This window comes from Gorilla gorilla, chromosome 5, assembly GCF_029281585.2.
Source record: "Gorilla gorilla gorilla isolate KB3781 chromosome 5, NHGRI_mGorGor1-v2.1_pri, whole genome shotgun sequence".
Lineage (NCBI taxonomy): Eukaryota > Metazoa > Chordata > Mammalia > Primates > Hominidae > Gorilla > Gorilla gorilla.
This window is the reverse complement of record NC_073229.2, coordinates 161,014,794-161,158,972: the sequence shown is the minus strand read 5'-3', so window position 1 is coordinate 161,158,972 and position 144,179 is coordinate 161,014,794. Positions and strand designations below refer to the sequence as shown.

Below are 144,179 nucleotides of genomic sequence, written 5' to 3'. Positions count from 1 at the left end.
GGTTTCTACCTTGTTACCTCCATATTTTATTAGCTTTTGACAGAGCAAACAATTTTTAAAGTTGTGATTTTGGTCACATTTATTTTGGCTAGCTATTAATTTAGACACTCGAACCATAGTTGTATCTTTTCACGTCATATGCATTTCACAGTATGTTGTGGTCTCTTATTTAAGCAATGTGAGAGGTGAGAGAGAGAGCGCGCGTGTATGTGTCTTAGGATTTTTCTGGGGACAGGAATAGCATGTTAAATAGGGAACATGGATCTGAGAACCTGGGGACCAAGGCCTTCGCTTTACTGAGTTAAGTGGGTGACACCAGGCAAGTTAAGTGGGTGGCACCCAGTCCTCTGAGCTTTGATTTTCTCACTTCTTACGAAATAAAGAAAAGATTATCAAAGTCTCTGCCATCTCCCAGACTCCATGTCTTGGAATTTGCTTTTTTTTTTAAGCTATATTATAGATTATAGAGGTTTGTAGGGTTTTACTTATATTGTTGCTTTGGCTAACTATTTGGAAGCTTATTAGTAATTATTTCTGATATTTTGAACAGAAGCAAGCTCTCAATTATAATATTGTTTTGATGGAAAAATATAATCTATTTAACTATAAAACCTTGCCACATCACAGTATCCAAGAAGAAATATTTGCACCATCAGATGAAGCCTGCTATATTCAGTTTTAAATGAACACATTCAATCTTTTGGCAGGATGGATGGATGGATGGATGGATGGATGGATGGATGGATGGATGGACACACAGATATCTGAATGAATACATGTTCTTGCTGTTTGATCTTAGGTATAATTCACAGGTGACACTGAGGAAATTAAGTGGCAGGTGTATGTCATTCAGCAATTAGGAACGGTTGGACATTGTCCCTATTCTAATAATAGGCCTATGGATGGTCTGCAGCTTGAGTCCACATCAGCAGCACACTCTATTTGTCAGCTTCCCAAAGGACATTCTGGCATTTTCATTAGACTCTGCTTTCTTTCTATTAACACATCTGAACAGAATGTGCCCTTGCAAAGGGAGGCCAGTGACAGCATTTAAGTCTGTAATGTCAAAGAAAATCTCCAGTGGTAGATACACTTCCCTGGTCTCTTTTACCTTAAGGATTATGAGATTTATATACCTAACGAGTCAGAGTGTGTTTTCTTTCTATGCAGTATCCCATATCCAAATAAATAATGAAATAAATACATAAGCACGAACACCACATGCGCCTTTTGCCATTTACTGAGTCAGTAAGATTTTGACATTAGTAAGAGCAGCAATGAATTATGAATGTTTCTAAGAGAAATTTTTAATCCAGGAGGACTTTTTAAAAGGCACTTTTCGATTCTGGCCTAATAGATTAGTATAATCAAATAGCTGTTGTTTAAATTATTTAGTTATTCCCAACTAATATATAAAGCCCAACTGACAAAAACCAATTCTAAAATCCAGGCCGAGAAACTCCACTGTCTACGCTTCCTCATACTCCCCATTCAGTGGAAGATCTACACTGTCAACACCACATTGTGATTGTTGCTTTAGCTGCCACTTCCTGCAGCTGCCATCTGGCTGATTAGAAGTGGGGAAGGCCTATGGTGACAAGCCCTCGGGGCATTTTTCCAACCCTTTAGGAAACAGAAGGAAACGCTTGGGACTCTAATTACAGACTAATAAATAGTTCAAGCAGCCTTAAAAAGAAGAGGTTGTGGGTCTGAAAGGAGTTGATCCCTTCATCTACCATATTCCACACTCTCTCTTAGTGCCCCTTTTTCATTTTAGAAGATTCCCTATGCTTTTCTTTTTTGTCTTTCCTTTCTTTGTTTTTTTAAGATGGAGTCTCACTCTGTCCCCCAGGCTGGAGTACAGTGGCACAATTTCAGCTCACTGCAACCTCCACCTCCCAGGTTCAAGCAATTCTCTTGCCTCAGCCTCCTGAGAAGCTGGGATTACAGGCGTGTGCTACCATGCCCGGGTAATTTTTGTATTTTTAGTAGAGATGGGGTTTCACCATGTTGGCCAGGAGGGTCTCAAACCCCTGACCTCAGGTGATCTGCCTGCCTCAGCCTCCCAAAGTGCTGGGGTTATAGGCGTGAGCCACTGCACCCGGCCCTTTCTTTCTTTCTTTCTTTTAATTACAAATCTGAATGGCCAACCCATGGCCCCACTGTTGGAACCTAAGAATTTCTGCTCCGCATCACGCCTATGACCCTATCCAATGATTCATTTATGAGTGTCTATTATGCACCAGGTGTGGAACTAAATGATGGGAATTCAAAGACAAAGTAAAATCTTGCCTTGAAAGTACTTAAAACATAATCGATCCAATACCCTTCACTATCTTTATTTATCTGCATCTCTCTCTCTCTCTCTCTCTCTCTCTCTCTCTTTCTCTCTCTGCCACTGTTTATTTTGGCTCCATGTAGCCCAGAAGTTAAGAATACAGGCTCTGCTCTCAAATGGGACTTGAATCTCAGTTCCACCTTCCATCCCCACACGTCCAGAGTTCTTGTCCTGTTCATATGGTCAGTAACTTACTCACGGTCACACAGCTTTTAAGAGGTGGAACCAGAAAGGGACAGAGCCATGATCCAAAGCCAAGCAGTCTCACTTCTGAGTCCATGCACCAAACCGCAGTGCTTGTTAAAAATTGGGGAAAATATTTCAATATCTGTATCAGACGAACGGTTAATATTAAAACCTTTTCTGCTTTTCCAAAATACACACATGCTATTTTTCACTCAAAAATATATAATGTAAAGTTCCTTCCGGGTTCTTACTATACTTTTTTTTTTTTTTTAAGATAGTCCCACCCAGGCTGCAGTGCAGCAGCTCAATCTTGGCTCACTGCCACCTTCACCTCCCAGATTCAAGCAATTCTCATGCCTCAGCCTCCCAAGTAGCTGGGATTACAGACATGTACCACCACACCTGGCTAATTTTTGTATTTTTAGTAGAGACAGTGTTTTGCCATGTTGGCCAGGCTGGTCTCGAACTCCTGGCCCCAAGTGATCCTCCTGCCTCGACCTCCCAAAGTGCTGGGATTACAGGTGTGAGCCACTGCACCCAGCCTTAATGTACATTTATATAATTATTTTAATAATTTAAAAATCCTATATACATGTAATCCATATAGTCCAGGTATACATATTGTATAGCATCTACAAATACATATGTATTATATCATAGTATTTATTATTTATATGTTTATAAATATATATTTATATATTTAACCAATCTCCATTGTTGAGCATTTAGGCTGTTAACAATTTTCACTAGTATAAATCACAGTGGCCATACTCCTGATAAACACAGGTATATCTATGTCTATTTATTTCTTCAGGATAAATACCTACAAGTAAAATGCCAGATCAAAGAATATTCACTTTCTAATACTTTTAAGAGCTGAAGCCCAAGCGCCCTTCGGGAAGCCTCAAGCCAACAGGATGTGAGAGCATCTCTTTCCACCACACCCTTGCCAATGCTGATAAAATTTTGTCAGACTTAGAAGTAGAAGCTTTTCAAATATCTGTTTCTATTGATAAATAGTTGAACATTTCTTTGTTAGACAATAATCATTTGTAATTCTTTTGCAAATTGCCTTTCCTGTTTTTTTCTAATAGAGTTTTGAAATTTTTCTTATCGATTATAATTTTTTCCTTATGTATTTATATTAACCTTTTGTCTGATACAGATGTTGAAATATTTTCCCCCAATTTTTAATAAGCTTGGTAATGGAGAATTTTTTTGCCCTATAAAAGTTATATGTGGCTGGGCACAGTGGCTCACACTTGTAATCCCAGCACTTTGGGAGGCTGGGGTGGGCAGATCGCTTGAGCCCAGGAGTTCGAGACCAGCCTCAGCAACATGGTGAAAACCAGTCTACAAAAATTACAAAAATCAGCTGGGCGTGGTGGCATGCGCCTGTGGTCCCAGCTACTCCTTCTAGGGAGGCTGAGGTGGGAGTATCACTTAAGCCTGGGAGATGGAGGTTGCAGTGAATCGTGATCCCGCCACTGCACTCCTGCCTGGGTGACAGAGTGAGACCCTGTGTAGCAGGACGAGCCGCAGACAAAACTCCTCAGACACTGGGTTAAAGAAGGAAGGAGCTTTATTTGGCTGGGAACTTCAGCAGACTTGCATCTCAAAAGCCAAGCTCTCCTCACTAAGCAATTCCTGTCCATTTTAAGGGCTTACAACTCAAGGGGGTCCGTGTGAGAGTGTCCTGATGGATTGAGCAAGCAGGGGGTACTGCATGCACCAGTAATCCGAACAGAACAGAACAGGACAGGGATTTTCACAGTGCTTTTCCATACAATGTCTGGAATCTATAGATAACATAACCGGTTAGGTCAGGGGTCGATCTTTAACTACCAGGCCCAGGGCGGGCATGGCACCGGGCTGTCTGCCTGTGGATTTCATTTCTGCCTTTTAGTTTTTACTTCTTTCTTTGGAGGCAGAAATTGGGCATAAGACAATATGAGGAGTGGTCTCCTCCCTTACCTGTACCCGCCCCCAAAAAAGAAAAAAATGATATGTGTGTGTACACGAGGCAGGATATTTGCCTGACCCCTTCGTGGGACTCGAGACAGGGGTGCATCGTTTACTCAGCCCACAACTCTCCACTCCTCACGGGAGGGAGTGCACGAGCAAACGAGGCGGGGACTGGAGTGCACGAGGCCTGGAACTGGCCAGCCGCTTTGGCACCAGCAAGAGCAAGCTCTGTGCGGGCCCCATGGCAACAGCCAGGTGGGGGTGCCTGTGACACCTGGAGCCCCAGAGGGCGTGTTACAGTGCTCTTTTAGCTCTGCTGTCCTCTGATGGCTTAAGTGTTAACAGCTCAGTGAGCCCTTTGCCTCGTCGTGTGAGACGACTGCCCTCCACCAGCGAGGGCAAAGGGCCAGTGTGACAGCCTTTTATGTCCACACATGTGGCTCCAAGCTCTTGTCTGGCATCCAGGAAAAATGAGGTCGCATGAACGAATTGAAGGATGGTAAATGCAGGGGATTTTATTGCCAAGGAAAGTGGCTCTCAGAGGAAATGGGAGCTGAAAAGGGGATGGGGGGTAGGTAATCTTCCCCTGAAGTCCAGCCATCTCCTCTCAGTGGAAAGGGGAGCTGAAAAGGGGATGGGGGGTAGGTAATCTTCCCCTGAAGTCCAGCCATCTTTGGCCAGATTCTTCTCCAAATTCTTCTCTGAAGCTCAATTGTCCCTCTGAAGTCAAGCTGCTTCTCTCCAACTGCCAGCCCTAGACCCCAACGCCCAGCTGTCTCCTCTCTGTTGGCTGAGTCTGGAGTCTTCTATGCACAGGATAGGGGCAGGGTGGGCCATAGGTAGTTTAGGGAAAGGCAGCATTCACATGGGAAAACAAGGATAGAAGTTCTCACTTTGGACCACGGGTTTCAGGCTTTTTGGCTTGAGGGTGAGATTTCATCAGGGACCACACTTTTCTGCCTAGAATTTCTCTGCCCCTGTCCCTATCATGCATATAAATGGCATTCTCAATGCCAAGATTATACCTATGTTCACTTATATGAGGATTGTCGTGCAACCACCAGAAGCATGACTGACATCAATAGAGGGAAATAAGGCATTGTAACCTAACCAGATAGAAATATGACTAAATTGAAGTATTTCCACTTTTTAAATAATAACTTTATTTAATTTTTAATAACTGAAAAGATGGGAAAGAAGCAAAATATCAGACTCATCAAGAAATGATTCCACAGATCCTTATCTGGCAGCTCAGAATAATTGAGTGACTTGGCCAAGGTCATGGTATTAATGGATGAAATGGATTTGAACCATGATCACCTGGCATCAGAGTCTAAACTCTACATCATTTAACTTCTCTGAAAAACTAAGTCCCTTATTCTATCCCCACACCCCGTAGTTCATCCTTACTCTATTCACAGTTTTTAAGAGCTGAAGCCCAAGCGCTAGAGCCCAGAGCTAAAAGAGCACTGTAACAAGCCCTCTGGGGCTCCAGGTGTCACAGGCACCCCCACCTGGATGCTGCTTAATCGCCTAGATGCTTACTCTGGCCGGAGAAACTTTGACTTCACCTGTGGATGTCAAGCTCCTGCAGGTCCTTAGGAGCGTTCTGGCTGTTGGCAAGATTGCCTTCCTTTGGGCTTTTTGAGTTGCCGGCTTTGGTGGTGAACCAGTGCATTGGCTCCTGACTGCTACTTACTTTTCAGGGCTTAGTGAAAAATGACAATGTGGGGTCCCTTTTTCAAAAACCAAGAGAAAGGATTTTTCTTTCTCCCCCTCACGGTTTCTCTCTTGCCCCTTCCTGGTGGTTGTAATTTGCTATGTAATGCCACACGGCCACGGGCACAAGAATACTGCAAGGTGAGTGCAGATCCTCAGAAGCAAGGGGTTGGCATGGGGGGCAGGGGGTGAGCATGCGCATGAGACCACCAGGGCCTGCACTGGGGCAGGGGGTGGTTGCAGTGGGGGAACCTGGAACTGGGTGGGTGGATGGTGGGGGAACCTGGGACTGGGTGGTCGGGGGGAACCTGGGACTGGGTGGGGGGTGGGAGGGGAGCCTGGGGCTGCATGGGTAGGTGGTAGGGGAGTCTGAGAGTGGGTGGGTAGGTGGTGGGGGAGTCTGGGACTGGGTGGGTGGGTGGGAAGGGAGCCTGGGGCTGGGTGGGCGGTGGTGGAGGAGCCTGGGACTGGGTGGGTGGATGGTGGGGGAGAGCCTGGGACTGGGTGCGTGGGTGGGGGGGTGGAAGGGGAGCCTGCAGCCAGGGCCAGGAAAGGCAGGGAGGTGGCGGGAGGCTCCAAGGTCCCAGCTTCTGCTCCATCATCCCATTAGGACTTCACTTAAAAGACACCATGTATTCAAAGATAAATCAGAATTCCAAGACGGTGACTGGAGACATTGGGAGTGCGGGGCCCCCTTCTGGGCTCAGAGGCTGTGTGCCAGCACTAGTCGCAAGCCTATGCAGCCGGCCCTGCCCCAGCTCCTCCTTCTCCATTGCAGTGCCTCCTCCTTGAGCTCCAGTCTGCCTGCATTGGGCCATAATTAACTTTTTTCTTCCTCCCTTCCTAACCATCCCAGCCCACAGCCCACAGCCCACTACCCACAACCACTGAGCTGGCTGAGATAAGCACAAACAGCCACAAGGAAAGCCAAGAGGCCCTTCTGTGTGAGGCCGACTAGAGTCCCAGAGTGCATTCCACTTAATTACCGGGAGAAATTCTCTAGAACTGCTTTGGATACTATTCCTAGAACCAATTAGCCCGAACCTTTCATTTACATGCAACTCGAAGATGCAAAAACAAATAACTATGGTACTGTATTTTAACAGCTTAAACAGCTCTGTTTGTTTAGCTAAAACAGATGAATAGCTTTCCAAAAATACACAGAAGAGCACTTCCGGCCTGATGAATGCATAACAATGACAGCTGCGAAGTCACAAAGGAAGTACCATTTAGGTGGCGTTTGCTAACAAGTTGTATTTTAGGAGAAAGGAAAAAGTTAACATAATTAAAGTCAAAGCCAAAATAGAAACCTTTTCCCATCTACTAGATTTTATAAATTAACAACTTGATTATCAGTTTGAAATATGATCTGGTTGCCATCAGCCAGGAGCAGGGTAGAGCATTTCATAAGGGAAGGCTCCGTCTCAGAGGACTTTTTTGACTTTACATTTAAATAGAAATTATATACATGACATTATTCTATAATTGTGTGACTATAACATTTGCTTTTGCTTTCATAAAGATATATGTTAACAATGGGATACAGGCCGGGCATAGTGGCTCACACTTGTAATCCCAGCACTTTGGGAGGCCAAGGCGGGTGGATCACATAAGGCCAGGAGTTCGAGACCAGCCTGGACAACATGGCAAAACCCCGTCTCTACTAAAAATACAAAAAAAAAAAAAAATTAGTCGGGCATGGTGGCGCGTGCCTGTAGTCCCAGCTACTAGAGAGGCTGAGGTGGAGGTTGCAGTGAGCTGAAATTACATCACTGCACTCCTGAGATCACGTCACTGTTTTTTGAAGCAGAGTGAGAGTCTGTTTAAAAAAACAAAGAAACAAAAAAAAAACCTATCAGTTACATATATATGCTTAGGAGCCATATTTAGAAAGCAGAATTTCTACAAATAGGCAGGTGAGTTTCTCAATTCCAGTGACCAGTTAAAAGCTACGCTACAAAACATAAAACCAATTTTCAAATATTTTTATTTTAAAATTATGTGCTCAAAATAAGTTGAGTTTCATGAACTTTGAATTCATGCAAAGATTTTAAATTTTTATTTTGTTGTTTTACTTCTCATGTCTCATTCAAAGATGGCTTTTAAATTTTAACTTAATTAATTTTCCACGCAAAAAGCCTAATCTTACCAAGGATGATTTTGAATTACATTGGTAACAATGTAAACCTGATAGAAAACATTTCTTGCTATTAATAGAGATCTGTCAATTTGCAAATGAATAGACTTATCCGAGAAATGGCCTGTTTCTGAATGACACTCGAGATGTTCATGTGTATTACACACAAAATAAGGTAACACGGCCGGGCGCGGTGGCTCACGCCTGTAATCCCAGCACTTTGGGAGGCCGAGGCGGGCGGATCACGAGGTCAGGAGAGTGAGACCATCCTGGCTAACACGGTGAAACCCCATCTCTACTAAAAATACAAAAATCAGCTGGGCATGGTTGTGGGTGCCTTAGTCCCAGCTACTGAAGAGGTTAAGGCAGGAGAATTGCTTGAACCCGGGAGGTGAAGGTTGCAGTGAGCCGAGAGCACAACACTGCACTCCAGCCTGGGCAACAAGAGTGAGACTCCATCTCAAACAAACAAACAAAATAATTCACAATATATCACCATATGATTTTGTTAGGACATAACTTGGAGAAGTGAATGGCTTTCCTACAACAAAACAATTCTCATTTCCAACTACTTATTTTAGTGAACAAAGTTTCTCAACACTTACATATGTAAAAATGACAAATATGATGAGAATTGGAATGTAACCCTATTCCTTTCTGATTTTACTATCATTTGGTCTACTAATGCACTAGCAATATACCAGTGGTGATGAGATGTTGTCTGAGAAAGCACATTTCAAGGCCACTGCACACTAATTGTTCAAAAAGACCCATGACACAGAATACTTATCTTTATTGTGTCAGAAATGTTATGAGAATTGGAGCTGAACCCTATCTTTTTCTAAGTAATATTCATCCATGAATAGATAAAAGAACTTTGTTTTTTGCTTTTTTAATCCTGCTCCTCCTGCAATGAAATAACTTTTTAAATGCCCTATCTTGTTAAGAGATGTGGTTCTAATGGAATTGTATCTTTATATTTAGTAACTACTAATACCTGTAATATAATGATGTTGAGGACCTATGAGTACTAATAACAATTGGAATGATAGCTAAATCCGAAAGAAAACCTTTAAACACTCGGAGTCCTATGATCAAAGAAAATAGAACATCTATTTCAATTCATATACATATTTTTGTTTCAGAAATATATTTAACATTTTTAAGCATAGAAAACACTAGGATAAAATTCTATTGGAGAATGAAATTGAAATATGATTTCAAAGAGTTTAAGGAAAAAGGATAGGATATAAAATTTCTCTCTCGTGTCTACCTGTGCCTTTCTTATCATTATGCTACCTAGCCTCCATTGAATACATTAAAAATAATTTAACAATGTTATTTTAAAGCAAAAGTGGAAATTACCATCCTTTGCAATTGTGTAGATTTAAGTTGAATTTTTTTAATATCAATTTTTAAATGTTCAAAGAATACATAGCATTTAAAAATCCTCTTTGGGGACACACAAGCAAAAAATTTTAAGCCCACTGCTCCACCTCATTCCAGTGCACACCTCTTCCCTCCCCAGCATTGCCATCCATAAGGTTCTGCTTTCAGCTATGGTGCAGTAGTTAGGAGCACAGGCTTTTGAGTCAGAAGGACGTAGGACCAGGACCAGGTGAGGCAAGCGAGGACCAAGGGTGCAAATCTTGAGACACTCATCTCTGGTTCAGGCTCACATCAACCCTGCACACACATGCACAGATCAGAGTTTGCCTCCCTAAGTGTTGCACTCTAGGTGCCCCTCTTGCCTCACCCCAGTCTCTTCCACTTATCACTGAGTGATCTCAGTAGATTATTTAGCTCCCGTGAACCTCAGTGATCCCCTTAATAAAATGGGGGAAATAATGCTATTGTCCAGAGTTGCAAGAGAGGATTAAATTAGAGAGCATGCAGCGAACTTGGCAAAGTGCCCATCTGTGGTCGCCAGTCAATAAGTGGTTGCTCTTTATTCTGACACCAAGGAAGTGTCTCATAAACAGTTCATAATGAGACAATGATCACTGGATGACTTAATGGATTATCATTCCCAAAAAGGTTGACTTTAGGAGGCCTTTGGAGAGGCAATATTTCTCTCTCTCTCTCTCTCTCTCACACACACACACACACACACACATACACAGAGCCAGAGTGGCCGACTGGTCAAGTCTGTAGGGGATAAAAGGTAATACATCTTTTCTTCACCACCGTGAAGTTTTCGACTGACACCCCCATAACGAAGGACAGATTAACAAGATAAAAGCATAACCAATTGCATTTAACCTAAGTTTTATGTGACACAGGAGCCTTCAGAAGTAAAGACCCCATGACCTAGGAGACACTGTGTGTTTTATGCTTAGGTTTGATGAGGAGTTGACAGCATGTAGAAATGTGATTGGACAAAAGGGTGTGATCTCATGGTAATAGACTGAAGGAGGGATCCCAGGAAGGCCTGTTTGTTTAGATTTTTCTTGGTCCGGTTGTAGGGCAGGACCCTTCTGGAATGAGGGTTTTGTGGCCCAGTGTCAGGCGAGGTAGGTCAGAGAATCCCCTATGACCAATGATTCCGGGGAGAAGGTGGGAGAAGCCAGAGTGACCTTGCTTCAGTCATTTTCTCCATCGCCAAGGTGCCGTATTTTGGGATGCGTTCTGAGCCTTAACAGGGCTCTCCTCCTTTCCTCCTGTCTGTCTTCTGCTTACACTCCTATGTGCCCTCTCTGTGCTTGGGAAAATCCCTTTTTTTTTTTTTTTTTTAAATCCCTGTCTTTCAAAGCAAACTCGAAAAGGGCAGGAACCTTGCCTTTCCTTTGCAATTAGCGTAGACATAGGTTATAAGCACTCAGTCTGCATAATACTTTAGCATAATTATATTATAGTACAATATAACCTAACAGCATGGTCTCCAAAAAGGCACTATTATGGAAATAACTAACATGTACAGACAGGGTTAGCCTCCACGTGGGTTCAGTGAATAATTCTGTGAAAAGCCTAGTGAAGATTTAATAATCTCCTTTCCTGCCCAACTATTAGCATCTGCCTATAGAGTCTGTACCCACCCTCAAGCTTCCAGTTACCAAACACTGAGTGTGGATCAGGCAGGGCAACCTACAGGATGCAGAGCTGAGGAAACCCAATGCTTGCCTGCAATTACCTTAAAATTGAGAGGATATATTTAATTTCTTCTCTTGGCTCTTTATTTTCTCTTTTCTAGCTTCACAACATCAAAACTGGTATTCTCATTTGTTTGTTGTTGTTTGGTTTTATATGTCCAGAGTCACAGAGATACCAACGGTTCACTCAACCCTGCTGTGTAAGGGCATTTTACTCATTCAAATATCCATGCAAATATCCATTAGCAAATATTTTTGAGTGCCTAGTCTATGTCAAGCAACTGTTTTAGGTGCTAAGGATGTAGCGGAAACAACAACAGAAAAAAAAAAAACCTGCTGTTAAGATGGAGTGAAGGAGGTGTCCTTTTTAATAAATTAAAACTGCAGCTGGATGTGGTGGCTCATGCCAGCACTTTGGGAGGCCAAGGAAAATGGATTGCTCAAGTCCAGGAGTTCCAGACAAGTCAAGGCAACATGGTGAAACCCCATCTCCACAGAAAATACAAAAAATTAGCCAAGCGTGGTAGAGCACACCTATAGTCCTGGCTACTCGGGAGTCTGAGATGGGAGGATGGCCTGAGTCTGGGAGGCCGAGGCTGTAGTGAGCCATGATCATGCCACTGCACTCCAGCCTGAGTGACAGAGTGAGACTCTGTCTCAAAAAAAAAAAAAATTAATTAATTAATTAATATCTAAATCCTCAAGGCTTAAGCAGACAGTGAGGGCCCGGTCTCTCTCCTGAGCCACCTGCTCCTTAGGCTTCTCTCACTTCAATTACTTCTGCCATCATTTACCTTGGGCCCCAGGGATGGGCCAGACCCCCTTTAACTGTCTACTGTACACTGAGGCCAGGAGGCCAAAGCTGCTAGCTCTGTGATTTTGTAAATAAAGTTTGACTGGAACCCAGCCACAGTCATTCATTTATGTGTCATTTGTGGCTGCTTTCCCACTGCAACAGCAGAGTTGAATAGTGGCTACAGAGACCATGTGGCCTGCAAAACCTAAAACACTGAAAATATTTACTATCTGATCCTTTAAGGAAAAATAACAAAAGGCTCCTGGTCTAGAGGCCTAACCCAAGCCTGTGCCTGCCCTGAGCTCCTCAGTGTATCTGAAAAAGGCTTAAACTTTCAAAAAGACCTTAGTAAATATATACAGAAAACAAAAATGGAAATGAATGCAGAGAAGAAAATAAGCATGCAAACATTCTGAGCCTGGGCTTTGGTCTCTGACCCTGTCATGGCTGACTCAACATGGTTCACTGCTTGTGTCTTCAGTTCCTATCTTCTAATCCAGCCCCAACGGCAAACCCAGAACTGCAGATTCCTTCTCCTGCTCCCAGCCTGTTCTGTGTGGAGATCATCATCTCATGGTCCAACATTTGGGAACTACCTCCGGGACATCTTGATACCCTCAGGTCAGAACCCCGGCACACTTCCATTCCACAGTCCTCCTGGGACTCTTTTTTTTTTTAAGAGCAGTTTTAAATTCACAGCAAAATTGAGAGAAATGTACAGAGATTTCCATTTATCCACTACTCCCACACATGCGTAACCTCCCCAGTATCAACCAGAGTGGTACATTTGTTACAACTGATGAGCTTACATTGACACGTCATTATCCAAAATCCATAGTTTACATTAGGGTTCACTCTTGGTGCTGTACATTCTATGGGTTTGGACAAATGTAAAATGACATATATCCACCATTTGTTGTCTGTTGTTGTTGTTGTTGTTGTTGTTTTGAGTTGGGGTCTTGGTCTGTTGCCCAAGCTGGAGTGCAGTGGTGCCATCATGGCTCTCTGCAGCCTCTAACTCATGGGCTCAAGCAATCCTCCCACCTCAGCCTCCTGAGTGGCTGGGACTACAGCCATGCAACACTGGGCCCACTTAAGTTTCTTGTTGTTTGTGTTTTGTTTTGTACAGACAGGATCTGACTATGTTTCCCAGGCTAGTCTCTAACTACTGGCTCCAAGCAATCCTCCTGACTCAGCTTCCTAAAGTGCTGGGATTATAGGCATGAAACTGTGCCCAGCCTATAGCCACCATGATAGTATAATACAGAATCGTTTCACTGCCCTTAAAATCTGTGCTGCACCCATTCATCCCTCTCACCACCCAGTCCCTGGTAACCACTGATCTTTTTAGTGTCTCCATAGTTTTGCTTTTTCCAGAATGTCATGTAGTTGGAATCACACAATATGTAGCCTTTTCAGATTGGCTTCTTTCCCTCAATAATATGTTAAGTTTTCTCCACGTCTTTTCATGGCTTGAGTAAAATTTTAGGCCTGAGTAAAATTCCATTGTCTGGATGAACCACGATTTGTTTATCCATTTACCTACTGATGAACACCTTGATTGTTTCCAAATTTTGGCAATTATAAGTAAAGCTGCCATACATATCTGTGCGTATGTTTCTGCATGGACATAAGAGTTCAATTCATTTGGGTAAATACCAAAGAGTACAATTTTTGGATCATATAGTAAGAGTATGTTTAGTTTTGTAAGAAACTGCCAAACTGTCTTCCAAATGGCTGTATCATTTTGCATTTTCACCAGCAATGAGTGAGAGTTCCTGTTGTTCCACATCTTCATCAGCACTTGGTGTTGTCAGCGTTCTAGATTTTGGCCATTTTCATAGGTGTATAGTGGTATCTCATTGTTGTTTTAATTTGCATTTCCAGAGTGACATATGACGTAGAGCATCTTTTCATATGCTTATTTGCCATCTTTATATCTTCTTTGATGAGGTGCCTGTTAAAGTCTTTGATTTCATTTTTTTAATCAAGTTGTTTCTTTTATTGTTGAGGTTTAAGAGTTCTTTGTATATTTGGGGCAACAGTCCTTTTTTAGATACTTTTTCACAAATATTTTCACCTAGTCGCTGGCTTTTTTTTTTTTTTTTTGAAATGAAGTTTCACTCTTCGCTGAGCCTGGAGTGCAGTGGCACAATCTCAATTTACTGCAATCTCTGCCTCCCAGATTCAAGCAATTCTCAGCCCGACGAGTAGCTGGGATTACAGGCCTGTGTCACCACACCTGGTTGATTTTTGTATTTTTAGTAGAGATGGGGTTTCACCATGTTGGCCAGGCTGGTCTCGAACTCCTGACCTCAAGTGATCTGCCTACCTCCTCCTCCCAAAATGCTGGGATTACAGGCATGAGCCACAGCGCCCAGCTCAGCTTTTCTTCTTATTCTCTTGACGTTGTCTTTTGCAGAGCAGAAATTTTTAATTTTAATAAAATCCAACATATCAGATTTTTTTTTTCATGGCTCATGGCTTTGGTGTTGCATTTAAAAAGTCATCCCCAAGATGGGCATGGCGGCTCACACCTGTAATCTCACACTTTGGGAGGATCACTTTGGCCCAAGGGCTTAAGCGAGACCAGCCTAGGCAACATGGTGAAACCCCATCTCTACCCAAAAAAAAGCTAGCCAGGCACGGTGGTGCGTGCCTGTAGTTTCAGCTACTTGGGAGGCTGAGGTGGGAGGATCACTTGAGCCCAGGAAGTTGAGGCTGCAGTGAACTGTGATCTCTCCACTGCACTCTAGCCTGGGTGACAAAGCAAGACCCTGTCTCAAAAATGAAAACAAAAATAGCAAGTCATTGGCAAACCCAAGGTCAGCTAGATTTTCTTCTGTTATCTTCTAGGAGTTTTCTAGTTTTGCATTTTATATGTAGGTCTGTGACTCATTTTGGGTTAATTTTTGTGAGGAGTATAACGTTTGTGTATAAGGTTTGTGTTTAGATTCATTTTTTTACATGAAGACGTCCAGTGTTTCAGCATCATTGCTGAAAAGACGATCTTTGTTCCATTATTTTGCCTCTGCTCTTTTGTCAAAGATCGGTTAACTATATTTATGAGGGTCTATTTCTGGACTCTATTCTGTCCCATTGACATATTTGTTTATTCTTCTACCAATACCACATTGTCTCTATTACTGTAGCTTTACAGTAAGTTTTGAAGTCGGCTAGTGTCAGTCCTCCAACTTTGTTCTTCTCCTTCAATATTGTGTTGGCTTTTCTGGGTCTTTTGCATCTCCAAATAAACTTTACAGTCAATCTGTTGACATTCACAAGATAACTTGCTGAGCCTCCCGGAACTCTTTCTCTCTGACATTTTCTATAAATATCAAGTGCTGCAGTTTTTTCTCCAATGACTGACCCAATCAATGACCTCACCCTTCATAAAAGGGCCATGTCCAGGCTACAAAATCAATAATATTAAAATTTCTGATAAAGATAATATCCCAGTGAAAAAGTAACCTTCATGTAGTAGCAGTTGGTTCTGTCACCTCCCAATTTCAGAATCCCCATCTCTTACAGAGGCTAGAAATTACCTGAGGAAATCAAACCTATTGATGGACAATAACCTGAGAACAACATGAAAAACGTCCAAACATAAGTGTAGGTATAAATGCAGTCGCTGAGGGCTCTGAAATGAAAGAATTATCAGAGGAGTGGAAAGAAGAGGCAGGGAAGGCTTCTTTGAAGGGGTGGAACTTGAACAAATGTGGGATAGGAACGGACGAGGAACATCTGTATCACTGAGAAACTCTGCTATGACTGTGCCGCTCTCCATTTCCCCCTCTACATGATTTCTTCCCTTTTCAATTGTCTCAATAGCGACGGCCACAGCAGCGGGTGGCTAGAGGCCTGGTCACAGCAGCAGAAGTATTAATGGCTGTGTTTACTGAAAACAAAACAACGGAGGGGGGGCGTGGAGGGGGTGCGGAGAGCATCAGGAGCTAATGGATGCTGGGCTGAATACCTGGGGGATGGGTTGATCTGTGCAGCAAACAACCATGGCACTTGCTTACTTACATAGCAAACCTCCATATCCTGTACCTGTACCCCAGAACTTAAAATAAAAGTTGAAGAAAACAACAACAAAAGAAGATTTGAAGAGATCGTAATGCTATGGAGATAATTAGGCCTTTGGTAATCAAGAGTAAAATGGAGTTTCCTCGAAAAAAATCACCCTTTCATTCCCATTTTATTAGTAAAACACCCACTAAAAATAGAGGAAGTAACTATAAGAGGTTTTCTCTCATCTAGGCAAGATGAATTTTTATAATTGTAAGGTAGCTGCTTACAGAAACTGATTTCCACAAAAAGTACAAAATTTCCCCAGTATTGCACACTTCCCCCCACCCAATAACTGGTTTTTAATTCAATGATTTTCCTTCATCACACAGTCATGGAATAAATATTCTTTTCCTTATAAATTAAGTGGATGTAGACTTTGATGTAAGATAACAATGAGGAGAATTATTAATAAAGACAAGATTAAGCTTAATCATTTGCCTTTGGATTTTTATCTTCCACTCTATATTAGTATTTCTAAGAAGAAGCAGATGAGGTCAAAAATATATTATGACTAACATTTACTTTACTTCAAAGGAAAAAGAATTCTTTGTTTCTGTGGAATTGTTGGGCCCCTGTTCAGCATCAATTTCATTCTAATAGGCACTCTTTTCCATCTTGCAAATTACATTTGAATTCCATATATTTTACTTTGATGCATTTCCAAAGGAAGATTCAAATTGTGTTTTTTCTTTTAAGTGTAATATTAAAATCCCATCCTATGCCACTCCTCTAGATGCCTTGTTAAAATTTTTTAAAAATCATCAACTTTCTTCTATCTGTGGAGGTTTATTGGGGTAGGGGAGTTGGAACAAGATGAAGGGGCTGCGTTCATTAGAGAATTGTTCCAGGATGAAAAAGCTCCCAGGAATATATAATGTGCTTCAGAAGAATTAAGGAGGAAAAAGCAACGGTTGGAAGGAATCTGATCTTGTGGGTGGCAGACGCACAGGAGAGACTGCTCATGCATGACATGTTTCAGATCTTTTGACACAGTCATGCAAGCAACAGAAAGTTATATGGTTTTTAGTCTTCTAGATAGCAGTGAAATGAGAACGTGGGTGGATCCGGAAAAAAATGAACTTCTCCTTATTTTTTATTTAAATGACTTTTGAGCTAGTTCTAGACTGTGGAAGAGTTGATAAACCACCCAGTTCATACACACTCATACCACCCTACTCCTCCACACTCACATCAAAGTTGTCCACAAACCTTCCCTAGCCAAATCATCATTCACTCAAATTGCATTGATGCAATTTGACTGATACATGTGGTCATCGTGTTTATGCCCAGGGAAGATAGATGAAAGGACCCACTATTTGCCTCTAATGAGAAAGTCAGACGAGTAGATTTAAAATGACACACAGAGCCAGAAGTCCACTGACAGGTGCAGGAAGTTAGGAACCAGGAACCTAACCCAGCTGGGGATGAGTGTGCGGGGGCTAAGGAAACCTTCCTAGGAGAGGTAACAGCTGACTGGATTTTGAAGATGGACAGGAGTTGTTCAGGAAAAGGAAGGACATTTCTGGCATTCTCAGCTATGCAATTCCCAGATGTAAGACATGGCGTGGGAAAATTGTGTTTTGAAAAGAAAGTAGAGACAAACACAAAGAGTCTTGGAGGCCACAGTAATTTTGGACATCATTCTGAGGTTGATGGGAAGCAATGACTAGGATATTTAAGAAGGGAGTCATCTGATTTGCATTAACAGCATTAGTATAGTCTGTCGTCTCCTCCCCAAATGACTCGAATCAGGGAAACCAACTAAAGCAATGACAGGGCTGGAGAAGTGAGTGTGAGGACAAAGAAACACATATGATTCAAGAGATATTTATAAGAAAGGGGTGTACCAAATGGGTTGGATGTGGGTAGTGAGACAGCTAAGGCAACCACATAGATGGTTGCACAATTCAGGGGTCAGGAATATGGGGCTTCATAGAGGAGGAAGTAGGGTGGGGGACAATGGTGGGCACAGTTTAGATGAGATGAGTTCAATCAATGTAACTATCCCATGGGCAATTGGATCTGAAGCTCAGAAGACAAGAAGGGTAGAAAGAAATATTTGGGTGCCATCCAGGGGATAGGAGCAGTCACTGTTGGGGATGAGATGGTCAAGGAGAGATATGGAGCCCACAACATTTACAAGGGACCCCGAGAGAGAGAGAGACTGAGAAGGGCAGATGGGCAGAAATAAACCATGAAAGCTATGTAAAAGCCAAGGCGAGAAATGTGCTTTAGAAATAGAGTGATCTACCATAGAAAAGTAATGAGATCAATCTGAAGAAAGGACTTGGCTTTTGTAAGCATGACATCCTTGCGGATCTTGGCAGAGCAGTTGTAGTGGAGTGGTCAGGGTAGAACCCAGACCTCAAAGACTGAAGACCAAATGGAGATGGGAAAGCAGAGAAAGGAACAGCAACTGGAATCTCAAGAGGCAAAAAGGCAAGTAGGAAGAAGGGACAGAAAAAAGGAGGAGATCCAGGCCAAGGCGGGGATGGAGTGAGGTAGAGAGAGAAATTTGAGGTTTTCTTTAAGAAGATACCATCTCCTTCTCTTTCCTGCCCACTGAGAACTCCAGCACTAATCTAATCCAATTCTCAGGTAAAAATAAATAAATAAATAAATAAGCAAATAAATAAATAACAGTGTGCATTGTCCAGGAATCAATACACATGGAATGCTTACCGCATGTCAGAAGCTTTATGTATTTTTTTCCCTTTTGTCATCCCAGCAGCTCTACCCCATGGACATTTTTATATTGTCTCACTTTGAACTTCTGAGGATACTAAATCAGGAAGGTTCACTGATTTGCCCAAAGGCCCACTGTAGGTAACGGTGGAGTGGGAATTTGGTTCCAGGTCTTCCTGAATCTAAGGCACTGATGGTAGTGAGAGAGAAGGCCAGCCACTCTACAGCAATTTCACCCCCTAGGATCTGTTTCCTTACATGTGAAATGAAAGCACTGGGCTGGGAGGTCACAATGAGGTACTTGCTTACTCTCTTTGGTGCACCTTGCAGTCAAGACTCAAGAGTTCTACTGAAGAAGCAAACCATTTGGCAAACAAACCATGTGAAAATCCATCTATTTTATTTTGCCACTCTGGCTTCCATCTACATACCTGAGCACACAACTCTATTATTTTCAAACTCTAATTTACGTGTAGGAGGAATTGAGGTGGTTTTAGTACCGTAAGTGGCTAGCTCAGCATGCCGAAGGCCCATTACACTAAACACAAATGCCTTTGTTAGGCAGTTTCAGAAGAGTTTTTCTGGGAAGGGTTTTGTTGTGTTTTGTTTTGCTTTTTGAAACAGGGTGGCACTCTGTCACCCAGGCTGGGGTGCAATACTGCAGCCTTGACCTCCTGGGCTCAAGTGATCCTCCCACCTAAGCCTCCAGTGTAGCTGGAACCACAGGTGTGCACCATGACACCTGTGGCTAACTTTTTTATTTTTTTGTAAAGATAGAGGGTGCGTGTGGGGGGATCTAACCATGTTGCCCAGGCTAGTCTCGAACTCCTGGGTTCAAGCAGTCCTCCCACCTCAGCCTCTCAAAGTGCTGCGATTATAGGCATGAGCCACCATGCCTGTCTGGGAATCTTTTTTTCTTCACTTTATATCAGGTTTCTTAATATATATATTTAGATTTTAACTTTTCATGGATACGTGATATACATTTGCAATAGTGAACACATCCTAAGCATTCAGCTTGAAAGATTTTCACAAGATGAACACGCTGTTGTAACCAGCACTCAAATGGTTGACTCTTTTTGAAAATTATTTGTTCTTTGTTCCCACAGTTATAAAGCTTGCTTGGTAATTCAACTCTCTACCTCACAGTGAATTTAGAAGGGCTAGCTAATTATAGCTTTAAATGTAAAACACTTTGACAAACTTGAAGTAGGTAGAGAGCTGCTTAAATTGATTATAATGTCACATGGTTTCTACTTAAATTATTTCACCTGGGAGAATGTCAAACTGTCCTCATTAGCAGATCATGAAAGAAATGTGTTGGAAATTCACTTTAATGGAGACTTGCGAATTGGCGGCTCATTACCTGAAATATTCCTGTTTAAGTTCTCTGAGTCAGCCTCCTTCTCTTCCCATGCCTTTCTCTGTGTTCCCTTTTCTATAGCAATGGGAAACTTTGCATTTGAAAATAATAGTGGTCCCTAAAACCTCCATGTATTATGAGTTGGTCATATATTGGCTGCCACTGATCTCCAGCCACAAGTCTTAGATTTCAGGTGTTAATGATGTTTTATGCAAAGTCACATTCAGATTCTAACCATCTCCAAGCATGGACAACCTTTCAGAGTCCGATCTTCTTGTAGGTCATTTCTAGTCTGGAGGAGCATGGTTTGAAACAGCTAAAGTATCCTCTTCTCAGTGTAGAGGGAAGGAAACAGGAAAGCAACTGACGTGTTTTGAGGACTCTATTTCCACTACCTTAATGGGCAATGGTGGGGACAGTGAAAGAGCCCTCTGTGACAATGATTTTGATGGTGAAATCTAGAGTCTCAGAGCGAACATCAAGAAGAAAAGTTCATTAAACTGTGCAATATTTTCATCCAAAAAAGTCAACAGCAAATCAGCCATTGTGGGAGAAAGATGTGAAGTGCTGGAGTTCAGAAAAATGATACCTGAGAACATTGCGCTTTGACATGCTGAGCTAAACAAGCAGCGCTAGCATCTCTCTGATTTTCCCACACCTCCTTGTTTATCTGATCCTCTTTCCAGAAGCACCAAGAGGCACTCTTTCTGGACATTTTCTTGTCTGACTAGGAAAACTTCTTTCCAAAACAAATGTATTGTCTTAAGACCTTCTGTGTAGAAATCTCATCAAATAACCAGGAAATATTAACCACTTGAGAAGAGAAGACTCTGGGAGTCATCACCATGCTCAGACAGACTTTTCTTCTAGTTTCCTGAGGGCAGCTCCCAGAGATTACCTAGGAGACTTTATGTTATAAGACAGCCTTTGTTCCTATGCATTCAGTCCCTCACCTTCCTATAACTTGTTCATCCCATCCAGCTTCCAAAGAGAAACATTTACAAAATAATGTCTGCCTCACATGTCCGTATGACTCTGGCATGAAGAGAGTATTCGGGCATCAACCATCTGCCCCTCTTTGAGTCTAATGCTTTGTGTATGGCTCTTATGTTCATATGCACTTTTGTAAATTTTGTGTATCTTTTCCTTCTATGAATCTGCCTATTGTAACTTCATTTTCAGTGAACCTTCGGAGTGAGGAAGGGAAGCTTTTCCTTGGTCCCTACGGATTTGAAGAAAAATAATGTTTCTTGTGGCACATAAAAAGGAGTCTCCTTAATATTATTTACTTACGCTGTTTGTGTCCAATAATTCCAACATGACTGGGAACTGCTGGAATGATTGGTTCCTGTATTAGTCCATTTTCATACTGCTATAAAGAACTACCTGAAACTGGGTAATTTATAAAGAAAAGAGGTTTAATTGACTGACAGTTTCACGGACTGAACAGGAAGCATGGCTGGGAGGCCTCAGGAAACTTACAACCATGGCAGAGGGCCTAGAGGAAGTGAGCACCTTCTTCACATAGCGGCAGGAGAGAGAGAAAGAGAGAGAGAAGGGGAAGGTGCTACACACTTTTAAACAACCAGATCTCAGGATAACTCACTCACTATCATGAAAACAGCAAGGGGGAAGTCAGGCCCCATGATTCAATCACCTCCCACCAGCCCACACATAGGGATTATAATTCAACATGAGATTTCAGTGGGGACACAGAGCCAAACCATATCAGTTCCCTTTCTGATAGTTATTTTGATAAATCTTTTTACATAATCTCTAGGAAATAAATTTTTCTTTTTTTTTTTTCTTTTTTTTTTGAGATGGAGTCTCCTCTGTCCCCCAGGCTGGAGTGCAGTGGGACAATCTCGGCTCACTGCCAGCTCTGCCTCCCAGGTTCACGCCATTCTCCTGCCTCAACCTTCTGAGTAGCTGGGACTACAGGCGCCCACCACCACGCCCGGCTAATTTTTTTGTATTTTTAGTTGAGATGGGGTTTCATCGTGTTAGCCAGGCTGGTCTCGATCTCCTGACCTCATGATCTGCCCGCCTTGGCCTCCCAAAGTGCTGGGATTACAGTTGTGAGCCACCGAGCCTGGCAAGGATATTAATTTTTCTTTACTTGCTACCTGCCTGGAAGATCTAGCACACAATCTAGATTTGTCTTCACTGTAGATAGATAGTTCCCATTCCCAAATTATGTGCCTCCAATCTTTCAAGCTTAGAGATTTACCAGGGGAGTGAAATTTAGCCCAGCTTTGGAAGTTACTAACTTTATTCTCTGTTTTGGAACAAGCATCTATAGTTAGCAAATTCAGGGTCTATTGTTATTTTTGTTTTGCTTTGCTTTGCCTTTGGAACTGGCTTATGTACTATCTTGGATTCTTACATCACTTGTTATGAATATGTCTTATCTTCTCAAAGAGAATGATAGTTCCTCGAATGTAGAAAGTCTTATAATTCTTTCTATGCCCAAAGGGCCTTACGCAACATAGTGCTAAAAACTGTTTGTTAATTGGATGGTTGGTAAAGGGAGTAAAAAGCCTAATAGACCATATTAATATTTTTTACATTTAGGAATATGCTACCTGATTTTGAGGTTTTTCAAGCTGAAATTATTGTTGCAGACAATCAATGAATCAACATCCAATAGAGTATCAGAGGCAACAGCACCTTTCCTCTTACAATTCTAATGATAGCTTCAGATGAGGACCATAACCAATTCTGACCCACCCTGGAAGAGCTGAGGCTTTTTGCCCACAAGCAGCTAACAAAGACATCACAAATAAGCTGAATGCCTCCCTACAAAAACATTTTAGATTATATTTTCTCTCATTCACCTCGATCAATTTGTACAATCTCAAGAAAACATCATTTTACATATCTGACAATGAAAATTTTTCTCTCAGCAAGTGTAACACCCCTCTTAAGCAATCCACGCAAGTGACATGAATAGAAGGAAATAAAAAAGGTACTTCTGAATGCATGTAAATGAGCAATGTAGGGGCTTCCTTGACCTTCTCAGAGAAGACAGTCTTTATAAATCCTGAAGAGTGGTATTATTAAGTATTTCAAATGCAAAATATGAATATATCTGTTTTGCTAATTAAGATGTCTGTTCAACCAACTACTTGGCATCTCATTTAAATAATTATCTAGTAGAGTATATTGCACTTCCATTTGGTATATTAAGAGTGTTCAATCAGGAGAAACCCTAGCCTGCTTAGGAAAGTTTGTTAATTAAAAGATTTGAAGATTTAAATAGAGTACCTCCAGCTTTGGGAGAATCCTCAAAGTTAAGTCAGTAGAAGTTATAGCTCTTATTGTTCATCTGGAACTAACAGCAAGCTCTGGCAGGCATTTGAACACATCCTCAGACAAATAGAAGTGGCTCCATTGAATAGGCCACTTTAGAATGCCACATTTGCTATCCTCCCAGAGGTGGACTCTTCCTGCTTCTCCAGGTTTGCTCGTCTCCCCAAGATCTTTTTCCATTACTGAATCTGACAACAAAATCAAAAAAACGTTTTTGGCCCCAGCTGTTCAGCTTATATAATAATGTCTTGCCCAGGTTTGAGGACAGCCTAATTTTCCAGTAAGAGATTAAGAGCCAACTTAATAAAAAGAAAAGAAGAAACTGGATGTCTGTGCTATAATTTGGTTTTAATATTTTGACAACAATCCAATAGCAGGAAATTCCTGAAGGATTTTCAAAGAGTTACCTGTTTTCAAGGTCTGCCATTGAAGGGTCTATGAATCCCCTTTAGCAAGTCTTTCATTCATTTTTATGATGAATGTTTTTTGGAAACTAAATTTAGTTTGGGGAAATAGTTTCAGGCTGGGCACAGTGGCTCATGCCTGTAATCCCAGCACTTTGGGAGGATGAGGCAGGAGGATCACTTGAAGCCAGGAGCTTGAGACCATCCTGGGCAAGATAGCATGACCTTATCTCTACAGAATTTTAAAAAATAGGTGGGCATAGTGGCACACACCTGTAGTCTCAGCTACTGAAGAGGCTGAGGCAGAAGGATTGCTTAAGCCCAGGAAATGGAGGCTACAGTGAGCTATGATGGTGCCTCTACACTCTAGACTGGATGACAGAGCAAGACACTGTCTCTTAAAAAAAAAAAAAGAAGAAGAAAGAAAGAAAGAAAGAAAAATTATTTCAAGAAATCAAAACATGTTTTCAGTGCACCAGAAGGAATTCATGCATTGAGTAAGGACTCACCAAATGCCTACTCACAAGGAATGCAGAGTTGAACAAACCCAAGCCCTGCTCCTTGGCAGCTCAGTCTAATGGGACCACAAGCACGGAAACATAAATAAAAATACAACACAGGATGCAAGTACTATGCCACGTGTTGAATAGACCCTTCTAGATAAGCTAGAGGAAATTGACTAGGCTCTTCAGAAAAACTGTTTAGAATACTTCTGTAAAACAGGCTGGGTGTGGTGGCTTATGCCTGTAATCCCAGCAGTTTGGGAGGCTGAGGCGGGAGGATCACTTGAGGTCAGGAGTTCAAGACCAGCCTGGCCAACATGGTGAAACCTCATCTCTACTAAAAATACAAAAATTAGCTGAGTGTGGTGGTGTACGTCTGTAATCCCAGCTACTTGGGAGGCTGAGGCAGGAGAGTCGCTTGAACCTGGAAGGCAGAGGTTGCAGTGAGATGACACCACTGCACTGCAGCCTGGGCAACAGAGCGACACTCTGTCTATTAAAAAAAAAAAAAAAGTTCTGTAATACGAACTATCTCTTTTATTAGAAGTTCACATTTTAAGCTTTAAAAAAAAACAACTGAGATGTACACATCATTCTAAAAAAGCAAAGCATGTGCTCCTGGCTTCCAGTCTTCATACAACTTCCTGCTGATATGACTGAGAACTTAGTAATTAGATTTGCTTCCTATACCAGCAATTAGGCAGTTGTCTTCTAAAGAAGACTTCTTTAACTTTTCTTATGGAACCATTAAACTTAAAAATCCTTCTGGACTGGGCGCTGTGGCTCATGCCCGTAATCCCAGCACTTTTAGAGGCTGAGGCAGGTGGATCACTTGAAGTCAGGAGTTCGAGACCAGTCTCGCCAACATGGTGAAACCTCATCTCTACTAAAAATACAACAATTAATTGGATGTGGTGGCACACACCTGTGATCCCAGCTACTCAGGAGGCTGAGGCAGGAGAATTGCTTGAACCTGGGAGGTGGAGGTTGCAGTGAGCCGAGATCACACCATTGCCCTCCAGCCTGGGCAACAGAGCAAACTGGCAACAGAGCAGCCTGGGCTCCTTTACATTTGAGTCAGCAACCACATACTTTTTTCTCATTGTTTTATAATCCGAGGTTCTCTTGGGCATGACTTAGATTGTGTTGGCGCTGGGATGCACACTTTATAACACTGGTGCCCCTGAAAGCATCTTAGACATCATCGGAGTTACTGACTCCCAGCAAACTCTTATGCTATCCTTCATAAGACCCCCTTGCTTTCTCCTCATTCACCCTCTTCTAGGACTTCTTCCCACACTCATTTGATTCACTTTCTTGCCATCTCTTTTTTCTTATCTTTTTTTTTTTCTCTTTAGGTATTGCCTAACTCTGTTAAGATAGCGCAGCACTAACTTAGTACCCTCTAACAGCTCTGTTAAGACCCACATTCCTCCAAACTCGGATGAGGTTGACGAGTTTCCCAGGATGTCTTCTGCTGCGGGGCCCTGTTAGGGAGACTGCTGGCCTCCAGTGGGTTCAATCTAATCATTTCCTATTTATTAGTTATATTGATTACCACCCCCAGAGGAGTGACAGAAATCCTGGCACAGATATTAACTCCAAAATACAGAACAAATTTCATCTGCCAAAAGCTATTTCAAACACTGTTCAAAAGATTAAAGAAAGGCCAGGACAGCTTCACCCTTCATTTTTTGTCTGACCTATTTCTACCTTCCCTGTCTGAATTGTTAACAATGTTCTGTATTATTTTTCAAGACAGGCATCCTAGCCAAAAAAAAAAAAAAAAAAGTTTCTTTATGAACATTTTTATTGGATTGAGCCAGGGCAAGCCTCTTAAAACTTGCCTGTAGGGAGCTCCTGGGTGTCAGGGGTGCTGGTGAGAGCACTTCTGACTGAGTGAATGTCCAAACACATGCACCAAGCCTTCCTGTTCCTCTGCATTTGTTTGTTTGTTTGTTTTGAGACAGAGTTTCGCTCTTGTAGCCCAGGCTGGAGTGCAATGGTGCTATCTTGTCTCACTGCAACCTCCGCCTCCTGAGTTCAAGCAATTCTCCTTCCTGAGCCTCCCAAGTAGCTGGGATTACAGGCACCCACCACACGCCCAGCTAGTTTTTTGTATTTTTAGTAGAGACGAGGGTTCACCATGTTGGCCAGGCTGGTCTTGAACTCCTGATCTCAGGTGATCCACCTGCCTCAGCCTCCCAAAGTGCTGGGATTACAGACATGAGCCACTGCACCCGGCCCTCCTCCACCTTTTATGCAGACTCTACCCAGCCCATTTCTTACCCAGTAGATCTAATTTATAGCATTTGATTTTCTAAGAATGGCACTATAGGCAATTCAGACTTTTATCTATCAAGCCATCTTCAAGGGAGCTGTAGTTGCCAATTGAAAGAGAAAACTATAGTTAGTCTGATTTCATGACTTTGATTTCTTTTGTCAAGCAGTCAACCAATATTTATTGAGCGCTGGACCAAATTCCAGGCGCAGTGTTGGGCACCAGGGAGTACTGGAGCAGATAAGATAGCAGGAATGCCTGCCTTTGTGAGGTGTACTGTCAGGCCTCTGCCTCCCTTTCTACAATCATCTCTCCATATGGGTGTGGAATTAAAGAGGACAGTATTTGCTCAAAGTCATTCATCAAATGAAAAAGGCAGTGCTATCCTATGATTACAGCAGTGCTCTGGAGGGCTTAGGTAATATTAAGCAAAGTGAATTTCCCTTTATACCACTGCAATGACAGTAAGTGCCTACAGAAATGGCCGCTTACCAAGTCAGTAATAACGTTTATAAAATATATTGCAGATTTTGGAAGACAGCCACTAGGTGAATTGCAAAATGTAAAACTTTTCTCTATTTGCCTACCCAATTCATCTGAAAATTGAATGCTACTCCTTAAGGAAAAACAGAAACTAGCCATTTGAACTGGGTTGCTTATTATGGACTGCTTTACGAGTGTAGCAGTTATTGACAAAAAAGCATAGACACCCTCCAGAGAGCCAGCAATCAGCATGGATGCACTCTACATACAGGCAGGGCTTTTGAATTCCAGTTATGACCTGTGTTAACTCTCACTAATCCAAGGCAGGGATGCTATACAGCAGAGATTCACAACTGGTCATGTTCTATTAAATTATACAATAGATTAGCATTCTAGTCACACCATAATTGTATGAAAAGCCAGCCCCAAGACCAACAGCACCCCACATTCATTAAGAGGTCTTTGATACAAGGAAACACACACACAGAGAGAGAGAGAGAGAGAGAGAGAGAGAGAGAGAGAGACAGACAGACAGACAGACAGACAGACAGACAGACAGACACAGTCTACATGAAGCTGAGTAGCCAAACAAAAATCAACAAATTTGGTCTACTGCCCAGATATCTTGAAATTTGATGCTCTGCATCAAGTCCCCAAAACATCAAGTTGAATGGGGTTTTACATTTTTTCCAACTAGGCTTTTTGGCATCAAATGATTGAAATTAAACTTTCTTCCATCACACCAAAAGAGAGGGTTGATTCAGAGGCAGGAATGGATCCAACATATTTGGAATAATATCACATGGAGGGAAAAAAACCAATGGCATGCTTTTTTCTAATAAGTAATTGTTCTTTCTGTGGCAACAAGTTTATTTTATGGATTTTTTCAGAACGTATCACAGAGGTTAATCCATTGTCACACTCTTGGAAGCTTTGAAAGTTTACCAAAGCTTACATTTAGTTTACATTTAGTTTACATTAAAGGAGGGGTTTGAAAAAATGATGGTTTCTCTCCTTTAGCTTTCATGGTCTCAAATCTTTTCTATGACGAGATAAAAGGAATAGATGACAAATACACATGCCTTCGATGCCTTTTTTGAACATATCTATTATATTCAATTGACTCTCTGTTGGCATAAACCATGAACTCATCCTTTTTTTTTTCTTTTTTAAGGCTAGTCAAGTGAAGTAGTGGGAATGGAGAAGGAGCAAAGAAATCTGTAACTGGTTATGATTAATTAGTTGTAAACACCACTGCATTCAGACCACCCCATGAACTATTTCTTATTTGAGTTATAATGTAAGATATTGTACTCATCAAAACTATCAACTATTAATAAAATCAATGAAAACATTAAATGAGCAGCTTACCCTCATATACAGTACTGTGCCTTCCACAGTTCAGTAAATTAAAAGCAAACTAACGTGGAGGGTACTGGGAGTGTGGAATCTGGGACATGACTGGTTACAAGCTGAGGGCTGGTCAGGATGAGGGAGGAAGAAGAAGAAATAGGGCAGGTAGAAGCCGTCAATTACTGTCTGTTTGTCTTTCTCATGAGAGGTGAGGTGACAGTGGATTAGTTAGAATACGGGCCACACAGTTGAACTAAAAAGAACCCTACATATAAAAGCTCAACAGAAAAAAGTGTATTTTCTCTCCTAATAGTCTGAAAGCAGGGATGGGGGTAGAATGGTAGAAAGCCTTGCTCAAAGGATGATTAGGGCCCCAGTTTCTTTCTGTCTAAGCTCTGATGTCCGCTGGAGCATTGTCATGGCTGGGCCATTGCCACAGCCACCGTTGGGCTGTGGGACTGGAAAGAAAGGAAGGAAAAGACAAGCAGGTATCTTTTTTTTTTAAAGTGGCTTTATTAAGATATAATTCCCATACCATACAATTCAGCCATTTAAAGTGTACAAGTCAACAGATTTTAGTATTACATTATTAATATTTTTAACTGTGGTAAAATATATGTAACACAAACTTTGTCATTTTAACCATTTTTAAGTGTACAATTCAGTGGCAGTAATTACATCTACAATGCTGTACAACCATCACTACTATCTATTTCCAAAACTTTTCATCAACGAGCAGTTTTAAACAAGTGATACGGATGTTGTCCATGTTCCTTCCCTTCCACTTCCCATTGCTGCTTGTACCTGAATAAATCTGGAGTTCTGAGTGCAAGGAAGACTTGGTAGGTGGAGGGTGGGGGGGGGGGGGGTGACAAATGGGCAGACAACCAACTTTGCATTGGTTGTAACATTTTCCAGGGTAAGTCTCCACTCAGCATATGAGTTTTGCATAGTGGGACGGAAAAGGGGTGATGTTTTAATAACAATGACTTTTCCACATTCTGGGAAGTGACGAAGAATTATGTTGGAGAGTGTCTGTTCTTTAGTTTTAGAGAACACTGTTTAGCCTTTCTGGTTTCTTCTTGAGAAAATGAAGAACTGGGTCCTTGAGTCTAGAGTAAGAGTAATTATGAAAAAAGAATCTGTTCTGATTTACAGAGGGCCCAGTCACACAGCAGCAGGAAGGGCCCAAGGAGGGAGGACCGAGAAACTCCAAGCAGGGACTTCTGACATTAGCTTTCATGTTTTCCTTTTCTACATTGAGATGCCCTTATAGTAGGTGGCATCAAGCGTTCAGTAAATCTTGTCAACTGCATCCCAATGCCAGCTTTGTTCTGCAATACTTTGGGTAAAAACAGGAGTGCAGGAGTAGGTTAAGAAAAACAGGCTGAAAAAACAATTTAGGATACCAAAAAATGGTCAGTCCATGTAGGCAGATCCATGGAGACAGAAAGTAAATAGTAATTGCTGGGGGCTGGAGGATTGGGAAGAAATGGGTAGTGACTTCCAATGAGTATAGGGTTTTTTATTTTTTGAGGTGAAGGAAATGTTCTAAAATTAGACAGTAATGATGATTGCACAACTCTGTAAATATACTAAAGATCACTATTTGTACACTTAAATCAGGCAAATTTTATGGTATCTAAATTATATTTCAATGAGTTGTTTTTTTTTTAATTTTTAAAAATAGAGACAAGGTATCATTATGTTTCCCAGGCTGGTCTCAAACTCCTGGGCGCAAGTGATCCTCCCACCTCAGCCTCCCAAAATGCTGGGATTACAGGTGTAGCCACCATGCCCAGCCTCAATGAAGCTGTTTTTTTAACAAAGTGATCATTAGCACAACAGCCTGGAGCAGGAAGTAACCAACAGCACTGAGCTAGGCTGCTAAGATAGGGCAGCGGTGCTCAAGGACGCCTTTGAAATGCTAGTGCAGGTCTGTGCTTTCCAAGGTTATATAAGGTGAAGGAATAGGTTATATTATTTGAATATTAAAGGAGATAATGACCCCAAAGTTTGGATAGCTTGGGGCTATTGGTTATAATAACAATTGAGACCTTTCCCTACTCTGCTGTTTATGGTCCCTAAACTGCTTTCTTGGTTCCTAAGCTCTCACAAACAGAAAACTACACACACACACACACACACACACACACACACACCACACGTTGCTTCTAATAGCGTTGTATCCTCTTCCCTTCTGAGGACAGCAGAAAGGAGTGAATGCTAGAGCCAGGGTCCTCATGGAGCTGCACAACTAACAAGCCCTGGAACTCCCTACTGCCACTTCCACCTCCAGCTTTACGATATCAGACTGAATGCTTCTCACTGAGAGGCAGAATGGTACGTGGGGAAACATGGGCCCTGAAGCCAGACTACCAGGGTTCACGTCAAATCCCAGACCTCCAAGTTACTAGCTATAACACCTAGGGCAAGTTATGTAGCCCTTCCATACTTCAGTTTACCCCTTGAATGATTGGGCTAATATTCATACCAACATATAGCAGTGTTGTGAGAATAAAATGAATTTGTAAATATAAAACATTTAGAACTGAACCTAGCAAATAGCAGGCATACTAATAATAAGCACTGGGTATTACTGGTATTACTATTGTATTATTTATAGTAGTATGCAATTTATAATATTCTGCAACCTCCAGTGAATTTGTGAAGCATAAACGTAGGAATCAGTTGACTTGCAAATTGAAGAGGAAGAGAGTAGGGAAACTCATGGGTTATTTAGGACTATGGGCGGTACATGCTAGACAGTGATTTGCAAGAGACCAAAGAGGCCTATCTAGTCCCTAGTTGGGTGCAAGGGACAACAGGGAGCCAGCTTGTGCTTCTTCACTCACATCCCTGGAGAAAATCAGAACCAAAAACAAACAAACAATAACTCTCTTTTGGTCCTCTACCCAACCCTGCTTGATAAGAGCCATTAATTTATGTTTGTGTCACTTGGGACTCTTTGGGTTGCAAGTATCAGGAGTCCCAAATCAAAATGGCTTAAGCAATTAACAACAACAACAACATAGACTTTGTTTTATGTAACTGACAATCTGAGGAAAAGTGCAAACTCAGGGTGAAAGTCAGCTTAATACCAGGGCCAATTAAGATCACTAAGACTCAGTCTCCTCAGAAACCCACACTCCATCCACCCTGTTCACCTTTCTGTGTTGTTTCCTTCCTATTACATCTTTTCCTTGTGGCAAGATGGCAACAGCACCTCTGCTTCACCCTACTCCATTCTCCTATGTACAAATCCAGTGAGAAAAAAAATGCAACCTAATTAAGTCTTGCTGAAAGCATCCTTGCACCTCACTGGCTCTGACCAGGTCCCATGACTGTCACTGAACTAACCTTGATAGCCAAGTGGAGGACATACTTTGGATTGGCTGGAATCTCATTCTGAGGGTGCAGGGATGGAGTCAACACCATATGAACCACCTGAGCTCAGAGTGGGAAGGGGATGGTTTCCCAGGAGGGATTTGGGATTCTATTTTACGGGTCGTGTGTCCTGGTATTCTGTTATACTCTGCTCTGCTCACAGGCTCTCTTCCAAACCCTACTGTTTTATCTTAGAAGCAGGACAAAGCTGACAGGGAGAGAAATATTTCAGAATTAGAAGTACCTGTGTTGTATGTAAGGAGGAGGGGACATAGCCAGGGAGAGGGTACCGTTTCAGTAGATGCTGTGATGAAGTCCATCCTGGCAGATCTAACATGGTTTCTAGAGACTAAGGCAACAGATGAGTCAGGCTAGCAGTCATCACTGGGAAATTAACATGAAAAGTACAAGAGTCAGAGAAGGTGGTTGAAACATGGTAAAAGAAAATCCAGAAGTGGAAGAGACTTGTGTTATGCAGAAGTGAAGCACTCCAAGAAGGAGAAGGGGTAATTGATACTAATTACAGCTGTCGTGGCATGCCAATCTTAATATGCATGGACTCTTGCTCACAATGCACTTGGATTTGAATGTTACCCACATGCATATGTCACCATGGCTGAATGCAGAAGTGGCCAACACTCAACATGCGGTATGGGAAGGCGGGAGTTACAAGAACGGCCAGTAGCTTTGGGCACTTTTGTTTTCTCTTGGGAGCTTCCTTAGGAATGTCTAGGTTCCCTTCACAACTTCTGTTTTTAGAGAAATTGAGCAGACTTTTCAAAAGTCTTCACTCAGGACTTCTGGTTACAGCTCCAATATACGAAGAACTTAGAAGTGGTTACTTCCATCCTTACAATAAGAAAAAAGATGAACAAAAACTGAAAATCAATGACATTTCTTGGACCAATCAGAGAACTGAGGTCATGGGGCAAATTGCCACCCCTAAACCTGGAGAGAGGTAAATCCAGAAAGTTTATAGCTGAGATCTCCTTACCTGGAGCAGAGGCTACTGGGGCCCTTGGTCAAAACACTTAAATGGTAATTTTGATAAATTTCTGGAGGCTGAATATGGACTATCAAGAGAAGGAAAAATTCCTGGGGACCACGTTTTCATGGGCCTGACCTCCAGGAGCCCCACAGGTGGTGGAGAGCTGAGAAGGCACCCCTTACCCTTTTGATGGGGGAGGGGAGAGTAATCACTGTGATTACCAGGGCACTCGCCATGACAATACCGGGGCCAATTTTACTAAGACTCGGCTGGGCGCGGTGGCTGATGCCTGATGCCTGTAATCCCAGCACTTAGGGAGGCTGAAGCAGGTGGATCACCTGAGGTCAGGAGTTCAAGACCAGCCTGGCCAACATGGTGAAACCTCGTCTCTACTAAAAATACAAAAATCAGCTAGGCGTGGTGGTGGGTGGCTGTAATCCCAGCTACTCGGGAGCCTGTGGCAGGAGAATGGCTTGAACCCGGGAGGCGGAGGTTGCAGTGAGCTGAGATCACGCCACTGCACTCCAGCCCGGGTGACAGAGTGAGATTCCATCTCAAAAAAAAAAAAAAAGAAAGATTACTAAGACTCACGCTAGTGACTACCAGGGTCAAAGGCTCACCAGAGCCTTATCCCACCTGGGGAAAGGGCATCTCTCCCATTCTAGGCTCTTCTAGCCTTCGAGTCTCATGTAAGGAGAGGGGGAAACAAGCCAGCAAACACTTGTGAAGGTCAGAGACTAGGGACACAGGCCCACTGAAAGGCTGAAGTTTAATAAGATTGCAGACCACTTCCCCTCCCCCAAACCTTACCACCACACCCGCAGTGGATTCCAGCTGAAAGAGTGGCAATGTGCCTAGCTCTAAGGAAGGAGGACTTCTCAGGGAAGCTCAAAGACAACAGGGAGACAAAAACAAGGACACTAGAGGAAGTTAGCAGCCTCTGGCACCTACAGTCACAGCAAACATTCAACAGAACCTGACTTCTAGCCAGATTAGCATGAAAATTCACACTAGAGGCCTGTTTGCCTCAGTTTATATTTTCTAATACAGCATGTAACTGCCAATAAAAAAACCTATAAGGCATGCTAAATAGGCGAGGAAAAAACACATCTGAAGAGACAAAGCAAGTGTCAGAACTAGATTCAGATATAACACAGTTCTGGAATTATCAGACGGGGAATTTAAAATAACTGTGATTAATATGGTCAGAGCTCTAATGGAAAAAGCAGACACATCCAAGAGCAGATGGATGATCTAAACAGAGAGAAGAAAAACTAAGAATCAAAAGGAAATGTTAGAAGTTAACAAAGACACTGTGACAGAAATGAAGAATGCCTCTGATGGGCTCATCCAAAGACTGAACACAGCCAAAGAGAGAATCAGTGAGCTTGAACATCGGTCAATAGAAAGTTCCCCAACTGAAATGCAAAAACGTTTTCAGTCAGTTAAGGACTTAAGAGTTTCACCCACTTTTGTCTTCATGAAGTATTGCTATTAGGTGCTTAGACCACTGTGTCCTCTGACAATGAGTGATTGCTTTTGTAGGACTGCTGGTCTTACAAGAGTTCAGGTCAGTGCTCAGCTCTGCTCAGCAACCCCGGTAACATGCATGCATCCTCTCACCTACACAGTTCTGGCAGTCATTGCCTCACTGTTTCTTTATTATTTATTTATCTATTTATTTATTGAGACAGAGTCTCGCTCTGTCGCCCAGGCTGGAGTGCAGTGGCGCGATCTCGGCTCACTGCAAGCTCGACCTCCCAGGTTCACGCCATTCTCTTGCCTCAGCCTCTCGAGTAGCTGGGACTACAGGCGCCCGCCAACACGCCTGGCTAATTTTTTGTATTTTTAGTACAGACAGGGTTTCACCGTGTTAGCCAGGATGGTCTCGATCTCCTGACCTCATGATCCGCCCGTCTCGGCCTCCCAAAGTGCTGGGATTACAGGCGTGAGCCACCGCTCCTGGCCTATTTATTTATTTTTGAGATAAGGTCTTACTCTTGTCACCCAGTCTGGAGTGCAGTGGCATGATCACGGCTCACTGCAGCCTCAACTTTCCTGGGCTCAGGTGATCCCCCCACCTCAGCCTCCCAGGTAGATGGGATGATAAGCACACACCACTACACCTGGCTAATTTTTTTTGTATTTTTTGTAGAGGCAGGGTTTCACCATATTGCTCAGGCTGGTCCTGAACTCCTGGGCTCAAGTGATCTGCCCGCCTCAGCCTCCCAAAGTGCTGGGATTACAAGTGTCAGCCACTGTGCCCGGCCTTTCCCCAGTGTTTCTGATTGATCTATTCCTCAATAATCGAAAGCTAGGCCCAGGCACAGTGGTTCATGCCTGTAATTCTAATGCTTTAGGAGGCTGAGGTGAGAGGATTGCTTGAGACCAGGAGTTCGAGATCAGCCTGCGTAACATAGTGAGACCTTCACCTCTATAAAAAAAAATGTTTTTAATTGCCCAGGCATGATGGCATGCAGCTATAGTCCCAGCTACTCGGGAGGCTGAGGTGGGAGGATCATTTGAGCCCAGGAGTTTGAGGCTGCAGTGAACTATGATTGCACCACTGCACTCCAGCCTGGGTGACAGAGCAAGACCTTGTCTCAGTAAAATAAAATAAGGCTAGACAGCATTTAGTGGGAGGGGGCCAGCAATAGGCCCAGCGTTGAGAATGTCTGTCTGACATCATGCTGTGTTTTAGAGACAGATTCTAGTTGGGAAGTGACAGGTGAACATGAGGCTGGGCCTCAACCATGAAGAATTGATATAGGAACAGGCTGTCGAAGCGGGGGCCCAGTTGGGCACTAGGTGTGGGTGTAATCTCAGAAACAAGGGAGAATCCAAGTTGTCAGAATGGGGTAGACCGACAAAGACTGGATCAGTCTAGCAACAATGGTGAGTGACTTCCAGTGGAGTCCCACCCATGCGGATATCCTGGAGCTCCTCAGAAGCCCCCTGCCTGCTTGATGCAAGGCCCTACCAGAGCCCTGACTCTGGTCAGGGTGGACCAGAGTCTTGGATTGCCTCCAGTACTACTGACAGTGGAGGAAGGATTACTTTTATGTGTCAACTTGGCTAGGCTGTGGTACCCAGCTGTTTGGTCAAATAGCAGTCTAGATGTTGCTGCAAAGACATTTGTAAGATGCGTCATCCAATTAGTTGAAGGCCTACAGACCAAAGAGCAAAGTTTCCAGAAGTAGCAACATCAATTCTGCCTCAAGACTGCAACATGGAAACCCTGCCTGAGTCTCCCACCTGCCAGCATGGCCTACAGACTTCAGACTGCCCCATCATTACCACTTACTTAAAATCTCACTCTCTTATGGGTTCTGTTTCTCTAGAGAAGTCAAATACAGTGTCTCTACAAGTTCATTGACAGGAAAGAGTTAATCCTTTTGCTATAAAGGTAAACTCACATTTTTAACCAAAGGACATTTTTTTTTTTTCAGTAAAAAACAATCATTCCACTTATCTGGCAGTGATAGCCACAAGAAATATATACTTCATCCAACTTTGCTGCTTTTCATTAATTCTCAGCTTTATATAGTTGCAACGCGATGTTGCCCTTTGGCATGTTAGCATTAAAATTAACACTTATTTTTGAAGAAGTCATCATAACCCTGGCAAACCATTTCTAACTGCAGTATGTGAGGTCTCCTGCATATTAAATGGCTTGTGGAGGCACCTCTGGAAATAGTCAATTGCCTGTGGAAACCAGCAAACCAGGGCCAATCACAAACCACAATTACACTTGCTCAGCCGCTTGTGGAGCCAAACTGATGGAGCTGAAACTTCATTTTTGCTTCTGCTTTTTGCTTTGATTTGATTTTTAGAAAAGAAAGAAAAATATAAGATGCTACTATCTGAGAATCTCAGCAACATGCTGGCAGATCTCAGTGCCCCCTCACTCTCAAAGTATCTCTCCTGCCTAGAGCTCACAGAAGGCTTCCTCCTTGGTGGACATGACCATTTATTACTTCTCAGACTCCATGTTAACTGAAGTCTGGTGTGGATGGCTTTCGTACCTCAGTGCAATGGAGTGTTTTATCATTTTCTGTTTGTTTGTCCTGTTACCAGGCTGTAGAGCAATGGCGTGATCTCGGCTCACTGCAACCTCCACCTCCCAGGTTCAAGTGATTCTCCTGCCTCAGCCTCCCAAGTAGCTGAGACTACAGGCGCGTGCCACCATGCCCTGTTTGTTTGTTTTTGAGACGGGGTCTCGCTCTGTTGCCCAGGCTGTAGTGTAGTGACACAATCAGAACTCACTGCAGCCTTGACTTCCCCGGCTCAGGTGATCATCCTACCACAGCCTCCTGAGTAGCTGGGACTACAGGTGCACACCAAAATTCTTGGCTAATTTTTGGTATTTTTTGCAGAGATGGGGTTTTGCTACGTTGCTCAGGCTTGCTTGAACTCCTGAGCTCAAGTCATTTGCTTGCCTTGGCCTCCCAAAGTGCTGGGTTGCAGGCATGAGCCATTGCACCACACCATTAACAGCTTCCTTCACTGGAAGATGCATTTCTGTTTTTGTTGTTATTTCAAACCAAACAGCTTTGTTAATTTAGGAAGTTTCCAATGGTGCGGCCCCTACACTCGGATACTATGACCACACATTGGAGGCAAACACAACTATACAGCAACAATAGAACATGTGTCTAAAATAAATTTCTAACAATGTATCCTTTAATAGTTAGACTCATACTTTATTTTGACAAATTTAAGATAGAAAAATATCATAATGTGAATATAGCAGTTGCTCTTTTTGTAACATGGTTTGGGATGTGCAGTGAAACTTGAAAGGACTTGCTTTACAGGTGGTCCCTCTTCTGGCTGGGTTTCAGTTAATTCTGAATTATATTCCAGCCATTGCATTTGCTTTAAAGAATATTGGACACAGTAAAAAAAAGAACAGGTTTGGCATTCAATAATAAATATTATAAAGCAATGAACCAAAACAACTTTTAAAATAATTACTGAAAGCAAACTTCAGACTTCATGATTAAAGCTAAGAACTCATATTTTCAAAATAGCTTTAACAGTTTCTATCAATGTATAATACAATAATAGGACACTTATTTTTAAAAAACAAGTGAGTAGAATCAGAGTAAATATGATATTTCAGATGACTATAAACAGTAAACATCAATTCAATATATTTATATATCATTTCAGCAATATACTCTTTGCCCAGCTGGCGATAAAAACTGTAGTTCTATCATCAAAAAATGCATCCCTGAATGTCATCTTTGAACTTACTAAGTGCTGTCATCATTTCTACACTCCATCTTTGGAGGGGGTGGCTTAGGGACTCTTGGTACATGCAGATATTTAGTTATCGTTATAATGACAAAAAGTAAATGTGCCAGGAGTCTGAAGCAGAAACGTTGCCTTACTTTGTTAAGTAGCTTCACATTCTTTTGTCTCTGTGATGCCTCAGGTGAAGTCACACTAAATAATTCACACAGGTGCTAATTTTGTTGCTCTGTGTCAGTACCTTTCAGCTTCTTTCTTTTCTTCCCTTTCCCACTCCTCAAAGAATAAAACGGGGAGGCCTCTCATTAAAACATGTCATTTCTAACATATAAAATAAGTGTATGCACATAGGTACGTACATGCACCTCCTTCTCAAGGACTGGGTAACTCCTCGTTTTCTATTAAATAATCCTTCTTCATATACCTGGTTCCCCTAACCAACCTCCATACCTCGAGGTAAGCATCTTTTAACGACCTCCTGCTCCCTTCTTCAGAGCTCCCAGCCACCAGCGGGACTCCTCGGGGGCTGCCCCTGACCTCTTGCCTGCTCTGCTGAGCGGGGCCACCTGCTGCCTCCCCACCTTCTGACCGGCCATTTCCTCCCTCCCCGGGCAGCTCCTCCATCACGAACGGCAGCTGGTCTCCACTTAGCTGCGCCTCCTCTCCCCGAGGCTGGGCCTCCAGGTCCTCGTAGTTGCTTTGCTTTCTGGTCTCCATGAACTTGGCCACACAGTAAATGATAGAGCCCAGGGTGTTCACCACCACGCCGGCAATGAACAGAGAGGTGGGCTCCACGTCGCTGAAGGCCACCATGCCCACCGTGATGGTGGCGATGCTCTTCACCACACCCACGAAGCTGGTGGTCACGGCCGAATTGATGTAGGTGCAGTGCAGCGTGGTGAAGTTCATGGCGCAGCCGATCAGGATGCAGGCCACGAAGATGCAGACCATGGCCGGGTCCTTCCAGCCCGGGAAGGTCCAGGCGTGGATGGAGTCGGTGCTGGCGAAGGAGCAGATGACCAGCAGCGGGGTGGCAGAGACGGCGATGACGTACTGCGCGGTGAGCGGCCCGTGCTCGGTGTCTGCGCTGGCCTTCTGGATGAGCACCAGGTAGGCAGCGTGCACCAGCACCGCCAGCACTCCCGTGACGTACCCGATGGGGTCGCCCGTCAGGTCGCCGGCTCCTGCGGCGCACGAGGAGGACGGCCGAGCCCGGGCGGGAAGGAAAAAGAGAGAAGACAGCAGGTTGGCGTGGGCGGGGACCCACGGGGAAAACGCGTCTGGTAGGAAAGGAGACTGGGTTCGCGCCCCAGCTCTGCCCACCGGATTCCTGAGTGACAGACGCCCGCCGTCCCTCGGCCACCCGTGTCAAATGCGACAGCCAAACTCAGTGCTCAGAGCGCCTTCCCGCCATATCCCCGGGTCACTCCATCTTCCCCTGTCCAAGACAAAGGCCCCGGAGAGCGCAGATGCCCCCGGGGCAGGTGCTGTGGCTTCCCCAAGCCGGCACCGAGGTCACTTGGGCGCGTGGTACCTGCACCCCGGAGCCCCTGCCCCGTGGGGCACCAAAGGGAGAGGGAGCCCCAGCCAGTGGCCTGTAACCCGGAGCGGGCCAGGCGCGGGGGAGAACGCCTGTTCTGGCCCCCAGTGAAGCTTCCCCCGCCCAGGCTCTCGTCTCGCTCAGCACCTGGGTCGTCTGCCTCAGGGCCGCAGCCCCCTGCGCAGCACGAAACACCCCGCAGTAGCCCCAGGAACCTAAGCTTCGCCCCCATCCCCCACCTCCATTCCAGCCCCTCGTGACCCAAGGAAGTTCACGGCCCCCTCCTTCCGGCTTGGTCCAGGCTTGGAGGACTCCAGCTCCCAGGCTCAGGCGGCCCTCCCACCTCTCCCGGAGAATGGGGTGACAGGGGAAGACCAGGAGAGGGGGCGACAGGAAGGGCGATGCCGGGTGAAGCATGGGCGAGGGTCGGAAGCCAGGACATTAGGGGGCAGGGGGACTTGGTGGGGCGCTGGGGAGCTCTCTGGGTCTCCGAAGTCCCTTTTGCGAGCTGAGCGACCACTCTCAAAGCTCTCCGGCTCTCTCTGCCTCAGTCTCCCCATCTGGAAGTGAGGTCGTTGAACTCAGTGATCCCCGCGGTCTCTGCCCGACGGAGCGGGGTGGGTGGGGTCGGCTGGGGGTCGGCGCGGGGGCCCGCTCACCTGCCAGGGCGGCGCCGCAGGTGGTGATGAGCACCGCCGCCAGCACCCCTGGCGAGGGCGCGCCGTTCTTGAGCACCAGGACGCCGATGAGCATGGTGACCAGGGGCAGGCAGCGCTTGAAGACCACGTACATGGGCAGGCTGAGGCCGCGCAGGGACCAGAGCGTGAGGCTGGACTGCAGCGTGGAGAGCACCGCGACCCCCGCGAAGGAGCGCGCCAGGCTCAGACCGAAGGGGGGCACGGCGATGAGCCCGAGGCGCCGCAGCAGCTCCAGGCTCAGCGCCGCGGTGGAGCTGGTCAGGCACTGCACCAGGGTCAGGAAGGAGAACTGGTAGCGGCTGATGAGGAACTTGAGCAAGATGTTGAGGGAGCCCGAGAAGACCCCGTGCGCGATGGCCACCGAGATGCCCAGCACGCGGCCCCGGCACAGCTGCCGCATCGCGCCGGCCTCGCCGCACCCAGCGGTGGCGGAGCTCCGCGACCTGCGCGCGAGGAGCCGGGAGCAGAGGAGTGAGGGCGGCGGGGGCGCCCGCCCAGCGCGGCGGCGAAGGGCAGGGGGCGCCGGCTCGGCTGCAGAGGGCAGCTCCGGCCAGGCGTTCTTGCGGTTAGGCAGCTCTGCGTCCGACTGCCCCGCAGCTCCGGGGAGGCAGTGACGAGGGCGGGGGACTCCGAAAAGTGGCAGAGGTGGCGGGGGGGCCGGTCTGAGAGGAGTGGCGGGAATCCTAGCGACAGCTATTTGTAAGTGGGTGATGAGCCGCGGTGGGTTGTGTCCCGCGCGGTTTCACCGTCAGGGAAGACGCTCTGCGGAGGGAAGCGGGCGGCTGGGCGCCCCGGGGCGGCTGCCGCAGGGCGGGACGGGGTCTCTTGGGGCGCGGCGCCCCTCTCCCCCCACAGAGCCAGCGGCTCTCGCTTGCCCCTTCCTCCTGGCCGAGGGGCTTGGGTTGGAGGGATCGGGACACAGCTAAAGATTTTAGAAACAGCGCATCAGGATCGAGCGCCGTTTATTGGTCGCAACAAGTGACGGCGCCCCCAGCCCCCTCGCCCCGGCGCTGCAGCGGCTTTTTCCACCCACTGTCCCTCCCGGTGCAGCGGCGGGACCTCGTCCAGCTTCCCGCCAGGGAAGCGAAAACCGTCGGTGCCTGCGGGCCCCCGAAGCTCCCGATCCCGGCGACGACGCCCGGGCATCGGAGGAGGAACCCGCGGCCCGGGGCGCTGTCCAGGGGGTGCCTCGGAGCCCGGAAGGGGGCTCCTTCCGGTGCCAGGCCACGCGCACCGCTCTCCGCACGCCTTCCAGGGTCCCGGGATTATGCGCGCGGCTCCGGGGAAGCTTTCAGGGGGTTCAGTGGTCTCGCCCAGCAGCGGGGCCTGGTGGCGGGGACACATTAAAATTGAGGCAAAGATGAAAATAAGCAAACGCGTAGAAACGAAGTCACTAACACGAGTAGCCACCACCAGGAACCGAGGAGCTCGGGGGCGACGCTACCCGAAGCGTGGGAGGGGAGGCTGGCTGCGCTCGCAGAATGGGAGAGTAGAGGGGGAGGGGGCGGGAACCCAGGGCCCCTCACCCTGCAGGGAGACTCCGCGTGGCGTTCTCCGGATCCCAGGGAACTGATCCCAGGGAACCCTCACCCTGCGGGACCGTCGTGGGTTGCTTTCGGAAGCAGGACAACCGGGAGGCGGAGGGCGGGGAGAGTCACCACCTCCCTGGGCCAGGGTTCACACCTTTGCACCGCAGGACTTGTGAACTGTGTGTTTCCTATATGACTAAGAGAAAAAGGGAATTCTAATTTTGGAGAGGGAGTAAGGCTTCGGTAACTCTTTGTTCTGAATTCAGTTCCCTGGAAAGTAACTCGCGCGGACCTGTAGTCACATCAGCAGCAGCCAAGGGTTTCGCTCAGCCGAGGTAACCGTTAAGCGCCAGACAGTTTGGTTTTCAGGCGATTTGAAATTTGTGGCCTTGGCCAGGGTTTGGCTATAAGGGAAAGGTTCGAGATCGCTGCGCTCCAGCACCCCTTTCGTTCACCACCAGCAGTTTATTTCTCTTAGCCCCGGGAATCGTAACCTCCTAACCTTTTAACGCTGCATCACGTTGCCTTAATAGACAGGATCCATTTCTCTCGCGGTTCTTCTGTTTTCTGCCTCTTACTTCCACCTCTGTGCTGAACGCGACACTTCAGCCAAAGTGCTGAAGTCGTGATTTACCGCAACAGGGGAAGAAAAAAAAATTACAGCAGGGATCAGCAGCATCACAGCAGCCCTTCATTTGGGCCAGCATTTGGGGCTCTGGATGCTCACTTTGGTGAGCTCTAGAGAGCTCGGTGTCAACCAGTCCACCAGCTCATGTGCCCGGTGCCTAGGAGGGCCACCTCCCTGCTCCTGACAGGTGGGCACTCAAAAAAAGTTTGTGAATGGCCCAGGGTGCCAACTTTCCAGGAATAGCTGGAAAGCATTATACTGAAACACGTGCTTCCGGTTCTCTGAGGAGCCCTTGGCTTCTGTTGCTAAAACTTGTGGTTACACACTATTGGCTGTTTAAGTGACTTTGTTTTTGTAGAGTTAATGTTATTTAGGAAATAAGTCTGAAGCACCAGTTCAAATTATGTGTATGTGTGTGGTATATTCAAAATATATTGATTAAAAATTCTGAAAATTAACTTTTTACAGACATCAGCAAATAACAGATTTCTGCTTCTAGAGACTATTCCAATGAAAGTATAGCTGCTTTAAGCCATCCTAAGTGCATATTATTAATATAAAGAAGTGGCTGCACAAACCTACTTTTGGAATGATTCATTTCTGCCCGCAATTATAATTGCATCCATTTGTGATACTAACATTAGGTAAAAGATTTGGGGCTGATTCAGCTATCTTAATCTTCTCATTTATGCAAGACAATTTAGCTTAATATTTGAAACCTACAGAGGCATAAAACCGCACATTTTCTCCACTTTGTTGCATGTAATTCTTTTGGAAAGAAAAAAACCTTAACCCCCATCTCCCACAAAACCAGATACTAGATGAGCTCCTTTTAAAAATTGTGAAAAATTAAGAATACCATGTTTAGCGAGGTTAAATGATCTAGATGAACAAAAATGTAGATCTAAAGGTTAAATAGCTATTTGACCTATTGGTATCAGGGTACCAAGGGTCTAGACTCAAGCACATCACCTTTGGAGCTACTTAATAAATATTAATGACATTAAATAAATCCTTTAGTTTATCCATTCATTCAACAAACATATAGTACAAGTATTTTGTGCTAAGTATTCTATTAGCCACAGAGGACTCAAAGATGAACACAGCGCCTTCATCCTTAGCAACAGTGGGATTGTGTGGCAGAAAAGGGGGGAGCGCCAGGAGGGCAAGTACATCAGCTTGACAGCAGTAGCAGACAAGGCTTCCTGGAGAAGGAATTACAGTCTCTTTGAAAACTTACTTCATTATTTCTAATTATAAAAGTAACACAGGTTCACTGTGGTACATAAAAGAAAAACAAATTTATAATTAAGTAAACGTGCTCTCTTCAGTGTTCACCATCCCCAACCCTACTACACAGAGCTTGCTGTGTTCAGTGTGGAAACTTTCAGTCTTTTTTGTATGTATGTTTATACACACACAAACTCCCCCTTTAAAAAAATAACAAAACTAGGATATCATATATATTTGTCTATAATTTCCTACTTTAAAAAGCGTATTATGGTAATTAGCCTTCTAGATCATCTCCAGCGATACCCGCTTCCTGGTATTCACACCCTTATGTTAACTCCTCCCACACTGTACCAGGGTTGGTCTGTGTAGCTAACAGAACCTGGCAGAAGTGATGACGGTCACTCCTGACTTTAGGTTATACTGAGACTTCCATCTTGTATGTCCTTTTTTCTCTTGTATCATTGAGTCTGGGGAAGCCGAATGCCACATTGTAGGGACATTCTGCCTATGGAGAGTCCCATGTGGTTGAGTAATTGAGGCCTGATAACCATGTGAATAGCTGTGATGTCATGAGAAAACCTGAGCTCAAACAACTCAGTTGTTTCTGGATTCCTGACCATAGAAACTGTGAGATGATAAATGTGTGTTGTTTTAAACTACTAAGTTTTGGAGTGATTTTTTACATAGAAATAGCATATTTTTTCAAATGACTTATCCTTTTCAATAACTGTTCTACAGTATTTCTGTAGACAGGCATTTGGGTTTTAGCAAACGATGTAATGAATACCCTTGGACATAGCCATACTTCTACAGGTATTTTGGGAAAGGGGGAGAGAGGGAATCCTGGAAGTGGAATTGCTGGGTCAAAGGGTAATTTAAAATTTTGGCCGGGTACGGTGGCTCATGCCTGTAATCCCAGCACTTTAGGAGGCCAAGCCAGGCAGATCACTTGAGGTCAGGAGTTCAAGACCAGCCTGGTCAACATGGTGAAACCCTGTCTCTACTAAAAATAAAAAAATTAGCCAGGTATGGTGGCACGTGCCTGTAATCTCAACTGCTCTGGAGGCTGAGGCAGCAGAATCACTGAAACCGGGAGGTGGAGGTTGCTGTGAGCCGAGATCATGCCGCTGCACTCCAGCCTGGGTAAAAGAGTGAGACTCCATCTCAAAAATAATAACATAAAATAAAATAAAATCTTGATTTGTTACCAAATTGCCTTCTAACAAAGCATATAACAGTATTCTCACTTTAACCAATACTAGATATTATCAATATTTTTAATGTTTGCCTAACTGACAAGCAAAAATAAAAAGGGATCTCATTTTTAATTTGCATTTATCATTGAGACAGTCTGACTGAAACTTTTTGAAATGTAGTAAACATTTGTCTCTCCACTTCTGTGAATTATTTATTGATATCCTTGTCCAATTTTTGTTTGGTTGTCTTCTTAGTGATTTTTTTTTTTTTTTTTGAGACGGAATTTCGCTCTTGTTGCCCAGGCTGGAGTGCAATGTCTCGATCTCAGCTCACTGCAACCTCTGCCTCCAGGGTTCAAGCGATTCTCCTGTCTAGGCCTCCTGAGTAGCTGGGACTACAGGCGTGCACCACCACATTCAGCTAATTTTTTATATTTTTAGTAGAGACGGGGTTTCACCATGTTGGCCAGGCTGGTCTCGGAGTCCTAAATTCAGGTGATCCACCTGCCTCGGCCTCCCAAAGTGCTGGGATCACAGGCGTGAGCCACCATGCCCAGCCTTCTTAGTGAGTTTTAAGAGCTCTTTGTAAAGTTTGGCTATTAACCATCCATTCTATATATGTTGCCAGTATATCCTTTTGTTATGTCCTCTTTTAGCTTTGCTAGTGATGTTTTGCAATTTTAATTTTTGTATGTTGTCAATCTTATTCTTTAGTTATTTAATGGGACTTTTATTTATTTTTATTTATTATTATTATTTCTTGAGATGGAGTTTCGCTCTTGTTACCCAGGATGGAGTGCAATGGTGCAATCTCGGCTCACTGCAGCCTCCGCCTCCTGGGTTAAAGCAATTCTCCTGCCTCAGCCTCCCAAGTAGCTGGGATTACAAGCACTCGCCACCATGCCTGGCTAATATTTTGTAGTTTTAGTAGTGACTAGGTTTCACCATGTTGGCCAGGCTGGCCTCAGGTGATCCGCCCACCTTGGCCTCCCAAAGTGCTGGGATTATAGGCTTGAGCCACCACGCCCAGCCTAACGTGACTTTTAAATTATGGGTAAGAACTTACCAAGCCAAGAGCAGGGCAGTCCAGGCACATGGACCAGCTGAAAACCTGCATCACTTACATGAGGAATTTGTGAGCACACTGGTTTTGTGTGAAGAGAAGCGGTGCTGCAGACAGAGGCAAGGGCTATCCCCAGAGGACCCTGGCTGCTTGGTTAGTAAGCTTGAATTTTTCCCCATAGGTAATCCTATAAGCAGAGAAAGGTTTTATACTGAAATTGATGTAATCAGATTGCATTTGAGATCCATCTCCGGCAGCTGTGTTGAGGAGGATGGCTCTGAGGACACAGAACTGGAAACAGACACACCATTTAGGAAGCTGCTGCAATTGTCCAGAGAAAAGCTAATGATGGCTTGAACTGGGGCAATGGTGGTTGGATTGAGGGGAAGAGATATAAGGGAGCAGTGATTAGGGGGTAAAAAGGATCTCATTCGATGTGTGTGGAGAAGTGGGAATAAGGGAAGGACCAAGGATGGTGTTTAGGTCTTCAGCTTGACCCAAATGGATCTTTTGTAACAGCTTGACTTTTGACAACAAATGAAAAGGCATGTGTAGGAGTAAAAGCTGGGTTAGTAGGCAAGTGAGTTTGGTTGGAACAAAATGAATGCAAAGGCTTGTGGGAAACCCAGGTGGGGAAGGTAGGTGTACAGATTTGAGAATATTCAGTATTAACATGAAAGTAAAAAACAATTAAGTGGATCAGCATATACAAGGAAAAGCCTGTTAAGTAAGAAATTCGAGTTCATTTTTGGAAGAGCCAAATTATTGCTAAGATACACAGTTAAGAAGTGCCAAAGGCAGAAAGGATAGCTGACTCTCAGCCTGGATCTCCCTGGGTGTGATGGACCTTGGTAGGGTCACTCCAGACTAAGGTTCAGCTTAGCTCTTGAGACTTGGAAACTCAATTCTGTCAATTCTCTCAGGAATAATCAGGTAGAACCAGAGAGTTCTACATCTTAACTGTTTCTCAGTGTGCTAATTTCTGTTATTCCTAAGAAAAGGAGGCTATGTGGCAGGACCATGGGTTTGGATTCAATCATTCCAGATTTCAAATTCGTTTCATTATTTTTTCGCTATTATGACTCCTGAGAAGGTTGGCTTCCTTGTCCTGAAAACAAGGAGGGCTACCTTGCAGGGATGTTATAGAGATTAAAAGTGATAACATATATAAAGCATCTTACACGGTGCCCTGACCACAAATCAGTAACTGAGTTCCCTGCAGGTGTAGGAGGAGCTTGTGGGGAGGCAGACAAGATGAAAGCTAAGAGCTCAGCAGCCAGGAGACAAATGCTGATTTCCCAACCCGGAAAGAATGACTGGTCATCCTCTGAAGTCCAAAAGCTGCTTAGCTTGTGAGCTACCAAGGATTCAAAAATCTTGCACATTGTCTTTCAGGAGAGAATCCAGGTCTGCTCCTCAGAGTTTTCCAATTCTAGTTCCAGGGAACCAACTGGATAAGCATTCACCCACTCTCATATTGATAGACTCCAAGAACCTGAGTTATATATTATGAAGCCAATGATCTAAATATCTCTAACATCCCTGGAATAGAGGGAAAAGAATAAATCAAGGGAGAGCTTAGTTTTTAAATTACAAGTCTTTGTTTCGAAAGATATGTGATAGAACATTTTGTTAATAAAATCTCTTGCATTCTAGAAGGAAAGGAAATCATTTCATTTCATTGTAAATATTATCTGGGTTAGATATTTTCTGAGACAAGGTCTGTCACCTAGGCTGGAATGCCTTAGTCTGGGTCACTGCAGCCTCAACTTCCCAGGATCAAGCAATCCTCCTGCCTTAGCCTCCCGAGTATCTGGGACTACAGGCACACGTCACCATGCCTGACTACTTTGGGTTGGATACTTTTAGGGTCTATCACAAATTCTGCTGATACAGAGAACACCCATTGTAGACCCACTTTTACTGACCACACCTTGGTGTAATGCCATTAGTTCATATAGAGGCAAGCAGCAAGAAAAAAGGCTGTCAAACTCATCAGTGTGACAACTCTAAGGATGTGGTTAAGCACCATGTTCCTGCAGTATACTTAGGTTAAGCAGTGTCCTCTTTACGGGTCCTCTCAAAAGCAATCTGTATTGCTGATGTAAGAACCAAAAAAAAGCTGGGCACTGTGGCATGTACCCATAGTCCCAGGTAATTGGGAGCCTGAGGTGGAAGGAGGGCTTCAGCCTAGGAGTTCAAGACCAGTTTTGGGCAACATAGTGAGGCCCCATGCTGAGCCCCTTCTGTTGCCTGTGCCAGGCAGGGTGGTAGGGCCAAGCCTGGCACAAGGACAGAGTCTGCCCTCTAGGCTATAGGCACTGAACTGTGTAACTGATCAGATTTCCTATTTATGAAGCTAGAAACCTTAGCGGCAAATCTTTGGCCCAGTCAGTAGTAACTTTACAGGACTTTGAGGTATGTATACTCAAGCCCCACTCTTGGCTCCACTTTCTGTCTTTGGTTCCACTTCTTAATTTATGCTGTTTTGTTTTTATATCTTAAGCTGTCTTAAATTTTTTCTGCAACAAGTAAACAAGGAAAGCTATAAAGAAGACAATATACATATATTTTAGTTTATTTTTGCTCTATTATGAGCATATTTTGTTCTTTAAAAAGAACTTAAGAATTAAAATCTTTGCTATTTATAGCATATCTTAATATTATGTAGAAAATATAAGTGTTATGCAAAGTAGTTTGTTTTGCTGATTTTTCCTCTTTAACCGACTTTTTTTGTTTTTTTCAGTTCATCTGCACCTAGAGCTTTTTCAAGAAAACTTAGGGAGGTGGCAAGGAGCATGTATAGCTGTACTTAGGCCTGGTTTCAAGGGCAATAGCTAGAAGCCTTAGTAGAACCTAAAACTTTTTGTTTAATTGACAGTTTAAAAAAATTTTGATATTAGAGAAGTGGGAAGACAAAATTATAGAGTCATGGGTACAATATCTAAAAATGTGTGAATAAATTCTAAAAAAAAAAAAAAACAGTAAGCTCTTAGCTCACAGCATTCCATGTTCTTAAAAACATGGCACCAGTCCTTGACAGAATCTCATTTAGTCTATGTGTCAAGCACTGAGTAGATGCTCAATAAACAGCTACTAAATAAAAGAATAAATTAAATATATTCTAGTGTCCTGTTACTGAACCACAGATATATCTATATTATATATAGTACTATATTCAGATATACAATGTATTAGAAAGAGCAGTCTTTTTGGGGAAGTTATAAAATGATAAATGATCAATAGATACAGTTTATTTATCACAGCAGTGATTACATTTTACATCAAAAATGACAAATTAAAAATGAAATATATCACTATCTATATAAGTATAACCTACTGATCTCCCATATTTTAATCCATTTTATGACCCAGAGACTACATTTTAATAGATATTACAAGATATATCATAACGTTAATTATTTCTTAGAATTTTAAATATGGCTTATGTATCAGGCTTAAAGAGTCAGCTAAAGTCTTTATCAGCTCCCTCAAAACTGATTCCAGGGTAAATTGGAAAGATTTGAAATCTGAATAGCATATAAAAGCATAATGTCTATGTTTTCCATAGTTAATTTATTTGCTGTTAGGCAGTTCTTCAGCTAACATCCTCTGTTTCTGACCAAAGTAGTGTATCTCAAGCAGGAATAGTAAGACAAGCAGGGTCATAGATCTTTATTGTTTCATCCCAAGAACAGTCAGCCACCTAGAAAACAAAAATGAAGTAAGAAGAAACGTATTTAGACATACAAAAATTCAAAATTGACAGCAAAAACCCATCATTTAGAGTGTCGTAAATCATCCACTAGTAAACATATTTTTGAATAGGGAAAACATAGGGCTAAGTTTTTGATAAAAGGTCCATATTCCCTTTTTAGGATATACCTCAGGGTATTCCAACTGATTCCCATTGATTGAGTATATTCCAATTGGTATATTTCAATTGATTGAGGTTTCCTATAAGAATGTCCCCCACCTTCACTTCACCCAACAGCTACATAATTCCCTACTATCTGAGATAAATGTCGAAAAGATACGTTCCAGACTGTGAACAAGATGCTGTGCTCAATACTGTGGGACTGGAGAGGAAGATAAAGTAAAGCTCTTGCCTTCAAAAAATGGCTCATTCAAGACTGAGTGTGGAAGGTGCACTAACAGAGACTCTTAGGGGGACTATATGATTCCAGCTGGGATAGTGTCAGACAACTTCACAATGCCATGGCATTCCCACTGGACCTCTGTAGGAGGCAGACATAAAAGACAAGGACATTCACATCTACAGAGCCATAGGAAAACATGAAGAGAAGAAAGTCCAGGGTGTTCAGGAACTATGCATTAAAAACTTAGTGAATATAGCAATGTCTCCGGGTATAAAATTAATATATGAAAACCACTGTGTTTCTATATACTCGTTTTTTAATAGAAATGGATGAGGCAATTTTTAAAATTTATGTGGAAATGCCAGGACTTAGCCAAAAGAATCTTGAAATGAAACAAAGCTGCACTACTTAACACTAGCTGACTTCCAGACTCAGCACGAAACTACTGTAATCAAGACCGTGCAGGATTAGGATAAAGACAAGTAGATCAAAGGAAGAGAACAGAGTTCAGAAATAGGCCCCACACTTGGACAAATGGCTTTCAACAAAGGTACCAAAACAATTAAAGAGCAAAAGGAAAAAATAGTCTTTTCAATAAATGGTGGCAGAACAACTGAATATCCATAGGGAAAAAAGTGAATCCTGACCCCAACTTTGCACATAAAAATGAATTTGAGATGGACCACAGACCTAAATATAAAAGCAAACTGTATAACACTTTTAGAAAAAAAAAAGGAAAATATATTCTCAATACAGAGATAAGTAAAGATTTCTTAGGGATACAAAAAGTAATAATCAAAAATCTGGTAAGTTACACTCAATCAAAAATAAAACTTTTGCTCATCAAAAGACACTGTTAAGAAAATGAACAGGCAAGACACAGTTATATAAAATATTCATAAAATATACACCTGACAACTTGTGTCAAGAATACATAAAGAACCAATACAACTCAATAATAAAACGCAATCTAATGAAAAATGATGGGCAAAAGTAAGCACATAAAAAAGTGCTCAACATCATTAGGGATTAGGGAAATGCAAATAAAAATGACAATGAGATACCACCATATACTCACATTATGGCTAAAATTAAAGATTGACAACACCAAATGTCAGCAGGGATGTGGAACAGCTGTGATCACATACATTGCTGGTAGGGAAGGTATATGGTACCACCATTTTGGAAAACAATTTGGCCGTTTCTTACCAAGTTAAACACATACCTATCTTTTGACCCAGTAATTCCACTCCCAGATATTTGTCCAAGAAAAATGAAAACATATGTTTGCAAAACAATGTAGACACAAATGTTCATAGCAAGTTCATTCACGATAGCAAAAAATCGAAAACAAGGCTGGGCAAAGTGGTTCATACCTGTAATCCCAGCATTTTGGGAGGCTGAGGCAGATGGATCACCTCAGGTCAGGAGTTCGAGAACAGCCTGGGCAGCATGGTGAAACCCCACCTCTATCTAAAATACATAAAATGAGCCAGGTGTGGTGGTGTGCACCTGTAATCCCAGCTACTAGGGAGGCTGAGGTGAGAGAATCACTTCAACCTGGGAGGCAGAGGTTGCAGTGAGCCGAGATCATGCCACTGCACTCCAGCCTAGGCAACAGAGTGAGACTCTGTCTAAAAAAAAAAGGAAAACAACCAAAATACCCACTAACAAAAGAATCGATAACAAATTGTAGTAAATTCATACAACAGCATGTGCTCAGCAAAACAAAGGGAGGAATTGCTAACAGGCTCAGTACCACGGGTGAAGCTCACAGGTAAGAGGCCAGAAACAAGTGAGGACATACAGAAGAGTTCCTTATAGAATTCTAAGACAGGCAAAACTCATCTAAGGTAAACAAACAAACAAAAAGTCAGAACAGTGTTACTCTTCTCACCTGGAGGGAAGGGTGGGGATAGGGGAGACTGGAAAGGGGTAAAAAGGAAACTGGAGGCTTTCCCAGTTTCCAATAACTGGGATGATGTGAATTTCACAGACGTATCTATTTGTCAAAAATGTATATCTAAGATTTGTAAATTTCAATATATGTTAATTATACCTAAAAATAGTAAAAATAATGTTAGCGATAACTAAACAATGTGTGAGAGTACAGGAATAAATAAAATAAGAATGTTGATAGTTGTTCAAGCTAAGTAATGAAGTTCATTATCTGATTCTGTTACTTTGTATGTTTTCAAAATTTTCCACAATTTAAAAAAAAGAAGAAAAGAAACAAGGTAGGCAGTAAAATGAAAGATGAAGTAGCAAGAGAGTGCTTTTGACCAAAAGTATTTGCACTCCATTTCCCAGCCTTTCATGGTTATTACAAAGGCTGAAAATTACACAACAGAACCCTCGTTTTGACTAATGTAATTTCTTGGCTATCACTAATTTTGAATACAAGAACCATTCAAATTGGAGTAATATTAGCTCCTTATCATTCACTACCAATATTCTGTGATCAGAATCCAAGCTACAGAAAGCATTATAGACTTTTTAGTCAAACTTTTAAATTTAAAAACCACACTCTTCAAGATCTGGTTGTTCCCACTTCATTTCTCATTGCACCGGGCTCACACCTCAAATCCAAGCATGCTGCTTATGCCTCTTCGCTCTTGTTCCTTTACTGATCGCTTCCCTTTAATAACTCCTCTTCTCCCTCCCTTTCTGTCTGCTCCTCTGTCCCCTTTGCTTTGCTCTGCCAGAGATGTCTCTTTTTTAAAAAATCAGTTTAGGTATCATCTCCTCTATGAAGTCATTCATTGTACCCATAATACTTGATTGTACTTATTTTCCCAACTGAAGACAAAGAGTTGTCTTCAGCTCTTTGAGGGCATGGACCATGTCTTATTAGAACATAACTCAATGAATACTGGCTCAACAAATTAATTTTATAGATTACAATTTCAGAGGTTAACTCTGTCCTCATGTTCACACTAGAGTAGCAGAGCTACAGCCAGAACCTAAACCTGTTGAATGTATCCACTAAAACAGTGCCTCATAGAAAAGGCAAACTGAAAACCATTATTTGCCTAATCTTGCAGTTTTCAGTTTTTATACCATAGGACACAAAGATCATTATGTTAAATTACCCCTGTCTCATCTATGCCTATTTTTTTCAAGTGCTGGGCCTTCCCACATGTTAAGCATTCGCTACTGGAGAGAAGAGAATCAGAGAAATAAGACTTAGGTTTCTAGTGCAAGGTATCTATAAATTATGTTTCTGAAACCTTATTCAGCACTTTTCAATCCAGCTTCTTATCTATTCAGGACTTATAATAACTACCAAATGTCAAGGCCACTGATTCAGCAAATGTTCACAAATCTATACTTAATTGGATTAAGATAGATCTAAAACTGCAATGATATAGAATTATGAATAGATTAATTCAAATTGATGAAAATAGTATTCCTCTATTTGTTAATTAAACCCTATCTGGTTCTACAAATTTAAGCAAGCTAACAATAAAGAAAATAATAATAAGGTAAGAAAAAAGCACTTTACTAACTAACAAAGAGGCTCTAGATTCTCCAAGGTTGCTATGTAGGAACTTCCTGGTAAGGAAAAACTATTGTGCCATGTGGTCCCCAGGGGACCTCTTATTAATTATCACCGCCACTGCAATGGCTTCTGGTAGCACTGCTTCCCCTCTAATTCTAGAACTGAAAGTAAACATGGGGTTCTTTCTTGATGCCCCATGGTACCTATCTGTGGTCAGCCTAAGAGACATTTAAAAAAGACTATACTAAAAATAAGGGCTAACAAAAAGACACATATTAAAAAAAGACTCTGCTAAAAAAAAAAAAGTGTTAACAAACAGAAAAAATAAGTAAAGAAAATGGCATGAAAATAAATCATCTGCTTTATAGGATGAGATACACTTGTTCTTTAGCTTGTCAAACAAAGACGCATCTTTCCTGGCTCCCAGCCTGCTTCCTCATGACAAAAGCTTCCCCTCCCATCCCCAGGAATGCACACCTGGCCATGAAGACTCCTTCAAGGCCAGACTCAGGATAGAGAATGAGAAAGATGATGATAGGAATCTCCTTTTCCACCTACCCAAGATTCTCTTTCTCAGTTTCAGTCCCTTATATGAGAACCCCACTTATTTGCCCATTATCTTGCTATCAGAAAAGTTGTGAACGACTGAAACCAGAAACAAAGATGACTAAGTGTTCTTTCAGTGGAAAGCTGGCATTGTCTTAGGGACCATATGGGTTACCTGTTTCTCCAGAGCTCTATGTGTTTCACTTTCTGACTAGATTACTTTACAACTCTGTAAATTATAGAAAATCAATAGCAAGGCAAATGATTCCCATTCATGAAAGTTGCGAGGGAATTCTGTCCTGTAGAGATGCAACTGATGTCCCCCCTTACCCCCCGCAAGAGATGACTCCAAACCTTAAGTCTTATTGCCCTGTGGACAGTGTCCAGTTTTACACCTATTAGTAAATTCATTTAAGCACTCAATGATTGCCTGTGTCTGCTCTTTAAGCTAGCTGTCAAATCTTACATGAGTTACATAAATTAGTTAAATAAAATCTTTGACACATGTTCATACTATGACAGTCATGTCACCATTTTGAAAATTATCCTTTAACATGGCCACACACAGGGATTTAGTTTACTGTCTCAAGGCGGTAACCATTATTTCAATGAAACATAACTCTTGCTTTCTTATAGGACATACATAGTGAGTAACAGAAAAACCACTTCATTAACAGAACAAACATTATGAAATGGGGAAAAAGGGTAGACAACTATATTTAAAAAAGAGGCTGAGAATAGTTGCTAAAATTGGGCATGAAATTAAAGGCAAACAATAATATCAGATATACAGATATGATCAATTTACCAGCTCATCAGAGGATATAAAAGTTTTTCCTAGTACTTGACTATAAAAGAAATATATAATATGCCATTACAAAAATTATTCAGTGCCAAAAGAGTGGCTTTATAAAAAATACATCTTTCTTCACATGGCTGTAAAAAACCCAACATCTCAACCCTCCAGTAGGCCAAAGGCATACATTAAACTATAGTTTACTGGAGGCACTTCTAGAAGATGGTGGTTCTCAAGCTTTAGTGTCCATGAGAATCACCTGGAGGTCACACAGACTGGTCCCCATCTCCCTAGCCTGAGGCTTCAAAGTGGGGTCCTGGGATCAGTATCACTGGCTCCACTTTGGGCTGACACAGGCTGGGGTCTTGAAGCCAAGGTCCACAGATAGGTTTCAGAAAGTCCATACATACAACATTTTGTGTATATTTACATTCTGGTGGGAAGGGAGAGAGAATCCATAATTTTTTTCAGAGTCTCAACCCCTGAACCCACACATGAATCCAGAGTATTCTTCAGCTGGGCATTGTAATCGTCTGCCACCCTTTCCAACACTCAGCTAGGACTGAGGACCTCTGAGAAACAGTATAACATGCATCATTTTTTTAACTGGGTTTCTGTCATGTGAACTAAGATGGGGTACTTGTGCAGGAATTTTTTGTTGCTGATTAAAAGAAATTCAAAACTTGGCAGGATTGAAATATTCTTAAGGAAGAATTCTCTTCCTTTCCAGAGGAGAAAGAATAAGAATATGCCACTAATACAACGGAAAACACCTTGTGCCATATTTTTACATTTTTATTTAAAATTTAAGTTTCAAATCTGATAGGTTAATATGAGATAGGAGGAGACAGAATTAGTAGGAGGACTAAGAGGAAACATGATTGAACTATCTTTAAACAAAAACCCAAGTCCTCCCTGAAGCATTCCTAAATCAAAAGTTTATGTAGCTTTTCTACATACATAAGCCAGTATCCAGAATTTCTACTGAAAGGCATGAGAAAATTTTATTAATCATTTAAGCTATGGTTAATAACAATATTTTTATTTACTTTCCTTGAGATTTGTATCCTGCTGAGTTCTAAATGGGCTGATGTGGTTTACAGATTAAACCACAAAGCCAAATAAAGATTAATAAAAAAAAAAAGAAAAGCCAACTCCAAATAACAAAATCTGTTTTAAAGGGAATAAATGGAGCAAAAGATTTCAGGCATCAGAGCTGAGCACATCGTAATACTGGCAAAATAACTTAGGCTCTATGCTTTATAACAATGAACGAGGAAGCGAAAGCATGCTGGGTAATATAGTATCTGTTTTCTAGTAACATTCATGCATGTTTATAAAAACTAAACCTCAAGATAATTTTTTTTTTAGAGTCAGGGATTGTATCTTGATTAAATCTGTAAATCTATATTCCTTGTGTTCTACATACAGTAAATCTTTGATAGATGCTTGTTGACTAAATGAATCCATGTATGAGCCATAGTTTTCTGCAAGATTTTGTTGAGTAGACAGAGCCCCTCACATAATAAAAAGCATCCAATTAGGTGTGAGGTCAGAGATGTGGGTAAAAGCAACAAGTTTTATGGGATTTGAAGGATATATATTTTGTTTGTTTGTTTTTAATTTCAGGAATATTTAGAGAAGTTTCACAGGGAGCTTGCCTTTGTGTCCTAAGAACTGTTTGTCAAATATTCCTCAGCATTACAAAGCTATCTAAAAGATAATTTATGTATACACCTATTCATCCATTTATTCAGCAAAGACTTATTAAGACCCTCCTCTGTGTCAGAAGTATGTACAGGTTACGACAATAAACACAAGGGTCCTGGTCTCTGGCTCCACAGATCTTGATTGTAATGGAGAGACAGGTAAGCAAAGAGACACCTATACTGTAGAGTAATATGTAAAATGATAGAGGAATTATGGGGTCCCATAAAAGTAGGCAAGGGGCCATTATAATCGAACGTGAGGGAAGTGCCTGCTTTCAGGTGGAAGTAGTATCTAAGCTGAGGCTTAAAGGAGGAACCCGCTAGACAGCATTTGTTGCTGTTTTTCAGTCAGGGGCACAATGGAAAAAAGGAAAATGTTCTAGGCAGTGGGATACATCAGAGTAAGTGAAGAACTGAAAGTTTTAGTTTTAAGGCAATTTAAAAGTTATAATTGCATTATAACTCCTCTGACAAAACTCAATCTTTCGAGAGGCAGTTTTTTTCTGAATCCCAACTAGGGTTTTTTGAAGGCTGGGGCATCTCTTGTTTGACTCTCTTCCCTTACAGTATGAGTGTGCATGTGGACACTCAAGGGCAGGGGCCTCCAGGCTCTACTGCTTCCGCCCAAGGATATACAAGTGGAAAATGTATTCCTTTACTCACAAGCCCCTGCTGTGGTACATTTCATCCCTACGCCCTTCTGAATTTCCTTTAAGCTAAGACCAACATGCTAATCTTTTCATCAAAGTCAGAATTAAAATTACTGACATTACAGAAAAAAAAATGGTTTGTCAAAATGTTATATTTCTTAATGTAAAATTTGAAGAGAGAATCAATCTTATTATTTTAAAAGATGCCATCTACTAGGGTAGTAAAAAAAACTAAACTAATAGGGTAAGATGCTATATAAGTTCTATTTTTAATTATTTCATTTTCACTTTAATACAGCAAAATAGGTATTTCTGTTATAAGAATAAGCACACTAATCAGAAATACAAATTACTTGCTTTGAACTAATGTGTCAGTTTCTTCAAAACATATAATAAAGCTTGAAAAACTGAACAGAAATTTATGTCAATAAAGCCTATTAATTTCTAAACAGAGGTATGTATGGCATATACATTAAGACATCTTCATACATGTAATGCCAGAGAGCAATTCTATTAAACCAGTATTTCAGCATTTCCTATATGCAAAATACTGGACTAAATGCTACATAAATCCAAAGATAGTAGAGAAACATGCATTCACTAAGGAGACTATAATAAAAATTTACCAATAGTGGATCAAATCATATGTATTATAGAACATCTTCAATAATAATGGTCCCATAAATGTGGATTTTAGAGAAGGAAACATTAAAATGGAAATACAACACTTTAAATACGTGTAAAATTTAGAAAGTGAATTTATATCCCTTAATTGCATCAATTCCCTCCACTTTATTAAAATATTTACACATGCAACTGATAAGGTAACTTATCTCAAATGATTTAATGTGATTGTTAATAATCAGGAATTCCAACTGACTCATTAGGAGCTTTACTTTATTAAGAAGTTTTCCATTTACTATTTATCATTATACCCTTTTTTTCTCTATTTCATGGACAATTGCTTTTGCCCTTGGGAAACTTGTTCAATCTACTGTAATTATCTTTATGACACATGGCCTCTTTAGCAAAAATGAATAATAGAAACAGGCAGAAAGATACAGACAGAATGAAAAAAAAAATCACAGTTAACTCTACATTTTGAAAAAGCAGCCAAGACATTATACTGCAGTATATTAAATTTGGGACTCAAGGAAGAAACATGCTTTACTTACTCAGCCAGCTTACAATAGAAAGTGACTACAGGAGAGAATATGGTTTATTATGATAATCATTATGGAATTTATGCAAAAGCAAGGAAAGAGCTGACCAATAAACTAAAAAAATCCTTTTCATTAATTCATTGAATAGCTATTTAGCACATATGTATCAGGTGGTTGACATTAATCCACTGTGTATTTCCAGGCACTCAAGATATTTAGTTGACACAAAATATTTACTGAAGCAGAGAAGGAAAGAAGAGGAGGAGAGAAGGAAGAGAAGAACTTAATTCTGGAGTCAAAAAGGCAGAAATAATTTCCATAGGCAGAGGCGGAGGAGAGCAAGAGAAACAGGTAAAAACATGGATATGACAAATAACAAAATGTAATTGTTCTGCAATAGAGGATTACATAGGATGGTGAGAACTAAAATTAAAAAGGAAAACGGATTATATTGAATCCTGAAAGCAAGATTAAAAGTTCAGACTCTACACTGAAGGGAATGAATGGGCTTCCTCTTGAAGGTTTCTGAGCAAAGATGACAATGATAAAAACGACAATTTAACTGGATTGATTTGCAAATTAAAACTAGTATTTAATAGTATAGCAAGAGGTTAATGGTCAGAGTGGTTTAAAAGCATCACAGGAGTGATTGTCCAGGAATTCCAAAAAGAGAAAGATAGGTTAGGAGGCAAATATAGTAGCATCTGCATTGGATGACAAATGCCTTAAAAAAGGGACAGCAATAGGAAAAATGTATTCTGTTGCAGGCACATGATATGTCTGTCCATTTATTCCAGTCTTTTTTCAAAGGTCTCTTAGCAAAGTAACATAATCTTCTTAATCTAGAGTCCTGTATATTTTTAATTTTTTTCTTTGGGAATACTACACCCATACACACACACACACATGCACACACACACATACACAGTTGTTGCCTTGTAAAAGTAATTTTTCCCATTTTATTTTCTAACTGATAATTGTTATATCTATAGGTTATTCAATGTTATACATTTATTTTAACTGACTTTCTCATTGGACTCTTATTATTTTTAATAGGTTTAAAGTTGATATATTTTATACTTATTCAATTTGACAATCATATGAATTACAAATGACAATAAAATGTTCTACCTTTAAAATTTTATATTCTATTTTGTTTTCTCCTATTTCTAACTGGCCACACAATTTTTAGAACCATGTTCATTTACAGTGGTGATGGTGGCAGTTCTCACCTTGCTCCTACCTTTAACGTATTTCAGGTCAAGCACTAACAAAACCAGATTTGCATTATGGAAATCTCTCCCTGGAGGCAACATGGAGAATCAATGGGATGATGGAAAGAGCTTAGAGACCAGGTTTGAGATTGTTGCAGTAATCCACGGTAAAGGTATAAATAAGTGCTTATCTAAGGCAGTGGAGGTAGAAAGGCATTGTCTGGATTTCAGAGATATTGGTGAGAAATAACTCATAAACTCAATACCAAGTTGAATTTAGGAAGTGCGAAGAGACAGGAAAACTAGGATTACTTCCCAGATCTCTAGTATGGCCCCGAAATGCAATCAACTGACCAGGTTAGGAAGGAAAAGCATGACATCTACTCAGATCTCACAGTAAAGTCTGCTGGATACATAGGGCAAGTATCACTAGCATAGAATTATACAACAGCTTTAAGGGGAAGTTGCACCAAAGTAAGAGGGCTAAGATTGAACATTGGAGAACATCTGCTTTTGGGGGGATGGTGATGAAGATATTTAGCAAAGAGGTAAGGAAGAAGAAGTCAGCATGGTAGCATTGAAAAAATAGGACAGGAAGATTTTTTTCAAATATCAAAATTATATGGCTAAATAAAAAAGTCTGAAAAAAGGCTAATTCGGGTTTCAGGAGTTTACTGGTGATCTTTTTGGGCTTAACTTCAATTGAATGATGAAAGGAAGACAAGTTTAAAAGAGAGTGTAGATTCTGAGAAACTAAAAGCAAGAGGTCAATTTACTAATTCTAGATATTTAATAATAGAAGAGAAATAGAACTTACTGATAGTGTGACAGGACAGTGGGGTAAGCCCCATAGAGCTTTGAAAACAGAAGAACCGATTGAAGATCTAAAAACAGTGGATAAGTGAAGAAGCAAAGATGTGGATGAGGAAACCAGCAAGAAAATCAGAAACCCACTGGAAGAATGGGAAAAAAATAGAGATAAAATGCAAACATTTTGGGGTGACAGAGATGGAAAAAGATGCTCATTCCTGGGAACTCTCTTTTAACAGTAAGTAGAACATAAGGTCAAACATCCAGATACTGACACTGAAAAAGGTTGAGGAAAGATACAGTGGAGAATGGGCTAAAAAAATAAAAAAGACTTCAAAGGTAAAATCAGAAAGACTTCAAAGGTAAGTTGAGTAGGACCAAGAGCCCAAATGAAGTTTTTTAAAAACTAATCTGAAGTGTGCCTAGTCAGTATGTTTGGTGGGTTTTCAGAAGCAATGCTTCATAGTCAAGAGAAAGGAAATTGAATAGGAAAGTGAGTGATTCAGGAATGAAAGATCAGAGGCAGATGTCAACAGTGAAGGGATGCTATAATTGCAAGGGGTATGTATTAGTCCATTTTCACGCTGCTGATAAAGACATATCTGAGAATGGGAAGAAAAAGAGGTTTAATGGACTTACAGTTCCACATGGCTGGGGAGGCCTCACAATCATGGCAGAAGACAAGGAGGAGCATGTCACATCTTACATGGATGGCAGCAGTAAAAAAAAAAAAAGAGCTTGTGCAGGGAAACTCCCCCTTATAGAACCATCAGATCTCATGAGACTCATTCACTATCATGAGAACAGTGCAGGAAAGACCTGCCCCCATAATTCAATCACCTCCCACCGGGTTCCTCCCATGACACATGGGAATTGTGGGAGTTACAATTCAAGGTGAGATTTGGGTGGGGACACAGCCAAACTATATCAGGGTGTCTATGTAGTGCAGAGGGCAGCAGACACAGCCTAATACCATCCATCTAAGGAGCACACTGATATCCTACAGAGCTGGAACTGGGAAATGTTTTATGGCTTGGCGAAAACAACAAGGACTTGTTATATCATTGTAAGCTAAAAAATTACACAATTATGAAAGCATCAATGAGGAAACAGCAGAGACTAATGCCTGAGGACACCAACTGCTTCTGGCACTTGTTCTTTTTAACTCTAAAGCTAGTCTGTGACAGATGCAGAAAATATCACCTGACATAAAAGGTGAACAGGACACAAATATCCTAACTACCAATAATTGCCATCTTCTAAAATCCAATTTTCTAAACTCATTAAAGAATTCTTAAATACTTTTATCTACTGTCAACCATTAAACCTGGTATCAAAGATTATGGGAATAGAGGTTTGAACCAAAACAAGAGCTGAATTTTTAAATGATATCTAACCAGGCACAGTGGCTCACACCTGTAATCCCGGTACTTTGGGAGGCTGAGGTGGGAGGATCACTTGAGCCCAGGAGATCTAGACCCGCCTGGGCAACACAGTGAAACCGCATCTCTACAAAAAATTTAAAAAAAAAAAAAAGTGCACACCTGTAGTCCCAGCTACTCAGTAGGGTAGGGTGGGGGTGGAGGCTTGAGATGGGAGGATCGTTTGCACCCAGGAAGTTGAAGCTACAATGAGCCATGACGTACCACTGCATTCCAGCCTGTGTGACACAGTGACCCTGTCTCAAATAATAATAATTAAAAATAAAAATACATCTAAAGAACTAGTTTAAATCAGAACCAAATCTAATCATCTTTTACTGAAACAAAACAAAAATATACAAAACTACTTCTACTCTATTAATATTTTAAAGAAAACTCATTATATAGGAGCTACATGTTCCTAGCATGGACAGATTCAGATATTCATTCACTAAAGATTATCTTAGGTGGGGCATGGTAGCTCATGCCTATAATGCCAGCACTTTGGGAGGCCGAGGCAGGAGGACTGCTTGAGTTCAGGAGTTCTAGACCAACCTGGGCAACATAGCAAGATCCTGTCTCTATGAAAAAAAAAAAAAGAGAAAGAAAAGATTGTTTACCCAAACTTTGAAAAATACACACACAGACAGAGACGGGAAGGGTAGCTACCATTGGGAAGGAGGGGTTCAGATTTGGGAAGAGGCTTCTGGAATGCAAGCGATGTTCTGTATCTCAACGTGGATAGTGGTTATACAGGGGTAGTCACTTCTGGATAACTAATTGAGCTGTACACTTAAAAATATGTGCATTTTAAAATATAAATTTACATTTCAATTAAATGTAAGAAACATAATAATATGGTAAAACAGAGATTTTTAAAAGAAACATAATAATATGGTATAAGAGATTCTTTCTCAAGTGGGGAAACTATAGGTAATCTTTTTTCTTTCTTCTAAATGTAATCTCCAAAATTTTGTCATGAGGAAAACATTAAAGCTTATTAAACATACAGCGGTGACATCTGAAAGTGGTAGCGTTTACTTTAAAAGAGATTAAAATAATAAATAACTATGCCCCCAAAAGAATGTATAAAGATATGTAAACTTGTATCCAGCTTATAAATACTAAACTAAACATCACTGAGCATTTGGAAGAGCAGAATTGATACTGCAGAACACAAAGTCAGGAATTCTAAAGATAAACTAATATAGAAATTCCAGTTATATAAATAGGTGTATTATAGGTCTAGAATCACAAATCTACAAAAAGAAACAGAGTATCTAATTTAGAAATAATAAGGATAAGAAAGAAAAGATAAAATGTCAGAACTGTACAAATCATGATCAGAAAAAAAAAATTTTCAAAGAAAACGATGCCTTCAGCCTGGTTAACAAGAGAGGGCATAGAGCATTTCTCAGCAATTATCCTTAAAGAATGACCCCAGACATTTATTTGTCAAGTTTTAAACTTTTAAAGACAAGATCTTACATTCTCTTAAGAAGAAAGGTGGTGTAATATATGAATGCCCTTGACCTCATTTCTCAGATCTCTAAGAAAGGAGAAGCTAAAAAGAAAAAGAATTATACACAGAAGAACTCAGATAAATCTCTTTTAAGACTGAGAATATATAAAAACACAGAGCCTTAAAGTAACATCAGCAAGGTCCTACAGCTGCTAAGATCACAAAAGACAATAGGTATATGAAAGCAGATGGAAAGACACTAAGAGGTGAGAGAAAGATACTTTCTAAGGGAATAAAAAATGATCAAAGAGTAAAATTAAATTAATTTACAATCTGTAAATCTGACACATTATGAGACTAAAGGATAAATATAGTATGTTACAAATAACTTGGCTGGGCACAGTGGCTCACACCTGTAATCTCAGCACTTTGGGAGGCTGAGGTGGGCGGATCACCTGAGGTCGGGAGTTTGCGACCAGCCTGGCCAACATAGAGAAACCCCATCTCTACTAAAAATACAAAATTAGCTGGGCGTGGTGGCACATGCCTGTAATCCCAGCTACTCAGGAGGCTGAGGCAGGAGAATTGCTTGAACCCAGAAGACGGAGGCTGCAGTGAGCCGAGATCACGCCATTGCACTCCAGCCTGGGCAACAAGAGCAACATTCCGTCTCAAAACAAACAAACAAAAATAAAACTTAAACCTCCTACTATACCAACACAGGTTAGTGTGGCAGATTTTAAGTGACTATGAATTCTTCACAGGTCCTCCCATCAAACGGTAGAGTCTATTTCCCACTCTTTGAATCTGGGCTGGCCTTGCAACTTGCTTTGCAACAGAAGGAATGCTGTGTGGCTTCCAAGTCCAGTTCTCAAGATGACTTGCAGCTTTTGCTCTTGCCCTCTTGGAAACACACAACTGTTAAGTGCAGAGACCTGGACACACCTAGAGACAAACGGCCTGGAAGACAACCAGCACTACCCACCAGACACATTGAACGAGGCCTAATAGGACCACCCAGCCCTAGTTAAGCCACCAGATGGCTGGAACCACATGGGTGGCCACAGGAAAGACCAAAAGAAGAACTGCTAGGGTGAGTCTGGTCCAAATTGCTGACTCACAGAATTGTGGGCAAATAAAATTGTTGTTTTAGGCCACTAAGTCCTGGGAGTTGTTCGTTACACAGTAATAGATAACTGACAAAAGTGAGAGGAAAAATATGGAGATACATGTAGAACTTGATTCATATCTCCCCTAGAAAAGAGTTTGATGTGACTTGTAAAAATACAAATTATCTCTCTCCTATAGCCGCCCAAGATGCCGAAAGAAGACCAAGGGCAAGACGGTGGCCCCAGCCCCTGCTGTCTTGAAGCAACAGGCCAAGAAAGTGGTGAATCCCCTGTTGAGTAAAGGCCTAAGAATTCTGGCACTGGACAGGACATCCAGCCCAAAAGGGACCTCACCCACTTTGTGAAATGGCCCCGCTATGTCAGGCTGCAGCAGCAAAGAGTTACCCTCTACAAGAGCCTAAAAGTGCCTCCTGTGATGAACCAGTTCACCCAGGCCCTGGGACCACCAAACAGCTACTCAACTACATAAGCTGGCCCATAATACAGACCAGAGACAAAGAAAGAGAAGAGGCAGAGACTTGACCCAGGCTGAGAAGAAAGCTGTTAGCAAAGGGGATGTCCCCACTAAGAGACCACCTGTCCTTCAAGCTGGGGTTAACACCGTCACCACCTTGGTGGAGAAGAAGAAGGCTCAGCTGGCGGTGACTGCACATGACGTGGATCCCATCAAGCTGGTTGTCTTCCTGCCTGCCCTGTCTCATGAAATGGGGGTCCCTGACTGCGCTGTCAAGGGAAAGGCAAGACTGGTTCACAGGATGACCCACACCACCATCACCTTCACACAGATTAACTCGGAAGACAAAAGGGCTTTGGCTAAGATGGTGGAAGCTATCAGGACCAATTATAATGACAGACATGATGAGATCTGCTGTCACTGGGGGGGCAATGTCCTTGGTCCCAAGTCTGTGGCTCACACTGCCAAGCTGGAAAAGGCAAAGGCTAAAGAACCTGCCACTAAACTGGATTAAATGTACACGGTTGAGTTTTCTGTACATAAAAATAATTAAAATAATACAAATTATCCTTTGAAAAATATATAAATTAATAATATACACAACTCAAATGTTTGTGTTTAAAATACTGGTTGAGATCACCATCTTAATTTGAATAAAATCTACTACTTAGGGATGTATGTCCTCTGATTAAGTCCTCTCATCACAAAGTTGCTTTTAATAAGGTAGGCCTACTATGTATGGAGGATTTAGAAAACATCTGGTATTCTTCAGACCTGGGCGAGGAAGCGCCACAGCTGAGGAAATGGAGGCGCTGCAGCTGCTGCCACAGGTTCTAGTCTGGGCTCACAGAGGACAGGTAATAGAAATACATAAGGATGAGGATTTAATGAATATTTACTTAGGATCCTTTGTTTGGGGTGCCATGTTTCAGTATGTACATTGCAACTTTCTAAGACTAAAACAGAAAACAGGTACAATTATTTTATTAAAATCCATCTATAGTAAATGTATCAGAAAAGGAACTAGTTCATTTGAAACACATTATATTTATGCTGAAAAAATGCCATTTCACTCATCACTATTTCAGTTTTTTCTCTTCTTATATCCTATTAAGTCATTTTAAATGATTATTTCTAATGTTAATGGGAACATTCTAATACCAAATGAGAATCGTTTAAACTCAGAATCTTTAATTCCTAAAATGAAAAACTCATAGGCTGAGAGCTCATGCCTGTAATCCCAGCACTTTGGGAGGCCGAGGAGGGTGGATCACTTGAGGTCAGGAGTTCGAGACCAGCCTGGCTAACATGGTGAAACCCCATCTCTACTAAAAATATAAAGATTAGGCCAGGCACGGTGGTTCATGTCTGTAATCCCAGCACTTTGGGAGGCCAAAGCAGGTGGATCACTTGAGGTTAGCAGTTTGAGACCAGCCTAGTCAACATGGTGAAACCCCATCTCTACTAAAAATACAAAAAGTAAGCCAGGCATGGTGGCATGTGCCTGTAATCCCAGCTACTCAGGAGGCTGAGGCAGGAGAATCACTTGAATCCGGGTGGCGAAGGTTGCAGTGAGCCGAGATTGCGCCACTGCACTCCAGCCTGGGCAACAGAGCAAAAACTCTGTCAAAAAAAAAAAAAAAAAAATTAATTGGGTGTGGTGTTGCATGCCTGTAATCCCGGATACTTGGGAGGCTGAGGTGGGAGAATTGTGTGAACCTGGGAGGTGGAGGTTGCAGTGAGCCAAGATTGCACCACTGCACTCCAGCCTGGGTGACAGTGTGAAACTCTGTCTCAAAAAAAAAAAAAAGAAAAGAAAAAAAAAACACTTACATATTTATTTAAATTTCAGAACACATTAATGTGAAGTGGGATTTTCTTTTTGCTTAACTTATGAGAGTTATCATAAAAGCACAATTTCACAGTCATGCCCTACAATTTCCACATATTATTTTGTGTTTCATTGATATGCTGGTTCTTTCACACACTCTGTATTTAAAGGGCCTTATCACTCAACATATTGTAGTGTTTCTGATTGACTTTACAATTTCTAAAATGAAAACGCTTTTTTTAAAAAAAAACCTGAGGGATATTTAAAGTCCAAAGTGTCTACTCTCAAGTCCTCAAGAGAACAAAAAGGGAGACATATATTGTTTATTAACTTAAATAGCAGACATTCTCCTTTACTTGTTCTCCATTAGAAGCCTCCCATTCGACACGTGGTGTGAAGACAAGGGCGACAGTCCTGAAAGGGTAGTGACCTGCCTGCCCATGGTCTTAACTGCCTAATGGGACAGCTGAGTCAGGACCACATGCTCCTGACTCCTGCCAACCCGTGGCAACAATCCTGCCGTATTCCATCTTTCTCTTGTCACTTTCCTGTTGGGAGAGGCCTAGAGAAAGCCTTTAAAATGTTAGGATAATACCTCCTAGGAAGGTTCCTTTTTCTCTCAGGGAAATCAGTCTTTCAAGAGGAGAAAGGTATGTCAACTTTCTTGATACCTCTTATTCTCTAGTAGTTTAATGCTCAAACGCTCCAGCTTATATAGCTAAAATGGCAACAATTTTATTCATAAAAGCAATGCATGCCACACAGAGTTGGCTGTGAACTTGGGCAGAAGAGAATATCATGAGATTGTATCCGTTACCTGAGTGGGGCTCTGAAGACTGAAGTCTAAACCACAAGTAAACTCTGTATGATGCTCCACTGTTTCAAGAAGAGAGTCAGGCTTTGAAAAGTTCCAGAATCTGTGAAGATAAATAAAAGGGAATAATTTAAATGCTAAAACTACCAAAAAACTTATATTAAGAAAAAATAGATATTTGACATAGCAAAGATTTTATCCAAACAGGCTCAACCAATTCATAAATACAGAACCCCACTATTAAGCCCTACATAAAAAATCCAATAAGAAAAAAAAGTACTCCATCCTATTATATATAAAAAAAAAACCCTACATCAATCTATCCTATAAAAGATTATTCTACTCCCATTAGTATACCTTTTAGGACAGAAGCTTAACAAGCTTTAATTTAAAAAATGTTTTTATATTGCACAAGGACATTGAGATGATAGTCAGTATGCTTTTGTAGCAATTTCTAAAAGCATTCACGGCTATAAAATAAGGATATTGAATTAAATGAACTCTAACATTTTGTGATTTTAAATATGACTTCATTTCTCAACAACTGACATGAAAGATCTTAGGCTTAATTTAAATTTCAACAGCAATTAGAATTCTTTGAAAAAAATCTGTTCTCTTATGAAAATCTCTGTAATTCTGAAACTATCTTTTTTCTTTTTTGAGGCACAGCCTTTCTTACAGATTCCACATCAATATAATTCCTAGAATCAAGAAAAACAGAAATGTATTTTCCTTAGCCAATATTATGTATTCTACTTAACCTCCATAGACTGAAAGTGGTAATATTTACCATAATCAAGCTCTCATTTGTACTGTGCAGACAAGAATTTGGCCCTGTTTTCAATACATAACATGGTACTTTATTTCTAATGCTTTATTTGCTCATCATCTTTTTTGATTCTAAACATACTATAAAAATGGCACATTCAGGATCACAGAGTCATATCCTAATTCAGCTTCTCTAATCATCTACAACATGGCACACTGAAGGTTTAACAGATCCCTTTGAAAGAGAGTAAATACACAGAACCAAGAGCCACAGTTTGTTTAACCTGGTGGTATTATTTCCCTAATAAATACAGAGTTGGCCCTATTAAGTTTTGAAAAGGGTTGTCGCTATGGATAATCCACTGTGTGGGTAGCAAAGAAACAATGAGTAAATAGCTCATTTATCAGATTACCAAAATCTACAAAATATTTGGGAAGAGTGATTTTATTTTTGAAAATTTGCCTGTTCAACCAAATGAGGGAACAAGCTGTATGCATTCTCAGAAATCCTAACAGTGGTCTCCACTGTCTTTGCATATTTGTTTCTTTGAATTCTAGAGACAGTGAATTATATCAAAATCTAATTTTCTGGGTCCCGATAATGTTGAGAGAAGCAAAAGTAAACATATAATTTTGTAATTTCATTTCTAAAACATTGTTATTCACTGATTTGCATTATCTGAAATAATAATCAAATGATTCTGCATGTGGCTACTATGTTCCAAAAAATACTCAAAATGATTTTAAAATAAGCATTTAATATGGCAAAAAATGAGTTAAAGGAAAATTAAGGGTAGGAAAGTAAGATGGCATCTGCAATGAGACTGGTACATTCCATGAAGTTCTATGTCCTTGACAGGGAAGGACCTCAAGATGCTAAGCTTTCTAGCAGCCAAAGGAAAAAAGGAGACAATCAAGACCCAAATGCATGGTGTCTACAACCAAACTGCTCCTGGAAAGCTCAGAAGGAAATTCTCCCTTGGGAGTTCAGTGACAAGAAACCCAATGTTTATGTAATAAGAACATCCTCAACATCTGTGAGGAAACATACAGATGCTTTGCCAGCTGCTGCTTATAAGTGAATGGCATCACCCTAAAGGGCAGTTTAAAAGAATGGGTCTAAGGGAAAGTCAATTTGATGTAAGCCGGGTATTTAGCTCTCTGACTTCATTTGAAATTTAGATTTTATTTCAGCAGAATGGATAGGCTAAATATTCTTTATGTAAACCATAAAAATTGGTTTCTTTTAGAACGTAAGGATAATACAAAACAATGAGAATTTATTTATACTCTCCTGATAAATTCCTGGAATGCAGTTTCTGTTGTTTTGAGCCAGCTTAGGACAAAGCTGCATTGAGATAAGATAAGGTGGGCCTTATGACAATTAAGATGCCTCACAAAGACACATGTGTGCAGCTAGCCAACTTCAGCCTGAAAGTGTGATGAGGGAAGTCACACATTCAGGAGAACTGTGATTCTATTCAAAAAGTCCACCTGAATTTGCTCTAATATACAGCTAATGGGTAGTCGAAGCCTCACAGAGTTCTACACCACAGAATCACAGACATAATTTTAACCTGGGAAAAACTATCCAGTATTTATCTGCATCTTGCAAAGAGTTCATCAAAGAAAATACATGCTGAAACTCTTTGGTGAAGGGAGGGTTAGTCTACTGAATGGCATAAAGACACTTCATTATACCATTTCACAGCTCTGGTAGAAATTATGTAACATACCAAGTGTATACATTATGGTGCATAAACTAAGAGAGGTTCATTTCCAACAGAATGGCTGACCTGGTTTCTAGACCAACATTTTAAAAACAACTAAAAACCCTGGATGAAACATAAAAACAAATAACCACCTTAAAACTTCATTAAAGCATTAGTGAGGAACACTATAGTAAAAACCAACACAAGACTGAAACCCAGAGCAGTAAATGGAAAAATGAAGCCAGCTTTTGCCTTGAGAGGATTTGCTAAACAGAGACAACCTAAGCTTCAGATTTCTTCACCTCAAGGGGATCAGGAGTCAGGAAAATTTTTTCAATCAATATTAATATGCATAATTAAAAAAAATATTCAGTAGTGAAATATCAAAAATATTGTTAAATACAGTAAATTATACAAACTAAGTTGAGAAAACCAAATGCTAAACGGTATGTCAATATACTATAATTTATTATTTAATTGCTAATGGCTTTTTAATAACAAAAGAAATATATGTATTTCTTTCCCCATTCTCACTCTCTAATTAGCAACCACTGTTAACAGTTTAACGAGTATACTTCCAGAATTTTTCTATGTATCTCTATTGAAGTTCCAGCCAGAAAGAGTGAGTTGAAAGGAGGGGCTAACAGGGAGAAAGTGGGTGTTTCTCCAAGTTTTCTCAAGTTTGCAGTTAAGGGAGTGGGCATGGTCTCTCCTTGAAACCTTCTTCTGGATTCAAACATCCCATAAGTGCTATATATCCAAGGGCCTTCATGCATCTATTTCATAAGTAAAATGAGCTCCTTTTTGCTGCAAGAAGTCATACTATAATATATCATTAAGTGGTCAAATAAGGCACATTATTCTTAAGTGAAATGTTTGTTTTGATCCAGCATATATACTACTTGGTGCCTTTTTGTCTCTTTGCTGATGAAATCACTGACTACTTAATCTCCCTCATGGGAAGTAAATATACTGGATAAGCCTCCAATGATTAAAAATATTACAGAACTGTAGGAACATTTTTCATTTAAATTGTATATCATAATATAATGTCTTGGTTGAGTTATTTTTTGCTTTTTGGTTCCACAATTCTTTAACAATGCAAGTATACAGCACTGTATCACATCTCTCTTCTTTAAACATTTTATTATTACTTTTATTTTTTTTGAGATGGAGTCTCACTCTGTCGCCCAGGCTGGAGTGCAGTGGCGCGATCTCAGCTCACTGCAACCTCTGCCTCCTGGGTTCAAGCAATTCTCCTGCCTCAGCCTCCTGAGTAGCTGGGATTACAGGCGCACGCCACTACGCTCAGCTAATTTTTGTATTTTTAGTAGAGATGGGGTTTCACCATGTTGGTCAGGCTGGTCTTGAACTCCTGACCTCGTGATCTGCCCGCCTCGGCCTCCCAAAGTGCTGGGATTACAGGCACGTGCCACCATCCCCTGCTAATTTTTGTATTTTTAGTAGAGACGGGGTTTCACCATGTTGGTCAGGCTGGTCTCAAACTCCTGACCTCGTGATCTGCCCAACTTGGCCTCCCAAAGTGCTGGGATTACAGGCATGAGACACCGTTCCTGGCCTATTATTACTTTTTTTGGAGACAGCAAAATCATAGGGCACTGCAGCCTCAAACTCCTGGCCTCAAGCAATCTCCCTACCCCACCCTCCCAAATAGCTGGGACTACAGGTGGGTACCACTATGCCTGGCTCATCATAGTCTGTATTAAATACGTCAAAATCATTTCAACAATTAAGCTGAAATTACTTACTTTCTACTTTAACTAAATGTAATTTGAAATCTCTATACTAACACTTTTGAAATTTAGCCAACAGATGAATTCAGCAGAAGGTTTAAAATATTTTTTTAAAGTTCTTTCTTTTCCTTTTCTGTATTCAACTTACGAGTTAGTCATGAATTACTTATAAGTCTTTCCTTACTATGAGAAAGGGACAATGTTCTGGCTATTTTTCAATGTCTTACATGTACATTAATTTTTGTTGTGTTTTTATAATTTTAAGCAAATTTCACTATATACTCCTCTCCATTTGCAGTGCTTGGGCACAGTAGTCTTTAGAGCAAGGAGCAAAAATGTCACAACACTTACTTTCACATCATTTAGTTATTCATTCAACAACTGATGAGTCCTTCCATGTGCCAGGTAGGTGCTAAGCACCATATGCAAGACAGACATGGCCTCAGCCCTCCTGTGCGGCTCATAGTTCAGTGGGATCAACTGACATGTTTTTAAAAATCACCAAAACACAAACGTAATGACAATTGATAAGTGCCCCAAAAAATGCAGGATGACTTAAGAGGACGTCCTGAGGAAGTGACATCTGAGCTGCAAATCTGAAGGCTGAGGAGTTAGCCAGAAAGAGAGCAGAAGAGCAGCTTATCGCTTGTCTGCAAGGAGCCTGACAGTGTGTGACCAGAAGGGCCCATGAGGCTGGCGCAGGGAAAGGGAAGAATGTTCCAGGACGTAAGCAGGGCCAGGTCAAACAGGTCTTGTAGGTCATTTGAAGAATTTGGGATTTTCTCTTTAAAAAAAGAAAAAAAAGCCACTGAAGGATTTTAAGCAGCAACTTAAATTTGTGTGGTCAGTTTGCCTTATTTTAAAACATTTTAATAAACATTTTTCATTTAGAAAAGTTCTAAATTTACAGATAACTTGTGAAGATAGTAAAGAGGGGTCCCATACACCTCAACAGCCAGGTTCCCCTAATGTTAACATCGGTCTATGGTCAGCTTTGCCTTCAAAGGTGTCTCTGGCCACAGTGAGAAGAATGGACTTGAGGGCTTGAGTGGGTATGGGAAGATCAGTGGTCCAAAAAGAGGTAATAGCAGCTTGGACTTAAGGTACTGAGTGTGATGATGAAGAAAAGTTGATGGATTGGAGATTTATTTAGGCAGAAGAATTAATACAACCTGGTGATTAATGGAACAGAAGACATCAAAAAAGATTCTCATGTTTCTTGTTTCATTCATAGTACTCATAATACTTCCATGCATTTATTTATTTCTTAATACAAATCTATCCTCCTTTAATAGGCAATAAGCTCCTTGAATTCAGGGACAGTGTCCTATTCTTCTTTGTATCTTTTGCATGTATAAAAGTGTCTGCCACATGGTCAACCAAAGAATTTATGGGCACTCATGAATGAATGAATGAATGAATGAGCAAATAAATATACAATGGGTATAATTCTCATTTCAAAGGTGAAGACAATATGATCCAAGAAATTAAGTAATCCATGGTTACAGAGCTAATAAATGGCAGCCCCAAAACACAGACTCTCCTGACATCATGTCTAGTACCTTTTCTACTAAAAAAGATGGCACCATACATTTTTTTCTCTAGGCCTAGGTCATGCCAGAAAATTTTAAATATAGGTGGGCAGGATCTGCAATTCTTCAGGCAGTTTTGATTAACACCCTGAAAGTTCAAATAGGCATGGAGCAAGTCAGGTATCCCCCAAACTCTTCAAACTACAGAAAGAATTTCATAAGCCAAAGCCCATGTCAAGAGTCCATTAGTCAGCCACTTACAATAAAAATCCTAAGGAAATTATGAGCCAGAATACATCTGAACTACCATTGCAAGGACTTTGGGAATTTTCTTTTCTCTCTTTTAATATTTTTTATATGCACTTATTGCATCCTCTAGTCTACTCTGCTGTCTCTTTCTAACTTATGTATCACTCAACTCTCTTTCTATAACCACTCAGATTTCCATCCTTTTGCAATGAACCCCCTATAGAACACATGGACTCATGGGCCTATTACTTTACGATCTGTAACACTTTTGGAAGGGATTAAAAAATAGAAGTGGTCAGGCCCAGTAGCACTTTGCAAGGGCAAGGCGGGTGGATCACTTAAGGCCAGGAATTCAAGCCCAGCCTGGGCAACGTGATGAAACCCTGTCTCTACCAAAAATACAAAAACTAGCCAGGCATGGATGGTGGTGGATGTCTACAGTCCCAGCTACTTGGGAGGCTGAGGCAGGAGGATTGCTTGAGCCCAGGAGGTAGAGGCTGCAGTGAACCGTGATCTGCAGTGAGCCTGAGCAACAGAGTGAGACTCTGTCTCAAAAAAAAAAAAAAAAAAAGGTTGTTGAACAATTTTATAGAGTTAAACTATTCATTCACTCAAAAATATTTATTGATGGTAACATTCATTTATTTGCATGACTGGATTAAAAACTGTTTTTTGGTTTTCGAACCTGTATTAATAATAATAAAAATAAAGTTTAAAACAGAAAAAACCCCTAACTACCTGCTAAATGAAGAATACATGATCAATTGTGAAAAACTACTGAACAATTTTCAAAGGTGTCTCTTGGAATGCTCAATCACTAATACCCAGAAACCCCACAATTACAAACTTTGAAGGTTACATATGATAAAATTCTAGACTTAAGCTTCCTTCTCAAAATGAGTCCATCCCAATATTTCATCGAAAACTCTAATCAGATCAGTATTTTAGAGAAGCAGACTTTACTTCATCACAATAAACATTAAGCCCGGGAACCACATACCACAATGCCTAGAGTACTCTGACAAATTAAAGAAAATCATCAGGCTGATGGAAGGCCTGCTCTGAGAGTATTTATGGCAGAGATCCACAGGATGCTGGATGACTTTCTGAAGAATGCCACATCTCAATAAGAGGAGATAAAGGAAAAGAGGCAAAACTCCTATGCGGTTTGTGTATTGCTTACTGGTACAAATCAAAGAATGATGAAATAATTTTTGCAATACAGCTTCAAATAAATACTTGACTAAAAAGAAGTAAAACTGGAAGAACTCTACTCATGAAATAATATCACTATCTTAAGGATAAGAATAGTCTGTGTACATCTGAAGCCTAACTGGTAGCACCAAAATGTACCCACCTAGAGCAAAAGAGCATTTCACCAATGGATAATGTGACCACATGGGGTTGCTTTAGAACTTCACCCCACACCTAAATGTTGACAATCATTAAGCTTACAGCAGCTGCCTATGCTTTGGTCATTTATTAGCGACATTACCATGAAATACTTAATGTCCTCATCTCTGCAGCTAAGCATTTATGAATAAACCTACTCAGGCTGTCATGTAGTGGAATGTCTGCACTGCTTACAATGATCTCCTTTATTTAACAACTCTCTCCTCAGCAGAGGGTGGACACGGTGATGGGGGTGAGGAGGGGGAGAAGACAGACACCGACAAAGAGAGAAAAAAACAGAGACAGAGCAGACCAAATAATTCTGTTCCTTTTCTTGTAACTGGACATGAAAGCTTGAGGTAAAAAAAGAAAAAAAAATCAGCCTGCAGGAGGAGGAGGAATGACAAAGTCGGCTGTACAGTTTCAATGCCTTCCATAGGCCGCACTGCACACCGTGCTTCTGCCTTTGGGCTCTGAGGGACCCCATAGTCTGAGAAATATTTCCCTGTTTATATTTAAGCTATCTAAGGATGGTTTCTGCTTTGCACATGTGGGCACAGACACACATACTATAAATAATATAGTGGAGAAAGATAAGGGACTCTGCTGAATTTTATTTAGGATGAAAACAGATGAATAATTACGGTTTTTTAAATCTCCACATGGTTCATTCCATTAAGTCCAATGTCTAAGAATTCCATTTTAGAATATTTAGTGTTGCCACACTCTTGACTAGGGTTTCAGGACAGACCTCAAAGGGTGTATTATTCATCCTTATGCTCTCTGGGAACTGTGTAAACTACTACCAGCTGACTGGCAGTACCCAGTTGGTCTAAGTAAATAGGCTTACTATGTGTGCAAATAACGGAGAGAGGGAAAGACAGGTTTTTCTGCTCAATTATCTTTTTCTTAAAAACTATAATTGCACACATTAGAGTCAACTAATTCTACAAGGTTTGTAACAGAAAACAGCAGCTTCCTGCCGTACTTCCTCAATCTTTTACCTCAGAGGCAATCACTCTAAATTCATTTAGTTGCTTCTTCTGATATTTTACTCTATATTTCTAAAGAATATGCTCATGGAGCTCATTTATTTTGTCATTTTCAGATATTATCTTTTGACTTCCTACTACGAAAAATGAGAAAAAGTATCTACATTTAAAAAATACAAATACATGCAACAAAATCTACTCAGTTGCCTTATTGAAACCACACAATAGGATTTTTTAAAAACTATGATGCAAATTAATTTACAAAGTCCATAAATGTTCTGTTGGAACTAATCAGCACAATTCAAAGTTCAAAGCAATGACTTATACTGCATTAAGCTAAGGCTTAACATTCCTTGTTCCTTTTAGATTTATCTATTTATTCATGTGCTTGCATTCAGTTATGAATTAGACATGGATCTGATTTGATTCTTAAAGAAAAATGTTAGTAACAAATAATTCTGAAAAAGCTCTGCAGTTATAAAGCAAGCTACTTAAAATCAAAAGTCTTACAAGTTTCTTTCCAATTAATGTATGTTGTTTCATTTTATAGGAAATTATTTTCATTTTCATCTGGTACTTAACTTACAAAAGTATACTTCACTTCATGAAAAGATCTTTCCAGTATGACAGTAATTAACACAAGAATTTTCTAATTTAAACAAGTCAAATGGAAAAACTCTTTCGGGACATATTAAAAAATGAATATATCAACAAACTTGGGAGTTATTGCTTCATACATATAAATATGTATCTTAACCCAAAGATATATGAAGCTTAGAGATTTGTCAGTATATTGCATATTACACTTGATTTGTAGAAAAAAATAAAAATGTTTATCTGTCACTTTAGTTAACAAACGCGATGGTTCCAAATGCGCTAAATAGTAATATTCTATTAGTTAGTCAGTGCTGACTTAACCACAATTGAACAGCAAGTCTTCTCCTTGGAAAAGATTTCTCATCCCAACAGGACTTTCTACCTTAAATTGTTTTATTAATGACTGCTTCAGAAATATTTAAAGTGGAAACCACATTAAAATACAAATGTTTGAGCTTCTACAGTCAGAGTGACCAAAGGGTATCACAATTTTTCATTTAATTCAAATTCACTTATATTTATAAACATGTACTTAGCATATCCACATCCCAGGAGCCAAGGACAAAACAATAAAACAGACAAGTCCTACCCTGTCATCAGGCAATGTGCTTTATCAACACAGAATAAATTCAGTACTAAAATATCCTTGCAAGGATTACACAAATCGGGGAATGCAAATATTCCCGTTCTTAAAAGGAAACCAAAGACGACTACATTAAGATGCTTTTCTAAAGTTATTGGTGAGGTGTGGTGAACCTATCTCACAAAGCAAAAAACGGTGATAGGGTTACAAAGACATTTCTAGCTAAGATATCTGAAGGCACAGAACATTTTGAAAATCTCTGATCATCCTAAGAATTTAACTGTAGTTCCTGCAAATATTAACAATCAGTATCATATCATTAGCCACATGATTTCTTATGGTTTGATGAACAAAAGTAGAGGAATTAAAAACAACTATCTTAAAAGATGAGGTAAAATGATCATTTGAAGCTGTGTGGCAGCTCATATTCAGCCACATTTCTTATCTGTTTACTCTGACTGACCTTTTTTTGTTGGTAAGGGGGACTAGGCAAAGTTGAAATGAAAGGTTTGTGAGGCAGAGTACATATTCAACTATACTATCTGTTTACTTTGGCTGACCTTTTTTTAAGGGGAAGGGGAAGAAAGAGAAGTATCTGCCTGTGGAAATCTCTGTGCTAATAAACATAAGGATCAAAAAAGCCCATCAGCCACACCAAAGTTAAGACACTTACTAGATAAGGGCAAATCCCATGAGAGTATCTGTGACAAAGATAAAAGGTATTTCTGCATCCTCTGCTTTAAGATTTTAAGTTTACTACAATCCAATTAAAGATCATTTTCCCACTTAACACAATATAATAAAGCTAGTTATCTTATTCTACAATTAAACTAATATCATTAAATAATAACATTAACTAGAAGGTATTTTAGGGTCTTATTTCGCATGAGTAAATACAGTTTGCTTTTTTCTCAAATGTTTTTATTTTGAAAATTACCAACCCACAGTAAACCTCAAAGAATAAAATGAACACCCGTATGTCCTTTGTCTAGTTTACCAACTGCTAAAATTTTGCCACATTTGTTTTATCTTTCTCTCTCTATACATACACATATGAAGGAATATTTTTGCTGAACCATTTAAAAATAAACGGCAGGCAACATAATTTGTCTTTGTCATTTTGCTGGTTTTCAGCAACTTTGATCAGAAATATAAGAACATATTTACAGTGACATGACAACAAGTACAAAGTCTGAAGAATATATATGGGAATAAAAAATAAAATTCTGAGTGCCAGATATGGGCCAGGCTCTATGGGAACAGCCTTGCATATATTGATATTTAAATCTCGTAGCAGTACATCTTATGACTGAGGAAACAAAGGCTCAGGGAGGTTAAGTCACTTTATGAGAGATTAAATGTAACTAAATTACATTAATTATATATTACGTAATATAAAATTAAATTATAATATAGCTAGTAATGGCAAATTCAGGATTTTCAGCTGTATCTCTTTTTCTATTACATCATGCTGCCTCCTTATGAAATAATTTTTTCAACAAATGTGTGTAGGTAATACATAATAATTTAGGGGAAAATTTCTAAATAGTTTGAAATGAAATAGAAGTGGTCACCTGGTAACAGGTTTTTTTTGTTTGTTTTTTTCAAGACAGGGTCTCACTCTGTTGCCCAGGCAGTACAATGTTGCAAACACGGCTCACTGCAGCTTCCATCTCCTGGGCTCAAGTGATCCTCCTGCCTCAGCACCCAAGTAGCTGAGATCACAGGTATGTGCCACCATACCCGGCTAATGTTTTAATTTTGTAGAGGTGGGGTCTCACCATGTTGTCCAGGCTGGTCTCGAATTCCTGGGCTCAAGAAATTTTCCCGCCTTGGCCTCCCAAAGTGCTAGGAATACAAGCATAAGCCACTGCGCCCAGCCCCTCTGGTAACAGATTTGAATCAAATGTCCAGACATATTCAACTTCGTATGGTGACCATTGTCCTGGTTCATGCTGCATCATATTCACTAGGTTCACTCTCCTACTTCACCTTCACAGTGCAATGAAAATTCCTATTCACAAAGCTCCTCAGTGGCTGTAAGCAATATAATTATGTTATTAATGTAATGCTAGGTAAGGCATGAATGATTAATATCTAACTCTCCCTAAAGTACTTACATTTTAAAATGGGAAACATTATTACTACTAGTATTCTCATTTAAAACATCTGCTATTTTTTTGAGCTCTTATTATGTGCCAGAGTATTTACAGATACTACTTCATTTAATCCTCTGAACATCCCAGCAAGGTAGATCACAGTATCATTTCCCATATTTCACAACTAGTAAATAGAGGAGTCAGCTTTTCACTTCAAGTATGACTCACTCAAAGGTCTACATGCTCACCCCACTACATAATAGATGTCTAATCTATAGAACGTTTCTAAATATCTCCAAAGAACAGGGATGTGGAAGGACAGAGCTGATTCTAGATAACTTCCTATCCCCAATTCGTACTTCTCTTTCACCTCCAAGGAGCAGAGGGCAACAAAAGGCTAGATGGGGCTGCTTGCTCTTGCTGCTGTAAAATAAAATTACCTCACTCTTGAAGACTAGAGCGCTGAAATGGCCTCAAGCCCAAGGAGACAGCCTTCTGTCACCATCCATTCTAGCCTTAATAATGACAAAAGTAGCAAACACTTACATAGTACTTACTATGTACCAGTATTTGTGTATATTAGCTCTTCTAACCATCACAACAATCCCATGTGGTGGGTACTATTAGCATCTCCATTTACAGGGATGGGGAAACTGAGCCATCAAGTTTTAAAATAACTTGCTCAAGTTTATATAGCTAGTAGAAGGCAGTCTGGCTCCAAAGTCTGTGGTCCTGGGAATGTGCCAACCCATAATTACTCTATTGAATATATATCTTCCAGTACTCCCTATTTACATTTGTGACTACATATGTCCCACAATACCAACAAAACTGACAGGCTTAGGGTTCTCCTAGGTGTGTTACTACTTGTCTCCAAGCCTTCATTTTTATCATTTCCTCAAAATGACATTCCAAACTGTCTATTACAATGGCTGGCAGATAACAGACATTCTGTAAATATGCCTGAATGTTAAACTAGAGTACAGTTGTACAATTTTGTCACCAAAAAGTAGCTTAACAGTTGAGTTGGAAACATTAATGTTGCTGACATAGGCAGAGAGAGACTCACACCACACAAACTGTGGCTGAATACAGTTTGACAACACTGAAATTAAAATTCACTTTATATTTTTCTTGCCCCGAAATCCATATGTCTAAAAAAATTCAGTGCTTGGTTTGGCTTATTATTATCAAAGGCCATTAAGACCACTGATAAAAAAGTTGTAAAGGTTATAATATTTATAAAAGTATCATGAAACTGGAGTGTTACTCTGAGGCTAAACTGGTCATTTTAGCTTTATCAATTAAAATCTTCAGATATCTGAGAATTTGCTACAATGTGGAAGACACGGAATGCTGCTCTTCCTAATGAAAAACCATGAATTAGAACAGCTTTTACTTTTGTTTGGTTGTCACACATACCCGGTTTGCTGATTTCTGTTTATGAAATGATCTACTTAGTATGAAACCAAAAACAAGTATTTACAACTCAAATAATGCTTATGCACGGTTGGCACAACAAATGTGGCTTGGCAGGAAGAGAAGTTAACTAACTTAAGGGACAGTATATAGGAAAAAGATAATATGCTAAAATCTACGATGATAACATTCATGGAGGAATAGAAATAATCTACTATGAAACATTTTAACTTTAGTATTATCTTGAGTGAAGTTTAGAAAGAATCAAGATGTATTTTGATAGACTATATTGTCCACCAGCTGAAGGGAGTTCTGATATTCTTCATAAAAGTTGAAGTTTTTATTTAACATAAACCATACTAAACAATTTCCAATGCTATGTTATATATCACTTCTTAGATCTTCATTAGTTATTCTGTGAAATGTAATGAGCTACTATAGAGGTAAAGGTCTTAAAGCTTCTATTATATTTGGTAAATAGCAACATAAAATAGAAATATGAAACTTACATTTTCTAAAATATCCACCATATCATCAGTTTTGATATAACACCCACCATATAAACAATTTTAAAATTAAATTTGAAAAATTTACAAACCTAAATATAACAATGGGCAACAAATTAAAAACTTATATTTAAAAAGCTTGTGTTGCAAATATTAGCCATTCAGGGAATCTAAAGGTAGTATCTCTATAGCTATCAGTCCTAAAAATTAAACAGGTTACTGCTGGTCTTATATCTGAAATCTTTTTCTTCTTGTTAAAATGGTTTTCTGACACTAAAAATACCATCAATCCAATCAGATTTAAAATTCTTCAGAGGATAAATTTAACTCATATCACATGGAGTAAAAATCCACCAAAAACGCACCTTTTCTGACCTTTCCAATCAGTGGTCACCACATTCAAATAATGAGACTAGACTCACACAGGCATTAGAACGATTAAAGTCTTATTCTCGACATGTGTTGAGAATTACAAATAAACATACATGTAATATAGTCAAAAATGAAGGGTTTTCAAATGATTTTGGCTTCCTTTTCTATTTATTTTCCTTGTTACAAGAAAGTCTTCGATAATCCTATATTGGAATATGCAATCACTAGCCTCCAGTTACATTTAGCATGGAGGTGAAACAGTAATTTAGTAGCTACAACGTATGTTAAAATTAAAATTATATTTCTAAAAAAAATGATGTTGCTTCTATATACTGCCTGTGAAGCAATGCTCCACTTCGTACTGGGAAAATGTTTACCAATTTTTCAAGAAAAAGGAGAATTCCATGTTTTTGGCTTGTTTGAATAGGGATAAGGTTCCCATTAACTGAGATAAATAACACAGATAAACAAGCAAAGAAGGAGTTCAGTGTGAGATTCCCGTTTGGACACTCAGGTGCCTGTGTCCAGAAACAGCTGAATATGCAGTCCTAAGGCTCTCAAGAAAGGCCAGACCTGACACAGGGGCTGGAAATTATCATTTAGAACGGGCATGTAAAAAAAGTTCTAAACCAAAGGGAGACGACCAAGTTTAAGGGGAAGAGAAGGAGACTGATTCTATGATGAACTCTAAGAAGGAAGGGTCAGAGGACAGTAAGAAAAACAAATAAACAAAAAAGAACATGGAATCCTTAGGATAAGGAGTTTCCAGAAGGAAAGGTATGATCGACAGTGTAAAACAGAAAAAGGTTCAGCATGACAAATGCTGACAAGTGGACTGGATTTGGTTTTACAGAGGTCGCTAGTGGCTTTTGCCAGAGCAATTTCAGTAAAGAAGGAGGGACTGAAGCCAGTTGTGCCATTAGGAAGAACCGTAAGTGCCTATGCCTATAAGCTTTCAAAGGTCTACAAAAATGCCTGAGAGCTGAACATTTAAATTAAACTTAAAATAATTAAATTTAAAATTAATAAATTAACATTACTAATTGATAAACGTGGCACTCAGAAACATTTCATTCCATTCGGAAACAATTTCTAGGTTAGGGATGTTTCTTTTTTATTTCACATGAATTCCTTAGCAAGCATGATTGCCAAGAAATCATAATCAACCATAAGTGACTTACTCAATCCAAATCACTTCAAAAGCAAAAGCCACAAATCTTTTTAAAATAATTAACCCTATTTAATCAGTGATGTAGATCCATTTTATAGGTTCAAGTGATCCAGGGTAAGACCTCCAACACAGAGTACGCTGGGACAGTGAAGACCTTAAAATGGCCCTGGTGAATGGAAGCTTATGGGGACACTAAAAGCTTGGCTAAGAAAAAAAGAGAGATGTAAGAGAGGAGTTAAAGGCAAATGCAGGATGAAGGAAAATGTTACAGGCTGAGGAAAAAGTCACTAGAGAGTTGGAGACTAAAGATAGAGATATGGCGGGAGAAGAGGTCACTTCACGGCGTAAAGTCCTGAAGAAAACAAGTACGAGGGATCAACAGCACACATGTCTAAGGGTTCTAAATAACAGGAGGAATGAAGAGGTACAGATTTAGAGAAAATCTGCAGGCCTAGCTTAGAAATTAAGATAATTTGTGCTTGAGTCCCACAATTATCATTATTATTATTTTAAAGGTAAGATCTTTTGCTGAATGTGCAGGGAATAGGGTTGGAAAGATGGCTTTAGAAGAGAGGCAAAGGGCCAGGTGCGGGCGCTCACGCCTATAATCCCAGCACTTTGGGAGGCTGTGGTGGGCAGATCACTTGAGGTCAGGAGTTCGAGACCAGCCTGGTCAACATGGTAAAACCCTGTCTCTACTAAACATACAAAGATTAGCTGGGTGTGGTGATGTGTGCCTGTAGTCCCAGATAGTCAGGAGGCTAAGGTGGGAGAATCGCTTGAACCCTGGAGGTGGAGGTTACAATGAGCCAAGATCACACAACTGCACTGCAGCCTGGGTGACAGAGCAAGACTGTCTCAAAAAAAAAAAAAAAAAAAAAAAAGAAGAAGAAGAAGAAGAGGGGGAAAAGCAATTAAGAATTATCACAGTATTTTCAAGAATGTCTTCTCATATATTTCTTGTAATCACCCTGTGAGCTTGTGAGCACAGATATCACTAGTTGCCATATTACACATTAATAAAAGAAACCTGGACTCTAAGTTATACACGATCATTGATTTCAAATATCTTTTTAACTTTCTGTTTAACTTACGTTAAAGATCTCCTGTTATTGAACTATAAATCTCAATTTTTCCAAGTGCTTACAAATATAGCTACAACACCTTTGATCTGGTCTCAGGACCATGACCTAACCACCTCCCTCCCCAGGGGCACTAAATATCTATCCCCCCCTCCCTGTCCTTGCTCAGGACTCAGCATTTAACAGTGGAGAGAAAAGTAAGACTGAAAGCCAAAAACTATGATGATTCTGAGCATGGTTTGATACTCCCAAGATTTTCAGAAATGTAGTTGACATCCAGTCTTAACAAACATTCCTGAGAACAAGGCATTTTCCCACAGGGTGTTTAGGGGTACTTAAATACATAAAACAGGGAGTGGTCAGTCACTAGGATTAAGATCAAAATGACAATTCTGAGAAGAAAGTCTCAGTAGTCATTAGATTTTTCTCTTTAATCAGAAACAAAGCACTGAAATGGATTTAAGATGTCCCAATTAAAACTGTTAAGAATACCAAATATGAGATCACCAAAAGATTAATGTCTCATCTCAGTTTATGCCTTCTTGCTTCAAATGCCAGAAAGGTGTTCGAATTCCAAGAACTAGATCCTATATGTGGACATTTTTTTGAATCCATGAGCGACAAAAAGAGAAGATTCCAAGTTCTCTCTTCATCCTGCTTAACCTATCTGGTGGATCTGACATTACTGGCCATTCACATCTTGTTGAAAGCCCCTCCTCCCACAGCTTCTGTGACTATTGCCTGCTCTAAGGTTTCCTCCTGTTCCTGGTGGGCTGCTCCTTCCTGCTTTCCAACATGAATTCCCTCCTGAAGGAGGGAATTTTTGTTCTTTCTCTACACTTATCTCCCTTTGGCTTATTCATTCTTATGGACTGAATTATCAGTGAGTAAATGGTGTCCAAATCTACATGCACAGCCTTAACCTCCAGCCAGTGATCTAGCTCCACAGTTCCAGTTTCTTCCTCTCTGTTGTGTTGCCATTCGTTAGTTCCCAGGCTGAAAACTTTATAATCACTACTTATTATTTTATATGGAATACTAAAAAACAAACAAAAGCCTGGTTAAAGTACACTTTTGAGAGCTGGGAGCCTCCATGTGATTATTCTTCCCAGCTGTCTGCCCGCTTGTATTGAATGAATCAAGAAAACCAAGTTAAGGCATGAAATACATCTCAAAGCATTGTTGTAATTTATTCTATTAGAAGTACATTTTATACAAACAAAGCTATATAGACTGGGCCATATCTAATACGGACTCAGAAGTGAGGAGAGAGGAGAGTCTAGGCAATGAGGCCATGTAAATCCAAAACTGTTACTGTATTCTTACAAAAACCAATACAGAACAACAAAGAGAACAAATAAAACTACACAAACTTCAGGTCTTCCACACATCCAAACTTCAAATTAACTGTAAGAAGAAAAATCAAAACAGAATCCCTATGAGCTCTCTTCCTTGTTCCAGCTGCAAGCCTGTGTGAATGGCAAGGACAGTTTGGGGAACACTGAATGGTACAGAGAGGGCAGGAGCTAGGACTAGGTCTAACGCTGACCTAAAACCATCATGAGAAAGAGAAAGTGCATCCTATGAGTGAAAATACTGGAAAAAGGCATAATAAAGATTAGATTACAGATTTTAAAGTACACTGGATACAGGGAGGTGATCTTAGAAAGTTGATAGTTTAGGGGGGAAAGAAAATTAAAAGGAAGGAAAGGTGCCAACCTCAAACCATCAACCCTGTCCACAGATATAAAGAGACAAAAAAGTCTTTATTTATTTTTAAAAACACACACATACACAAATAAATGGTTACAAGAATTCCAACAATTCATCTGACAAAAGCTTCCCTCAAAAAAAAAATAGTGAAGTAGAAAACGGTAACATATTCTAAACTGAATCAAATTATCTTCAAGCAAGCATTTAGGGACATGGAAGAAAAAAAACCAACAAAACCCTTGATCAGGAACTCAAAAACAAAGAAAACAAGTGGACAAAAACAGAAGAACTGAAACAGACCTGACTGAACTGAAGAAAGAAACACAAGAAAAAAGGCAAAATCATTTCACAAATAAACACAGAATTACATTGGGGCCCAAGAAGAGCAAATTCACACAAAAACGTAATAAGGGCATTGAGGACAACAGGAAAACAACCAAAAGAATGAAAATGAGATAAAGAAATATAGAAGGAAAAAGTATCAGACAGAAAGTACCTGAGAGAGAAGACAGGTAAAGGAGAGTCCTTTTATACATAATGGGAGTTCCACAGAAAATAAAACAATTAAGTAGAACTATTATTTAAAATTGTAATTCAAAAAACTTTCTAGGAATAAAAGAAGACCCGAATCTATATACTTAAAGAGCTCACTGAGCCTGCAGCAAGAAAAACTGAAATGCAACAAGGGTTCTTTTTCCCCAGGGTCTCGAGGAGGAGGGAAAGGATTGATGGTTGGGGTCAGGGTGGTGCCAAACAACTTACAAGTAAAAGAGAGTTAGACTGGCATCAGAATTCTCAAAAACGACATAGAAAGCAAGATAAAAACATAGTAGCATTTTCAAAAACCTCAAAGAAAGAAATGTAAATCAAGGAGTTTATATTCAGCTAAACTATCCTCCAAGTAGGAAAGCTACAGAAAAATAGTTTTAAACCTATGAGAGTTCATGAGAATTCTATGCCCATCAGTCCCTCTTGAGAAATCTACGGCATTTCCTGAAGATAAACTGCATCAGATAATGAGGGAAACTTAGGAATAAAAAACTGATAATGAGCACTTAATATATTTAATTATACACTTAAGACTAAAACAAAGGTAGAAACTAAGTAAAAATATATCATATGATATGTGCTATATGTTACATGTTGCATGTTCTAACAAAGCATAAATGAAACAAAATTTGATGGAAAAGGGAAAAAAAAGCGAAAGTAGAACAAGTTCACTGGTTATTATATAAGAAATAGGTGGGATTTCACAAAAATATAATGAAAAACTCACAACCAGGCAATAAACGGTTAATTTTTTTCAGAAAACTTATGAAGGCATTTAAAAAGTTGTAACACCAAAGGCAACCACTAAAACATATAAAAACTTACCTAAATGTCAAAAAAATTTAAGTCAAAGAAAAAAAAACAACAAAAAAGCACATCACACACAGAAACATAGCAAATAAAATACAAATAATAATCATAACATAAAATATGACACATTCGATGCTAAACATTTTTATCAAGAAATATGAAAGAGTTAAACTTACATATTCTAATAAAAAGACTATTTGTTCACTAAGCGAGATCCTAATATATGCTCTATACAAAAACATACCTAGAACAAAATGGTTCAACAAAACTGTTTAAAAATAAAGGTATGGGGGTTCAAAATACGCAAATCAATAAACATAACCCATCACATAAACAGAACCAATGACAAAAACCCCATGATTTTTGATGCACAAAAGGCTTTCGACAAAATTCAACACCCTTCATGCTAAAAACTCTCAATAAACTAGGTATTGAAGGAGAGTATCTCAAAATAATAAGAGCTACTTATGACAAACCCACAGTCACTATCATACTGAATGGGCAAGAGCTGGAACCATTCCCTTTGAAAACCAGCACAAGACAAGGATGCCCTCTCTCACCTCTCCTATTCAACATAGTATTGGAAGTTCTGGCCAGGGCAATCAGGCAAAAGAAAGGAATAAAGGGATTTCAAATAGGAAGAGAGGAAGTCAAATCGTCTGTGTTTGCAGATGACATGATTGTATACTTAGAAAGCCCCATCATCTCAGCCCAAAATCTCCTTAAGCTGATAAGCAACTTCAGCAAAGTCTCAGGATACAAAATCAATGTGCAAAAATCACAAGCATTCCTATGCACCAATAATAGACAAACACAGGGCCAAATCATGAGTGAACTCCCATTCACAAATGCTACAAAGGGAATAAAATACCTAGGAATCCAACTTACAAGGGATGTGAAGGACCTCTTCAAGGAGAACTACAAACCACTGCTCAAGGAAATCAGAGAAGACACAAACAAATGGAAAAACAATCCATGCTCATGGATAGGAAGAATCAATATCGTGAAAATGACCATACCACCCAAAGTAATTTATAGATTCAATGCTATCCCCATCAAGCTACCATTGACTTTCTTAACAGAATTAGAAAAAAACTACTTCAAATTTCATATGGAACCGAAAAAGAGCCCATAAAGCCAAGACAATCCTACAAAGCTGGAGGCATCACACTACCTGACTTCAAAGTATACTACAAGGCTACAGTAACCAAAACAGCATGGTACTGGTACCAAAACAGATATATAGACCAATGGAAGAGAAAGGAGGCCTCAGAAATAATGCCACACATCTACAACCATCTGCTCTTTGACAAACCTGACAAAAACAAGCAATGGGGGAAGGTTTCCCTATTTAATAAATGGTGTTGGAAAAACTGGTTAGCCATATGCAGAAAACTGAAACTGGACACCTTCCTTACACCTTATACAAAAATTAACTCAAGATGGATTAAAGACTTAAATGTAAACCCAAAACCATAAAAACCCTAGAAGAAAACCTAGGCAATACCATTCAGGACATAGGCATGGGCAAAGACTTCATGACTAAAGCACCAAAAGCAATCGCAACAAAAGCCAAAATTAACAAATGGGATCTAATTAAACTAAAGAGCTTCTGTACAGCAAAACAAACTATCATCAGAGTGAACAGGCAACCTACAGAATGGGAGAAAATTTTTGCAATCTATCCATCTCACAAGGGGCTAATATCCAGAATCAACAAAAAAAAAACAACCCCATCAAAAAGTGGGTGAAGGATATGAACAGTCACTTCTCAAAAGAAGATATTAATGTGGCCAACAAACATATGAAAAAAAGCTCATCATCACCGGTCATTAGAGAAATGCAAATCAAAACCACAATGAGATACCACCTCACAACAGTTAGAATGGTGATCATTAAAAAGTCAAGAAATAACAGATGCTAGAGAGGATATGGAGAAATACGAAGGCTTTTACACTGTTGGTGGGAGTGTAAATTAGTTCAACCATTGTGGAAGACAGTGTGGTGATTCCTCAAGGATCTAGAATCAGAAACACCATTTGACCCAGCAATCCCATTACTGGGTATATACCCAAAGGATTATAAATTATTCTACAATAAAGACACATGCACACATATGTTTATTGCAGCACTGTTCACAATAGCAAAGACTTGGAACCAACCCAAATGCCCATCAATGATAGACTGGATAAAGAAAATGTGGCACATATACACCATGGAACACTATACAGCCATAAAAAATGATGAGTTCATGTCCTTTGCAGGGGCAGGGATGAAGCTGGAAACATCATTCTCAGCAAACTAACACAGGAACAGAATCTAACCGAACACCGCGTGTTCTCACTTATAAGTGGGAGTTGAACAACGAGATCACATGGACACAGGGAGGTGAACACCACACATTGGGGCCTTTTGGGGGGTGGGGGACTAGAGGAGGGATAGCATTAGGAGAAATACCTAATGTAGATGACTGGCTGATGGGTGCACCAAACCACCATAGCACGTATATACCTATGTTAACAAACCTGCACGTTCTGCACATGCATCCCAGAACTTAAAGTATAATAAAAAAAATTTAATCGGCCGGGCGCAGTGGCTCACGCCTGTAATCCCAGCACTTTGGGAGGCTGAGGCGGGTGGATCACGAGGTCAGGAGATCAAGACCATCCTGGCTAACACGGTGAAACCCCGTCTCTACTAAAAATACAAAAAATTAGCCCAGCATAGTGGCGGGTGCCTGTAGTCCCAGCTACTCGGGAGGCTGAGGCAGGAGAATAGTGTGAACCCGGGAGGCGGAGCTTGCAGTGAGCCGAGATTGTGCCACTGCACTCCAGCCTGGGCGACAGAGCCAGACTCCGTCTCAAAAAAAAAAAAAAAAAGAAAATATGATAAAACAAAAAAAAAAGGTATGGGGAAAAGCATATCTGGAAAGTAAACACAGTATGAAAGCGAGGGCAATGATTCTGATATGAGACAAGGCATAACTGAAACAAAAAGCATTAACTGTGACAAAGAACGATATTCTTTAATGCTAAAAGTCTCAATTCACCATAATATCTACATACCAGAAACACAGCATCTGTTTCTATAAAATCAAAACTACAAAAGATGCAGGCAGATATAGAAGCCTGCTAATGATAGGAGATTTTAACATACCACTCTCAGTAACATACCATTCTCAGACTAAGTGGACCAATAATAAGAAGGGATACAGAAGGCCTAAACAACATAATCAATTTGTAAGCTTATGATTATATACTGAACTTTACAGCCTGAAAATGGAGACTATACATTCTTCTGAACTGCAAATGAAACATTCACAAAAACTGATCATTTATTAGGTTCCACTTCCCCCAAATTTCAATATGTTCCATAAAACAGAATGACTAAAATAGTATTCTCTGATTTTAATGCAATAAAAGTAGAAATTATTAACAAACTTTTTTAAGTTAAAAGGAATTTTCATATGGAAACTAAATAATTTCCTATTATACACCTCTTGGAAGAAAAGGCAAGTATAAACAGAACTTACAAATGTTTTAAAATGATAATTAAAACATTATATATCAGAATCTATGGGCTATAGTTTGAATAATAACCAGAAAAAAATTTATAGCCTTAAACACTTTATTAACAAAATGAAAGAATAAAAATAAATTCCTATCTTAAGAAGCTGAAAAAAAGAACAACAAAAAGAAAGTACCAAAAAGGAAATAATAAAAATAAAAGCAGTGATTAATAAAAAAAAAAAAAAGTTCTTTTTTTTTCTTTTTTGAGACAGAGTTTTGCTCTTGTTGCCCAGGCTGGAGTGCAATGGCACGATCTCAGCTCACTGCAACTTCTGCCACCTGGGTTCAAGCAATTCTCCTGCCTCAGCCTCCCCAGTAGCAGGGATACAGGCATGTGCCACCACGCCCAGCTAATTTTGTATTTTTAGTAGAGATGGGGTTTCACCATGTTGGTCAGGCTGGTCTTGAACTCCTGACCTCAGGTGATCCACCCGCCTCAGCCTCCCAAAGTGCTGGGATTACACGCATGAGCTACTGCACCCAGCTGAAAAAAGTAGTTCTAATTGATAAATTAAAATTCTGCCTGCTGAAGAAAAATAACAAAATAAACATACCACTAGATATTCAAAGAACTTATTAAAGATACAAAATCAGAAATAACAAGAGTAAAACAACCAATGAAAGAGAAGAAATCCTACAACATTCCTTTATAGACTTTTTTTTTTTTTTTTGAGGCAAAGTCTCACTCTGTCACCCAGGCTGGAGTGCAGTGGTATGATTTTAGCTCACTGCAATCTCTGCCTCCTGGGTTCAAGCAATTCCACCTCAGCCTCCCAAGTAGCTGGGATTACAGGCACCTGCCATCATGCCTGGCTAATTTTTCTATTTTTAGTAGAGACAGGGTTTCACCATGTTGGCCAGGCTGGTCTCGAACCCTTAACCTCAGGTGATCTGCCCACCTTGGCCTCCCAAAGTGCTGGGAATACAGGCATGAGCCACTGTGTCCACCCACTTTACAGACACCTCTACGAATAAATTTGAAAACCTAAAAGCAAGGGACAATTTCCAAACTTGATCCCATTAGAGATACAAAGTTTAAACAGACTCACTTCCATGAAAGAAATGAAGTTATCAAGAAAGTACTCCACAAAAAGCACCATGCTCCACTAGTTTTGCAGAGCAATCCTACAAAGGATTCAAAGACCAAATAGCCTCAATGCTGTACAAGTTGTTCCAGAGCTTTGGAAACAAAGGAAAATTTCTTAATTCTTTTTATGAAGCAAGTAAAACACAGACACATTAAACAAAATGAAAAAAGAAAGAAAACTGCAACTAATATCACCTTTGAATATTGACGCAAAAGCTTTAAATAAAATATTAGCGAACACAATTCAACACCATGGTGAGAAAATGATACACAAAGAACGTGAGAGACTTACTCCAGGAATGCAAGGTTGGTTCAATCCATTAATATAGTACATCATAGCCATATCTCTAAGAAGAAAAATCATGATTATCTCCATAAATGCTGGGAATAAAAAGCCTTCAACAAAACTTAAGATCCATTCCTAATTAAAAAAACTCAAGAAAATAGGAATTCATGCATACTTTCTTAGTATGACAAACAAGTAAACATATATAATTTGCATTAAAGTCAGAATCTTATTTTTAATAGAGAAACACTAAAGGCGTTTGTACTCATATCAGGAATCAGACATTCTCTATAAACTATTTAGCACTGTATTAGTGGTATTTGTGGAGGGAATTTTAAGAAAAATCAATTAGAGGCTCAGAATTGGAAATGAAGGTGTAGAACCACCTTTATTTGCAGGTGATAAGATCATACATCTGGAAAACCTTAATGAATCAATGATCTTTAGATGGCAGAGAAACAGGTACTCTCAAACATTGCTGCTGAGTATCAAAATTGGCATATTCCTTATGGATGGAAATTTGGTAATATCTAACAAAACTACATATGTTTACCTTTTAACTCAGCAATCCCACTTCTAGGAATACCAGACATTAATTCTCTAGTAACACAAAGCTATCATTCACTGTGGCACTGTTTATTTACAAAACATTGAAAACAAGCTAAATGTCCATAGATAGGAGGGTAGCCAAATAAACTATAGCACATCCACACAATGGTGTATTATACAGAATGAGAATGATCTCTTTGATACAGAATGATTTCCAGGATATATTTTAGTGAAAATCCTGGAAACCTTTCTGAATAGATCTTTATGTACATCTTGACTTTTGAAACCATGTCAATGTTTTGCCTAGACAAAATCAACAAGGATGGGAGGAAAACCCTAAAATTGAATACAAACAGAAACAAAGGAATCAAACCATGTTTCAAGTGAATAACATAACCACACTCTAACAGAGAAGAGGAGAATTAACCTAGGTAACTTCTGAATATAGTATTCAAACTAAAGACAAAAAAAACTCTAAGCAAGTGCTGAGCTCTAATTAGTAAGATTGTTTTTTTCAAAGGTATGGCTTTGCAATTCTGAACTACTTTCTAAGCATTACAGGGTTTAACACATAAGAAAATATATTGTGAATAAAATGGAAGTCAAGAGTTACAAATTTGGAAAGGGAAAATAAATCCTCTGTGGTATGGAACTGTAACTGGAAGTATAAATAGAGACCCACACCCACACACACTCTTATCTAGATATCCATGCACATATATACACATACATGTTCATATATCTACATTCACAAAAAATCATACACTCATGTTCATTGTTTTTTCATCTAAGCAATCTTAGCCTTAAGACTCATATAATTAGACCTGAAGAAATGCAATTTCCAAATTTCTATATCTAAATTTAGAATATATTGGCTATGCCATCTATAGTGTAGGAAAGTGTTACCATAGGAACATCTATTAGAAAAGATGGCTTTTAAACAGAATAGCCAGGCTAATATTTGAAGAGAAAAAATTTACCCATATATGTGACTGGATCACGAAAACAGGAAAAATATAATATTAATCCTAGTAAATATTTAAATGTACCCATCTCAGATTATTTTCATGTTAGTAAGAGTAATCATATTATCTCTTATAAAAGTTGCAAAGATGCAAATGTTACCTGGTATTTCACAATGAAATGTATTAAAAACCACTGTACCTTACAGTAAAATCATACGAGCAAGAGGCCAGCACAGAAGCATGAAATGGTGAAAACTACAAAAAAAAAAAGGAAAAAAAACCCTTTTTGAAGTCAGCTGTGATTATAACACTGCTTTCTATGATCATTCCATAAACATTATAATAAATTTGAGTCAGAGCTGTCACTTAAAATTATGCTTTTTCAAAGCATATATGCTATAATTTGAGGCAAAAATCTTCTGGCCTTATAAGTATCCATCTTCAGGAAAAATATTTTTACATTCTCCAAAGAAAATTATCCCTCAAGCTTTTTAGAACTTATTTAGAATAAAATATTCCCAAAATGTTGCTATTCTGGAAAAATTAAATACAATTTCATATTGGCTATCCAAAAATGATTCTTATAGGCCAGATGCAGCAGCTCACACCTGTAATCCCAGAACCTTGGGAGGCTGAGGAGGGCAGATCACCTCAGGTCAGGAGCTCGAGACCAGCCTGGCCAACATGGTGAAACCCCGCCTCTACTAAAAATACAAAAATTAGATGGGCATGGTGGCACATATGCCTATAATCTCAGCTTCTCGGGAAGCTGAAGCAGGTGAATTGCTTTAACCCAAAAGGTGGAGGTTGCAGTGAGCCGAGATCATGCCACTGCACTCCAGCCCCGGCGACAGAGAGAGACTCTGGCTCAAAAAAAACAAAAGCAAACAAAGTAATAAACAAAAATGATTCTTACAAATATAAGGGATTTAAGTACATAATAGTACAAATATATAATTATATAGTTTACCAATTTTACAAATATATGATTGCTATAATCACGTTATCAAAATAAACATTTAAATGTTAAATAAAAACACCTTTAAGATATTTTTATGTTATTTGTATATTACAGCTAATGGAAAATGATATCAAGGGTAAAAAGCAAGTTTAAAGACAAGTAACGTCTTCTAGATGAGTAAAAATGTACTTAATAAGTTGACCTTTGCAATTACATTTCTTCAGTGTTTGTCTTATCGCACTTTAATAGTTAAATACACATATATAACTACATTTGACCAGCACTTAGTTTGCAAAGTACTTTCACTACATTACCTTATTTCATTCTCATAATCACTCTAAAATATACATAGAGCATATTTTTCAACTGCTAAAACTTGTCCAATTAAACAAATTTTTATTAAAAAATAAAACAGAGCACTGTGTCTCCTATGTTGCATTGCAGCCAGAGAAACTTAAAATATTAACTTAACTAAAAATTTAGAATTTTTGGCCAGGCACAGTGACTCAGCCTGTAATCCCAGCACTGTGGAAGGCTAAGGCAGGCAGATCACTTGAGGTCAGGAGTTCAAGACCAGCCTGGCCAACACTGTGAAACCCTGTCTCTACTAAAAATACAAAAAAATCAGCCGGGCATGGTGGCGCACACCTGTAGTCCCAGCTACTCAGTAGGCTGAGGCAGGAGAACAGCTTGAACCCAGAAGGCAGAGGTTGCAGTGAGCTGAGATCGTGCCTGGGTGACAGGGCAAGACTCCATCTCAAAACAAAGAAAAAAAAATTTTAGAATTTTTTAAATAGTAGGAATAACATAATTATCTTATTAAAATAATCAATAAGGTACTTTTTTATCCTTAATGTAAAAAAAAAAAAAAAGGATGACATTGGGAGATGTCACCTAATAAGATGTTTTCCACAGTCATTTAGCAGAACCCGCCTAAATATAAAAGTCAGGAAACCAACCTAAGTCATCTTATAACCCAGATAAATTTACTGGGACCATCATTAAAAATTTACCTCATCCTCTGCTGTTCACAGAGTAGAAAACTTTCTATATCCCAAACATCTGTGAACAGTCATGTATGTTATCATGTTAGGAAAAAGAAAGAATTAACCATCTCTTTACATCTGTTTCAACAAAGTAGAGACTCTCGCTAATTAGAAACTTATAAAGAACATAATACTAAAAGTGAATTACTATAGTTAAAAAAATATATTAAAGGAAATAATACATTGGAGATGAAAAAATGAGAAAAAGATTTTTATTTAACCTTAAGTATTGAATGTCTACATTGCCCAAATTCATTCAATCATTATTCAAATATTTTTGCCTAATTTTAGCTTTCACTACTAATTAATTGGGTAACAAAAACACATATAAAAAAGAATTAGTAACTCCAATCCCTAAACCCAGAACACTTTTTAATATACACTTCATTGATTATATTTATGTAATTTTATTCTACATATAAAAGAAAAGATGAAAACTTACTTTCACCCTCCTAATAGCATAGGTGTGACCAAGAAGTTCAAACACTGGTTGTCGTACATTCCTTAAGTCCCAGCCTCTCAAACTACAGTCAACCGCCCCGGTCACCAGCAAATTCTAAAAACAATTCAGAGAAACATAAACTGTGACATCTTTGCAATTAAACAGTATGCAGGCTTTCCTACTAGAAACAACATCTGCTTTCTGATAACTATTTAATATGAACCAAGGAGTCATTTTTGAGAAGTTGTATAACAAGTATAGACAGGAATCAACATAGACATTAATAGCAAAAAACTAATATGACTTGTGAGAAAAAGAACTCAATATGCTTTATATACACGATGGAACACTACAGACAGCTGGAAAAGGCATAGTTCCAAACAGCATTGTGGATTTTCTAATTCAGCTTTAGAAGTGGCAGTAAATACATAGGGGATTAAAAATTTTATCTGACAAATGAGCCCAGCTTTCTCTTCAAAAGGTTTTCCCTGGAATTCCAGCACCTTGGGAGGCAAAGGTGGGAGGATCACTTGAGGCCAGGAACTTGAGACCAGCATGGACAATAAAGCAAGACCCTGTCTATCCAAAAAATTAGCCAGGCATGGTAACACATACCTGTAATTTTAGCTACTTGAGAGGCTGAGTGAGGCAGGAGGATTGTGTGAGCCCAAGAGTCAGAGGCTACAGTGTGGTATGATCACCCCACTGTACCTCAGCCTGGATGACACAGCAAGACCCTGTCTCTAAAAAAAAAATAAAAATTTAAAAAAGGTTTTCAAGGCTGGGTGCGGTGGTTCACTCCTATAATCCCAGCAATTTGGGAGGCCAAGGCCGGTGGATCACTTGAGCCCAGGAGTTTGAGACCAGCCTGGGCAACATTGAGACCTCGTCTCTAAAAAACAAACAAACAAAAAGGGTTTCAACATACTCTGAGGTTTTTCCAGGCATTAAAAGGCAAGAGGTCTGTTCATTTAGGCACATCTGAAAAAGCAAAGGCTATGAATTAAATTTTTCCATGTTCTCTAAATCTAAATTAATCATTGTTTCCAACTCTCTTGGACCAAAATTCTTAATACGATATCTAATCATATCCAAGAATGTAATCAAATAGTGGTGAGTCTCTTATCTATTCCGGCTTTACAAATTCTGCTATCTAGAGCCCCAAGTGAACCCAGAGGTCCTGGCTGAATAGGCCAAGTGCTGGGTCCACACTCAGTCCACCCCATATAACCCAGAACAGCAATGGATTTAAGTTGGTGCAAAAGTAGTTGCAGTTTTTGCCATTGAAAGTAATGGCAAGAACTGCAACTACTCTTGCACCAACCTAACATTGTCTGACTATGTTGGGCTTTAGTTTAAGCTAATTTGAAGAAAAGTTTCAGTTATTAGAAAATAATTTTTGTAAATCACTCTCAAATGTCTATCAGCATCTTTCTTTAGAGTTCCCAAACATCTAACATACAGGCCATAATTAATTTTCCAATATGAAACATTCATTTATGAGTTTGAAACTGTAGTCATCAGCATTGAAATGTTTAGATTGAGTAATATCATTGTATATGTACTATATTTTAACTTATTTTACTTATTTTTACTTAAAGAACTCTGCCAATACAATGTTCTGTTAACTTTAATTAATTTAAAACTGGGAAAAAAACAAAGCATACATTTTACCTATTTGTCACGGTCAACAGACCACTTCAGGGACATAAATACAGTCATGCATCACTTAATGATGGGGATATGCTCTCAGAAATGTGGCATTAGGCAATTTCATCTTTGCGTGAACATCACAGAGTGTACTTACACAAACCTAGGTGGTACAGCCTACTACACACCCAGGCTAGATGAAACAGCCTATTGCTCCTAGGCTACATGCCTGTCCAGCATGTTACTGTACTGAATACTGTAGGCTACTGTAATACAATTGTAAGGATTTCTGTATCTAAACATAGAAAAGGTATAGTAAAAATATAGTATGGAAGATAAAAAATGGTAGTAGGGTACTTACCATGAATGGAGCTTACAAAACTGGAAATTACTCTGGGTGGGTCAGTGAGTGAATGAGTAGTGAGTGAATGGAAAGGCCTAGAACATTACTGTACACTAAATTTATTTTTTATTTCCTTTCTTCAATAATAAATTAACCTTAGCTCACTGTAATTTTTTGCTTCATAAACTTTCTAATTTTTTTTAAGTTTTTTGTTGTTGTTTTGAGATGGAGTCTTGCTCTGTTGCCAGGCTGGAGTGCAGTGGCGTGATCTTGGCTCACTGCAGCCTCTGCCTCCCAGTTCAAGCGATTCCCCTGCCTCAGCCTCCCGAGTAGCTGGGACTACAGGAGCCTGCCACCACGCCTGGCTTTGTTTACTTTTTGACTCTTCATAATAACAAAACTTAAAATATAAACACATTGTAGAGCTATACAAAAATATTTTCTTTCTTTATATCCTTATTTTATAAGCTTTTTCCTATTTAATTTTTTTTTTACTTTTTAAACTCTTTTTTTAAAAACTGAGACACACACATATTAGTTTAGGACTACACTGAGTCAGGATTATCAATATCACTGTCTTCTACCTTCACATCTTGTCCTGCTGGAAGGTTTTCGGGGGCAATAGGAATTTTTCAGCTCCATTATATCTTACGGGCCCTGTCACATATGCAATCTGTCACTGGCTGAAATGTTGTTATGCAGTGCATGACTGTAGCATATTAACACATATTTAATCCATTTCTATCTCTGATTCATATGCTCATGTGGTTAACTGAAGCTTTAAAAAAGTTGCACATGGACACTTATCTTACAGAGGCATGAAAATTGGTTAGGCTTAAAAAGGAAGATGAAACAGAAAAATTTAAAAACTGATGGACTGTCAAATTAAAAATCAAATTACAATAGTTCAACAGCCTGACTAGCAAAGTGAGAAAGAAATAAAAGCAAAAGATGATACAAAATTGCAGGGTTAAGAGCAATAAAGAAAAAAATTACATAAGGCAGCTTCCCAAAACAAACAAGTAAGGCTGCACTGTTGAACTTTGAGAATTTCTGTTTCTTATTTTGCCCGTTTCATGAGCACTTAAATCCAATTAACGCTAATGCAGGTCAGTCACAATCATTAATTAGAAAGGAAAGGGACAGAATTTAACTTAATGGTCCAGGAATACCACCAAAGTCCACATAAACAAAGACAAATAAAATTCAGAACATTTTAACGTTAGGAAGGACAGCAGCATAGGATAGAGCCATACACTATACCTCATTGTATTTACACCAGTCACAACTCAAGATTTCTGCCTGATGTGCAGGAATCACGATTCTTACTCCTGCTGCCTTCACATCCCATATTCTCAGAGTCTGATCACCTAGTAAAAAGGAAGACTTGATCATTTCCCATCACACCACTTGAATGTGCAGTGACATAATGTGTTCACAATAATAAGTCAAGTAAAAATACACTGCTTTCAGTTTTAGGATATTGCCACCTTTAGACTTATTTTTTAAACCATAATAATGTATAGGAACTATTCAAATGAAGGAATACAAAAAGTGACGTTGCACCGTGATAATGTTATTAGGAGGAAAATTTGAATCTCACGCTGAGATAAACACAGCATTGACTAAACACACAGCTGGTGTGTGTTCAAGGCAGGAAAGGCCCTGAAAATTCTCGTGTTAGGAAATAAAGTGATCACTCTGTACCAGTGTATTGTACTACAAACCAACAATAGAGTAACAATTTTACTGCTAAAGGCGGGCAAAGTCTACCAAGCCAAAATGGAGAATTTTTTACTTTTCATTGTCAAGTATACTATATTTTAATGGGCCAGCTATAAGTGTATTTTTCTCCTCAAAAAAAAAGCTAAAAAAATTTATTTATTTATTTTTATGTATTTATTTATTTATTTCAAGACAGAGTCTCACTCTGTCGCCAGGCTGGAGTGCAGTGGCACGATATCGGCTCACTGTAATCTCCGCCTCCCAGGTTCAAGTGATTCTCCTGCCTCAGCCTCCCGAGTAGCCAGGACTACAGGTGCGCACCACCACGCCCAGCTAATTTTTGTATTTTTAGTAGAGACGGGGTTTCGCCATGTTGGCCAGGATGATCTCGACTGTCTGACCTCGTGATCCACCCACCTCAGCCTCCCAAAGTGTTGGGATTACAGGCGTGAGCCGCAGCGCCCAGCCTATTTATTTATTTTGATATTTTTTTGAGACAGAGTCTTGCTCTATTGCCCAGGCTGGAGTGCGGAGGCACGGTCGCAGCTCATTGCAACTTCCACCTCCTGGGTTCAAGCAATTCTCATGCTTCAGCCCCCAAAGTAGCTGGGATTACAGATGTGTGCTACCACGCCCAGCTAATTTTTGTATTTTTAGTAGAGATGGAGTTTTAGCCAGGCGTGGTGGCTCACGCCTGTAATCTCTACCCTTCGGGAGGCCAAGGTGGGCAGATCACCTGTGGTCAGGAGTCTGAGACCAGCCTGGCCAACATGATGAAACCCTATCTCTACTAAACAAAAAAGTAGTTGGGCGTGGTGGTGGCGGGTGCCTGTAATCCCAGCTACTGGGGAAGCAAGCTAAGGCAGAAGAATCACTTGAACCTGGGAGGCAGAGGTTGCAGTGAGCCAAGATTGTGCCACTGCACTCCAACCCAGACAACAAGAGTGAAATTCTATCTCAAAAAAAAAAAAAAAAAAGAGTGAGAGAGATGGGGTTTCACCATGTTGGCCAGGCTAGTCTCGAATTTCTGACCTCAGGCAATCTTCCCACCTCAGCCTCCCAAAGTACTGGGATTACAGGTGTGAGCCACCATGCCTGGCCAACAAGCTAAAAACATTTAAAGATTACACTTTGCATTATTACAAAAACAGTTTGCATTACTTAACTGCACAGACACCCAATTAAATGTTTTACATGTTGTTTGCCTCCAGTTTTTCTAAACTATGAGGAAACAAAAGATGACAAGATGAATAAAATCCAGAATATATATACCTACTTCAAAAGTAAAATATAAACAACTGATGATGGGAGAAAACCAGTTCCATGTAATGAAAAGCATGTAGTTTCTGGCATGATAGCAGGTGGGGTCTTGAATGCCATTTTGTGGTTATAGGATACATACCCTGCATAGTATACGTAATATCTCTGAGACTGATTCATTCTAAAGGAGACACAGAATGCCCAACATGCAGCGCTGTCTAAGAATTTCATCACGTTTCTGTAAAGCACCTGACATGGTCTCTAACACATACTAGAAACTGCCAAATACGGTATATAAAAATGCTAAATTTTTAAAGTATCTTTTACTTATCTACATATATTTTCCTATATTCCCAATTCTAAATCATATATTGTTAAGCTAAATTTAGCTATCCTAGGCAATTTTTTCCTGGCTTCTTCGGAAGTTGCTTAAGAAAGATAAGAACTGTGTTGGCAAGTAATGAAATGCAGAGGTTAAGAACAGGGCCTTTGGAGTTCCTGAGCTTGGTTCTAATCCAGCTCAATCATTTGGTGGCCACTGATGCTTAATCAAGTTATTTCGCTGATCTTCAGTTTCCTACCTACAATAAAATAACTGCCTTGTAAGGCTGAAATGAGACAAGGTAGTAGCATGAGTACGGTGCCAGATATGCACAGATATGCAGTAAGCTCTCAATATGTATGTTTTTTTTAATGAGAAAAAATACCCATGATTAGAAGTTATTTATGTCCCCCCAATAATAATAGTTAATATTTATTGAGTGCTTCCAATGTGCCACATACTGTTCTAAGCATTTTATACATATTTTTTCTAAAAACATCACAACTACATAAAGTAGGAATTTGGAGATATAAAAAGTAATTGTATAGTACTATACAAATGAAGAATATAGTACTATACAAATGCAGCATATAAAGATGAAATAACTCACCCAGGATAGTAAGCAACAGAACCAGGACCTGGAACCAGAACCCAAGGAGTCTGGGTCCCCAGCATGCGCACTTTACAGCTTTACAACTACACTGCGCTGCTGCCTCCTTGTGTTGCTGGAGGACAAATGCCATACAATCAATGTTGGCTAATTCTGGAGGAATTATTTTAATTCTTTTAATTTCCAGGCTGGAGTGCAGTGATGCGATCTCGGCTCACTGCAACCTCTACCTCCCAGACTCAAGCAATCCTCCCATCTCAGCCTCCCAAGTAGCTGGGACTACAAGCGCACACCACCATGCCCCCGCTAATTTTTCTATTTTTGGCAGAGACGGGGTTTTGCCATGTTGTCCAGGCTGGTCTCCAGCTCCCGAGCTCAAGCAATCCACCTGCCTCAGCCTCCCAAAGTGCAGGGATTACAGGTGTGAGCCACTGCATCCAGCCCTGTTATTACTTTTTCTGTAAATCGGAGAAAAATTTCTATTATATTTTCAATACCACTTCCCATCCTCCCTGCCCAGAGGCCACAACAGTCATGAATTTGGTCCGCAGCCCTTTAGTTTGCATTTTGGTAATACTTCTATTACATTTTTATGGATCCATAAATATGTACTACTACTGCTTTGTATGTAGGATTTTTTTTTCCTTTTTTGATTTAAAAATACTGTCCTGCTACATTAAAAAAAGGTTGAAAACCACTTTGATAGATGAGAGTAACAAACATTTTTGGACCTAGCTAAGGATGGTACCTCCGTCCATAGCACCTCATTCCTTGCTCAGACCACAGCTGACAGGCCAAATGAGGGTACTTGGGATTTTTCTGAACTACAACTGAAAAATAATGTCAGTCCCTCTTCTATGGCAGAACTGACAAGTTATAAAATTCAGGACCCACTAGTGACAACATATCTCATTGTGAAAAATGAATGATAAGTTTGAAAGTACCAAAAGGAAATTGTTCAGAATTGGTACAGGTTAGAGCTTCAAATAACTCCAACGGCCCTCATTATAATCACTGTCTGTGGTCTAGCCACTAGTCAGTAGAATCTGCTTCTAGAATTCCAAATAGCTTTGATGAAATGATCTCTCATGACTTGCTCCAGCCTTCAGTGTATAATGCAGGGTGACGTGGATGTCTAGTGTTTGGCCTGCCCAGAAATACCCTTTTTCTAGGAACAGCATGTCCTTTTCTCACCAAGTGATTCTATAAAGACTTACACCTCAACACAATTGACTGACCAAAGGCAGGTCCAGGCAAGACCAACCACAGTACCTCATTCCCTGCTTTGACTACAGCTGAAAGGTCAAAGGCAGGTACTTGGGATTTTTCTGAATTATAACTGAAAAAATAATGTCTGTCCTCTTATGGTAGCATTTACAACTTATAAAATTCAGGAGGCCGGGCATGATGGTTTACACCTGTAATCCCAGCACTTTAAGGGGCTAAGGCAGGAGGATCACTTGAGCCCAGGAGTTCGAGATCAGCCTGAGCAACATAGTGAGATTCCAGCTCTACAAAAAATTTAAAAATTAGCCAGACATGGTGGCACACACCTGTAGTCCCAGCTACTCCGGAGGTTGAGGTAGGAGAACTGCTTGAGTCCGGGAGGTCAAGGCTGCAGTGAGCCATGATCACACCACTGTACTCCACCCTGGGTGACAGAATAAGACCCTGTCTCAAAAACATAAAATATGGCTCATGCCTGTCATCCCAGCACTTTGGGAGGCTAAGGCAGGTGGATCACTTGAGGCCAGGCGTTTGAGACCAGCCTGGCCAACATGGCAAAACCCTGTCTCTACTAAAAATACAAAATAAATAAATAAATTAGCCAGGCATGGTGGCACATGCCTGTAATCCCAGCTACTCAAGACGCTGGGGCATAAGAATTACTTGAACCCCAGAGGTGGAGGTTGCAGTGAGCTGAGATCACGCCCCTTAACTCCAGCCTGGGCAATGGAGCGAGATTCTGTCTCAAAAAAACACAAAACTATATATATATATAAAATATATTATATATATAAATACAGAAAAAAAAATATATATAGCTTTGATGAAATGATCTCTCATGACCTTCTCCAGCCTTCAGTGTATAATGCAGGGTGACGTGGATGTCACGCTGCATTATACACTGAATATATATATATATAAACATAGTGAATTTATGTATATTTATATATACATAAATTCAGGAGCCACTAGTTGCCATGTGTCTCACTGTGTGGAGAAAGCCAGTCTGCAGAGTCAAGTCAACAAGTAGAGAAAAGTCCAGATGAGAAACAGAATGTGTCCTGGGGCCTTTCAAACAGCCCTTCCCTTTCTGGAGTATGCTTTTTAACAAATTTCACAAAGATCTAACATAGTCCCAGTTCTATCACTTGCAGGCAAAGGAAATCACTCTTTATCATAAGGGAGCGAAGGGTATTCTCCTAAAGCTTCAGTCTCCTGAAACTAGCTCCAAAGAAAACCATTTGATTAAGCTCAAAGCTTCCATTAAAACATACAAAATGCCTAAATAATATATACTAACTTTCAGGAATTTATATCTAATACTAGGTTAAAAGTATAAATTCTGCTATAGCTATAGCATTGTCTCAAGATCAATGAGCTTGGGTTCACCCTAATAAGATATGAGTATATGAACTGACTTAAAGTACGAAAACAGGTCAGGCATGGTGGCTCACACTTGTAATCCTAGCACTTTGGAAGGTCAAGGCAGGCAGGTCATTTGAGTTTAAGAGTTCCAGACCAGCCTGGGCAACCGTGAAATCCTGTCTCTACAGAAAATACAAAAATTAGTCGGGCTTGGTAGCATGCACCTGTAGTCCCAGCTACTCAGGAGGCTGAGGTGGGAGGACTGCTTGAGCCTAGGAGGCAGAGGCTACAATGAGCCGAGATTGTGCCGCTGCACTCCAGCCTGGGTGATAGAGCCAGACTCTGTCTCAAAAAATAAAAATAAATAATTTAAAAGTACCAAAACATTACAATGAATGCAGACTAGGAGATTAAGAACTGTTATTGTAGGAATAACATGGATGAGTCTCACAAGACATAATGTTGCATGAAAAAAACCAGTAACAAAGGTATGAAAATGGGCAACATTAATCCATGTTATTGGAAGGCCACACAGTGGTCACCTGGGGTGGGACGTGGTGAGAAGCGACTATAAGGATGGGAGGAGGCCCTCTGGGAACATTCTGTTTCTTCACCTGGGTGCCAGTTACAAGGATGTGTTCATTGTGAGAATTCACCAAATTGTATACTAAGATTATGCACTGTTCAATATGTGTATTATACTTCAATAAAAGATTAAAAAACACAATAACAAAGGTTGGGAGGTTTTGTTCCACACCACCACCTTCTTTTTTTTTTTTCTTTTTTTAATTATACTTTAAGTTTTAGGGTACATGTGCACAACATGCAGGTTTGTTACATATGTATACATGTGCCATGTTGGTGTGCTGCACCCATTAACTCGTCATTTAACATTAGGTATATCTCCTAATGCTATCCTTCCCCCCTTCCCCCACCCCACAACAGGCCCCGGTGTGTGATGTTCCCCTTCCTGTGTCCATGTGTTCTCACTGTTCAATTCACACCACCACTTTCATGCAATATTTAAAAAAAAAAAAAAAAAAGAGCCATGGCTTGAGCTGTCCCCTCTTGCAGTTAATTTAATGGGCACAAAAATGTGAAGACTGCTGGGCAGGAGCTGAGAATTCCACTTCCTTGACAGCAACTCCTGATGTAACCATTTGGCACTTCATCCTCGCCATTTTGTTTTCCAGGTAGGAAGGAGACCTAATGACCAAATGGTACAATGACTCATTCAGCTCTTTCAGCTGCCAGGACTTCTGTATTTCTGTTGTTTTTTCAATTGAATTTTCTAGACAACTGGCCTTTCATTGACAGGCAGACATTTATCAGGGCCCTGTGATGGTGCCATAGACTCACCTGAATTGCCAGCTTCTCTTATCAATTGCAGACCTGCCACTGACAGAACCAGTGAATTTTTTTTTTCTTTTTTTTTTTTTTCTGAGACAGAGTCTAACTCTGTCACCCAGGCTGGAGTGTAGTGGCTCACTGCAACATCTGCCTCCAGGGTTCAAGCGATTCTCCTGCCTCAGCCTCCCAGTAGCTGGGATTACAGGCACCCGCCATCATGCCTGGCTAATTTTTTTGAGTTTTTAGTAGAGATGGGGTCTCACCATGTTGGTCAGGCTGGTCTCAAACTCCTGACCTCAAGTGATCCGCTCACCTTGGCCTCCCAAAGTGCTGGGATTACAGATGTGAGCCACTGTGCCTGGCCAGAACCAGTGAATTTAAATGTACAATATGGGCGAGGAAGTGCTGGCTGTTACTGTGTCTAATTTCAAATTGCAGCAGGTACGAGGAAGTTGCATAAGGAGAATGAGTGTAAACATAAGAGTCTAAAACTGGGAAGTGAACTGAGTAGCAAAAGGGTACTTTGGGGCCAATATAACTTAACCGAAACGCCTTGTGCCTCTCAGATGTAATATGACTTTTTCTTACAGTAGAACGAGGTTTGCTTTAACTACTGGATCCCACACATTCAGGCATGGTTATGACTTACGCAACTAGATGGAGTCTGTGACAGCAATAATTTAGTTTTCATGATTCCAAAGATAATTTACTTCATATTAATCCTCTTCATAAAAAAAGCTCAAATATTCTTCCCTTCTATCTCATATAATTTAGAAATATGATGTCTGTACTAACACAACAATCATGAATTAGGCAAAATGCAATGTCTTTAGGCAACTCTGCTATGGAAGGTAAATCTAGATCTACTGGTAGTTCTCTAAAAACTTCCCCCATTTTGGCCTGTCTTAGCTTAGCTAATGGTAACTAATTTGATGCTAGATTTGCAAAACTATACAACTTCGAAGATGACTAAATTCTTGGAGCAAACTAAATGCTACGTTCTCATGTATTATCTTAAAATATAAATTGTTGTAATCTGTTGAAAGATATACTTAACTACATGTGTGCAACAGGATTAGACATAAAAACACATCTTGACTGCCTATCACATAAGCTTCCACTACGAAAATCAAGTATTTTACAACTATGGGTTCCACACTACAAACTTTGCCATTGGGATTACTTTATGCAAAGATTATGTTATGTTTTATAATAAGCACTCGTCCGTAAGCAAGAAGACAAAGCAAGAGAATTAATAAAGATAAACTCACTAGCAAAACTGAGAAAAAACTAAGCAGTTCTCCAACTAAAGCAACCACTTCTCTGAATTCGGCACTGAAACCATTCTGTAGATTTTTTAAAAAAGAGTTGAGTATATTCCTTTGAAAACAGACATGCAATTCCCATTACCTCAAATAGAACTAAGCTGTCAATTTGGCATCTCAAACACAGCTATTCCATAGACTAGTACAGTGCTTCCCAAATTGGGCTGCTCACTAGATTCAGCTGGGATTTAAAAATATATCTCCCAGGGGTATTCTGTCTTTTTATTCAGCAAGACTTAAGATGAAGCCCACAACTCTGCTGCTGTTTTTTAATGCTCTCCCAATGGTTCTGATGATTAGCCAGATTCTAGAATCACTGGACTAGTATGTTACTATACAACCATGCATTCCAGCATCTACCTAGAGCAAATTATCCTAGAGCTCCAAGAGTTTTAGCTCTTAGATAAGCACTAACTGTCCACTGTTACAGCACATATACACTGCAGAGGCCATTCTGATGGTCCTCAAATATGCTCTGTTCTCTCCATGTTCCAACTTTTGCCTCCCACTTCCCATTTCCTCTTACTTGTTCATAAGGCAGCAGCTTAGACTATTTCTTCAGGGAAGTGACCTGACCAGCCAACCCTGACAAGCTCAGGAATCCATTTATACATTTCCACAGAATTCTGGGCACACGTGTTAATAACAACAGGTAATACTTAAGGTTGGGTGCAGTGGCTCATGCCTGTAATCCCAGCACTTTGGGAGGCTGAAGGTGGGAGGATTGCTTGAGCCCAGGAGTTCTAGACCAGCCTGGGCAACACGGTGAAACCCTGTCTCTACCAAAAATACAAAAATTAGCTGGGTGGTGGCGCACGCCTGTGGCCCTAGCTAGTAGGCTGAGGTGGGAGGATTGCTTGAGCCCAGGAGGCAGAGGTTTCAGTGAGCTGAGATGGCACCACTGCATTCCAGCCTGGGCAACAGAGCCAGACCCTGTCTCAAAAAAAAAAAAAAAAAAAAAAGAGGTAATGCTCACAGAGCTTTTACTCTGCCAGTCACTGTTCTAACTAAGCCCTTTATGCACATTAGCCACTTAATCTTCCTCAAAACTCCATGATGTGGATACCATTATCACCCTGATTTTAGAAATGAGGAATAAGGAGACAGAGGTTTAAATGGCATGACCAAAGAAAGTCTCCTAACAGCAGGAAAGCAGAACTTGATCTGAAGCAGTCCAGCTCCAGAATCCTTGTTCCTGACCACTGTGCTATATTACCTCTCCTTAAAGAACTTCACAGTCTTCATCACTAGCTGCTTCTAGATTTTGTCTTAGCATTCCTCTTTCCTACTGGACTATATGCTCTAAGAGGGCAGGAACTCCATCTGTTGTCTTCCTCACTGAATCTCCAGTAAATGATGGACATTCAATAAATATCTGACTGACTCACCAGCAGCGTCCTTCTCAACCATCAAAATGAACTCATATATGTTTTAAAAATTTGAATAAGATGGTTACTCCCATATCTTATATAATAACAATCAAAAATATTTTCGTGTTTGGCTATGTAAGGCATTCGGTAATGTAAAAGAATACACAAGTGTTATAGGAAATGTATGAAAACAAGTGAAGCAAAGAAGATCTAAGCACTGCATTTGCTTACAAACGCATGGTACACAGCTCAGTGAGTAAATGTTCTTGTCTCTGAAATGGCTAAGGCACAGTGAGAGTTCTGCAACTTGCATTGACTTTTTACTACACCCCAACTCATTCCAATATTTTTGCAGAGTGGAAGAAGAACTTTGAATCTTTTAAAAAGTACTAAGTAGACTAATATTTGTAAATCACCACAAAGGATTATTTCAGGAAAATGGCAAATGTTTGAAAAATCAATCTTCCAATGAGTTCCCTAAGTCATAAAAATTGGCAGAAAACAGCTTTACTGCATCCATTTCACAAGGAAAGTTTTTGAAGAACATATGTTAGAGCTTACAGGTCCAGTACTTGATTTTCATCAAATCCCCTCTGATTTATCTGAAGCCTTAGATGTGCAGCCAATTTAGTGAATACTGGCCCCTTAGACTCCATCCACCTACATTCACCTAATCTGGATTCACTCTTTCCATCCTCAATCCATGTTGTTTGGGTAACACCCTCTCTCATTTTCCATTCCCAACTGCAGGGACTAACCAAGCCTAAGCCAATCAAAATATTGTATCCCCCTCACCCACACACAGTGATTAGTTCAGGAACATCCACAAGGACGCATCAGAGCCCATGACAGAAAATGAAACAGTCTGGATATCTGAGAAGGAATCTTTCACTTTTTCCTACTGGACAGAAACCAGAAAGGAGGTAGGCGTTGGAGCTACTACTATCTTGCCATCATGTGGTGCCTGATACCCTGATTCTGAAACCAGCACAACAGAAGACAGAGCCCTACATCCAACCATGCCTATAAAGCCAGATTTAATTCTGAACTTTTCACTTATGTGAGCAAATAAGTTATCTTCTTCTTTAAAGCACTTTGGGTCAGAATTTTTTTTTTTTTTTTTTTTTTTTTTTTACTTTCAACCAAAGAAGTCCTGGCTGATATGACCAAGATTTATATTAATTTCTAACACAACATACGAAGGTAATGTAATGAAACAGAGGTCTTCTACAGAAGCAAATAGTCATTCTGTTGATAAAAGATCACTTTTCTACTACCCACTTACACTATACAGATAGTTTGAAAAGTGAAGTGTTGTGATCATAGCAACACTCTACAAACAATTCATCTTCTGTTATTCAGTCTCATACAGTGCATATTCTACAGCACTATCCAGAGTCAATGCTATGTATTCCATGCTACACAAAGACCAATGTAAAAAGAAGAGGTGTGTGACTCAGCTCAAATGAAGGGCTAATACACACAATTCTGACTGACGTCTAAAAAATGCAGCTGTATTAGTTTGTGATTTTGTCACTATCAGATTTATATTTGGTCATACGCATAAAGAGAACAATGATTAAAAACAAATCAATACCCTCTTTCCACTTTGCCAACTGGATGGATGTCTTTACTGGTCATTCCAGTGGGGCAAACGAAATATCCTTTTTAAAACTCAGGCAAACTGGGTGTTTGTCATGGTCATGTATCCTGTCAGAGAAAACAAACTGAAAACAAACAAACAAACAAACAAACAAACAAAAATGCCCAAATTAAGGCAAATTTAGAACCTTAAATAGGCCGGGCACGGTGGCTCATGCCTATAATCCCAGCACTTTGGGAGGCCAAGGCGGGTGGATTACCTGAGGTCAGGAGTTTGAGACCAGCCTGGCCAACAAGGCGAAAGCCCGGCTCTACTAAAAATACAAAAATTAGCCAGGCATAGTGGCACGTGCCTGTAATCCCAGCTACTCGGGAGGCTGAGGCAGGAGAATCGCTTGAAGGCGGGAGGCGGAAGTTGCAGTGAGCTGAGATTGCACCATTGTACTCCGGCCTGGGGGACAGAGACTCCGTCTCAAAAAAAAAAAAAAGAAGAAGAAAAAGAAAAGAACTTTAAATAATAATAAACATCAACAAGATTACATAAAATAGAAAGGTAAGGAATTTTTTAAGACCTATCAATTGTTCAAGGAATTGTATTTACTAATACTTTTCCAAATATACAAAATTATATTCTCATTATTAATTTTAGTTTACTGTGTATGTTGCCAATTAGAGCTCCCAGCAGGTAAGTCTTCACTGTTTCACTAGAAGAGAAGCATGCTTCAGTTCCTTTTTTTTTTTTTGAGACAGTCTTGCTCTGTTGCCCAGGCTGGGGTACGGTGGCGCTATCTCGGCTCACTGCAATCTCCACTTCCCGTGTTCAAGTGATTCTCCTGCCTCAGCCTCCCAAGTAGCTGGGATTACAGGTGTGTGCCACCATGCCCGGCTAATTTTTATATTTTTGTAGAGACAGGTTTCACCATGTTGGTTGGCCAGGCTGGTCTCAAACTCCTGTTCTCAAGTGATCCATCTGCCTCAGCTCCCAAAGTGCTGGGATTACAGATGTGAGCCACCATGCCTGGCCTCAGTTCATTTTTGAGGTGGATCTATTCTACACCACTAATTCCATCTAGAGTTTGAAATGACTCCTTTGAAACTGTAGGATATAAGGCCAAAAGGCATCCCTCCCCTAAGAAAATAATGCTAATGTCAATCTAATTCGCATCCTTACAAGAACTTTAATTCGACTTGGACTAATACTTTCTGTGGTAGAATCTTTCACCAATGGTAAAATTACAAAATGGTAAAAGTATAAACCAGTAAACTGAACTGTGGTCAACTTACAGATCCGATTCACTATAAGCACAAAACTCATTACCATTTATACTAAATTTAAAACACAGGCCAGGCGCAGTAGCTCACACCTGTAATCCCAACTCTTTGGGAGGCCAAGGCGGGTTGATCACCTGAGGTCAGGAGTTCGAGACCAGCCTAGCCAACATGGTGAAACCCTGTCTCTACTAAAAATACAAAAATTAGCTGGGTGTGATGGTGCACACCTGTACTCAGAAGGCTGAGGCAGGAGAATTGCTTGAACCCGGGAGGCGGAGGTTGCAGTGAGCCGAGATTGTACCACTGCACTCCAGCCTGGGCGACAGAGCTAGACTCTGACTCAATAATAATAATAAAAACATAAAAGATGATTAACTCAAGTTATACATGTAAATGAAAGGGTTAATTGATTCAAATTAAATATATTAATATCGCTACCACTGACTTAATGCACACTCAGCCTTACGGTTAACTATGTTACAGAAGGATAAAAGACCAAAGAAGGATGCAGGCTTGGAAAAGGCAACATAAGAAGAAAAAATATATTACTGGTCCCATCCCAAAAGACTTCATATATCAGAAAAGATTTAATTCAGATTATGGACAAAAAAAGCTATGACTTAGCTTAAAAATTCAAAAAATAATAGTTTATAACCTTATAAGTCGACAGTGTGTACTGCTCATCATTCCAGAACAGAAAGCTATTAATTTTTATCAGAGAACAAAAACATTTTTTCTTAAATTAACTATGCCTCTATACATAGGCATTACTAGTATTCTTATTAGGATCTCAAAAAATTACATAATCTTTCACCTCAGTCATGCTCCCTGTAAAAAGAAAGTTGCATAATCTAAATGGATATACTTGTCTGTATATAATTTACCTGAAGGTTTCCATTTCTGAGTATTTTCAACCTAATAGTACTTTCACAATTTAGGATGGTTTGGTCATTTTTTACTTTTAAAATTAAAAATAATGAAATAAAATGGGAAAAAAGTGTGTGATATTGTATTTCCTAAGAAAGCCAATCAACATAATTCAACAACTCAGGGCATTGGTATAGTTTATTATCAAGAAAGGAACAATTATCCTACCTATTGTCTATCTTTGGATGCTGCATAACTGAAAGAGGAGACACTATTAGGAGCACCACCTCCTCCTCTAGCTAATGTCTTCTGTTCTCTACTAAACAGCCAACTGCACAAAAGAGTTTCCACTTCTTACTCTCTCCTTGAGGATTTATGCCAGAGGTCAGCAAACATTTTCTGTCAAGGGCCACAGGCGGTAAATATTTTTGGCTTTGAGGACCTTTCAGTCTCTCTCACAACTACTCAATTCCACCACTGTAGTGTGAAAGCAACCATAAACAATATGTTAATAAACGGGCGTAGCTGTACCCCAATGAAACTATTTATAAAAACCATCAGTTTTGATCTGAGGGCAGTAGTTTCCCAACTTGTGCTCTATTCCAAGGTTTCTTTGACTTAGTCTTTCCTAGGTGCTCTGATTTACTGCAATGGCTTTAGTTACCAATTCTAAGCCAATGATACAATTTTTATTCATGAGGCCAGAGTTCTCAGCTCCAAGCTCAACCTGCTCATTGACAAGCAGATGCGTGTCTCACAAGTTCTGAAACAGTGTTCTAAAACAAAACTCAAGACCTTCTCTTTCAAACATGTATCATATCTCAGTTATAACATTACCATCCATGAATTTGTCCTTGCCAGAAATCTAGGAATTATTCTTTAGGAGTTGGAATCATTGAAAAGTAATCTGAACCACAGCTAACTCTTGTCAAGAGGCTGATGAAGTAAAGTCCTAAACATGGAAAGGAATAATCGGTACCAGCCACTGCAAAAACATGCCAAATTGTAAAGCCCATCGAGGCTAGGAAGAAACTGCATCAACTAACGAGCAAAATAACCAGCTAACATCATAATGACAGGATCAAATTCACACATAACAATATTAACCTTAAATGTAAATGGGCTAAATGCTCCAATTAAAAGACACAGACTGGCAAATTGGATAAAGAGTCAAGACCCATCAGTGGGCTGTATTCAGGAGACCCATCTCACGTGCACAGACACATAAAGGCTCAAAATAAAGGGATGAAGGAAGATCTATCAAGCAAATGGAAAACAAAAAAAAAAAGCAGGGGTTGCAATCCTAGTCTCTGATAAAACAGACTTTAAACCAACAAAGATCAAAAGAGACAAAGAAGGCCATTACATAATGGTAAAGGGATCAATGCAACAAGAAGAGCTAACTATCCTAAATATATATGCACCCAATACAGGAGCACCCAGATTCATAAAGCAAGTCCTTAGATACCTACAAAGAGACTTAGACTCCCACACAATAATAATGGGAGACTTTAACACCCCACTGTCAACATTAGACAGATCAACGAGACAGAAAGTTAACAAGGATATCCAGGAATTAAATTCAGCTCTGCACCAAGCGGACCTAACAGACATCTACAGAACTCTCCACCCCAGATCAACAGAATATACATTCTTCTCAGCACCACATCACACTTATTCCAAAACTGACCACATACTTGGAAGCAAAGCACTCCTCAGCGAATGTAAAAGAACAGAAATTATAACAAACTTTCTCCCGGACCACAGTGCAATCAAACTAGAACTCAGGATTAAGAAACTCACTCAAAACCGCAGAACTACATGGACACTGAACAACCCGCTCCTGAATGACTACTGGGTACATAACGAAATGAAGGCAGAAATAAAGATGTTCTTTGAAACCAATGAGAACAAAGACACAACATACCAGAATCTCTGGGACACATTTAAAGCAGTGTGTAGAGGGAAATTCATAGCACTAAATGCCCACAAGAGAAAGAAGGGAAGATCTAAAATGGACACCCTAACATCACAATTAAAAGAACTAGAGAAGCAAGAGCAAACACATTCAAAAGCTAGCAGAAGGCAACAAATAACTGAGATCAGAGCAGAACTGAAGGAGATAGAGACACAAAAAACCCTTCAAAAAATCAATGAATCCAGGAGCTGGTTTTTTGAAAAGATCAACAAAATTGATAGACCACTAGCAAGACAAATAAAGAAGAAAAGGGAGAAGAATCAAATAGACGCTATAACAAATGATAAAGGGGATATCACCACCAATCCCACAGAAATAAAAACTACCATCAGAGAATACTATAAACATCTCTATGCAAATAAACTAGAAAATCTAGAAGAAATGGATAAATTCCTTGACACATACACCCTCCCAAGACTAAACCAGGAAGAAGCTGAATCTCTGAATAGAACAATAACAGGCTCTGAAATTGAGGCAATAATTAATAGCCTACCAACCAAAAAAACTCCAGAACCAGACAGATTCACAGCCGAATTCTACCAGAGGTATAAAGAGGAGCCGGTACCATTCCTTCTGAAACTATTCCAATCAATAGAACAAGACGGAATCCTCCTTAACTCATTTTATGAGGCCAGCAGCATACTGATACCAAAGCCTGGTAGAGACACAACAAAAAAAAAGAGAATTTTAGACCAATATCCCTGATGAACATCAATGCAAAAATCCTCAGTAAAATACTGGCAAACTGAATCTAGCAGCACATCAAAAAGCTTATCCACCAAGATCAAGTTGGCTTCATCCCTGGGATGCAAGGCTGGTTCAACATACGCAAATCAATAAACGTAATCCATCATATAAACAGAACCAAAGACAAAAACCACATGATTATCTCAACAGATGCAGAAAAGGCCTTTGACCAAATTGAACAGCCCTTCGTGCTAAAAACTCTCAATAAACTAGGTATTGATGGGATGTATCTCAAAATAATAAGAGCTATTTGTGACAAACCCACAGCCAATATGATAATATTTACTGAATGGGTAAAAACTGGAAGCATTCCCTTTGAAAACTGGCACAAGACAGGGATGCCCTCTCTCACCACTCCTATTCAACATAGTGTTGGAAGTTCCGGCCAGGGCAATTAGGCAGGAGAAAGAAATAAAGGGTATTCAATTCGGAAAAGAGGAAGTCAAATTGTCCCTGTTTGCAGATGACATGATTGTATATTTAGAAAACCCCACCGTCTAGCCCAAAATCTCAAGCTGATAAGCAGCTTCAGCAAAGTCTCAGGATACAAAATCAATGTGCAAGAATCACAAGCATTCCTATACACCAATAACAGACAAACAGAGAGCCAAATCATGAGTGAACTCCCATTCACAATTGCTTCAAAGAGAATAAAATACCTAGGAATCCAACTTACAAGGGATGTGAAGGACCTCTTCAAGGAGAACTACAAAGCACTCCTCAACAAAATAAAAGAGGACACAAACAAATGGAAAAACATTCTATGCTTATTGATAGGAAGAATCAATATCGTGAAAAATGGCCATACTGCCCAAGGTAATTTATAGATTCAATGCCATCCCCATCAAGCTGCCAATGACTTTCTTCACAGAATTGGAAAAAACTATTTTAAAGTTCATATGGAACCAAAAAAGAGCCCACATTGCCAAGACAATCCTAGGCCAAAAGAACAAAGCTGGAGGCATCACGCTACCTGACTTCAAACTATACTACAAGGCTACAATAACCAAAACAGCATGGTACTGGTACCAAAACAGAGATCTAGACCAATGGAACAGAACAGTGCCCTCAGAAATAATACCACACATCTGCAACCATCTGATCTTTGACAAACCTGACAAAAAAAAGAAATGGGGAAAGGAGTCCCTATTTAATAAATGGTGCTGGGAAAACTGGCTAGCCATATGTAGAAAGCTGAAACTGGATCCCTTCCTTACACCTTATACAAAAATTAATTCAAGATGGATTAAAGACTTACATGTTAGACCTAAAACCGTAAAAACCCTAGAAGAAAACCTAGGCAATACCATTCAGGACATAGGCATGGGCAAGGACTTCATGTCCAAAACACCAAAAGCAATGGCAACAAAAGCCAAAATCGACAAATGGGATCTAATTAAACTAAAGAGCTTCTGCACAGCAAAAGAAACTACCATCAGAGTGAACAGGCAACCTACAAAATGGGAGAAAATTTCTGCAATCTACTCATCTGACAAAAGGCTAATATCCAGAATCTACAAAGAACTTAAACAAATTTACAAGAAAAAATCAAACAACCCCATCAAAAACTGGGCAAAGGATATGAACAGACACTTCTCAAAAGAAGACATTTATGCAGCCAGCAGACACATGAAAAAATGCTCATCATCACTGGCCATCAGAGAAATGCAAATCAAAACCACAGTGAGATACCATCTCACGCCAGTTAGAATGGCGATCATCAAAAAGTCAGGAAACAACAGGTGCTGGAGAGGATGTGGAGAAATAGGAACACTTTTATACTGTTGGTGGGACTGTAAACTAGTTCAACCATTGTGGAAGACAGTGTGGCGATTCCTCAAGGATCTAGAACTAGAAATACCATTTGACCCAGCCATTCCATTACTGGATATATACCCAAAGATTATAAATCATGCTGCTATAAAGACACATGCATATGTATGTTTACTGCAGCACTATTCACAATAACAAAGACTTGGAACCAACCCAAATGTCCAACAATGATAGACTGGATCAAGAAAATGTGGCACATATACACCATGGAATACTATGCAGCCATAAAAAAGGATGAGTTCATGTCCTTTGTAGGGACATGGACGAAGCTGGAAACCATCATACTGAGCAAACTATTCCAAGGACAGAAAACCAAACACCGCATATTCTCACTCATAGGTGGGAACTGAACAATGAGAACACTTGGACACAGGATGGGGAACATCACACACCGGGGCCTGTCATGGGGTGGGGGAAGGGGGGAGAGATAGCATTAGGAGATATATCCAATGTAAATGATGAGTTAATGGGTGCAGCACACCAACATGGCACGCATGTATACATACGTAACAAACCCGCACGTTGTGCACATGTGCCCTAGAACTTAAAGTATAATAATAAAAATAAAAAAATAAAATAAAAAAAGAAGTAAAGTCTTAAGAGCACAAAAGAACAGTAATATTCTCCTGTTTTCTCTCTGAAGCTAAGGTACACAGCGCCACCTAATGGTAAAAACAAGGCCACCATTCACTACAAGTAAGGCTTTTGGTAAATACGGAATAATTTACCTGAGGCTGAAGCAAAACAACCAGGGATGTGGGGAGACCAGATTGTGCTATAAATAATACTTTCATGGCCTCTAAAGGTGCACAGAGACTTTCCAACAGTTGGATCCCACTACAAATAAATGAATAGATCAATTACTCAAGAGGGATAAATTCAAATTTATGCTTTTACATATACTACATATACCAATAAACTATATACATTTATATCTATGCATACAATATATATACAGATCTCAAGGATTTTTAAAGATCTGTTTTTATATAAAGCATTGTATTTAAGGGCCAAACTAATGCTGAGCTAACTATTAGTTCACAGCCAAAAGATTAGAAAATTTTAAGTTCTAATAAGTGTTTTAATTTTTTTTTTAAAAGAAAGCTCAGCTGTCCAATCATAGAGCTACAGAAGTATGTTGGGAAAAGAAAAGAAAATTTAGTGGAAGCTCTAGAGAAGGGAATATTCGTTTTTGAATACAATAATGCTAACATACCAATTTGACAGTTTGATCCCATGAGCCAGACACCACAAGCTGTTCACCTCTGGTTTGGCTCCAATCAACACTATACACCTAAAAACATTGAAAAGTGTTTAGAAAGCAAAAGACCATCAAGTTCAACATTGCATTTTATCTCTTGTTATATAACAATGAGAGGCAGAACAACTAATTTACTATCTCAAAACATCAAATAATTCCTATCCATTTCAACAAGGTGTCTGAGAAATGAAAAGTTGATCTTGTCCATTCCTCCAGACTTATTCCTTACAGATAAGACTCCATTCTGCTTTCACAGAATTCTACAGTATACTTCCAAACCTTCTTCACTAAAACAAATTATACATATTTTAAAACCTACCAACAAATCACTGTTTGCAGCCCCATGAAGAAATGTCAAAGCAGATTAGAAAGTTAGTCATCTAAAAAAGCTTGCTGGGTCAATGTTTATTGGAAAGCATTAAAATTCAATTAATATCCCTATCTGGCCTTTCTTAGAAAAAGCTTGCAGGAACCAGGTGATCCTTCCAGATCTCTTGGTAAACAGTTTTAGTTATCCAATGCTGCTATTCTAAAGTATATGCTTCACTACTCTCAGTGAACCATTTCAAATGAACTATTTGAAAACTTTTGGAAATGTTTTCATTCTTTCATTTTATACAACAGATTATACACAGATCACTGCTGTAAACTAAGTTCAACAAAATATGTGCATAATTATACTTTATGAAATTAGTCCTGACAAGGACCTGAGTATATGCCATTGGTATATCACATTGGTGATCAGCCAGCAGGTTACTTTGAATCTTACTACTCTCTCCCACATATACGTAGGAAGTATGAGTATCTGGGCTTAAGCCGCTTACATGTGGGTTACTTTCTCTCTGCTGCCCAGTACTATGTTGAGCCATGTTGGAGGCTGAGGAAAAAAAACATCAGTAATACTGATCCCGTCACTTATAGGTGGAATCTAAAAAAGTCAAACTTAGAGAAACATACAGTAGAATAGTGTTTGCCAGGGGCTGGGGGTGGGGGAAATGGGGATATGTTGGTCAAAGGATACAAACTTTTAGTTATAAGACGAATAATTTCTAGAGATTCAATGTACACCATGGTAACTATTATAAATAATAATGTATTACTGAATACTTGAAATTTGCTGAGAGTAGATCTGAAATGTTCTTATCTCACACACACAAGAAAATGGTAACCATTCAAGTGATGGGTATGTTAATTAGCTTGACTGTAGGAATCATTACTCAAGATATATTTAGATCAAAACCCTAAGCTGTACAACTTAGTTTTTTTTTTTTTCCAAAACAGGGCCTTGCGCAGTCGCCCAGGCTGGAGTGCAGTGGCACAATCTCAGCTCACTGCAGCCATGACCTCCTGGGCTCAAGCGGTCCTCCCACACCTCAGCCTCCTAAGTAGCTGGAGTCACGCTTGCGTGCCACCACACCCAGCTAATTTTTTTCTTATTTTCTGTAGAGACAGTGTCTCACCATGTTCCCCAGGCTGGTCTCAAACTCCTAGGCTCAAGCAGTCCTACCGCCTCAGCCTCCCAAAGTGCTAGGATTACAGGCATGAGCCACCGTGCCCAGCCTACAAATTTTTATTTGCCAATCATAATAAACCTGGAAAAAAGTTTAATAAAATTAATATTAAGCTTCAAAAAAAGTAAAATATCGATATTTTGTTCATAATGGGTTTTTTGCATTAATTTTTATTTTTAAAAACATTAACAAATTATCTTGATTATCAAGTTTTTTGGGGCCCCCTTAAATTGTGTACCTAGAGTGAGTGCCTCACACATCCTACCCTAGTCCTGGCCCTGCCTCTGCCCATATTCACGCAAAAGACAGAAGAGTAGTTGGAACACTAAAGGAAGCACAATCCAGCAACAGACAGCAGCTATAAAAGGAATAGAAGGGCCAGTGAAAACCAAAGAGCTGCTGTGGCCATCTGTTAGTTATGGATAGAAAAAAGGCTGGTTTGGAAGCAATCACTGAAGATCTTGAGAGCTAAAGAGTTTGATTTTATCCTCTAAATTTCGCCTACAAAGGACCATATAGTAAATGGTAAGTTTCTTCAAAAAAGGTACATTTCTTCTATAAAGGGGCATATGGTAAATACTTTAGATTTTACAGGCTATTTGGTCACTGTCACAACTACTAAACCCAGCTCTTACAGCACACACCAAGCAGCCATAGTCAATACCGAATGAATGGGCATGGCTTGATTCCAAAAAAACTTTATTTGTAAATCTAACTGCAGGCCAGATTTGGTCCTGGCCCACATGACGTAGTTTGCCAACCCCTGCTCTAGGCTGATGTAAACAGTCAAAAATAAAAATAGCAAACCTTTATTGAACACTCTTGAGTGTCAGATCCTGTTCATAAGCACTTTATGTATTTTAATTTCATTTAATCTTCATTTATATGAAGTAGATACTATATCAAGGCCCAAAGAGGTTAAGTAACTTGTCCAGAGTCCCAAAGCTAGTAAGGTGCAGATATGAAATCTGAACGTGGGCAGCCTAATTGCAGAGTCCACTTTTAATCGCAATGTGAGGCTATCTGTACAGCATGCTACTTGAGGGCACTGTTGAATCAGAACTTCTTGGCTACCTTAAGCCATGATATCAAGGAATTAAAGCTCTACCCCTGCTGGTTTCACCCTTTACTGGAGCTACATTTGGGCCTAGATTGATCCATTGTGTTTTCATGAATTACCTATACACAGATCTTAAAGCCCCTGTCCACTTGTGAATTTCCATTTATCCATCAAGACGTGCCCCATTACATCCCTTACGAAATAAGCCTCCCCTGATAAGCCCTTCAATGAGTCATATGCTGCCTTCAACAGCAGCTCACACCTACTTCTAACTCAGCATTTACCATATTTTATTTACTAAAAAGAATGTTACATAACTCACATACCTGCTAGATTTTGGAGACTCCTAATGAGCAAAACATCTTGTACATCTATGTTCATCACAGTAAAATAGGCACTCAAACGTTGGTTAAAATAATTTAACCGATTAAATTTTTCTTTACAACCTGAATCACTGCTAGGTAGGTACAGAGAACTACTAAGTAAATACTCATCATCAGCTCAGACTCCACTGCCTCCACACATTTCCAGTGTGATGCAGCAGGTGACACCTTATGACTACTCACCTTCTAAAACTGCAGGAGCCTCCACCGGCTCAAGAGAATCCAGCCTGAATCAACACCAAAGATAGAAGGTAAGAAAACCATGCTGATGGCATTGTTGCTGTCAGCTGTCTTCTGTTGTACAACCAAGTAGCAAGCATTAGGTCTCTATGACAGAGCTAAAGATAGGACACACATGGTGGTGAAGTTAAAAATGGGAGCATAAAGAAGGAAATAGGCTGAGTGCGGTGGCTCACGCCTGTAATCCCAGCACTTTGGGAGGCCGAGGCAGGCAGGTCACTTGAGGCCAAGAGTTCAAGACCAGCCTGGCCAACATGGTGAAACCCCGTCTCTACTAAACATATAAAATTTAGCCAGGTGTGATGGCAGGCACCTGCAGTCTCAGCTACTCAGGAGGCTGAGGCAGGAGAATCGCTCCCAGGAGGTGGAGGTTGTAGTGAGCCAAGATCGTGCCACTGCACTTTAAGCTGGGTGACAGAGTGAGAACCTGTCTCAAAAAAAAAAAAAAAAAAGAAAAAGAAAAGAAAGGCAACTCAATACTATGTTTAAAATATTAGGACATGGGAAAGGAACTAACAGATCAGGAGACTGTGTGGGTTTTTTTTTTTTTTTAATTTAAAAAAAGAGTAATTACACCAGGCATGGTGGCTCATGCCTGTAATCCCAGCACTTTGGGAGGCCGAGGCAGGAGGACTGCTTGAGGCCACGAGTTCGAGACCAGCCTGGAAAATATGGCGAGACCCCGTCTCTATAAAAAATTTTAAAAATTAGCCACGTGTGGTGACATATAACAGTAGTCCCAGCTACCCAGGAGGCTGGGGTGGGAGGATGGCTTGAGCCCACAAGGTCAAGGTCAAGACAGCAGTGAGCAGTGATCATGCCACTGCACTCCAGCCTGGGTAGCAGAGAAAGACCTTGTCTCAAAAACAAAACAAAACAAACTATAAACATAAGTACAAAAGGGGTGCTTGGATGGAAGATTCAGCTTCGTGCTCAGAAGAGAAAGACTGAGGCAGGGCCCTGAGGGCTGGCTAAAATGTCAATAGGCAAAAAGCAGAGGTGAAACAGTAACCAGAAAACTTCCTCAAACACATAAATGGGAATATACAGCACCCTAGGGATCGGGGGTAGTGAACACTGCAAGATAACACCAAGGTTTTGTGCCTGAGGACTGTCAGTGATGGCAGCATTAACAAAAGTGAAAGACTGGAGGAAGGAAAATAATGTAATTTTATATATACTGAGCTTGAGGTGACAGCAAGACAGGGTGTGGGCATTAACCTCAAGCTCTGAAAAAAGTTCACAGCCAGAGAGATGTTTGAGAAACAGCTGAAAAGGGAAGAATGAATTCCATTATCCCAACTTCAATCAATTCACTCATCTATTCAACAAATATTTATTAAGCACCTACTATGTACTAGGCACGGGGGGAAAGGAGGTTACAATTTTAGATAAGACCAGCCCCCACGGATCTTATATTTTAGCAGCAGAAAACATGCTATAAATAAATGTGTAATTTCAAGTTGCAATTTTTTTAAAAACTACAAAGAAAAAGCAGAGTAAGGAGAACAGAAAATGACAAGGGCAGGGGGTCACTTCTCAACAAAATGGCCAGGAAAGACCTCTCTGTGCAGAGACTTGAGTGCAGTTAAAAGACTGAACTCTGCAGACCCGAGATGAAAGGCTCAGGTTACAGAGAACAGGGAAAGACCTTAACAGGGAACAAGCTTGCCAGATTCAGGGAAGAGCAAGGTTGAATAGCTGGGAGGGATAAGATCCTAAAGGGCTATGGCTAAGAATTTGTCTATGATTTCTCTTAAGAGGTTACAACCATCAACCATAAGTTACCACTTAGATTATAACATCCTTCTAACTGCTCTCCCCATCCATTTTTGTTTACCTCCAATCCATTATCCACACTGCATAAAAAGTAATCTTTAGAAAATACAAATTAAATGTCACTCCCCTGTGCAAAGCCTTTCAATGGTTTCACACTATATGTAGCTCCTACAACTTAGCATCTTCGCTCAACATTATGTGAGATTCATCCATGTTGACTCTTATTACCCAAAGGTCAAAATCATGCAAAACTATGCATGACTTAGGGATGCATACATATGTAGTAAAAATACAAAGAAAAGCAAAAAATATATAAATAGAAAATTCAGGCTAGTGGTTACTCCTGGGAAGAAGCGAGGAAGAAAAAAAAGCAGAGAGAGGAAGGATAAGACTAGAAAGGGTAAGCAGGGGATGCTAATGGTATAGGTAATGTTTCATTTCTTAAGCTAGATGGTGAATATGTGTGTTCAATATATCATTTTTACATCTTACATGTATTTTATAATGTATAAAATATTTCATCGATTTTTAAAATCTGCAATGTCTTTCCACTGATCTTGGCACAATGGCCAAAACGCTGACAGCTCTAAGCACACAGGCTCTATCCTCTCTGGTCAAGCATGCTCTTTCATTTGCCTCTAACACTACTACCCTGGCCTCTCCACTTGAATAATTCATTCCAACTTCCCCTTTAGACCAAAGGATGCCCTCCCTGCCCCTTCCCCAGACAAATCCTCCCTTCCCATAACACTGCATACATTCACAGCGCTTACCACATTAGACATTAGACAACCAGAAGCCTGCCTCCCCAGACAGGGCAAGGACCCTAGGAGGGCAAGGGCATGCCTAAGGTGTTTTGTATTCCCAGCTAGCCTGGTACAGTATCTTGCACACAGCAGAGTTAATAAAAGTTTCTGGAATGAATGAAGGAAAGAAAAGAGAAACAAATCTGAATGGAAAGCACATCTTCTATTAGTCTCCTCTTCCATCTCTTCCTTATTCCCAACCTCCCCGTCCACACCCACTCAAATAGTGGGCATAGCAAATGGTCAAATTAAATATAAAAAGGAAGAGAGATATGCAGTGCCTGACTTTATGCTTTAAGAGCAGGGTCCTCTAGAGGCCTATCTGATTAAATTACTCTTGGCAGTGGTGAAGAAAATTAACCAGGAAAATGGGAAAAGAAAAAAACCCACCGCACAATGTTTTGTGCTGCTTTATGAAATCTGAACCTCATCAAAACCACAGTTTGAGAGGACAAATTTTATTACTGAAACCAATTCCCAAAGAGCTCATATTTAATCTACTGTAAAGCACTGCCCTTTTTAAGTTGGTCTACTTAATTAAAAATTGTCAAATAAAAAACTATGTCCAGAATTTTTATTATTATCTGTATGAATACAAAGGAAACGGTCACTGACTTTTAATTACTGAGTGATTAGAAAGGGCTATATATTTCTTTTAAGGTGAAACTTAAATTTTCTCTTTTTTTTCTCTTTTGAGACAGGATCTCACTCTGTTACCCAGGCTGGAGTGCAGTGCCACGAACAAGCACAGCTCACTGCAGCCTCCACCTTCTGGGCTCAATTGATCCTCCCACCTCAGCCTCCCGAGTAGCTGGGACCACAGGTGCACACCACAACAGCAGCTAATTTTTTATTTTTTGTAGAGACAGGGTTTTACCATGTTACCCAGGCTGGTCTCTAAATCCTGGGCTCACGTAATCCCCCTGCCTAGGCCTTCCAAAGTGCTGGAATTACATGGATGAGCCACCATACCCAACCCTGAAACTTAAATTTTCAGGTTTTTTCATTATGGAAATTTTAAAACATGCATAAAAGTAGAGAGAATAGTATAATAAACCCCCAGGCACCCATTACACACCTTCCATGATGATCAACATGTTGCCCATCATGTTTCTTCTGTCCCATTATTGACTGAATGACTGACTGCTGGAGTATTTTAACATCAGACCTTTTATTCCTAAATACTTCAGCAGGTAAGGCTGGTTTATCTTTTTTTACATAAGCACAGGCCAATTTCACCCCAACAAGATTAACAATGGCTACTTAATATCATTTAACACTCAGTCCTTATTCATATTTCCCTGACTGTCCCAAAAATGTTTCTTTTACAGTCGGCTTATTTGAATCAGTACCCAAACAAGATCCACATTTTACACTTAGCTGTTATGTCTCTTAAGTATCCTCTAAGCTAGGACAGTCCTCCTCCTGACACCTTGCTCTTTCTGCCCCACATCCCATAACATTTACTTGTTGAAAAAACCAAGTTATTGGTCTTGTAGAATGTCTTGCCTTCTGGATTATCCCAAATGTTTCCTCATGGTGGTAATTAACTTTTTTCTCTACCCTTCCAATTTCCTTTAAATTAGAAGTTAGATTTGGAGGCTTAATCAGATTCAGTACATGTTTTTTAGCTTCCAATTATATTAGGAGGCATATAATTTCTGGTTGACCCACTTTTAGTGATCCTAAGATTGTTCACAGAATGTTTCAATCTTAAACTAATGGTTTTAGCATCCACATGATCCCTGCCTAATCATTATTTCATTATGGGCTACTAAATAGTGATTTTCTAATTCTGTTATTCCTTCTGCATTTATTAGCTAGAACTCTATTAGCAAGAACTTTTCTTATCAACTATTTTATAATACCACAATAAAACTCATACAAGAAAGGGAAGGTAAATGCACTGATTCTTTACTTTTGTTTATCAATTTTCAGAATAATGAGCTGGATGTCCTAATAATCTTCAATGGTGACTACATTTTTCCTAATCACAACTCCATCTCCACATAAGGACTGAAAATACACGTACGTGTGTGTGTGTGTGTGTGTGTGTGTGTGTGTGTGTGTGTGTGTGTGTGTGGTGTTTAAATTCATTGCTTTCATTCTTTTGGTTGTTCCAATAGTCTCATCTTCGGCCAGTGAGAGTCCCTTCAAGTTGTACCTTCTAAACCTTTGATATGTCTCCAGCGGCCTTTCATAGCTTTCCTGCTTTCTGACACAAGAAGATGTCTTGCATTCCTGCCCAGCTCTGGAATAAATGACTTCTCCAAAGACACTATTCCTGTTAGTGGCAAACAGCATTTAGAGGCCATACTCAGGGCACTAAGAATATTCACTGCTACTCAGTTGTCACTGCTTCTAAATCTTTACTGTGCAAAAAACAAAGAAATATGTACTTTTTTTAGACAGAGAAAAATAAATCACAAGTTTATATAACTATTCCCCATTTAACTTTAAGATCGCTTCTACTTCTTCATTCTCATAACTCTTTTCTCTCACTTTAAAACTTTCAGTTTCTTTTTTTTTTTTTTTTTTTGTGACGGAGTCTCACTCTGTCGCCCAGGCTGGAGTGCAGTGGCACGATCTCGGCGCACTGCAAGCTCCACCTCCCAGGTTCACGCCATTCTCCTGTCTCAGCCTCCCGAAATGCTGGAACTACAGAGGCCACCACCACACCCGGCTAATTTTTTTATATATATTTTTAGTAGAGACGGGGTTTCACCGTGTTAGCCAGGATGGTCTCAATCTCCTGACCCTGTGATCCGCCCACCTCAGCCTCCCAAAGTGCTGGGATTACAGGCGTAAGCGTGGCTAAAACTTTCAGTTTCTAATGACATAATTACTGATATGCCTTATACTACAATGTACATATGAGTTTCAAAGTAACAATGTTAATTTTTTTGAATGCAGTTTCAAATTTCTTTCCAATTCTTTGTTTTTGTTTCTTGTGACAAGAGTCTCACTCTGTTGCCCAGGCTGGAGTGCAGTGGCATGATTTCACTCACTGCAAACTCTGCCTCCCGGGTTCAAGCGATTCTCCTGCCTCAGCCTCCTAAGTAGCCGAGATTACAGATGTTCACCACCACACCCGGCTAATTTTTGTATTTTTAATAGAGATGGGGTTTCACCATGTTGGCCAGGCTGGTCTCGAACTCCTGGCCTCAAGTGACCCATTCGCCTTGATCTCCCAAAGTGCTGGGATTACAGGCGTGAACCACTATGCCCAGGCCTAATTATTTTTGTTCATTAGACTGATCTTATTAGGAATGTATAATCACAATACTGGGTTTTTAAAGTCACTTGAATAATTATTTTCAATACCTAGTTATGGCACCAATTTGATAGATCTTTAGATTAGTGTGCTTGTTTTCAATTTTTAGCAATTGCTTTTTCTTTCCAACTTATTAATATATTGGGATTCTTAATTACATAAAACATTTCAATGGTTCCAAGGTCAAAACTATAATACAAGTTATATTTGAAGAAATCTTATTTCCATTCTGGTCCCCCTTCCCCTGCTTTCTACCTTACCCCCTCTCTCAAGGTAACCATTTTTATTAGTTTTTGAATTATTTTTCCGTTGTTTCTTTTTTGAAATATATATACACTATATATATTTATAATATATAACAGCTATAGTTAAATATATATGCTTCTATTCCTCTTTATGTAAAACAAATTTTACATATATTTACATAGCTCTACCAATAATTTCACTTCATATTAGCTTGCAGCAAAACTAAACATAATTTCTAGTTTCATATAAGTTCTCAAATAAGATTGCATAATTCTCCTACATATGCTTTTTAATAGATTCTAAAATCAGAGATGGGGATTTTAATTTCTATCTACAATTCACTCACTAACTCACTTCAGAGACATGCATAGTGTTGACACCTACACTGTGTGTATGAGAGAGACTACAGATATAGTAGCAGCAGTCATGCTTCAAAGTCCTTCTCTATCTGAACATATTCTATTATAGTTTCCATCTATTTAAAACTATCATTTTCTCTTCTTTAAAAAATTTTAGAAACTTTGAGGTTAGATAATGGGTTAGGAATAATGATTTTGCAAGGTAAATCAAATCACTCCTTTTATTAAAGATTTTTTAAATCTACATTTTGAATATTGCAATCTCCAAATTACTAGATAACACACTTATGAAGGTCATTAGAAGTGAACACTTACCAAGTCAAGGCAGTGGCTTCCAAACAATGCTGCACATTGAAATCATCTGGGAATCTTTAAATAATACTGATGTCTGGCTCCAGCCCCAGACACTGTGACCTGGGCATGAAGATATTTTAAAGCTCCTGGCTGGATGTAGTGGCTCACGCCTGTAATCCTAGCACTTTGGGAGGACGAGTCAGGCGGATCACGAGGTCAGGAGTTCGAGACCAGCCTGGCCAACATGGTGAAATCCTGTCTCTACTAAAAATACAAAAATCAGCCAAGCATGGTGGCACACACCTATAATCTGAGCTACTCAAGAGGCTGAGGCAGGAGAATTGCTTGAACCCTGGAGGTGGAAGTTGCAGTGAGCTGAGAACATGCCACTGTACTCCAGCCTGGGCAAGACAGGAAGACTTTGTCTCAAAAAAAAAAAGAAAAGAAAAATTTTATAAGCTCCCAAAGTGATGCTAATCTGCTGCAAAGTTTAAGAACCACAGACTTAAGCTAGGGACAGTGGCTCAAGCCTGTAATCCCAACACTTTGGGAGGCTGAGGCGGCCAGAACACCTCAGGTCAGGAGTTCAAGACCAGCCTGACCAACATGGTGAAACCCCGTCTCTACTAAAAATACAAAATTAGTCATGCCTGTTAGCCCAGATACTTGGGAGAGTGAGGCAGGACAATCACTTGAACCTGGGAGGCGGAGGTTGCAGTGGGCCAAGATTGCACCATTGCACTCCAGCCTGGGCAACAAGAGTGAAACTCCATCTCAAAAAAACACAAAAAACAAAAAACTACAGAGTTAAGACAAGCCTTTGCACACCTTTTTTATGTTAAGTATTAAAATTCCAAATGCCTGAATTGTAGTCTAGTCCTACTTAACAGCTAATACTTAAAGAAGCAGATTAAGTAGAAAATGGGTAATACTTACCTATACATGTATGTCCTGTTTTCTGCCCACAGTGTGTGGCCCAAAATCTACACAATCCATCTTTCTCCTGAATTTTCAAAGCATAAAGTCCAACCCCCACCATCCAGGTATTCAAGGCCCATTAGGATATGATCCTTACCCACCTCCATTACACCATCTCCTAGTACACACACTCTATGCTCCAGGCACATCAAAGGACATCTGGTTGTGTGGACATGCCACGCTCTTTCACAAATCTTAACTTTTGTAGAGGCTCTTCTCCATCAGAAATGTCCTTTTCAGTTGGGTGTGGTGGCTCATGCTTATAATTCCAGGACTTTGGGAGGCCAAGGCAAGTGGATTACTTGAGCCCAAGTGTTCCAGACCAGCCTGGGCAACATGGAGAAACCCCATTTCTACAAAAAATTCAAAAATTAGCCAGGCATGGTGGCACGCGCCTATAGTCCCAGCTACTCAGGAGGCTGAAGCAGGAAGATTGCTCAAGCTCAGGAGGCCAGAGGATTGCTTGCCTCAGGAGTCAGAGGTTGCAGTGAACTGAGATTGTGCCACTGCAGTCTGCCTGGGCAACAGAGTGAGACTCCATCTCAAGATAAAAACAAAACAAAAAATGTCCCTTTCCCTTAGGGCTGCCTAGCAAACTACTAAAAACTACTAACTACCCAAGACTCAGGTCAAATAGCAACTCTTCTGTGGCAGTCCCTGGTTCTCCTCTCTGTGTACCTTCTAGATACCTCTTTTCAATATCTATCATGTTGTACTGAATGGTTGTTTTTTTTGTTGTTGTTGTTTTTTAATTTACATGGGACCCTAAATGGTTTGTCTGCATGTCCCAAACTACAACCAGAGAACAGCACATGAGTCTTATTTATACCTACATCTTCAATGACTGGCACATGCCTGGCATATAATATGTGCTACAAGTAGAGACAGGTCTGCCTTTTTTAATACAAGTCTAAACTTTAAAATATAAAACAAAGCCAAAAGAAGGTAAATGCTTTTAAAACATGAGAATTGAAAAGTGATGACATATCACATCCTAATGGCAGTAAAATCCAAAAAGGGAGAATTGATTCAAGTGACATCTAACTAGAAACCTATTTTTCTGTACAATCACAATCTTTACAGGGAAAAGCTTTAAATGGCTATTATCAATTGTAATAAAATCTTACTGCAGTAACCTATTCCAAAATGAATGGCTGGGCATGACTAAATATGCAAAAAGAAATATATCATGTCCAACTATTTCCTCAATTTTTAAAAAAGAAACAGGATGCAAAGAAAAAAATGCCTTCAGTTGATAAATGTGTTGTGTAGTTTTAAACATAAATGCATTTCTGAAGAAAACACACTAGTTTTAAATGCAGGACTGGTTGTCATTCTGCATCAATATTTTTTATTGGCACCTGATACGGATCTCATCTTGAATTGTAATTCCCATGTGTCTAAGGAGGGACCTGGTGGGAGGTGACTGGATCATGGGTGCAGTTTCCCCCATGCTGTTCTAGTGATCGTGAGTTTTCATGTGATCTGATGCTTTTAAAAGCGGCAGTTTCCCTTGCTCTCTCTATCCTGTCACCTTCTGAAGAAGGTGTCTGCTTCCACCATGATTATAAGTTTCCTAAGGCCTCCCCAGTCATGCAGAACTGTGGTCAATTAAGCCTCTTTCCTTTATAAATTACCCAGCCTCAGGTATTTCTTTATAGCAGTGTGAAAAAGGACTAATACAGAGAATTGGTACCAGGATAGTGAGGTACTGCTATAAAGATAATCTGAAAATGTAAAAGCAACTTTGGAACTGGGTAACGGGCAGAGGCTGGAACAGTATGAGGGCTCAGAAGAAGACAGGAAGATGTGGGAAAGTTTGGAAATTCTTAAAGACTTCTTAAATGGTTCTGAACAAAATGCTAATAGTGATATGAACAATGAAGTTCAGGCTGAGGTGGTCTCAAATAGAGATGACGAACTTACTGGGAACTGGAGTAAAGGTCATTCATGCAATGCTTTAGCAAAGAGACTGGTGGCATTTTGCCCCGCCCTAGAGATCCATGGAAGTTTGAATTTCAGAGAGATGATTTAGAGTGTCTGGTGAAAGAGATTTCTAAGCACCAAAGCATTCAAGAAGTGACCCAGTTGTTTCTAAAAGTATATAGTCACATGCATTCATGAAGAGATTATCTGAATTTGGAACTTATATTTAAAAGGGAAGCACAGCATAAAAGTTTAGAAAATTTGCAACCTAACCATGAGGTAGAAAAGAAAAACCTATTTCCTGGAGGGAAATTCAAACGTGCTGCAGAAATTTGTATAAGTAACAAGGAGCCAAATATTAATAGCCAAAACAATGGGAAAAATGTATCCAAGGCATGTCAGAGACCTTTGCAGCAGCCCCTCCCATCACAGGCCCAGCGGCCTAGGAGGGAAAAATGGTTTTGTGGGCCTGAGTGGCCCTGCTGCTCTGTGTAGCCTCAAGACATGGTGCCCTGCATCCAGCTGCTCTAGCTCCAGCCATGGCTAAAAGGAGCCAAGGTACAGCTCATGCCATTGCTTCCGAGGGTGCAAGCCCTAAACCTTGGCAGCTTCCATGTGGTGTTGGGTCTGTGGGTGCACAGAAGACAAGAAGAGTTTAGAAGACAAGAGTTTAACCTCCACCTAAATTTCAGAGGATGTATGGAAACACCTGAATGTCCAGGCAGAAGTCTGCTGCAGGGGAGGAGCCCTCATGGAGAACCTTTGCTAGGGCAGTACAGAAGGAAAATGTGGCGTTGAAGCCCCCACACAGTCCCCACTGGGGCACTGCCTACTGGAGTTGTGAGGAGAGAGTCGCTGTCCCCCAGGCCCCAGAAAGGTAGATTCACTGACAGCTTGTATTGTACAGCTGGAAAAGCCACAGGCACTAAATGCCAGCCAGTGAAAGCAGCCATAAGGACTGCACCTTTCAGAGCTACAAGGGCAGAGCTGCCCAAGGCCATGGGAGCCTACCCCTTGGATGTGAGATATGGAGTCAAAGGAGATCATTTCAGAGCTTTAAGATTTAGTAACTGCACTGCTGGGTTTCAGACTTGCATGGGGCCTGTGGCCCCTTTGTTTTGGCCAATTTCTCCCATTTGAAACATTTAGCTAATGCCTATAGCCCCACTGTATCTTAGAAGTAACTAACTTGTTTTTTATTTTATAGGCTCACAGGCAAAAGGGACTTGCCTTGTCTCAGATGAGACTTTGGACTCAGACTTTTGGGTTAATGCTGGAATAAGTTAAGACTTTGGGGGACTGTTGGAAAGTCATGATTGGTTTTGAAATATGAAAAAGACATGAGATTTGGGAAGTGCCAGGAGTGGAATGATATGGTTTGGCTTTATATCCCCACCCAAATCTCATCTTGAATTGTAATCCCCATGTGTCCAGGGAGGAACCTGGTAGGAAGTGATCAGATCACGGGGGCAGTTTCCCCCATGCTGTTCTTGTGATAGTGAGGGAGTTCTCAAAAGATCTGATGGCTTTAAAAGTGGCAGTTTCCCCTGCTTTTTCTCTCTCTCTTTCTCTCTCTCCTGCTGCCTTGTGAAGAAGGTTATCTGCTTCCCCTTCACCTTCTGCCATAATTTTAAGTTTCCTGAGGCCTCCCCAGTCATGTGGAACTGTGAGTCAATTAAACCTCTTTCCTTTATAAATTACCCACTCTCAGGTATTTCTTTATAACAATGTGAAAACAGACTAATACAATACCTATCATTATTGACTTCTCAGCTTCTATCATTATCAAAAAGTAAATAATTGATTCATTTTTTAAAGTAAACAAGATTTTAACTCTTGAAATGTATAAGCAAATACATTTCCTCCATAACAGAATACCAATAGTTGTGTACTTAGGTCAAAAATAAGTTTTTATAAGCAATGCTCAAAAACCTCAATGGATCAAATATGTTATAAAAATTCAGCAAATTGATAAACCTTGTTATTTGACTATGAGAACAAATTTTAACTCGTTTTTAAATTGTGATAAGCCAACTTATTAGTTTAAAAATTAGAAATTAATATATTACATTGATTTATGTCATCTTTAAAGTCACTTTAACTCACTCTCAGAAGCACAGTGTTTTAAGTCAGAAAGCAGTGAAATAAAATTGTCAATTCACTCTTATTTTTCTATTCTCACTGAACTTTTAAAATTTTTTCTTATGTATTCAGCAGCATTAGAATAAGCAAAGCCAAAGGCATTTTATGGGACTCAAAAGACATAATGACCTCTGCAGACACCAGTTAAACAATAGACAGAAGAATTTGATTCCTACTTCGATGCTAGGTTTAGCAACCATTCACACAGATAATGTCCATGTTTTTCTTTCTTTTCATTTCACCAAGACCTTCATTCCTCAAAGCCTAAAATATATCTAAATCTTGGATTTCTCTTTTTTGCTTCATCTGACAACTTGAAAACTGACTGTTGGACACATAGCCATCAAGTGGTAAAAGTGGGTAACTGGAAAAGTTCTAACTTGTTTTACATTTTTCAAACCCTATTATAATAAGAGCAAATAATAATACTAGCTCATATTTATTCAATGCTGGTCTGTGATACAGACTACTAATAAACTTAGTTTGCAAATAAACACACTCAAGTTTAGGAAAAATATGTGACATACGCAAGGTCTCACAACAGGTAACTTACAAAGCTGGGATTCAAATCCAAGATTGACTAAAACCATGCTATACATCTTTATTATATACTCTCTCCCACAGAAGAAAATGACCCATTAGTTGCTCTTCTATTTCACAACACAGCTTCCCTGAACATACTGGTGGAAAAAAAAAAAAAAACAGAAATTGGCTATGTTCATTATCAACTTTTTTTTTTAATAACTTTTTTTTAAGACAGGGTCTCGCTCTGTTGTCCAGGCTGGAGTGCAGTGGCACAATCTCAGCTCACTGCAACCTCCACCTCCCACGCTCAAATGATTCTTGTGCCTCAGCCACCAAATAGCTGGGACTACAGGTGTGCACCACCACACCCAGCTAATTTTTGTATTTTTAGTAGAGGCGGGGTTTTCGCCATGTTGGCCAGGCTGGTCCCAAACTCCTGGCCTTCAGTGATCTGCCCACCTCGACCTTCCAAAGTGTTAGGATTACAGGCATGACTCACTGTACTCAGCCTCATTTATTAATTTATTCAACAAATATTTACTAGCTCCTTAAAACTCTCATTTGAGCTTAAATCCTTTTAAGTATTTTTTAGTATCTGGCATATGCAATGGACTGAATATGTTCCCACAAAACTCACATGTTGAAATCTTAACCCCCCAATGTAATGGTTTTAGGACACAGGGCCTCTGGGGGGTAATTAGGTCATGAATGCAGAGCCCTCATGAATGGGATTAGTGCTCTTATAAAAGGGATTTCCAAAACCTCTCTCATTCTCTTTCCACCACCTGCAGATACAATGAAAAGACAGTAGTAGTCTTTGACCTGAAAGAGGGCCCTCATCAGAACCCAAACATGTGGGCACCCTGACCTTGGACTTCCAACCTCCAGAATAGTGAGAAATAAATTTCTGTTCTTTATAAGGCACCCAGTCTATAATACTTTGTTACAGCAGCCTGAACAGACTGAGGCAGAAACTGGTGCCAAGAATTAGGGGTGCTGTTGTAACAAATACCTAAAAAGGTTATCTTCATTTATTTTTCACATAACCAAGCAAAATATGTGAAACAGTAAACTCTGACTGTTGAAGCCATTTAATTGTTTTCTATTACACTAACATTCAAGGCATCCTGATACAAAACGCTTACCAAAAAGTGCATTTGAAAAGAAAATGAAGAAGTCTAACTAGAATAGCAGTACGCAAAACAAATTTAAAAAATTAAAAAACAGAAGTGTATCTTCGGTTCAAGAAATCAGCTGCAAAATCACAGAATGATGTAAAACTGGTTTAATAGCAGTTCAAATAACAAAAGAGGTAAGTGTGTTACTAGCAGACTCAAAGTAACCTAACACTAAGACATGGCTGAGAACAATGTATAGCCACTTTAGGTAATATTATTAGAGCTAGGGGCTCAAGACTATGGTGGTAAAATCTTATAAAGCTTAGCCCTTCATCACATTTCTGGAATAAATTAGGTATATATTGAAAGGGGAGTTGAAAAACAGGATTATCAAAGGAGGGCTATCATAAGGATGAAAGACGTAGAGATCATGTCATCTGAGGACAGGACAATGAAATGACAAGTGCACAGTCTGGAAGAGAGCACATGGCTATTTTCAAGAGGTTTCCTGGACAAGAGGGGCTGGACTTGGTCTTGCCACTTCAGAGAAAGACACTAAAAGCAGCAGTTGGTTGCTATAGAAGGTAGAGTTGGGATTACAAGAAGCAGTTTCTTAATAATCAGAACCACCTAAAAGTCAAATAAGTTATCTCAAGAGAAAGTGAAATTTACTTTCACTGAGAGGAAGTAAAGACTGAGTGAGCATCCATCCAGGATATCCTAGAGTATTTCCCAGAGAGTAGTTACACCAGAGATTATTTTAACTGGTACATACATTTATTTTATTCATTACTTACTTATCTCAATGTACATTAAAAACAAATAAATGTACATACTAAAGTAGCCATCAACCCCATTGTTTCATGAATATTACTGTTTTAGGATAAATGAAGCAACAACTTTACTTGATTGAAAGAAAAACATTAAGTCAATATATTGAATTTACCTTAACTAGCTATATTATTTTATGATGTCAGTTATCATCCTTGAATTTATATAGATAATAAAAGGCACCAAAGATTTAAGAAAAAGGAAAAAAAAACTTCTGAAAAGAAAAATATTTTTTAAAAAAGAAAGAAGGAAAAGAAAAACATTAATTATAATACAAGTGGTATAAAAAGATGTCAAACATCACAAAAACTAGCCTGGGCAACATAGCGAAACTCCATCTCTACAAAAAAAAACAACAACAAAAAAACACACACACACAAAAATTGGCTGGGCACGGTGGCTCACGCCTATAATCCCAGCACTTTGGGAGGCCAAGGCAGGTGGATCATGTGAGCCCAGGAGTTCAAGACCAGCCTAGCCAACATGGTGAAACCCGTCTCTACTAAAAATACAAAAATTAGTAGGGCACGGTGGCGCACGTCTGTAATCCCAGCGACTCGGGTGGCTAAGACATGAGAATGGCTTGAGCCCATTCCAGAAGGTGGAGGTTGCAGTAAGCCAAGATTGCACCCCTGCACTCTAGCCTGGGCAACAGAGCGAGACCCTGACACACACACATACACACACACACAAATTCACACAGGTTCCACAAAAGGATCTGAATTTTGGACATACTGTTCTGTAGAGATTCGTGCATTGATTATCCTGAAACTAAAATTTCTCCTTTACCAAAATTGTCTTAATATTCAGTAATTCCCTGAAAACATAGTAATTTACAACTACATTTATTCAAATAGCTATCATAATTAAAATAGAAACTAAAATTTTTCATTATTTCAGTAACAATCTTAGAAATCTTGATTGTCAATAGCTATAGCTATAAAACATCTGGACCCCTCACATAACTAATCTTTACCACAAAAGACTGATATTCTTGCATCTAATAAGCATTTATTGAGGGCCTTCTCGGGCCAGGCACTGTGGTGGACAAAAATTTGAAAGTAGATTAGCAAGTTTTCATTTGAAGGATGTACTGCTCCCTTAAGGAAAATCTTAAAACATTTAAGGTAAAAACACAAAAAGAGGATGTCTTTATGTTCACTGAAAATATACATGTATGTTAGTACAACTGAAGCCCAAACTATTCTCTATGCTATACATACACACACACAAAATCTAGACACATGAACCAGATTTAGATATAAAATCCCTTCAGTAAGTTCTGCCTCATACTCAGTATTTTATGCTCTTGCTCCAATATACTCTGAAACACCTCGGGAATCTCACTGAAGCCCCAAAGGCAATCTTGTGATGTCTATGTGAAAAGTCCACCTACCTCTACCTTAAGGCACCATGTGGCAAGCACATTCTTAGAGCGCAAAGAAAGTGATGGGCCTCTCAGGAGGAAATGGTGCCAGAGTACACTGCTGGAGGGGTTTTTTCTGCCTAATGAGAAGACTGACCTTTTCTTTTCTTTCCCCGCTCCTTAGGCCAAGAGGTACTTTATGTTTGAATAATCAAATAATAAGTGACATCTAGTATGTATAAGAAATGCTAAAGTTTAAACTTGTCCCCTGAAGATATTTCTCCATGTGTCCATCCCCAAATGGATTTCAACCAAAGTCGAAGAAAGAAAAATAATCAGCCCAGAAAGATTCCCCTCCTACCTCCTGAGTGTGTTCTTTATAGACTTGCAGTGGCCCTGCAGCTTTGGCAGTGTCCCAGAGCTGCAGCGAGCCATCACCACTGCAGGTGATGAGGACATGTTCGTTGTTCTCACTCCAAGTCACATCAAACAAACCATCATTCCAGTCAAAGCTACACTAGGAAAAAACAAACAACAAAAAAATACAACACTTACATAGGCAGCTACACAACAAAAAAAAAACAATTATAATTATTGTTTTTTTCTTTCAATTTATCACATATTTTAACACGTATATCTCATGTAATCTGCACAACTATGGGAGTTAAGTAGAGTAGGTACTTGACAAATATGGCAACAGATTCAGAAAGGTTAAAAAAACAGTCCAGTGGAATGTAGTAGTCCAAAAATGTAATAGTACACAGTATACTGCTCCACATTTTTTTATGTTTAAATTTTATAATTTATGAGTGGACACTAAGAGACAGGCTTCAGATTTGTTTTGTTTTTTATTTGAGAGAAAGAGTCTTGTTCTGTCATCCAGGCTGGAGTGTAGTGGCCCAATCACAGCTCACTACAGTCTTGAACTGGACTCAAGCAATCCTCCCACCTCAGCCTCCCAAGTAGCTGGGACTACAGCCTAAAAATTAAAAAAAATTTTAGGCTGGGCCCAGCGGCTCACGCATATAATACCAGCACTTTGGGAGGCCAAGGTGGGCAGATCACCTGAGGCAGATCACCTGAGGTCAGGAGTTTGAGACCAGCCTGGCCAAAATGATGAAATCCCATCTCTACTAAAAAATACAAAAATTAGCCGGGTGTGGTGGCGGGCACCTATAATCCCAGCTACTTGGGAGGCTGAGGCAGGAGAATCACTTGAACCCAGGAGGCAAAAGATTGCACTGAGCCAAGATGGCGCCACTGTACTCCAGCCTGGGTGACAGAGCCAGACTCTGTGCATAAAAAAAAAAAATTTCTTTTAGAGACGGGGTCCTCCTATGTTGCCCACGAGGCTGGTCTTGAACTCCCGGCCTCAAGTGATCCTTCTGCCTCAGACTTGGGAATAGCTGGGACTACAGGTGCGCACCACCACAATCAGCTAAAAATAAGCTTCATCCTATGCAAACGCCAAGGTTCCTTTTATACTGTACATTAAAACATTAATCAAAGAGTCAAAACCTAATTCTATTAAGGCTTTAATAGCAACAATATATACCTTTAGTAATTTCAGCCCCCTTACCTTCTAAAAAGCCTTAGCCCAGCTTCATCTGGATCCAATATTAGTAGGGTTCCACAGCCTAAAGAGAAAAAAAATCAAGGTCATCCCTTTGAACCTGCCAGGGTAACATCAAAAGTCAAGGAGTTATCAAGTAATTGGTACCTGATTTTAATACCACAAATTTTTCCCCCGAAGTTTTTGGGACCTTGAATACCAAATGGTCAGGTGATCAATTTCTCCCTAAAGTTCTTGGGACATGAATACCAAATGTGTTCTCTATTTCTGTTTTTCCATATTGTACTTCAGTTACTAAATATTCAACTTCCCATTGCACCTATGATTGGAATTCAGACATGGACCTAACAGGGGGGTGAAATACTTAAGGGCCTACTCTGTAGCCAGACAAGGCACCAGAGACACAAACCTTCCAAGTTGGTGTTATCATTCCTACTGACAGATGAGAAACCTCTGGCTTACAGACCCCAGGGACTGCACTCCTCACCAGTAAATCTAAAATACATCTCACACAGGATTTTAAAGCAAAATATGAATGCGGAGATACCTGGTGGGATTTACCACATAACTGGTGGTAATAAAGTGCTGAAAACAGTATTAATATGTTACCTGTCAAAGATTAATTATTTTACCAAAGGGCCATTGTATTTTAAAAGTTATGTTTACTTTTTATAGAGACCAAGGGGGAAAATCTCTTCTATTTAAACATGACTGAATTTTTTTTTTAAATACCAATTCCCTTTAAAGAGTTTTTGCATAAGATTTTAAGTAGCATTACAGGCGAGTCACAGTGGCTCACGCCTGTAATCCCAGCACTTTGGGAGGCCAAGGCAGGAAGATCGCTTGCACCCAGTTCCGGACCAGCCTGGGCAACATAGTGATACCCTGTCTCTACAAAAATAAAAAATCAAAAATTAGCCAGGTGTGATGGTACATGCCTGTGGTCCCAGCTACTGGTGAGGTTGAGACAGGAGGATCATATGAGCCCAGGAGGTTGAGGCTACGGTGAGCCATGATTGCACCACTCTACTCAACCTAGGCAACAGGGTGAGACCCTGTCTCTAAAGAGAAAAAGAAAAAAGAAAAAAAGAAAACTACTACCATTATAGACTCATGAGTCTTCAATCTAACTGGTGGGCCATGTAAATCTGAATGTGCAAGCACTAAGAGCTAATAATGAAAATAAACCAAGTATTTCTCTGAGTTTTAGAAGTAACATTTTTTTCTGCTGTAGGACAAAACAAAAAAATACAATAGACCACTGACATTATGAAATGAGTTTTTGCATCTCGCTTCAGTGCGTATAATAGCTAGGACATGAATTAAGGCAAAAGCGAGAATGAACCCACGCCTTTTCATCTAGTCCACGGACTAGATGGACTCTTTTTTTTTTTTTTTTTTTTGAGACCGAGTTTTGCTCTTGTTGCCCAGGCTGGAGTGCAATGGCACGATCTCGGCTCACCGCAACCTCCGCCTCCTGGGTTCAAACTATTCTCTTACCTCAGCCTCCCGAGTAGCTGGGATTACAGGCATGCGCCACCACGCCCGGCTAATTTTGTATTTTCAGTAGAGACGGGGTTTCTCCATGTTGGTCACGCTGGTCTGGAACTCCCGAACTCAAGTGATCCGCCCACCTCGGCCTCCCAAAGTGCTGGGATTACAGAAGTGAGCCACCGCACCGCGCCTGGCCTTTTTTCTTTTTAAGACGGGGTCTCAGTCTGTCACCCAGGCTGGAGTGGAGTGATGTGATCTCAGCTCACTGGGCTGGGGCAGAGTGATGTGATCTCAGCTCATTGTAGCCTCAACATCCCGGGCTCAAGCGATCCTCCCGCCTCAGCCTCCTGAGCAGCTTTAACCACAGGCTGAGCCAATGCGCGCGACGGGAGACAATTAACTGGAGTCTGTAACACCTACTTCCGAATGTGTGCATTCCTCGTTAGACAACTACAGGTAAGAATTGAACTTGATACATTTCATGGTGTCACCCGTGGGACTCCAGGCGTCCATTCAGGAGCATCGTCCTTAGGAAGGCCAGCCCGCAGGTCGCGGCTCAGTGCTCGAATGCAGACTGGGAATTGTGGGCCAACTCGCGAGCCCTGGGGTCGGTTCTGGCTCAGACCGTCTTCCCCGTACTGCTGGGCCGAGCGGACCGATCCAAGGGACCGCGCAGGCTCCCCCGGCTCTCCCTACGGGGACGTGTGCCTGGGCGTGTGACAGGTGGCGGAGGCAGTGCGGTCTCAAGGAACAAGGACACGGGCTACTAGGCTACACCTATATGCACTTGCACACAACTGGAAGATCGACTCCTGCTTCAGACCAACTCCTCGCGCTCGGCAAAGAAGGGAGAGGCGCCGACCAGCGCCTCTTCTGCCCCCTGGCGTGGACCCGCGGAACCGTCTACTCTCAGAGGGGCTTTCCCTCGAGCGCGAGGAAATGGAGCCCGGCAGGCCCCCGCCTCCGCCTCCGCCCTCCGGCCCCAGCTGCGCGGCCCCGCCTCACCCGCGATGCCGTAATGCTGCGCGGTGGCGCAGGCCAGGCGGCCCGGCAGGTACGGGGAGAACTCGGCGGCGTAGCCGTGGCGTCCCGGCGTCCGCAGCGTCCGCGCCGCTCCACCGCACACCGCACTCATCCCGCCCGCCGCCCCCGGCCCTCGCCGCCCAGGCCGCGGAAGCCGTTCCGAGTCGGAGGCACACTAGCGCGGTTAGAGAGACCAAGAAGACCGGACGGAAGTGTGGGCCCCGTGCCCTGTGTTTGAGATTCTGATTGGTCCGCACAGGAAAGGGCGTTGACTCCGACGGAGACCATTTTTGTTTTGGGTGAAACCAAACTGAATTGCGCCTGCTGCAAAGATACAGATCTATCAGGGGAGTGATCCAGGGTTAGGTATTATTAATAATTACGACAGCTTTTGTCGTTGCATCTCAGCCTCCTCTGCGGTGCTATCTGGTTTTTATTTCATTGAGCGTTTGGAAGACTGGCATCAGGAACTTTTCCTGATGATTATAAAGTGAGAGAAGTTACAGCCGACTCTGAAACCACGCAGCGCGTCCAAAATTGCGTGCTGCGTTGCCCAAGGAAACTGGAAGCAATGATAACTTAAGTCCGTGGAGTCACTGCGGTCTTTAGGAATAAGAGCGTGGGCTGGTGGACTACTTTCACACTGTAACTGGAAAAGATGAAACACCAACTCTAAACCAACTCCCCATGCTTGGCAAGTGAGAAAAAGGAGCTGGCCAGTTCTAATGAAGCTAAGCAAAAAAAGCAGCACATCATCATAAATAACTTTTTAAAAAAGTATTACTATACATGTATATATTGTATGGTAATAAGTGCTCAGATGCTGGTGCTCATTCATTCATTTATTGCCAGGCATATACTGTGTGGAGAATGACCAAATATAATTTATCTGCCAAACCAAGAAACTTTTGAGAGTAAAGAGGGTGTAATTATTAAGCCAGGTCAACAGGCACAAACCAAGTCGTATGATCATCTTAACCATATACCAAGAACAGTACTAGGCATTTGGGATTCAAAATAATGGGATATGGTCCATGGCCTCAAGAGATTAGAGAAGAAGACTAAAAGAGAAGTCATGTAATTAGTTAAGTGTAATCAAAATACTGTAGAGGCTATGATAAATATATATGGGGTATTTTTAAAAGGTATTTTTAAAAGGTCCGTGCCAGAGGTATGGAAATTGCAGGAAAGGCTGCAGAAGAGAGATAGTTTTTATGGTGATTGCACACAGATGAGTAGGTTTTCTTTAGGTAGACAAGAAGATGGAGATCTTTGTAGGAGCAGGAATAACATGAGCAACCCAGGAGATTTAAACCAGCATGATCCATAAGGGGTCGTGGCTGCCAGGACTCAGCCTGGCCAGATGGAAGGGATACGGTGAAAAAAATATTGGGTGGGGAGACTGTAGAGTGTTTTACTGGGGCTAGATCATGAAGAGTCTTATATACCATACTAAGAGAATTGGATTTCTACTGTAAACAATGAAAAACAGTGGAAGTTTTCTAATGTGAGAAATTAAATGACCAAGGTTTTATTTTAAAAAGTCCTGCAACACTAATATGGAGGATAGAGTTTGGAGATGGGGAGGCCAGTTAAAAGACTTTTGCAGGCCAGGCGCGGTGGTTCACACCTGTAATCCCAGCACACTAGGAGGCCGAGGCAGGCGGATCACTTGAGGATCCAGACCAGTGTGGCCTCTATTATTTTGGATTTTTATCATATGTAGTCACTGGAATGTATGCTGCATGAGGGCAGAAATTTTTGCTTGTTATGTTCGCTGTTGTATCCCAAAGACCTGGTATTTAAGCATTCAGGAAATGTTGAGTGAATGCAGCCTAATACAATGCCTAAATGATCAGTGTGTTTTTCGTAATACTACAAAAAGTAACCTGGAAACATTCTGGAGTTTATTGAAATGCTAAATAGGTGTTAACAAAATATCAAAGTAAGCAAACATGAAGCAGCTGGGACCTTGGCAAAGAGTTGTATATAAAGAGTTATCCAATCTAAGCTAAAAATAGTGTGGTATCTCTGGGAGGGACAAAGCCTGGTTCCAGCTGGGGTAAACTATTTACAGTGACCTTGGACATACACACACACACAAACTGAGCTATTACCTGCTCCTTACCTAACCATACATGATTATAGCATTGTAAAATATTTCATCCCACCTGTGACGCTTTCTAAAATATAAACAACTAAACATATAAAAAATAAACCATACTCTTACACTAGATTTTGAGCATCTCGAAGTAATGTCCAAGTCTAATTTGTTTGTGTCTCCAGTACCTTGAAGAATGTCCAATATATAGTAAACACTGCACAAATGTTTGACAACTTGAGCTGAACTGGAAAATTAAGGAAAAGGAACATGAAATGCTCCTTAGATTCTCCTTGTCCCCTGTCCTTGCTCCACACCCCTTTCTCCACCCATGCTTTACCAAGTGGAGTCCAAGTTTGCTAGGGGTATGGAAAGAATTGGAGTTAAGAATTGCCTGGAAGGGCGGGCATGGTGGCTTATGCCTATAATCCCAACAGTTTGGGAGGCCAAGGCAGGCAGAACACTTGACGTCAAGAGTTTGAGACCAGCCTGGCCAACATGGTGAAACCCTGTCTCTACTAAAAATACAAAAATTAGCCAGGCATGGTGGTGGGCACCTGTAATCCCAGCTACTCTGGAGAAGGCTGAGGCAGGAGAATCGCTTGAACCCTGGAGGCAGAGGTTGCAGTGAACTGAGATCACACCACTGCACTTCAGCCTGGGCGACACAGCGAGACTCTGTCTCAAAAAAAAAAAAAAAAAAAGACTCTTTTTGTTGTCTTCCACCTGTTCTTGTCATTGTTTAGGAGTACTTGGTATTTCCCAACTGAGACAGAAACCGTTTTTTATGAGCATTCATTACACCTCAGAGTTGTGTAACTTCTAAACTTGGCCAACTCTGTGGAAGACAATTTAACTCTGTGGAAGGCCTAATAATGTAGGCGGACATGGCTAGATGTCAGGTTTCTGTAAGGATCTACAATTATATTTAGATTGTTTTGTTTTATAACTGCTATGGTGACCTCACAAAGACTCTAACTGCAAATATTTACCAACCCACATCATTTTTAAAACTAGTTTATCTTTCCCATGG

General features: G+C 40.2%; 2 protein-coding genes and 1 non-coding gene across 4 annotated transcripts; 1 reads left to right on the top strand and 2 right to left on the bottom strand.

The window, feature by feature from the left end:
* Positions 1 to 37,724: 37,724 nt before the first annotated feature.
* SLC35D3 (solute carrier family 35 member D3) lies at positions 37,725 to 41,082 on the bottom strand. Its single transcript, XM_004044735.4, has 2 exons — positions 40,516 to 41,082; positions 37,725 to 39,500 (listed from the first exon to the last, which is right to left on the bottom strand). The coding sequence occupies exons 1-2, from the start codon at positions 40,952 to 40,954 to the stop codon at positions 38,689 to 38,691; spliced, it is 1,251 nt and encodes a 416-aa protein (XP_004044783.1). The 5' UTR covers positions 40,955 to 41,082; the 3' UTR covers positions 37,725 to 38,688.
* Positions 41,083 to 49,435: 8,353 nt separating this feature from the next.
* Positions 49,436 to 143,288, bottom strand: PEX7 (peroxisomal biogenesis factor 7). 2 transcript variants are annotated; one of them, XM_019028688.3, is made up of 10 exons: positions 141,028 to 143,288; positions 138,535 to 138,592; positions 137,317 to 137,467; positions 118,073 to 118,150; positions 117,585 to 117,693; positions 99,267 to 99,373; positions 96,011 to 96,124; positions 93,761 to 93,816; positions 67,809 to 67,908; positions 49,436 to 49,909 (listed from the first exon to the last, which is right to left on the bottom strand). In XM_019028688.3, the coding sequence occupies exons 1-10, from the start codon at positions 141,155 to 141,157 to the stop codon at positions 49,841 to 49,843; spliced, it is 972 nt and encodes a 323-aa protein (XP_018884233.1). In that variant the 5' UTR covers positions 141,158 to 143,288; the 3' UTR covers positions 49,436 to 49,840. The 2 variants fall into 2 exon arrangements, with proteins under 2 accessions (XP_018884233.1, XP_055247173.1); XM_055391198.2 differs by lacking the exon at positions 141,028 to 143,288 and adding an exon at positions 140,443 to 140,968.
* LOC115935165 (small nucleolar RNA SNORA27) lies at positions 110,152 to 110,285 on the top strand. Its single transcript, XR_004070865.1, has one exon. It is a non-coding gene; the product is annotated as a small nucleolar RNA SNORA27 (small nucleolar RNA).
* Positions 143,289 to 144,179: the final 891 nt, after the last annotated feature.

What these genes read in the sequence shown, in the direction of transcription:
- PEX7 (XM_019028688.3), bottom strand. Translation starts at nt 141,157, where the DNA reads ATGAGTGCGGTGTGCGGTGGAGCGGCGCGGACGCTGCGGACGCCGGGA. An exon ending in GCAGCATTACGGCATCGCGG is followed by an intron (nt 138,593 to 141,027) that starts GTGAGGCGGGGC and finishes TTTTCTCTTTAG; the next exon opens with GCTGTGGAACCCTACTAATA. An exon ending in GGGATCAAACTGTCAAATTG is followed by an intron (nt 117,694 to 118,072) that starts GTATGTTAGCAT and finishes ATTTATTTGTAG; the next exon opens with TGGGATCCAACTGTTGGAAA.
- SLC35D3 (XM_004044735.4), bottom strand. Translation starts at nt 40,954, where the DNA reads ATGCGGCAGCTGTGCCGGGGCCGCGTGCTGGGCATCTCGGTGGCCATC. An exon ending in CTGCGGCGCCGCCCTGGCAG is followed by an intron (nt 39,501 to 40,515) that starts GTGAGCGGGCCC and finishes CGTGCGCCGCAG; the next exon opens with GAGCCGGCGACCTGACGGGC.